Below are 144,179 nucleotides of genomic sequence, written 5' to 3'. Positions count from 1 at the left end.
GGCCCCCTAGTTTGAAGCTCCACCAGTATCATGTAGACAGGTCCTTATTATGTTTCAATATTTCCAATTACCGAAAACCGGGAAATTGGGAAGTGACGTGGAATAACCAGACAATGACCTTTTTCACACAGAGCTGATAGGATACCCATAGACTCTGAACTTGTACGCCAAATAGCCAACAGTGGGAGGTATTTTCGGTATAGGTATACTCGTGGAAGCAAGACCATGTGGGTTAGAAAAGTATCGCCAGGGTATTGTGCCCATATCATCCAGCCCGATACTTGTACTGAGCAGATGGGAGAACTAGGGATAGGTTTCTTTACTTGGAAAGTTTGTAATATGGTGATGTCATATTTTGTCCCCTATGTTCTCCCAGATGATGCCTATTTCATATGTGGGAGGAAGGCGTACAAGTGGCTTGCCCCGAGCTCAGAAGGGATTGTGTTATATTGGGAGAGTACTACCAGAGATCATGACCATAACCCGTGATAAGATGAAAGACGTTCACCGCAGTGCTCAGGCTCCTTATACTCATACTCACTATGAACACATCATCAAGAGACACCTCATAGATAGGACAGAGCACGCAGCCTCTGATTTGATCCACGAATCCACCGGGATTCAATTCCTTCTCGCATTAGACATCACCCGTACTGCCAGAGGAATTATAAATTATAGGTATATCCATGCGCTAGCGAACTTGATAGATAATATCACTGAGATGTATGACGACACCTTCAGGTATATGGGAAGGGAGTTACAAGCTTACAAGAAGGAACTGATTCAGCACAGGATGGTCCTAAATTATATCACAGCCGTGACAGGTGGGTACTGTGTTACTCTGGCAACTCAATATGGGGTGAAGTGCTGTACGTATATTACGAACAGTACTGACGACCCAACGGAGATCATCGATCAAAAGATGGACGATATCTTGCAGTTGAAGTGGGAGTTCAGGAGGAAACACAACCTTACCTTGGCGACTGTGAGTAATGAACTGACCGGCTGGGTCTCATGGTTGAACCCACGAAATTGGTTCTCAGGTTTAGGAGAGTGGGCTCAAAATGTTATTATGAGTGTAGGGAAGTTTCTCCTTTGTATCCTGGGAGTCGTTATAGCAGCAGATTTAATTTATGACCCATCCATAGAGACAGTGTTATGATAAGGATTGCAAATGAATTTCATGGCCTGTTTCTTTCACCCGTTTTTCTTTTGTTTCCCCTCTGCCCAGATACATCCATCCGGAAAAGACAGCAGCCCTACCCAAAATGTTTATGTGAATGTATTTTAGATATGTGTCTTATCTTCATCTCTGCAACCTCCAGATAACAGCACACATAGTTGACAGGTGATATCCACATATACTAGCACTCACTTATGTTTCCCCCTCCATGTATCATCAACTAAATGTGCACCCCATTTGTTGGAATAAGAAGCCAAAAAGAGCTCGGTAGTGTTTGTTGGCCCAGTTACAGACCCTTAGTACGGGATGAGAAGGATTTAATGTATACTTCGCAATACCTCAAAGCTTATTTAGAACATATACGGCACGATGATACATGCCCCTCAGACATGGATTCATACATACATACATACATGCTTTCTACTATCCCACTAGGTCATACATTTCCCACCTACAACTCTCCCCCGACCATCCAAACTTCTGTAGATATTGTGTAGATATTTTTCTGTTTATTGATTAGATAGTGGCAGTTATTGGTGACTGCCAAAGGGTGGACTGTCAAAGTTGAAAAATATTGCAGTACACACATCACGTACAAACTACACACAGATGGCCTCCGCGCGTGTACGTGTTCTGCTGTGCGTGCGCATATCCGCAATTTGCGTATGGTCGCTCCCACGGTCCAGCGCATTAGCGCGTGGTATGAGTATTTACGGTAGAGTTTGTGAACGCATGGAAGGCTTTCAAAACACATTACATATTTAATCCAAATAGTGCACAATGTACACATAGTCTCCCTGCACCACATCAAAAAGTAACAGCAGTTTAAATGGTAACAGAACAAAGGGATTCACCTTTACAGAATAGGAGGGGACAGAACAAGGTTATAAGGTGGTGTTTGGTATCCAGCTGTAGGGTATTTTAAGGGTAACATTCCGGTGTTGGTTTGAGGAAGATCGCATGTTCCTGCGGATAGTTATGTGCAGGAGCAGAATATAGATATAAACTGTATTTACTGTACATTATGTATGCGGCGGGAATCCAGAGGAGACCACCCACAAGAGCAGTTGGAACAGACATCGCCCACCTATTCAAACTGACCTTTGACCTCTCCTGTACTGTAAATGACCATCCCTGTGTCCAATGGACAAAGAGATTACAGTATCCATTGTGTTAAGTTTTGGATGAATTGTATAAAGAGAGCCTGCTGCAGGCCTGGTCAGACACAAGCTCACAACGTTATCTATCAGATGATGGAGGACTAGACTGGGTAGCGCGGCGAATCCACTCACGTATGTAACATTGACTGTAGCCATTTACTCTGTTATATTGTATTGTATTGTTTGTATTGTAACCCCCTTTCAGCAATAATACGCTGTGGTGTCGGAACCCAGTGGTTTAATTACAATCTGGTGTCGTGTCTTCATTGCCCTGCTAAGGTTTAAAGTGTATTATCATTGCATTGCATAGCTGTTAAGGGTTTACAGTGTATCTCTGGGTGTGTACGCACTGTGAGTACTTTCTACCGTCAGCACGGCGTTTGTACGCAAAGTCCGTACACAGCACGGGACTTTGTACGCTAATAGCGTACAAAGTACGTCGAGTGTGTATTAAGTATAGCGGCCGCAGCGGCTCCATGGTAAAGTGTATTTAAGGTGTGTTTAAGGTATAGCTTTCATTCCTGAAGATAAATTAGCATTATCACAGCCATTTTGTGTCTTGAACCAATATTTATGAGAACACTGCCTATCACTGCACTAAGAACCAGCATAGACCCCAACTGTGTCTATTTCGGCTGTACACAGCCCTCAAGATACCAAAGCCTCAAGATGGCGAAGCCAATCCCCTCTCAGTACCCGTTGGCATACTTTATGCTGAAAAGCCTCACCCGCTTGGCTACACACTCAATCCAGTGACAACAAAGGCAACAGATGTATTTCAAACTGATTTCCTGACTAAAAGATTTCAGCCTCGAATAAAATAAAAAAAATGCAAATATGATTTACACATTTTATGGCTAAATTCTGGCGAAAAACTAATTTTGTGGAATTCATACACGTGACAGAAGGGGGCCGCACTTTTTGACTCTTTAGGCGCTGAAGGCAAATTAAAGTGTTTGGGTTAATTATAATGAAGACAGCAAGAGATTCCAAACAGGCCAGCATTGAATGCTGGAAACCCTTAACTGTTCATGTCAGAAAAACAAGTTCTATAATCACAACAATTATCTGAGTGCCAAGTACTGAAAGTTGTCCTCCCTCACCGCCACTAAAATAATCTGTAATGTAAACAGTATAGTTTTTTTTTTTAATGAGAGTTTCCGTTAGATAATTGTTCACTGGATAAATCCAAAATGTCATTGTTTAGAGCACCTGACCAGACTGTCCTGCGGGTACAAGTGGAGTCTTCCTGCCACTGCATACCGCCTGAATGTATGACAGATGCCAAGCAGGACTGATAGGAATTCAGGGGCAGATGTATTAAGCCTGGAGAAGTGATAAAGCAGTGATAACTGCAAGGTGATAACCCACCAGCCAATCAGCTCCTAACTGTAAATGTACATATAGGAGCTGATTGGCCGGTGTGTTATCACCTTGCATTTATCACTGCTTTATCACTTCTCCAGGCTTAATACATCTGTGTTTCAGTGACATCCAATTAACACTGTTGGTGGCATGACGTCACAAATGAACAGGATCATAATACTGAATAGTGTGTTTAATTATTTAATTAACAATATATTATTGCAGCATAGGAGTGTTAGGGGTCAATCCAATTAGCTTCGAAGGGTGAGAAGTGCCGTTGCAACGGCGTTTAAACATCGGCAACAGCACCCGATCTCGCACCCTTCATGGCCTCGAATCAACCCCAATTCGCGCAAAACTGCTCGAACCTCTATGGGGTGGCGAGCATTTTTGTGCTATTTCGGACCGCGGGAAAAGTGCGGCCCCTGTCACAACAATTTGCAGCTGCAATGATATTGCAACTAATTGGATTGACCCTTTACTGCAGAGGTGTTTATACTGCATGGACAGAGTAGGAACACAACCTTAGAATTTCGTCAAGGTTATCAAACCAGAAAAGTAGTTCTGTGATGACATCAGTATGTACTGGTATCTTGGACCCATCATTCGCCGCGTCTCTAGGTAGGTATATGGCTGGCACAGCAAGATGCCCCTCTTTCTACTGCTCACCTCTGTACTGCTTCGGTAACATTGGGGCAGATGTATTAACCTGGAGAAGGCATAAGGAAGTGATAAACCAGTGATATGTACAAGGTGATAAATGCACCAGCCAATCAGCTCCTAACTGTTAATTTACATATTGGAACTAATTGGCTGGTGTGTTTATCACCTTGCACATATCACTGGTTTATCACTTTCTTATGCCTTCTACAGGTTAATACATTTGCCCCATTGTCCCGTACGTCGCAACAGTGGAAGCTGTTTCTGGGGGTTCTCACTGTGCATCACAGAGAAGGGACAGGCAATCTCCGATTATTTTATAGATACAGGGGCAAATACAGTAAGGATTGCAAAAATTACAAATTACCAAAAATTGTGAGCAAAAGCAAAATTGCGAAAACACGCCCAAACGGAAGAACTGCAACACTAATTTAATTTAACAAAAAGAAGGTGGCCTTGTGAAATGTGCAAATATTGCGAAAACCATCCTAATAATCGCAATTTTTGCGTACATATTACAAATGTATGCAATTTTTGCGTACATGTTTCTGATGTTGCATTTTTTGCTAACAAGTGTTTTTCCCTTAAAAATTGCACAACCTACTTTCCTGCACCCAAATTTAAGAAACTACTCAACAATTGTAAATCAATTCAATCATCACTTAATTGGTCAAATGATCTTGTGGTAATTTAGCAATTATTATCTTAAAGACACCATAGTGTTTTTCTTCAAACATTGACTAATGCCCATAACTGTGTTCAAATATATTCAACTAGAGAGAGTGTGAATTCTAGCCTCTAAACCCTACACAACAGCAATTATTGGTATATGTTTTAACAAATACACTTTTTTTTTTTGAGTCAAAATATTTTAATTCGGAAACAGTAAAAATTTTATAAAAAAAAATATTGTGTTTTTTTGATTGTGAAGTGGTCAAACATTACATATTATTGTTTCTTTGCTTTTATTTACATACCTTACTTTAATGGGCCCTACACACATGCCGATATCACTGCACGATATGAACGATCTCGTTCATTAATGAACGAGATAACGTTCATATCGTGCAGTGTGGAGGCACCAGCGATGAACGATGCACGGCCCCGCGCTCGTTCATCGCTGGGGCCATGTCGGCTGTGCATGCAGGCCAATATGGACGAGATCGTCCATATTTGCCTGCAAGTCTACGGAGCCAGGTGACGGGGGGGAGTGAAGAAACTTCACTTCCCCCGTCACTGCCCCCCCGCCGCCGGGTCGCCCGTCGCCCGTATCGGCGGTCGGCCAGCTCGGCGGCACATCACCGAGTGTGTAGGGCCTATAAGAAATGATGTGTAAATATTTGTTTCAGTAAGTATACAAATGGAGCAGAATTTGCAAAACTTGAAAATAAAAAGATGGTGTTGCTGTTCTTCAACATATGCTTATGTGTGTAGCACACAAATAAAAAAAAATGTATGTGGGTATGTTTTGTTTAACAAAAAAATGTTGGGTGTTTAAAAAAAAAACATGTTAGGAAGCTAAATGTCATTCAGCAGATACTACTAAGCAAAATGCTTGTAAAGGTTATTTTACATTTGCTTCTATCAAATAGTTTGGTTGTCAAACCTCGATTGTTAGTAAGTGTAAACACAAATCGGTTAGTAACATATATTTTCACAATCAACACGTGTTACAGAGTTAAACAATACCTTACATGTTTCTAAAGGGGGGTACTCACCGAGCGATATTCTAAGCAATCTGACTAGATTGCTTAGAATTTCAACATTATCGCTCCGTGTGTACCCCCTACAGCAATAGCGATGCGCAGCCCCGCGCATCGCTATCGCTGCTGCTAGATTGGCCTGCATGCTGGCCAATCTAGCGGGTCGCTCACTTCACCCGCTGGGTGAAGTGAGCGGCCCCCCGTCTCCCCCAGCACGCTCAGCACAGATCGCGCTGTGCAGAGCGGCGGGAGAGATGTGTGCTGAGCGGTTCTCTCATCACACATCTCTCCTGCATCAGCCGGTCTATATGGGCCTTAAGTTTCAATACAGCTGAATGAAGTGTGTTGTGGTCAGCAGTGTGAGCTTCTTCAGCTGGGTGTAATGAAGCAATGATTGCAGTATACATGCACTCTACAACTGAGGTCAGCTTGTGCAATTTTTAAGGTAGACCTGTAGTCACTCAGAAACTGCACATCAGAAATGTGCGATCTGTTGTAAAAATTGCGAATGCACCGCCCACCGACCATCAGCATACACCCACAACATGCCCTGCAACATGCCCCTGATTGTAGTTTTTGCGAGTCCAGCCCTTTAGTATGCCCCCTACACGCCTACTTTTCGTAGTGCATACGCAGTTTTTGCTAAGTCTCAGAAATTGGGGTTTTTTCCTCAGTTTTTGCTATTTAAGTTGCAGAATTTGCGCTTTGACGCTTTTTTTGCTAATTTTGCTGATTTGCGATCCTTGATAAATTAGGCCCATAGTCCGCAATGCAGAAAAGCAATTTTATGTCCCAAAAGCTGCTCGCTGCTGGTGACATTTATGTTCCCGTTCTTGCTCCTTTTTTATTTATCCGAAGCACAGGATGGTACTTTGCATTTGCAGCTATTTTCTGTCAAGTCATCATCATCATCATTATCGCATACTTGTACCTCCGTATAGCAGCTACAAGCGCTACACCCCCTAACAATTTGCATTTGCAGATACTTGCAGGTCTGCATGGGCCTGCAATTCAGTGACCACGCCCACAATAAACTTTGTTTAGGTGAGAACACCTTTGTACAACTTCTGTTCAGGTGAGCAAGGAAGCAGCCGGCATTTCAGCGGGACAGTTCTTTTTTTGGGGCTCTGTCCCACTGTGCCACCTGCGGGCCGCAGTGTCCAGAGCAGCGGTGAGGAGCTGTGAATGGACATGCAGGTATGCCTTACTTTCAGTGCCAGGGGAAGGCTAGGGTTAGCCCAGCAGCTGATGGGAATCTCTGGAAAAAAGGGGTGGAGTCTCACACAAATGGGTGTGGTCTCACATTCATTATGCCACACCTACTGATGTGTGCCATTACCTTTCTTCGTCATGCTGGGAGAAGCCCAGCATCCTGGCAGCTGCTGGCGTTCCCCAGTGTGACAAAGAAAGGGAATGGCACACATCAGGAGGAGTGGCATAATGCTTGTGAGACCACACCCCTTTCCGTATACCCCACCCCTTTTTCATAGAATCCCAGTTGTCCTTACTGAAAAGTTGGGAGGTATGCATTGGGACTGGGGCGTTCTCTGCCAAGGGGGGCACTCGATATCCCAGCTGTCGGGATACCGACGCTCTGTATACCTGTGGCAGGAACCCGACCGCCAGGACACTGACAACTATTCTCCCTCTTGGGGTGTCCACAACACCCCTGGAGGGAGAATAAATAGCGCGCCACCATGCCCGCAGCAAGCCCGCAAGGGGCTCTTTTGCGCTCGCCCTGCTGCCCATATTCTGGCGGTCAGGATCCCGGCGCCGGTATATCGTAGTACACCCTACTGCCAATAATAGGTGTTAACCATACGCACGTTTGATGATTCTATGGGGGAGATTTAACAAAGATAGGTGAGAGATAAAGCAGAAAGAGATAAAGACTCAGCTCCTGTCATTTTTTAAACACAGCCTTCATTTCTCTCCAAGCTTTGATAAATCTCCCCCTATGTGACGCTCCAGTGAATCTGTTAGTCGTCGGGCTCCTATTTTGTCTACTTAAGTATGGGGGAGATGTATCAAACTTTCAAAAAGAGGACAGGGGGAGAAGTTGCTCAGAACAACCAATGAGATTCTAGCTAGCTTTTCATAGAATGAACTAGATAAAAGATAGCTAGAATCTGATTGGTAGCTATAGGCAAAACTCCAATTGTCCCCTTTAGAAGGCTTGATACATCTCTCCCTAAGTCTGTAGCTAGGCTGTACCTCAGTCTCTTCCTGTATATGATTCCAGGTATCTGCAATGATATCAGCCATGTTGTGTGACATCATCATTAGGTGACTGCTCATTACTCATGACAAATCGGTTGAATAGAAACATTTATCTTGACCATTTTTTTCTTCTTCTTGTTTTTATACATTGCTCTTATGAACGAACATACTTCACCTCCTAACCACTGATACTTTCCTGTGCCAATATGTAATAAATAATGGGAATAGCCTATAGATTAATGTATAATAAGTCTTGATCTGCAAAGTCAGTTCAATCACATCCAGACGCCAAAACAAAACAAAAAAAATATTTCAATCTTCTTCTTTTCATTATGAAACAATAAATAAACACATTTGTATGTGAACATCCCGGACGCCGGCCAATCCGCAAGCCACGGTGGGCGTAATGAAAATTAAATGGAACCACAAGGAATGTTGTGAGTTTGTTATCTCTGAGTCTCATACAAACACTGCACATGTAATCAGCTGCAGATGTTGACCCCAGAGTTGGATGCGGAGGGGAGGGAGAGAAATATAATATCGCTTAATATGACTGTTTCTTTGCCAAAATAAAAAAAACCCTATTGTTTAATCAAAACAGAACTTTCAGAGAAAGTGTTGAATATGTTGTCAAACAGTGGGGCATACCTCCCAGCTGTCCCGATTTCCACGGGACAGTCCTGTATTTTGGTGACTGTGCCACCCGCGGGTTACAGTGTCTCGCGGTGGTGGTGGGGCAGTTGGGAGATCTCCTGTCACTCTGCTCCTAGCAGCGGTGAACGACTCTTCACTGGCCATTCCCCCACTGTGACGATAATGGGAGGCGTGGCAGGCAGTCGCGGCATTGCCGCAAAGTAGTGCCCCCTTTTACCAAGACCATTCTCCATTTTCGGACAGGCGCCGCTTTGCCGCGCAGAACTGTCCCGCGGCTCCAGAATTTAAAGTTGGGAGGTATGGTGGGGGATATTCAACTGCAGGTAATTATGAGAGGGGAACTTTGATGGGTTTTCTTTTCTAGCACCTCTATGGGAAAGTTTAAATGGCGGGTAGGCCGAGCTTTGCTATTCAGTTAGGGGACTGAAAATGGGACATGGTGATTTCTATATAAATCACTACGTCTTTTTTTCTGGGTCTACTAGGATTTCCCAGCTGTCGGGATCCCGGCGCCCAGCATACCGGCGCTGGGATCCTGAACACCGGAATGCCGGCAGTGAGACGAGTGCAAAAGAGCCCCTACGCCGGGATATTTAATGCTTCCCCTTTTTTTCTCACACCTCCAGAGCTAGTCTGAATTTTCCTAAAATCATTAATTGTAGGAAAAATCACCGGGACTTGCTCTGGCACCCTGGCGGCAGGGGTGAGGGAGGGAAGGAGAGGTATAGGGGTGATAGAGGAAAGAAGAGATATAGGGGTGAGAGAGGTAACAAAGGGAGTGAAAGGTGCAGGGGTGAGAGAGGGAAGGAGAGGTATAAGGGTGAGAGAGGTAACAAAGGGAGTGAGAGGTGCAGGGGTGGGTGAGAGAGGGAACGAGAGGTATAAGGGTGATAGAGGGAAGGAGGGAGGGAGGGGTGCAGGGGTGAGAGAGGGAAGGAGAGGTATAAGGGTGAGAGAGGGAAGGAGGGAGTGAGAGGTGCAGGGGTGAGAGAGTGAAGGTGAGGTATAAGGGTGATAGAGAGAAGGAGGGAGTGAGAGGTGCAGGGGTGAGAGAGGGAAGGAGAGGTATAAGGGTGATAGAGGGAAGGAGGGAGTAAGAGGTGCTGGGATGAGAGAGGGAAGGAGAAGTATAGGGGTGAGAGAGGTAACAAAGGGAGTGAGAGGTGCAGGGGTGAGAGAGGGAAGGAGAGGTATAAGGGTGATAGAGGGAAGGAGGGAGTAAGAGGTGCTGGGATGAGAGAGGGAAGGAGAAGTATAGGGGTGAGAGAGGTAACAAAGGGAGTGAGAGGTGCAGGGGTGAGAGAGGGAAGGAGAGGTGTAGGGTTGATAGAGGGAATGACAGAGTGAAATATGCAGGGTTAAAGAGTGACAAAGACTATGGGCCTAATTCAGGGTTGAATGCAAAAGCTAAATCTTTCTTTAATTGGCAAAACCATGGTGGTAATTCCAAGTTGATCGCAGCAGGATTTTTTTTTTAGCAGTTGGGCAAAACCATGTGCACTGCAGGGGGGGCAGCAGGGCTGGCTCTACCATTAGGCAGCTTTAGGCTGGAGGGCGCCACTGAATTCATCTGTCAAAAAATTAAAGGATGTGTCTTTATGCAGCCTCCACCTTTTACACACTGCACTGGCTGCTGCTGCTGCAGGTCTAATCAGGCGCATCCGCCACAATCAGGCTGTACCACATAGTGCCTCAGCTCTTCCTCTGTGCTGACACGTGTATCATCAAGTCATGTGACGGCACAAAGGAGGCAGATGTTACTATGGCTCCCGAGGGGCGCCCCTACGGCCGCTCCTCATAGCCCTGATGCACCTCCTCCAATATACAGTACATATATATTATCCTGCCACTCAGCAAAATTTTTTAATTGGCCTCAGCGTCCTACACAATTCCTAACATAGGGAAGAAATGGCTCTAAATTGCACACCCTCCAGTAATGAAAAGTTCTGTGCTGCTGAGAATAAAGTAGTATACAAAGACAAAGGGGGTGCAGATGCACTATGCGATCATTACATTTCAATATAATAAAATATAATCTATCATAAGAGGTTGTTAATATATCGTTGATATCGGCCTGCACACCAATCGTCCAGGTCACATCTTGTCGAGCAGGTCCCTAACATTATGGGGCCAACATGTGGGACGCAAGGAACCCCAAAACATGATCCAGCAATTCCTAACATGCCAGCTAGTGTGTTGTATACATAGGCAGTAAGAATGGTAGTCACTCAAGGATTTGAAAGTGAAAGTATATTGTGAACACCTTTTTCACTTTAAAAGTGCTTGAGTGTTGTCCCTTGTCTCTGTATATGTATAATGATGCAATTCACCCCAGTCCACCTAGTGGCCACCTGCATCTCCCCTCCTAGAGGTGGTGGGGGAATTTGAAGGTTACGGGGCGCTAGGCTGAAGCTTTGCCTAGGGTGCAGAGAGACCTTGCACCGGCCCTGGGGGGCAGATATAACATTTGCAGAGAGAGTTAGATTTGGGTGGGTTATATTGTTTCTGTGCAGGGTAAATACTGGCTGCTTTATTTTTACACTGCAATTTAGATTGCAGATTGAACACACCCCACCCAAATCTCTCTCTCTCTGCACATGTTATATCTGCCTCCCCTGCAGTGCATATGGTTTTGCCCAATTGCTAACAAACTTGAAGCTGCGATCAACTCAGAATTACCCCCCATGTGCAGTGCAGGGGGGGGGGCAGATATAACATGTGCAGAGAGAGTTAGATTTGGGTGGGGTGTGTTCAAACTGAAATCTAAATTGCAGTGTAAAAAAAATAAAGCAGCCAGTATTTACCCTGCACAGAAACAATATAACCCACCCAAATCTAACTCTCTCTGCACATGTTATATCTGACCCCCTTGCAGTGCACATATTGGGTCATTCTGAGTTGATCGCTCGCTAGCTTCTTTTAGCAGCCGTGCAAACGCATAGTCGCCGCCCACGGGGGGAGTGTATTTTTTCTTTGCAAATGTGCAAACGCCTGTGCAGCCGAGTAGTACAAAAAACATTTTGTGCATAACAAAACCAGCCCTGTAGTTACTTATTCTGAGCGATGAATGCAGCGACGAAGGTCCCGGAATTGACGTCAGATACCCGCCCTGCAAACGCCTTGACACGCCTGCATTTTTCCAAACACTCCCTGAAAACGGTCAGTTGCCACCCATAAACTCCCTCTTCCTGTCAATCTCCATTCGATCGGCTGTGCGAATGGAATCGTCGCTAGAAACAGTGCAAAACAACGATGCTCTTTGTACCCGTATGCCGCATGTGCGCATTGGGCCCCATACGCATGCGTAGTTTTGCCATTTTTTTAAATGATCGCTACGCAGCGAACATCGGCAGCTAGCGATCAACTCGGAATGACCCCCATGGTTTTGCCCATTACAGAAAGATTTTGCTTTTGTTATCCATGCTGAATTAGGCCCTATGAGAGGAGCAGGGGATAAGTAAGAAAAGGAGGAAGTCAGAGAAGCATGAGTGACGTGAGACATTAAGGACACATACCTCCCAACTTTGAGAATATCCAAGGAGGGACATCTTCTCGCACCCAAAAATAGGGGTGTGACCACGTGATAATGGGCGTGACTTCATGCAAAGATAATTATCTAAAATACACTAGAAAAAAATATTCTTATCCACAATGTGGATTTTAGTCGCATTGACAATAGCTAAGATTGGAAATTGTTTTCAGATGTTGGCCGCTATTAAATATTGCAGACGTTTGAGACAATAGTGTCATCTCAGTGTATGGTCACGCCCCTGTTCCTTCTGCAGACAGGACGTGTATATGATTCAGGAGAGGACACGTGGAAGGAAATCACAAGACTATTGTTCCAGTATTTGAGTTTGTGTCATTAAAGTGAAAACAGATTTTGGATAACATTAGACATGTTTTCAGCATAACATCTAGAATAATGCGCCTCCATCTGCAGTTTCCTGGGTCTGCGTATGCAGCGGAGCACAGCTACAGGTGCAGTGTGACGCATTGTGATCTGTAAGATGTTATGTATTGTGGGACTGTCCTCTACTTAAAAGTAAGGTAAAACAAATTGTTGTTCCCAATCAGTGGCGTAAGTTTGTCCCAGTTGCCCGGAGGCATGATAAATATTGGTGCCCCCCTATTTCCTATATTAAGATAAATGAATGTATGTATGTATGTATGTATGTATGTATGTATGTATGTATGTGTGTGTGTGTGTGTGTGTGTGTGTGTGTGTGTGTGCGTGCGTGCGTGCGTGCGTGCGTGTGTGTGTGTATGGAGTGTTCTGAAAAAAAATGTATATACTGTATATACTGTATTTATACATTTAATTGTCTTTTATTTTAAATCACACATTTCTTAGCAGTCATACCCAGGATTAGATCCCATGACCTGTTACACTAACAGTAGACACTTTACTGATGGAGATATTTGCTCCTGTAGAGGAAGCATGAGAATTCTAACTATATGAAGTTACGTGTAATTGTCAGAGAAGTATCTTCATATAGTTAAAATTCTCACATTTCCTATACAGGAGCAAACAGCTTCATCAGTAAGGTGTCTGCTTCCAGTGTAATAGGTTGTGGTTTCTAATCCTGGGTGTGACACTTGTAAAATGTGTAAATACAGTATAATAAAGAGGGTGTGATTTGTAAGGTGCAGGGACCAGTGAGGAAGTCGGTCACTGAAAAGACAGCAGCAGCTATCAATTAACTTAATTCAATGGTGTCACAGAATGGGAGGAGAGGTGCCCCCCTTCAGAGCAGGAGCCCGGCGGCAGATGACTCCGTTGCCTCCCAGAGTTCTGCCTCTGTTCCTAATGTGTGTGCACGTGTGTGTCTGTGGTAGGGAAATCACAGTGTTAGCTCCCCTGGGTCAGTGACAGGAAGGAGTACACACATTATCTAATTGAACCGTGCTGTGCAGGGGAGGATTAACGATGAGGCGGATGGTACTACAGCTCCAGGCCTCCACATAAAAATAGGCCCATCATTATGACAACGTAATGATACCCATATGGTCGTTATTAAGCATATTACAATTGTATTTCTAATTTCCCCACAAATTTATTTCCCTATTACAAGCTGCCAGCGGCCATCCTCCCAGGCCCCCATGCAAACCCTGCTGAGTCACCTCCCCTCCCCTCCCTCCTACCTGCCCGGGAGAATGCCTCTCTTCTCTTGAAGTCGGGTCCCCACACCCCGGCATTAAACGAGCGGTGCAGTCAGGGTTGGTTCTAAATCGGAGTGGGAGAAGGGACCTTCTGACGTCACTTGGGGAGGAGACTTGTTACCAGGGGGAGGAGCTACGGCCGAACAGGGTACCCGAAAAGTACCCTCATGGGCTCGCATACAGAGGGAAAGCGAGATGACTTTTTTACTTTGCTGTCTGTTTTGATAAAGTTTTTTTATTGTAAAAAAAAAAAAATGCTTTGCGGTGCATGCGCCGCTGGTGACGTGCATCTGCTGTGTTGCAACACTGCACAGTGCACACATGGCCCCTAACTCCCCCTGGCAGCCCCCTGCAATTGGATTAACATGCTCTTCAACAGGTGAAGGAGAAGCGAAATAAACAGCAGTTTATGTGCTTGTCTGGGGGAGGAGGGAGAAGTATAATAAGGGAAATTCTATTAGGAATAATGGGGTTAGTTTAAGAAGATTGGGTTTATTATAAGTGTGAAAGGTTAATAATCATAATGTAGTTAATAACTACGCTATGAAGGTTTTTGGGTGAGAAAGAGGGAGGTAATGAAGAGGTTAATGATGAGACTGACTGACTGATGTGTTTTGATGAGAAGTAGGGTATCATACCATCCAACATGACCCGCCCCACTAGGTACAAAATGCTCTGTTCCTGGACTTCCCTCCTAATTTATTATTGCCATCACCTGTGAAGAAACCGCTTTCTTATAATTTAACTAGTTCAACACAGGTGACGGAAATCATAAATTAAGAGGGAAGTCCAGAAACAGAGCATTTTGTTCCTAGTGGGGTGGGTCATGTTGGAGGGTCTGGGGTATTTATTTACAAAGCGTTGGGTTGTAATGCCCAGTACGTCTGATTGTGTTCATGACCAAAATCTAAAAAGGGGCAACGCTCTTACTAACAAGGCATAAGCACAATCAGAAGTGCCGTGTCTGCCGTCTTCCAGAGACTAATCATTACTGCACATAGACGGCAGCCATTTTCCCAGTGAACATTTGCTTCGGCTGCAGCGCTGACTCAAGACTCCAGAAAGGTAAGTATTTAAACAGGGGTGCAGTGTGTGCGGTGTGGGCCCCCTTGCACCCAGGATCCTGTGTACATCGCACACACTGCTCCCATTACAGATGGTCATGCCCCACATATCACTAGTCACACTCCCTGTGGGGGCACACAATAGGCCCTTTTTACATTTCATCTCCAGGCCCATGTGGACCTTAATCTGGCACTGCCCACTGTGCGAAAACGCACAGCAGCGATCAGATCTGAAACACCCCTTTTGTTAAATCTGACCCATAGGGCGACATTAGTGATGATGTGTAAGGGGGTAGAGGCCTACATGGCACTGGACACATCCATATCACTGGCCACACCCATATCACTGGCCACACCCCCTCCACTTCCAATAGGCCCTTGATCCGGCCCTGGTGCAGTGCAGTATATTAGCACTACTTATCTGGTCTGCTGAGCGGACTGTGCTGAACGCAGGTCCCGGCCATTGTCAGGCAACCCTGTCCACGAAGCTTCCGGCTCACAGTCTGGATTAGCTGGACGTGCTGCAATGCAGCTGCACGCCCTTAAGGATTAATTGCTCTCCCTTCACTACACGCGTGCTGATTGGTCAGCTACTCTTTATATACCTTGCTAGCCACTCCCTCTGTGCCTCAGTGTAAGCCATCGGTCCGGACTCCTGTCCGAGTTGTTCCTGCGGATACTCTGCTGGTTTCCCTGCCTGTCTGTATCCTGACTCCTTCCCTGTCTGCTTCCACCTAAGGATTAGTATGGCACTCTTCCTCTGCCTTCCCAGTACTACAGCTTGCAGCCTGCATACCACCTGCACAGTTTAACATCTGCCCCGGTGGAGTCTCTAACCCAGCTCTTGCCTCACTCCCTGGGTTATTGTGTGCCTCACTCTTAGTCTGTTCTCATTTCTCCAATTTGGGGTCTACAGCCTATTGGGTGAGCTCCTACTGCTGGTGGTATTAAGTCCTGGTAGGCCCCTAAGTACCGGTGTGCGCATCAAGCACTAAGTTCCTCTCATCTTCAAGCAAGTCCTCTTATCTTCAAGCAAGTCCAAGTATCCTCACATTTATCAAGTCCAAGTACCCACATGTTTATCAAGTCCAAGTATCCTCACATTCTTCAATTCCAAGAACCACAACTCTTAGCAAGTCTAAGAGCCTCAACATTAAGCAAGTCCAAGAAACCTAACAACTACATTAGGATAATGATGACAATGCTATATACTCCTGATGTTTGCGGAACTCATACTCCTTCCTGCTGCCCTCCGCCACTATGAACAACATTTAATGTGGCCCCATACTGTTAATATTTTTTTTTTTGTTACAATGAAGACACTATTATTTATATTATATTGCCATTTCGTTAGTAGTTCTGAAGATGGTTTACTTATTAACAGTTATTTACAATGGCAGATTTTACCTACCTACCTTATCCCCCTTACAGAAAAATGTACCACCAGCAGGGACAGCCTAGCAGTGGCAGTGACTTCCTATAGGAAGTGCAGTCCCAGGGGGATGTGTTTTTCCCCCCCTGGGACTGCCAGTCCACCTGCAATAGCAGAGCAGGTGCTTCACATGGGGAAGCCATACCCCTGCTATAATGTCAGCCTTATCTGGCATCTATGGGCTACAGCTGATGCAGTCCCTAGAAGCTAGCCTATTTAGCAGCGCCAGAGTTAAGCCATGCCACTGGTCCTAAGTGCTGTCCCCCACTGCCGCCGGCACTAAGTCCCACCTCCCGGTGACACAAGCCATCAATCACTAGACGGGGAGGAGGGAGAAGAGAGCTGCAGATCCCCTGGCCAGAGAGGTATTGAGCTGACGGTGGTTATTTATATAGCGCAGACATAATCTGCAGCGCTTTACCGAGAATATTTCAGTCATTCCCTTTGCTGCCCAGGTGGAGGTTACACTCTATATTCCCTACAACAGGGGTGTCAAAGACAAGGCCCGCGGGCCAAATCCGGCCCGCCAGACCTCGTCTGATGGCCCGCGGTGCCGCCGCCATGAAACCCCCTTCTCCCGAGTGCCCAGCTCGGGGGGGGGCGGGGTTTCGCGGAATGACGCGATTGCGTCGTGACGTCACGGCGCAAACGCGTCATTCAACGAAACCCCGTCGGAGGAGGGAGAAGGGAGCCGCGCAGACGAGGAGGGAGAGGCGGCTGAAGAGCGGCGAGAACCGCTTCAAATGTAAGTCAGCCCCTCTCCCTTCCTCTCTTTCTCTCTCTCTCCCTCCTTCCACCACCTGCCGCAATGTGTAAAATGGGGACCTGTGCCTGCCACAATGTGTAAAATGGGGACCTGTGCCTGCCACAATGTGTAAAATGGGGACCTGTGCCTGCCACAATGTGTAAAATGGGGACCTGTGCCTGCCACAATGTGTAAAATGGGGACCTGTGCCTGCCACAATGTGTAAAATGGGGACCTGTACCTGCCGCTATGTGTAAAATGGGGACCTGTGCCTGCCACAATGTGTAAAATGGGGACCTGTGCCTGCCACAATGTGTAAAATGGGGACCTGTGCCTGCCACAATGTGTAAAATGGGGACCTGTGCCTGCCACAATGTGTAAAATGGGGACCTGTACCTGCCGCTATGTGTAAAATGGGGACCTGTGCCTGCCACAATGTGTAAAATGGGGACCTGTGCCTGCCGCTATGTGTAAAATGGGGACCTGTGCCTGCCACAATGTGTAAAATGGGGACCTGTGCCTGCCACAATGTGTAAAATGGGGACCTGTGCCTGCCACAATGTGTAAAATGGGGACCTGTACCTGCCGCTATGTGTAAAATGGGGACCTGTGCCTGCCACAATGTGTAAAATGGGGACCTGTGCCTGCCACAATGTGTAAAATGGGGACCTGTACCTGCCACAATGTGTAAAATGGGGACCTGTGCCTGCCGCTATGTGTAAAATGGGGACCTGTGCCTGCCACAATGTGTAAAATGGGGACCTGTGCCTGCCACAATGTGTAAAATGGGGACCTGTACCTGCCGCTATGTGTAAAATGGGGACCTGTGCCTGCCACAATGTGTAAAATGGGGACCTGTACCTGCCGCTATGTGTAAAATGGGGACCTGTGCCTGCCGCAATGTGTAAAATGGGGACCTGTGCCTGCCGCAATGTGTAAAATGGGGACCTGTGCACTATAAAAGGGGGCACATGGCTGGGCACTATAAAAGGGGGCACATGGCTGGGCACTATAAAAGGGGGCACATGGCTGGGCACTTTAAAAGGGGGCAGATGGCTGGGCACATATAAGGCAGGTGGAGCGGTAAATTTTGGATAGACCTACAGATACAACCGGCCCTTTGATGGGGACCAAACTGCTGATGCGGCCCCCGATGAATTTGAGTTTGACACCCCTGCCCTACAACATTAAATGACTAGGGTTACTGTTTTATCAGCAACCTACCAGTATGTTTATGGAACGTGGGAGGAAACCAGGGTGCCTGGAGGAAACCCACATAAACACAAGGAGAACATACAAACTCCACATAGATGGGCCAGGACTGGGAATTGAACACATAACCTCAGTGCAGTGGGTGGAGCAATGCTAACCATTACGCTATCCGTGCTTTATCAAATGCTTTCATTGCAGTTTGAGGTTAAAAGTTAGTATATTGCAACAATATAAATTGCATTTTCAGTCATATTCCAGTATATGAGTAATAATTAAACGATTAAACTAATAAAGAATGTTTGCTGTCGGAGTAGGTGCCTCAGATAGATAGATAGATAGATAGATAGATAGATAGATAGATAGATAGATAGATAGATAGACAGACAGCTTTACTGTATTGCTCTAAATTGTTCTCAATGGAATATGATGTCGCTATATAAGTAAATGTTAATATATACATATATACAGTACATGCTAACCGCTCCTCTGTGAACGCTGATCAGCGCAGACCAGTTATATGGTGTAAATACGTTTTACATCTGCAAGAAACGTGCAGCATTACATTAGCACATATTTTACATTCATTTTCACTCTCTCGTCTACAGTTCTCATGAATCTGTGGAGTGGAAACGTGTTGTATTGTCCTAATTCTGTAATCACTCAGCCAGAAACTGAAACACAGCCCCTGTTTATCACGCAGCGTGCACACAAGCCCATTAGGAGGTCTGCACTATTGATGGCTACATCACACCACGCTAGATACAGTATGTAGTCCACACTTGTAGGAATAATGCAGATGGTAGACCGGGCAGACGGTACGGCCAGAAAGATAACAGCAGTTTTTCTCTCTCAACATTAGGGGACAGTTTTATCCGATTTTCTTGCCAAAACCACAGTATCCGCATTAAACGTTCTCTGCACAATGCTCCATGAGACTTGGGGATGTCCAGTGATTAGGGCTCATTTACTAACTTTGCATTTAGGTGTAAAATATGTTCAGGAAAGGCCCATACACACTGGGCGATGTTGAGCTGAAAGCAGGTCACTTTTGGTGTGTTGAGCTACTTTCAGCTCAAAGCCGCCCAGTGTGTATGCCCAAACGATGAGCGGTGAGTGCAGATGCGCGCTCCCGCTTCATCGCTGGCGTCCGCCGTTCATCTACTGGTATTACCAGTAGATGAATGGCGGGGTGAGCGGCTTTCCATAGCGTCCTGCTATGGAAAGCCGCTCACCCCCGCTGACTTCGCTGGGCAGGGGGGAAAAAATCACTGAGTGTGTATGCACCTTAACACACAACCAGCATCTCAAGTGGTCCTCTCATCATGGTCCTCTCATCAGGGCTGAAACTAGCATTTTTGGCACCCGGGGCAAGGCGGTAATTTGGTGCACCCCATGCACACACACACTTTGGAACCATGTAAAAAACACAGTAATAAACAGTTGGCAAAGTGACAACCAGCACCATCAGGGTGCATCCAGCACAGATTCCCTAGGGAAATGGATAGGAACACAAAAAAGTAACATACACCTCAGATACACATACCTCCCAACATGACCCCCTCCAGGAGGGACACAATGCTCTGCTCTTGGACTTCCCTATCAATCTATGATTGCCGTAACCTGTGTTAAACAGGTTAATGGATAAGAAAGGTGTTTCAGCACAGGTGATGGCAATCATAAATTAAGAGGGAAGTCCAGGAGCAGAGCATTCTGTCCCTCCTGGAGAGAGTCATGTTGGGAGGTATGGGAGCCTCCCAACTGGTAACAGTGGCCAAAAAAAGAGACTGTCCAGCGAAAATCGTGACAGTTGGGAGGCTTGCCATAGGTTCGCAAACTCGGTACTCAGTATCCCACACAGTGCATGTTTTTCAGGATTCCTCACAGAATCACAATTGAAATAATGAGCACCACCTGTGGATCTTTTAAAATGTGTCAGTAATGACTACACCTGTGCATCTGCTGGGTAACTTGGAAAATGTGAACTGTGTGGGATTCTGAGGACCTATTCTATGTGCAATGGTTTGCTACAGTAGATACAGTCTCTAGTGGTATCCAATTAACAGAGAAGAAACATTGGGCGCAAAAAACTGTCGGAATTCTGCACTGCTCAGCGAGCCCAGCACACTGTGTTACCGGATCGGCATTTGCCAGAAGTACCAGATAGCCAGTCCTACCCTGGTGATTGCAATCACCTGTGATGAAACAGCTTTCTTATCCATTAACCTGTTCAAAACAGGTGCCGACAATCTTAAATTAAGAGAAAAGTCCAGAATCAGAGTGTTTTGTCAATCCTGGAGAGGGTCATGTTGGGAGGTATTATTTATTTATTACCAGTTATTTATATAGCGCACACATATTCAGCAGCACTTTTACAGAGAATATTTGGCCATTCACATCAGTCCCTTTCCCAGTGGAGCTTACAATCTAGATTCCCTATCAATATATGTATGACATGAATGTCAGCTCTCGTTGCTCTTCTCACATCAGCTGCCGAAGGCACTGTCACGGCAGCTTCGGCTCAGTCTGGGCTAAACACAGTCTCGGGAGATTTGATGTCATCATCTCGCGAGACAGTCACTGTAGTTCACTGAGTTCCTCGGCTGCCAAGGAGCACTGCTGGTTCTCCCAGGGTCCGCTTGTTCCTGGAGAATCCAGGAGTCCGGGTGAAGGGAAAAGCCTCCTGGAGGGTTGCCACCAAATCCTGGAGAATCCAGGAAATCAGGGAGAGGTGGCATCCCTACGCACAACCTGCAATGTAATTCTCCGTAAAATCTCCTCATCCTGCCCGATTCACTAGGAAGCGTGCGGGTACAGAAGATCTGCTCTTCCGTGGGTGTGAGGGACTGGGCGAAAAATCGGTAGTCCCTCGGCACTTGCGGGAGAGTAGGTGTGCTCCTATCACTCGCTGCCCTGCTTAGCAGAGAAGCGGTGAGTAGATGCTGTGCGCATGCGCACAACGTCTATTCACGGGAGAGAGGGTCAGGAGGCATGCCAGCAGCTGGGCATGCCCCCACAGGGACGGCAAACTGGAGGCGTGGCTCACGATAGCAGGATTCCCCTTTTTGGGCGCAGGCGAGTGCAGGTGTCCCTACCTCCTCACTCAGAATGTTGGGAGGTATGCTATGGCAGAGGTTCCCAAACGCGGTCGTCACGGCACCCTAACGGTCCAAGTTTTAAAGCTGAGCACATTAAATTACTTGAGATGATAATTAAGTCACCTGTGCCCAAGCTTGATTATCCTTAAAAGCTTGACCGTTAGGGTGCCTTGAGGTTTGGGAACACCTTGTAGTGTTTAACAAATAATAGATAATAATTTTATTTCTTCTACTACTACCTCAGCCCGTAATTATTATAATCTATGAATCCCACTCCCATCCTACAGGTCAATACGTGGATTTTGCTTTTCCACCTGCTGACAAGTACTGCAGTAAAGAGAGTATTCAATTATCTGTACAGCAGATTCCCCAGGATTTAAGAATATCCATGATTGTGCACAGGTGACTTACGGATAGCGTGTGGCTGCATCACAGGCGGGGGCGAGCGGCGTGCCTGAGCCTTGGGCCATCGCCGAGCATACAGAGACGCTCCCATTCAAAGTGAATGGGGCGCGTGCGCGTCTAGGGTGCACGCACGTCCCATTCGTTCACGGCGGTCGCGTGGCTCCATCTGTAATTAGTACCTCAGTCAGTTTGCTTTAACCATTTGGACTCAAGCATGGATATCCTTAAAACTTGGACTGTAATGGAGGAGTGTGAGAAAATCTACTATTCAAACTTCCCCATCCTCCAACAGGACACCTGCTACCTGGTATAAAATTCTCTGCTCCCCAACTCCATTTACAGTATCGCACATTTACAGTATCGCACATAGCTGTTCTGAATTCACTGAGACTTTGAAACACTCCATATTTATGACTGCCGACACCTGTGTTGAACTAGGTAATTGATAAGAAAGGTGTTTCACAGGGTTCCGGTATGAATGGTCGACCATGTTATGGTCGACAGTCATTAGGTCGACCACTATTGGTCGACATTGACATGGTCGACATGGACACATGGTCGACACATGAAAATGGTCGACACATGAAAAGGTCGACATGAGGTTTTTTCTTCTTTTTTTGGTGTCGTTTTTTGCGTAAAGTGACCGGGAACCCCAATTAGTGCACCGCGTCCCCTCGCATGGCTCGCTTCGCTCGCTATGCTTCGGGCATGGTGCCTTCGCTCCGCTACCGCTTCGCTCGTCACAGATTACCGTTCCAATCGTAGTCCACGTGGATCGTAAAGTATGTAAAAGTTCCCCAAAAGAAAAAAGTAAAAAAAAAAATCATGTCGACCTTTTCAGTCACGTGTCGACCATTTTCATGTGTCGACCATGTGTCAATGTCGACCAATAGTGGTCGACCTAATGACTGTCGACCATAACATGGTCGACCATGTGAACGGATACCGTTTCACAGGTGCTGGCAATCACAAATTCAGAGGGAAATCCAGGAGCTGAGATAAACGTTCTGACCCGACAGAGCAGATATCTCATCAGTGCAAACCCTGAAACGCTGAGCAAGTTTTATTTCAGAGGGTGTTTTCTTCAATGGGATTGGGATCCAGCCGTTGCAGGAGCATTTGAAGCCATTTATGAGATAGCACTCCTGTAACGCTCCGTGGCCGATAGCCCCCTGCATGCGCCGGAGGCTAACGCATATGAAAATTGGCGTAGTCTCATGGGGAGGGGGAGTGGCCTCATGGGTATTCCCCGATTACATCACTCTGGGGGCGTGCCCAGCATCCCCGGAGATGCTGAGCTGACCCCAGAGACTAGCGTCTGCACTGTTGGCTCCTTCTCAGTGACAGGAGCCGAGCGCTGCAAGATAATGTCACCTGGGTACTGTCCGCACCCCCCTTGTGATGCCTCTGATGCTCCTGCATACACACTGGGCTGATCACACAAATTTTGTGTGTTCTACCTGGCATGTGTATAGTGTAGTATACCCAAGCTTTAGCCCCGTTTTCGATTGTGCACTATGGGGCTAATTGAGTAAGCTCTGCAGAAGTGCGGAAATCACTTCTGCGCATGCGCACATGGCGGTGTGTGCATGCGTGAGCTCTTACTCTGTGATCGCACGTTTAAAAGCCGCAGGGGGGCAGCAACAGGGCGTCAATGCCACGTTTTGTAGGCATCAACGCATTGTTGGGGAAGGGGCGCGGGCCGCACAATGCAGGTATGTCCGTGTCAGCGACCCAAAAGATGGACGCCCTCCGACTGCCTTCACAGCTAGGGGCTGTGTAGGCAGGGGGGCAGCCCTAATCATACGAGCGCATCAGATGGGGGTGGGTGGGGGGGGGCAGGACCCGGCAGGCAGGGCGGAGTTGCCCTGTGCTTGGGCGTCCCCCGCATTTTAGAGAAAAGGGTCGTAGTTGTGCATTCTTTCACACAATTGCAACCCATGCTGAATCGGGCCCTATGTCACAAACTGAAGCTTTGATACACACGCCTCGTCTGCCCTTTCTCCGATCTGATGGAAACTAAGCAAAACTAGGGAGAGGTGAGAACCAAAACAAAAAGTGGAAATAGTTGGGACAGGCACCACATAAAATCCCCTAACATACCCAGAGAATAAAACTGACGTGTGCTAAATATGTACCATCATGTTTATAACACTTCTACTTTTAAATAATAATTTGTCATTTCAGATATCTACCTCAGTCCTCATAATGGATAGCAGAGGTATAATTGTTAGATGCAAATGAAGTGACGGTAACAGACTGGTGGATTATTTCCATCCTAGGCCCAAGTGGGGAACACTACAAGGGGCTACACCACAGCGTATCTATAATGGGTGCATATAATTAGCGATGGCTGGAGAAATCACTGGTAAAATGGCCGCCACAGCCATTTTCCTGGTGATTTTGCGCATTTGCAGTAGAGATGCCCCCGGTAACAAGGTGCGGGCACCATGTTCCTGGCGGACCTGCGCAAGCACAATGGTGCCAGAGTCTACTGCACTGCCAGAGAGGTGGGGGGCCTGCACAGCACCCCCCCACTCTTATACCACTCCTGCATTGACCGCCATATCTCATTGGTATGACTCCATCAAGCTTCATTTACATTTGCAGGCACCCAAGGCCTGATTCTCAGCAGTGCCCGGCGCCATATGTGGACGGATTTGTACTGGAAATATTACAGTAGTGGAATGCTAATACGATTATACATCTTCATGCATATGCATTGCACTGCCCCACTATTTCTGTCCGCAGAGGCAGCTATTATCTCAAGAGGTGGTCTTCAGTATGCCGGCTGTCGGGATCCCGGCGCACAGTATACCGGCGCCAGAATCCCGACAGCTGGCATACCGACACTTTTTCTCCCTCTTGGGGGTCCACGACCCCCCTGGAGGGAGAATAACGCCACTGTGCCCGCAGCATAGCGAGCGCAGCAAGCCCGCAAAGGGGCTCATTTGCACTCGCCATGCTGTTGGTATGCCGGCGGTCGGGACTCTGGCGCCGGTATGCTGGTCGCCGGGAGCCCGGCAGCCGGCATACACTACTACACCCATCTCAAGGCATAGGTGCCGATTTATGTTTTTGCTGGTGGGTGCTCGGCGGGAGGTGGCAGCAGGAATGAACGGGCAGCCGCGGCAGTGACTAATGCCCATTACACGTTATGCCACCCACCGTAATGCCCAATACACATTATGCCACACACCGTAATGCCTATTACACATTATGCCACACACCATAATGCCTATTACACATTATGCCACACACCGTAATGCCCATTACGCAATATGCCCCACACCGTAATGCACATTATGCGTTATGCCACACAGTTATGACCCTGACACCATTTTATGCCCCACACACAATATTGCCTCTTACAAATGATGCAACACAGTAAAGCTTCTAATTACTTTTACATTAGCTGCCTGTTATCAGGGGTCTCATGTTCATTGCCAAGGGTTTCATGCACGTTGTCAGGGGTTTCATGCTCTGGGTCCCATGCTCGCAGGGGTCTCCTGCGCATTGCCAGAGGTTTCATGTGTGTTGTCAGGGATCTCCAGCACGTTGCCAACAAAGTATGGGAGGGGGGCCTGGTGTCAAACACACTGCGTCCTGGGAGAGGGGGGGGGGGGCTTGGTGATAGTTTGCCACTGCTGCTAGCCGCAGCAGCCCCCGCAGTGCATTGAGACGCGCTGGGTGCTGCAGAGTTCCGTACAGTGCAGTGTAATACAATGATTTGTGCAATATACTGCAACGTGCCAACTACGGGACTGTGTGATATAATAGGTTATTCAGTATTGTGCAATATGATTGTGCGGGGGGGGGGGGGGGGGAAAGAAAGCCCTGTTGCAATGATAACTTTGCTTTGGGCTGCCATTTTGGAAGCTATGACACAGACTGTGGGGGATACATACCCTCCAACTGTACCTTTTTGGCAAGTACAGTACCTTTTTTTTTATATGTTCTGTACCGATTTTTGGGTGTAGTATTGTATGCCGGCGGCCGAGCTCCCGGCGACCAGCATACCGGTGCCGGAGTCCCGACCGCCGGCATACCGACAGCGTGGCGAGCGCAAATGAGCCTTTTGCGGGCTCGCTGCGCTCGCCACGCTGCAGGCACGGTCACGCGCCACGCTATTTATTCTCCCTCCAGGGGGGTCGTGGACCCCCAAGAGGGAGATAAAGTGTCAGTATGCCGGCTGTCGGGATTCCGGCGCCAGTATACTGTGCGCCGGGATCCCGACAGCCGGCAAACTGAAGACCACCCCTGATATTTGGCTATTCAAACTTCCATTGAAAGTATAGGAAACCTGTGGCCACGCCCCTTTTCCAATTTGTACCGATTTTTATGTGTAAACTGTTGGAAGGTATGGGGATATGGGATACGGTCGTTAGGTCGACCCAACTTAGGTCGTCAGTCATTAGGTCGACCACTGAAGTGCAACATTGGCATTAGGTCGACATGTACTAGGTCAACAGGTCGACATGAGTTTTTCATTTTTTTTAATTTTTTAATTTTTTCATATTTAACGATCCACGTGGACTATGATTGGAACGGTAACGTTTATATAACGTTTTCATTGTTTTTTATTGTAAAACAATCACAGCGCCAGTTTATATCTCTTTTTTTTATATACATGTTACAGGCTGTGTTTGAAAAATGACGACACTTACGAGCCGATTGGTTGGTACTTTATCTCTCCCCAAATTTTTAAACATCTCCCCCTGTATATAGGCATACTTGCCTACGCTCCCTCATTCTGCAGGAGACTCCCTGAAATATAAGCAATCTCCCTCACTCCCTGAATAGTCCAGCAATCTCCCTGATTGCACCTTAACCCATACTTGCCGACTTTCTGGCTGCTCTCTCCGGGAGAGAGCAGCCAGGTCGGCTCAGCAGCGGGGCGGGCAGTGATGGGGAGTGCAGAGGGGGACGGGCCAGAGGCGTGATGGGGCGCGACAGAGGCGGAATGGGGCGTGGCTGCGGAAATCGCGTCACGTAAGCCACGCCGCCACTGTGTAATGCCGCTATTACCGGCATTATACAGCAGGGGGCGTGGCTATGATGACGCGATTCAACACCGCCCACTTTACTCGCTAAGTGGGCGGCCGGGCAGTGGGGAACCCCTGCAATCGGGAGACTTGCCTGTTCTTCCGGGGGGCCGGGAGGGTCACCCGATTTTCGGGAGCCTCCCGGCTATTCCGGTAGAGTAGGCAAGTCTGCCTTAACCCCATTATGTAGGGTAGATGCTAGAATCAAGTGGGCTAAGGGACCTTTTCCGTAAGGGGGAGGAGTTATGACACAAGGGGGAGGAGCTAGGCCAGCGGGATAGTTCCTCTACTATCCACGCCACCAACTATTACCTTTAGTAATTAGGTGGTGAGCGAAGCGGAGCGAGCCACCGTGCCCGAAGCGTGGCGAGCGTACTTTTCGGGTACCCTGTTCGCCCGTAGCTCCTCCCCCTGGTAACGTAGCTCCTCCCCTCAATACGTCACAAGGTCCCTTCAGCCCCTCCGATATAGAACCAACCCATTATGTAGCTGTTACATTCTTGGGGGGGGGGGAAATAAATCACAGATACATACATTCAAATGTGAACATCAGTGCCATTTCCCTGCATTGATTATAAGGCACAATGATCCCTATGGCCACATGCATTTTAAATAAAGTTTCTCGTGGCCACTTACAGTATATGGAACCTCTTGTAAAGCACAATACATGAACACATTCTGCAAAATATAAGAATCTTTTCTTCAACAAGTAGATCTTACTAACTTTGGGGCTCATTTGGATGTCAGTCATTTTTATGACACACCTCTCAGATGTAGCAGTACACATCCGCGTTGATAGGTGCTACTGTCACATCTCCCTGAAATGCTTTTTCAAAAGTAGGCAAGTATGTATATAGCTAACCCATAGAACTCGTTAGCGTGACAGAGAGAGAGACTTCATCTCCCAGGAGCCACCGCGCCGCGCATGCGCTCGGGAAGGAGTGAGTCCGTGAGGCTACAGAGCTGTTGCTGCTGCTACCACCCGGCTGTCCTCGCGAAGGCAGCCCAGCAGCGGCGCCTGTGATTGGCCGAGCTGTACGTCACTCACAGCCCGGGCTGGATCAAGTTGCCCGGCGGCCGCGGCTGTGTCTGTGTGAGGAGCTCCGGCAGTGTGAGGCGGAGGAGAACGGCGGCGGTGTGTGAGGAGCTCCGGCGCCCGGGCAAGATGATGAAGTTTCGCTTCAGGCGGCAGGGGCACGACCCCCAGAGGGAGAAGATCAAGCAGGACCTGTTTGCCTTCAACAAGGTGTGGGGTCCCTGTTATTGGGGTGTGTGGAGGGGGGAGCCCTGGGGACCGCTGGATAGGACTATATCATGTAAAGGGGTAGAGGTATGCCCTTTGTTGCCCCCAGTGTAGGGGAGCAGGGGCTTTGGGTGGTGTGCCTGCAATGTAGGGGTGCAGGGGCTTGGGGTGGTGTGCCTGGTATGGCTCCCAGTGTAGGGGAGCAGGGGCAGGTGTGCCTGGTATGGCCCCCAGTGTAGGGGAGCAGGGGCAGGTGTGCCTGGTATGGCCCCCAGTGTAGGGGAGCAGGGGCAGGTGTGCCTGGTATGGCCCCCAGTGTAGGGGAGCAGGGGCTTGGGGTGGTGTGCCTGGTATGGCCCCCAGTGTAGGGGAGCTGGGGTGGTGTGCCTGGTATGGCCCCCAGTGTAGGGGAGCTGGGGCATGGGATGGTGTGCCTGGTATGGCCCCCAGTGTAGGGAGTCTTGGGGTGGTGTGCCTGGTATGGCCCCCAGTGTAGGGGAGCTGGGGCTAGGGGTGGTGTGCCTGGTATGGCCCCCAGTGTAGGGGGGCTTGGGGTGGTGTGCCTGGTATGGCCCCCAGTGTAGGGGGGCTTGGGGTGGTGTGCCTGGTACGGCCCCCAGTGTAGGGGAGCTGGGGCTAGGGGTGGTGTGCCTGGTATGGCCCCCAGTGTAGGGGGGCTTGGGGTGGTGTGCCTGGTATGGCCCCCAGTGTAGGGGGGCTTGGGGTGGTGTGCCTGGTATGGCCCCCAGTGTAGGGGGGCTTGGGGTGGTGTGCCTGGTATGGCCCCCAGTGTAGGGGGGCTTGGGGTGGTGTGCCTGGTACGGCCCCCAGTGTAGGGGCGCTGGGGCTTGGGGTGGTGTGCCTGGTACGGCCCCCAGTGTAGGGGCGCTGGGGCTTGGGGTGGTGTGCCTGGTATGGCCCGTAGAAGGTGTACCACCCTGTGCCCCTGTGAGGACTACAATGCTATGTGGGGTTTGTGCCCCTGTTGGAGGATATGTTCCATTAATGAGTGTCCGATATGTTTTTGGCACTCTAATCCATAGAATTCATCTTAAATGCGTGTAGTTTCGGCAGTTATCTTTGAAGAGCACATTAATGTTTTGGCTAATGTATTGTTTCTTTTTATTTAAAGTTACAAATAGATCTATTATTACCCTGTTATTACAAATACCTATTATTACTCTATTATTGCCCTGAGTGTAACAGTTGTTCTCAGTAATGCCCCGGTCTTACGGCAGGTAGGGGATACTGCTCCTGAGTTGCTTAACTAAGAGAATTCTTGGTGTTATGCCTGAGGCTGTGTGTACTGTTATTTACACGGCCCCAGGCTTCCTGCCTATAGTCGTGTTTGCATCCTGATGGTGCAGCAAGAAAGGACATCACTTGCATGGTATGGTGGTGCATTGCTGGGAAGGGGGAGCAGGCAGGGCATGGTGGCACACTGCTGGGAAGGGGGAGCAGGCAGGGCATGGTGGCACACTGCTGGGGGTGGTGGGGGAGCAGGCAGGGCATGGCGGCACACTGCTGTGGGTGGTGGGGGAGCAGGCAGGGCATGGCGGCACACTGCTGGGGGTGGTGGGGGAGCAGGCAGGGCATTGGGTGGTGGGGGAGCAGGCAGGGCATGGCGGCACACTGCTGTGGGTGGTGGGGGAGCAGGCAGGGCATGGTGACACTGCTGGGGGGGTGGTGGGGGAGCAGGCAGGGCATGGCGACACACTGCTGGGGGGGTGGTGGGGGAGCAGGCAGGGCATGGCGACACACTGCTGGGGGGGGAGCAGGCAGGGCATGGCGGCGCACTGCTGGGGGGGGGGGTGGGGGAGCAGGCAGGGCATGGCGGCGCACTGCTGGGGGGGGGGGGGAGCAGGCAGGCCATGGCGGCGCACTGCTGGGGGGGGGGGAGGAGCAGGCAGGCCATGGCGGCACACTGCTGGGGGAGGGAGCAGGCAGGCCATGGCGGCACACTGCTGGGGGAGGGAGCAGGCAGGGCATGGCGGCACACTGCTGGGGGAGGGAGCAGGCAGGGCATGGCGGCACACTGCTGGGGGGTTGGGGGAGAAGGCAGGGCATGGCGGCGCACTGCTGGGGGGGGGATCCGTAGACTGACATATTCTGGAGTTTGCTTAGGCCCTATTTATTTTAGGGAGTAGATATGGTTCGTGGAAACGTATGCTGCTGTCTAAGAAGAGCATACGTACAGGGGCCCGATTCTGAGGTGGGAGCACATATCAAACCGAGCAAGTAACTGCACCTGGTCAGACAATGCTGCCATGCAAGGGGTGCAGACACTTATTATATTTGCATGCAGGATAAATACTGGCTGCTTTTGCATGTAGCCGCATATGCTGGGCAGCTTTTTTTTACATTGCCGTTTAGATCAGTCCGTTTGGGGACAAGCCTCCCAAATCTCACCCTGCACATGTGATGTCTGCCCCACCTGCAGCGCAAAATGGTTTTACCTAGGTGCAGAGTTACTTGCTCTCTTTACTCCCACCTCAGAATCGCACCCAATATCCACTTTAAATGTTGCCGGGAACTTTCTTTAAAGCAGTAAATACTGACTTGTCATAACCACCAAACTTTCCATTTTCTTAATTTCTCTCATTAGTCTGTAAAATGTCCTGCAGCCCCAATGTGCGGCAACTGAGCAGCGTCACAGTACTTACAGCGGTGGGACGAGAGGTGGATAAACTCAGGGGATGCAGTTATGTTACTGACGGACGGGACCCCGGCGGTTGATACACCGACGCCAGGATCCCGAAGACCGCTGCAAGTCCGGTGTCTAAATACCGACACAGCACGGGATACTGGCATCACAATACCGACCGCTGGAATGCCATACCTCCATCCACTGGGACGGGCTGACGTCCAGCGGCGGGGAGGGGTTAGGTTTAGGCAGGAGAAGGGGTGGGGGGGGGGCGCAGTGGGGAAGGGAGGGTTAGTGTTAGGCACCCACAAGTGAGGGTTAGGGTACTTGAGAGGGGGTTGTCTGGGTTCTGATGGTCGGTAAGTCGCTTTGGGATTCAGTCCGTCGGCATCTCGTCCATCGGCAAATCATACTGAACCTGAACTCGGTGTTAGACCCCTGCCCCACTGTAACTTTCCATAAGCCAGAGACTGTTGTGTGCTCTGGGTGTAATAAATCCTAGGGACAGTGCATCTGCGGCCATGCTGAATACCGTGCCTGGCTGTGTGTTTGATCCTGTTCTCCGCCAGGCTTTATGGGGTTTCCTGGCACTTGTAACTGCTGGCACTGAAATCTCTTGGCGCTGCGTGTCCTCTGGTCTTGTTGGGGAATTACTCTTGAATCATTGTGTTGTGTTGCTAATGGCTGCTGACACTGACCTGTCTCATTCCCTGCTCACAATCCTGTGTGTTTAGTTGCAGACTCCGTACACATTAATAGTCACGTATGATTGACATGCCCTAGTACCTGGATGCTGCACTCACTTCTCACAGTAGTGGGGATTGAGGCATCGGGGGGGGGGGGGGGGGGGGGGCTGCGGGCTGGTCCATGCTGGATATATACCCTGGAGCTGCAATGCATTAATATTCAGGTCTAGAAAATAGCGAATCACATTCAACTGTGGAACATCAGAATTATTCTTTGATTAACCTGTCCAGTGCCAAAGCACAGTCCAGTGGGGAGCTAGCTGGCACGCTGTCTGCAATCCCAACGTGCTCCTACTCTGTTCTACATTGCTGCCTTATTAAATTCTCTCTCTCTCTCTCTCTCCTGGATGTGTTTGCTTCCTCCCCTGATGCTAGATGCAGCTGGATTCACTCCTACATACTCAGCGGAGTGCCTCTTCCCTGACTCAGCCTGGGAGCGCGAGCTCTTGTGTTCTGTAACCCAGCTCGCCAGACAGCTGGGGAGCTCATGTCCTTATACAATGAACTCATAAACAAAACTCTGCTATTCACCTCCCAGCTCCTCTTCCCACTGAACTTCCTAGCATTTAAATAAATGCAAGCTGCATCCCTCGCGCTGTCAGCCTAGAACTAGAATACATGGATTTTTATTTTATTTTGTTGGACGATCTGTTGCCTGGGAAGAAGTGTGTTTTATTTTCACATTTAAAGTCGTGGTGCAGCGTTTGTGTTGTGGGTTATCAGGCCTTGGCCTTGTAAGGGCTCTGCGGCTATTATAACCTGTTTGCGTTTACCTTCGTGATTCCTTTTTTTTACTAGACGGCTACGCTTTAATCTGTAGTCAGGCCGTTGGGCCTGAGCGTGCTTCCTCCGGTCACTTTACTGCAGCCCCCATATAGTGCCCCCTCTTCCTAGGGTGCCATTGTGGTCCCACCTCTGATCTCTCCCTCCTTTCTATGACTGAGTACATTGGAGCTGGAGGACCAGCCCCCCTCCCCCCAGTGGGGTATTGTGCACTTTCGCTGTTTCTGTTGGGAAGACAAAAGCCCCATTTTCTACAGTCCTGGATTAGATGCTCTGCGGGAACAATACTCTGCCCTAAAACTTCTCCCCCCCCCCCCCCCCCCCCTCCGTTTCCCTTTGGATGTCAGAGATGTTGCAGAGATTGGTGGAGGGTGGGGGGGATAGCTCTGTACTTTGCAAAACTTCGGCACCAGAAATAATAGCCATGAATTATGAACTGCTTTATAGACGTTTCTGCTGCTTGTTCTGCAGCTCGTAACAATGACCCCATACTATACATCCATTCTTTCTTTCTCCCCCCCCCCCCCCCCCCCCCCCCCGGCATCCGCAGGCCACATTGCACAGCTGATGCTGTTTTCTGTTAGGACTTCCTTTGCCAAACATAGGAGTTCTGTGTAAATGTCAGACCCTCTTGGGAGCAGTGTGCACTTGTGCCTGTAGCTCTGGATGCATCCCTTTGCTTCTGCAAAACAGTCCAGGGTTCCCCCCTTCTCTCCCCTTCCTTCCACACAAGGCTTTTTGTTTTGTGTGTATTTCATTAAATCCAGGGGAAGACACTGTAATAACCAACCTTTCACTTCTTGCGATGTTGTTTCAGTGCACTAAAATGGGATACATTGTGAACTCGTCTGAATGTGGTCGCACAGCTGAAAGACCTTAATTTAATAAAGTTGAGATGACAAACATGTTCACGTCCCCCCCCCCCCTCCAATTGCTTTTATAGGCCCAAAAGTTCCGTTGTGCAAATAAGTGACCACGTTGAGCTCTATGCTGATCACCATGGTCAAATCTGACGGGGAAGCAGAGTCATTTCAGCACTATAAGGAATGTAACAAAAATTGCAAAAAGGAAATAAGAGCGGCTAAAGTAGAAACTGAAAAACTAGTAGCAAAGGAAAGCAAAGCGAATCCCAAAAAATTCTTTAAATACATTAATAGCAAGAGATTAAAAAAGGAGAGTATAGGCCCTTTGAAAGACAAGTTGGGAGTCTTAAGCAAAAATGATAATGACATAGCGGACACACTAAATTAGTTTTTTTTTTCAACAGTATTCACTAGAGAGGACCCAATTCAGGGACTGGCACACAATCTCAATAATGAGAATATCACACTGATAGGTACTTATTTAAGCAAGGAAGTAGTCTGTGACCGATTAAAACATTTAAAGATTAATAAATCACCAGGGCCCGATGGTATTCATCCAAGGGTTCTAATGGAGCTTCACTCTGAACTGGCAAAACCGCTATATTTGATCTTTGAGGATTCAGTTATATCGGGTATGGTTCCCAAAGACTGGCGTATAGCGGAAGTAGTGCCTATATTCAAAAAGGGAAGTAAAGCTGAACCAGGTAATTATAGACCAGTTAGTCTTACATCTATAGTGGGGAAAGTATTGGAAGGTATTCTAAGAGATAGTATTCAGAAGTTCCTTGAAACCAATAAGGTCATTAAAAGGAATCAACATGGGTTTATGAAGGACAGATCCTGTCAAACCAACTTACTTGGCTTTTATGAAACAGTACGCGCAAACCTAGATCAGGGTAAAGACGTGGATGTAATCTTTTTAGACTTTGCCAAAGCGTTCGATACTGTACCACACATGAGACTTATATACAAGCTACAAGAATCAGGGCTAGGAAGCACAATATGCACTTGGGTCAAAAACTGGTTAGATAATAGGAAGCAGCGCGTTGTGGTTAATGGATCTTTTTCAACTTGGACTGAAGTGCTAAGTGGTGTGCCGCAAGGCTCAGTATTAGGACCGCTATTGTTCAATATTTTCATTAACGACCTAACAGAAGGTCTAGAGAGCATGGTGTCAATTTTTGCAGATGATACCAAATTGTGTAAGGCTATAAATACAGAGGAGGATGCCGAGTCTCTTCAGAACGACTTAGTTAAATTAGAAGCATGGGCAGCCAAATGGAGAATGCGCTTCAACACAGACAAGTGTAAGGTAATGCACTGTGGTAACAAGAACAAAAATTACACCTACCTACTAAATGGGGTAAAATTAGGGGATTCTGTACTGGAAAAGGATTTAGGTGTCCTCATAGATAGCAAGCTAAGCAGTAGTACCCAAAGTAGGACTGCAGCAAAGAAGGCTAATAAGATATTAGCATGCATAAAACGGGGTATTGATGCTAGGGACGAGAGTATTATACTCCCGTTATATAAATCACTAGTGAGGCCACACCTTGAATACTGTGTACAGTTCTGGGCACCGTACTACAAAAAGGATATCCTGGAGCTTGAAAAGGTACAGAGGAGGGCGACCAAACTAATTAAGGGCATGGAGACGATGGAATACAAGGAAAGGCTTGAAAGACTAGGCATGTTTACATTGGAAAAGCGGAGACTAAGAGCGGATATGATCAACATCTACAAATATATAAGGGGACAATACACAGAGCTGGCGCGGGACCTGTTTTTGGTTAGATCAACACAGAGGACTCGTGGACACTCGCTCAGGTTAGAGGAGATTCCGCACAATACGGCGTAAAGGCTTTTTCACGGTAAGGACAATACGTGTTTGGAATTCCCTGCCCGAGGGAGTTGTAATGGCGGAATCTGTCAACACCTTTAAAAATGGGTTAGATAAATTCCTATTGGATAAGAATATCCAGGGGTATGGTGCATAGTCATGCATTATAGTTACTATAAATAGGGATAAAATGCAATGGCTGACAGAAGCATCAGTCAGAAATTTTAGTCAAATCATCTTGCATAGGACACCACAAATAGGTTGAACTCGATGGACAATTGTCTTTTTTTCAACCTCCGATACTATGTTACTATGTTACCCCATCTTCTAGTGGCTGCAGTTGTTTTGCACTAGGCATTTTCAGATCTTTGTCAGATGGGGCGGAGAGCTGTATATGGTCGCCCTACCACTGAGGAGTATTCCGGGTTGCGTTATGGTAGATATGCTGAGGCATGCTGTATCTAACCAGTACAGAAGATTCGGTGCTCATTTGGTTGGCTAATAAGGCCATTATACTCCTAACAAATCTGTGCACAAGCCCAAAAAATGCAATAACCAACATCTGACTGATAGTGAATGTGTGGTCTTTGTGCAAACTGATCTGACAGTGGGGTAAATTTACTAAGATTCGTATTTTCCCGTTTCAGGTCAAAGTTCAATCACGAATGACATCGAAAGTGTAAAACAGCAACTTTTTGAATTGATTACGACTAATTTACTAAGCTGTCGTATTCGGGTTTTTCTTTTGTTCCGATGTCGATGTCATTCGTGGTTTTTTTTTTCTATTTTTACGGCAGTGATTAGCAAAACACTGCCGACTTTTTTACAATGAATCTCGGCCGGATCTGTGTGATCCGTGCTGGGGTTCATTTTTTTTTGTTTTTTTTAAATTAAACTGTCAGATATTTTAAAAAAAATTGCGTGGGGTCCCCCCTCCTAAGCATAACCAGCCTCGGGCTCTTTGAGCCGATCCTGGTTGCAGAAATATGGTGAAAAAATTGACAGGGGTTCCCCCATATTTAAGCAACCAGCATCGGGCTCTGCGCCTGGTCCTGGTTCCAAAAATACGGGGGACAAAAAGAGTAGGGGTCCCCCGTATTTTTAAAACCAGCACCGGGCTCCACTAGCTGGACAGATAATGCCACAGCCGGGGGTCACTTTTATATAGTGCCCTGCGGCCGTGGCATCAAAAATCCAACTAGTCACCCCTGGGGCCGGGGTACCCTGGGGGAGTGGGGACCCCTTCAATCAAGGGGTCCCCCCCCCAGCCACCCAAGGGCCAGGGGTGAAGCCCGAGGCTGTCCCCCCCCCCCCCCCCATCCAATGGGCTGCGGATGGGGGGGCTGATAGCCTTTGTTGTAAAAGAAAAGATATTGTTTTTAGTAGCAGTACTACAAGGCCCAGCAAGCCTCCCCCGCATGCTGGTACTTGGAGAACCACAAGTACCAGCATGCGGCGGAAAAACGGGCCCGCTGGTACCTGTAGTAGTAGTACTACTACTAAAAAAATACCCAAAAAAACACAAGACACACACACCGTGAAAGTATAATTTTATTACATACATACACACATACATACATACTTACCTTATGTTCCCACGCAGGTCGGTCCTCTTCTCCAGTAGAATCCAAGGGGTACCTGTTGAAGAAATTATACTCACGAGATCCAGGGGTCCAGGGTCCTCGGGGAATCCAGGTGTAATCCACGTACTTGAAAAAAATAACAAAACGGACACCCGAGCCACGCACTAAAAGGGGACCCATGTTTGCACATGGATCCCCTTTTCCCGACTGCCAGAAACCCACTCTGACTGATGTCTAAGTGGGTTTCTTCAGCCAATCAGGGAGTGCCACGTTGTAGCACTTTCCTGATCGGCTGTGTGCTCCTGTACTGAGTGACAGGCGGCACACGGCAGTGTTACAATGTAGCGCCTATGCGCTCCATTGTAACCAATGGTGGGAACTTTCTGCCCTGCGGTTGACCTAAAGTGACGTCACCGCTGAGCAGAAAGTTCCCAGCATTGGTTACAATGGAGCGCATAGGCGCTACATTGTAACACTGCCGTGTGCCGCCTGTCACTCAGTACAGGAGCACACAGCCGATCAGGAGAGTGCTACAACGTGGCACTCCCTGATTGGCTGTAGAAACCCACTTAGACGTCAGTCAGATTGGGTTTCTGGCAGTCGGGAAAAGGGGATCCATGTGCAAACATGGGTCCCCTTTTAGTGCGTGGCTCGGGTGTCCGTTTTGTTATTTTTTTCAAGTACGTGGATTACACCTGGATTCCCCGAGGACCCTGGACCCCTGGATCTCGTGAGTATAATTTCTTCAACAGGTACCCCTTGGATTCTACTGGAGAAGAGGACCGACCTGCGTGGGAACATAAGGTAAGTGTGTATGTATGTAATAAAATTATACTTTCACGGTGTGTGTGTCTTGTGTTTTTTTGGGTATTTTTTTAGTAGTAGTACTACAGGTACCAGCGGGCCCGTTTTTCCGCCGCATGCTGGTACTTGTGGTTCTCCAAGTACCAGCATGCGGGGGAGGCTTGCTGGGACTTGTAGTACTGCTACTAAAAACAATATCTTTTCTTTTACAACAAAGGCTATCAGCCCCCCCATCCGCAGCCCATTGGATGGGGGGGGACAGCCTCGGGCTTCACCCCTGGCCCTTGGGTGGCTGGGGGGGGGGACCCCTTGATTGAAGGGGTCCCCACTCCCCCAGGGTACCCCGGCCAGGGGTGACTAGTTGGATTTTTGATGCCACGGCCGCAGGGCACTATATAAAAGTGACCCCCGGCTGTGGCATTATCTGTCCAGCTAGTGGAGCCCGGTGCTGGTTTTAAAAATACGGGGGACCCCTACTCTTTTTGTCCCCCGTATTTTTGGAACCAGGACCAGGCGCAGAGCCCGATGCTGGTTGCTTAAATATGGGGGAACCCCTGTCAATTTTTTCACCATATTTCTGCAACCAGGATCGGCTCAAAGAGCCCGAGGCTGGTTATGCTTAGGAGGGGGGACCCCACGCAATTTTTTTGGAAAAAATAAGCACTTTCCCACCCCTTCCCACTGATATACATGCACGGATCTCATGGATCCGTGCATGCCTATCCAATCACGAATAAAAAAAAAAAGGTCTGGTTTTTTTTAGCACTTTTTTACGAGTTGTAATTTTTCACGGCAGTGTTTTTGTTTTTTTGCTTTGCACTTCTTAGTAAATGACCGAGATTCATACTTAAACAGCCGCGTTTTGACCGATGGTGTATTCATTCGTGATTTTTTTCCTAGGACTTCAAAATATTACGAATGCCCTCATCACTGCCGTGATTATTGCTTAGTAAATTACCGAGATGACACTTTGATGAAAAAACGGCATCTCGGTCAAAATCGGGAGCTTAGTAAATTTACCCCAGTGATTGAGTTAGTGGTGTACCTATTGGTCGGATCTTGTATGGACACCTTTAGGGCTCTTACCAGCTGTTGTGTTTTTATTACTTGTCAAATGCATATAAACTAAAAAGGCCTGACTGGATAAATCATTGTTTCTCATAGTCCTAGAGGATGCTGGGGTCACATCAAGAACCATGAGGTATAGATGGGATCCACAGGAGACATGGGCACTTTGACTTTCAAAGGGGTGTGAACTGGCTTCTCCCTCTATGCCCCTCCTCCAGACTCCAGTTTAGAATCTGTGCCCAGGCAGACTGGATGCACACTGAGGAGCTCTACTGAGTTTCTCTGAAAATACTTTTTATGTTAGGATTTTTTATTTTCAAGGCGCACTGCTGGCAACAGTCTCCCTGCTTCGTGGGACTTAGGGGAGAGTAGTCAGACCTACTTCTGTGAGTTTAAAGGCTCTGCTTTTTTGGCTACAGGACACAATTAGCTCCTGAGGGTCTGATCGCTAGGTACGCCTAGATGCTCGTTCCCAGAGCCCGCCATCACGCCCCTTGCAGAGTCAGAAGACAGGTGAGTAGAAGAAGATCAGAAGACTTCAGTGACTGCTTTGAGGTACCGCACAGCGGCCGCGCTGCGCGCCATGCTCCCACACTCAGAGGCACTACAGGGTGCAGGGGGGGGCGTGGGCACCCTTGGCAGCATTTTAACCTCAAAATAACTGACTGGCAAGAGCGGACATAGTGCCAGGGCACTGTCCGGACCACCGCCAGTATAAAAAAGTTTTAAAAAAGAGCGGGTCAGAAGCGTGCCATTACGGGGGCGGGTCTTAGCCCTCACAGCACACAGCCCGGCACCATTTTCTCTACACAGGCTGCGTAGACGCTGGTCCTTCCTCACACTGCTGTACAAGTAACGGGGTGCAAAACGGGGTAGGGGAGGGGAACAGTGATTTTGGTGCATTGTATGTAATTTATAAAAGCGCTGCAGGTCTGGGACATTTTCTGTAGTGTTCAGACTGGGTTTGGGCGCTGGGGTGTGAGCTGGCAATATCTCCCTCTGTGTCTTTCTGACAGGCTTTACTGTGGGTCTGTCCCCTATAGGCCCAGTGTATCTGCGTTGCGTGTGGTGGGTGCACATGTGTCGGCATGTCTGAGGCGGAGTGCTCTTCCCAGGAGGAGACTGTTAGGGACACAAACGGCTGTGGGAGTGACCCTGTCGGCACCGCTGACACCTGATTGGGTGAATGTTTTGAGTGCTTTGAATGCAAATGTGGCTCTGATAAATAAAAGATTGGATAAATCTGAGTCTCAGAACCAGGCTTGAAACACATCCTCTAAGGATTTCTTCCAAGTCCAGACCCCCTCAGGGTCACAAAAACGTTAATTTGCCCAGCTGACAGACACGGATACCGACATGGACACTGACTCAAGTGTTGACTATAGTGAAGCCAGATTAGATCCAAAACTGGCAAAGCACATTCAGTACATGATTGTGGCTATAAAAGATGTATTACATATCACTGAGGACCCTACTGTTCCTGATACTAGGGTCTGTATGTATAAAGGGAAGAAACCTGAGGTAACGTTTCCTCCCTCTCATTAACTGAACACGCTTTGTGAAAAGGTTTGGGAAAGTCCTGACAAAAAGTTTCAGATTCCCAAAAGAATTGTAGTGGTGTATCCGTTTCCCTCTGGGGATAGGGAAAAATGCGAGTCACCCCCCATTGTGGACAAAGCTCTGCCACGGCTGTCCAAAAAGGTAGCTCTTCCGTTCCCTGACACTGCAGCCCTAAAGGATCCTGCAGATCGTAGGCAGGAAAATACATTGAAATCCATTTGTCACCACGGGTACACTACTCAGACCAGCCATTGCGTCTGCGTGGGTGAGTAGTGCTATCGAAAAATGGGCAGATAACTTGTCATCTGAAATGGATACCATAGATAGGGATAGCATTCTTCTGACACTAGGTCATATCAGGGACGCTGCAGTCTACCTAAAGGAAGCTGCGAGAGATATTGGCTTCTTGGGATCACGGCCAATGCCATGGCAGTCTCAGCTAGTAGAGCATTGTGGATTCATCAGTGGAATGCTGATGCTGACTCTTAAGAAAGCTATGGAGTCTCTACCGTATAAGGGTGGTGTGTTTGGTGATGGCCTCGCTGATTTGGTATCTGCGGCTACCGCGGGTAAGTCATCATTTTTACCTTATGTGCCTGCACCACAAAAGAAAGCACACCACTATCGGATGCAGTCCTTTCGGCACAATAAATACAGAAGGGGCCCAGGGTCTTCCTTCCTTCCTTCCTTCCTTCCTTCCTGAGGAAATGGAAAAGGTTAACGATCACCGACCGTGGCCGGTTCCCAGGCACAGAAGTCCTCCCCGGCTTATGCCAAGTCCACCGCATGATGCTGGGGCTCCTCTGTGAGAGTCCGCACCGGTGGGGGCACGTCTCAAGCTCTTCAGTCGGTTCTGGGCTCATTCGGCCCTGGACCCATGGGTTTTAGAAATAGTGTCCCAAGGGTACAAACTGGAGTTTCAAGACGTCCCCCCTCACAAATTTTTCAAATCTGCCTTACCAGCTTCTCTTCCAGACAGGGAGGTTGTATGCGCCGCAATACAAAAATTCTACCTAAAAAAAAAAAAAAAAAATCAAATTCAAGATGGAATCTCTCCGGTCAGTGATCTCCAGTCTGGAGGAGGGGGATTTTATGGTGTCTGTAGATATAAAGGATGCCTACTTGCATGTTCCCATTTATCCCCCACATCAGGCTTACCTGAGGTTTGCAGTTCGGGATTGTCATTACCAATTTCAGACGTTGCCGTTTGGTCTGTCCACAGCTCCGAGGGTTTTCACCAAAGTAATGGCCGAAATGATGATTCATCTACGCAAACAAGGAGTCACGATTATCCTGTACTTGGACGATCTCCTGATAAAGGTGAGATCCAGGGACCACTTGATGCAGAACATTACGCTCTCCCTGACAATTCTGCAGAAACATGGTTGGCTCCTAAACTTGCCAAAATCACAGTTGGTTCCGACGAGATGGCTGACGTTTTTGGGAATGATTCTGGACACAGAATTACAGAGTCTTTCTTCCAGTGGAAAAGGCTCTGGAAATTCAGAACCTGGTCAAACAAATGCTGAAACCAGCAAGAGTATTGATCCATCAATGCACTCGGTTGCTGGGAAAGATTGTGGCGGCCTACAAGGCCATTCAGTTTGGCAGATTCCATGCCAGAGTGTTTCAGTGGGACCTGTTGGACAAGGGGTCCGGGTCCCATCTGCACATGCACCGAAGGATAAATCTCACTCCTGTGGTGGCTGCACAGCTCTCACCTCCAAGAGGGACGCAGGTTCGGGATCCAGGACTGGGTCTTAGTGACCACAGATGCAAGTCTCCGAGGCTGGGGAGCAGTCACGCAGGGGGAAAGCTTCCAGGGAAGATGGTCAATCCAGGAAATGTGTCTACACATAAACGTTCTGGAGTTAAGGGCCATTCGCAACGGCCTTCTGCAAGCAGAACATCTTCACAATCGGCCCATCTTGATTCAGTCGGACAACATAACAGCAGTAGCGTACATAAACCGCCAGGGCAGAACAAAGAGCACAGCGGCAATGGCAGAGGCCACAAAGGTGCTCCGTTGGGCGGAAAGGCATACAAGCACTCTGTCAGCGATCTTCATTCCAGGAGTGGACAACTGGGAAGCAGACTTCCTCAGCAGACACGATCTCCATCCAGGAGAGTGGGGGTCTTCATCAAGAGGTCTTTGCAGAAGTGACAAGTCTTTGGGGAATTCCTCAAATAGACATGATGGCATCTCGCCTGAACAAGAAACTTCAGAGATATTGTTCCAGGTCAAGAGACCCTCAAGCAATAGCAGTGGATGCCCTAGTGACACCGTGGGTGTTTCAGTCGGTGTACGTGTTTCCTCTGCTTCCACTCATTCTAAAAGTGATAAAGATCATAAGAAGAACAAAGGTTCGAGCGATCCTCATTGTTCCAGACTGGCCAAGAAGGGCTTGGTATCCGGATCTTCAGGAATTACTCGTAGGAGATCCCTGGCCTCTTCATCTGAGGGAGGATCTGTTACAGCAGGGGCCGTGCGTGTTCCAAGACTTACCGCGACTTCGTTTGACAGCTTGGAGGTTGAACGCCGGATCCTAGCCCGAAAGGGTATTCCCGAGGAAGCTATCCCCACTCTTTTTCAGGCAAGGAAGGGAGTAACGTCTAAACATTACCACCGTATTTGGAGAAAATTCGTGTCTTGGTGTGAATCCAGGAAGGCTCCTACGGAAGAATTTCAGTTAGGACGTCTTCTCCATTTTCTATAAGCCAGTGTGGATGCGGGCCTAAAGTTGGGCTCAATTAAAGTTCAAATTTCAGCTTTATCGGTTTTCTTCCAAAAACAATTGGCCTCCCTTCCAGAAGTTCAGCCCTTTGTGAAAGGCGTGTTGCACATCCAACCTCCCTTTTGTGCCCCCTGTGGCACCATGGGATCTTAATGTGGTGTTGCAATTCCTTCAATCTCATTGGTTTGAACCTTTTGCAGAAGGTAGAGTTTAAAATTTCTTACTTGGAAAGTGGTCATGCTGTTGGCCTTGGCATCCGCAAGGCGGGTGTCTGAATTGGCGGCCTTGTCTCAAGACCCCTTATCTGATCTTCCATGAAGATAGAGCAGAATTGAGGACTCGTCAGCAGTTTCTGCCGAAAGTGGTTTCGTCGTTCCACTTGAACCAACCTATTGTGGTGCCAGTGGCTACTGACGCCTTGCTGGAATCGAAGTTTCTCGATGTAGTAAGAGCTTTGAAAATTTATGTCGCCAGAACGGCTCAGATTAGGAAAACGGAGGCTCTGTTTGTCCTGTATGCTCACAATAAAATTGGGGCTCCCTCTTCCAAGCAGACTATTGCGCGCTGGATCTGTCATACGATTCAGCAGGCTCATTCTACGGCTGGATTGCCGTTACTGAAATCGGTGAAGGCCCATTCTACCAGAAAGGTGGGCACGTCCTGGGCGGCTGCCTGGGGGGTCTCGGCATTACAACTTTGCCGAGCAGCTACTTGGTCGGGTTCAAACACCTTTGCAAAGTTCTACGAGTTTGTTACCGTGGCTAATGAGGACCTCATGTTTGGTCAATCGGTGCTGCAGAGTCATCCGCACTCTCCCGCCCATTCTATAGCTTTGGTATAACCCCATGGTTCTTGATGTGACCCCAGCATCCTCTAGGACGTATGAGAAAATAGGATTTTAATACCTACCGGTAAATCCTTTTCTCTTAGTCTGTAGAGGATGCTGGGCGCCAGTCCCAGTGCGTACTGTATCTGCAGTCATTCGTTGTGGTTACACACGTGTTGTTACGTTTATTGTCTTAAAGTGCCCATGTCTCCTGTGGATCCCGTCTATACCCCATGGTTCTTGATGTGACCCCAGCATCCTCTACGGACTAAGAGAAAAGGATTTACCGGTAGGTATTAAAATCCTATTTTCTAGTGTTAATGTACCTTTCAATGTTTTTATTAATGTGCACCCTGTTGGTATCCCGATCGCCGGGGTACCGACAACTATTCTCCCTCTTGGGGTGTCCACGACACCCCTGGAGAGAGAATAAATAGCATGGTAGTGTAGCGAGTGAAGTGAGCCCGCAAGGGGCTCTTTTGCGCTCACCCCTCTGCCGGCATTCCAGCGGCTCCGGTAAGCTGGACGCAGTGATCCCGAGCGACGGTATATCTTAGTACACCCCTTTGTTGGGCTGGTCAAGTATAAACTACATAATGGGTCTGACGAACTTTGTGCAGCGCTCATGGGGCGAGATTCAATTGTTTTTGGCACTGGCAGACAGTAGATGGAGCCCGAACGGATCTCTTCAATTATTCCTCCGTTTGGGCGCGATCAGGTGCCGGCATTTCAGCTCCTTGCCCCCTAAGGTGGTGAGCTGAAAAAGTGACCCGTGTGGGTATCCAAATGGGACTGTTTTGTGTTGCGTCCATCACATTAGCGGGAGATGGGGAGTGATAAACAATTGAATTTCATCCCTGGTATCAGGGACCCCCCCTAGCGTTTGGCCAAAACACTCACGCCTGCGCACTACACAATTAAACGGGACGATCAGCCAATTATTGCTAACTCTGCCCAATAATTGTATAATGCGTACCTAGGTGAAGACTGGGATTAGTATTTACAATATTGGCTCCATACAGAGGTGTCCTCCCATTATGGAGAACATATTCTGCACTCCTTTCTGAATGAAGGAAACCTTGAACTTCCACAGTTCATCACCATTGCACTGAATTACCTGCAGGCCTGGCTGTGCACGATTAGCGTTTTCCAGCCCCAGGCAAATTGATGTAGGTAATGAGTACACTTCTAAACTTTCTATTGCACATTCAGTGAATGGCAAAGATCTTATCTTGGTTCTGAGGATGTCAGCATGGAGCTAAATGAAGCACTAACCAAACCGCTCCTGGCTTTTTTTTTTTTTTTTTTTTCTTCTCATTTCTCACTCGATACTTCCCCAAGTGACAAACTTGAAGCCTAGGAAACAGGAATGCTTTGTATAGACTGGTGGATCCATACAGGGGTATGCACAGTATAATGTTGCCATACATGATAGGGGAATGTCTAGTTGCCCTGCTATGATTTGTGGTTTTAGCTTTTTGCCCTTTGGAACTTTTTTTCTCTGACGTCCTAAGTGGATGCTGGGACTCCGTAAGGACCATGGGGAATAGCGGCTCCGCAGGAGACTGTGTACAACTATAAAGAAAGCTTTAGGTCTAACTGGTGTGCACTGGCTCCTCCCACTATGACCCTCCTCCAGACTTCAGTTAGAATCTTGTGCCCGGCTGAGCTGGATGCACACTAGGGGCTCTCCTGAGCTCCTAGAAAGAAAGTATATTTTAGGTTTTTTATTTTACAGTGAGATCTGCTGGCAACAGACTCACTGCAGCGAGGGACTAAGGGGAGAAGAAGCGAACCTACCTAACTGGTGGTAGCCTGGGCTTCTTAGGCTACTGGACACCATTAGCTCCAGAGGGATCGAACACAGGACCCGATCGTTCGGTCCCGGAGCCGCGCCGCCGGCCCCCTTACAGAGCCAGAAGCAAGAAGTGTTCCGGAAAATCGGCGGCAGAAGACTTCTGTCTTCAACAAGGTAGCGCACAGCACTGCAGCTGTGCGCCATTGCTCCTCATGCACACCTCACACTCCGGTCACTGATGGGTGCAGGGCGCAGGGGGGGGGCGCCCTGAGGGCAATATAATACACCGTGGCTGGCAAATCTACACCGTATATAGTCAGGAAGGCAATATAGGTGTAAAAATACCCCTGCCAGAATTCCAGAAAAAGCGGGAGAAGTCTGCCGGAAAAGGGGCGGGGCCATCTTCCTCGGCACACTGGCGCCATTTTTCCCTCACCGCTCCGCTGGAAGGACGCTCCCTGGCTCTCCCCTGCAGTGTCAAGCTACATAAGGGTAAAAAAGAGAGGGGGGGCACTAAATTTAGGCTGTATGTATGTGTGTGTGTGTGTGTGTGTGTGTGTGTGTGTGTGTGTTTTTATATATATATATATATATATATATATATATATATATATATATATATATATATATATATATATTTTAAACATGCAGCTATAAGGGAAAAAACACTCATTTATAGTGGGATCCCTGTGTTATATAGCGCTCTGGTGTGTGCTGGCATACTCTCTCTCTGTCTCCCCAAAGGGCTTTGTGGGGTCCTGTCCTCTGTCAGAGCATTCCCTTTGTGTATGCGGTGTGTCGGTACGGCTGTGTCGACATGTTTGATGAGGAGGCTTATGTGGAGGCGGAGCAGATGCCGATAAATGTGATGTCACCCCCTGCGGGGTCGACACCTGAGTTGGATGGTTCTGTGGAAGGAATTACGCGACAGCGTCGACTCCTTGCATAAAAGGTTTGACGACATACCAAATATGGGACAGCCGGCTTCTCAGCCTGTGCCTGCCCAGGCGTCTCAAAAGCCATCAGGGGCTCTAAAACGCCCGCTACCTCAGATGGCAGACACAGATGTCGACACGGATACTGAATCCAGTGTCGACGACGATGAGACTAATGTATCTTCCAATAGGGCCACACGTTATATGATTGAGGCAATGAAAAATGTGTTGCATATATCTGATGTTACCCCGGGTACCACAAAAAAGGGTATTATGTTTGGAGAGAAACTACCAGTTGTTTTTCCTCCATCTGAGGAATTAAATGAAGTGTGTGAAGAAGCGTGGGCTTCCCCCGATAAGAAACTGGTAATTTCTAAGAGGTTACTAATGGCATACCCTTTCCCGCCAGAGGATAGGTCACGTTGGGAAACATCCCCTAGGGTGGATAAAGCGCTCACACGCTTGTCAAAGAAGGTGGCACTACCGTCTCCGGATACGGCCGCCCTGAAGGAATTTGCTGATAGAAAGCAGGAGGCTATCCTGAAGTATGTATGTATGTATGTATGTATCTATCTGAGGCCAGCTATTGTTTCAGCATGGATGTGCAGTGCTGCAGCTGCGTGGTCAGATTCCCTGTCGGAAAATATTGATACCCTAGACAGGGACACTATATTGCTAACCGTAGAGCATATTAAAGACGCACTCTTATACATGAGGGATGCACAGAGGGATATTTGCCGGCTGGCATCTAAAATAAGTGCAATGTCCATTTCTGCCAGGAGAGGGTTATGGACTCGGCAGTGGACAGCAGATGCAAATTCTAAACGGCACATGGAAGTTTTGCCTTATAAGGGTGAGGAGTTGTTCGGGGATGGTCTCTCGGACCTCGTTTCCACAGCAACAGCTGGGAGGTCTACATTTTTACCCCATGTTCCCTCACAGCCAAAGAAAGCACCGTATTATCAGGTACAGTCCTTTCGGCCCAATAAGGGCAAGCGGGCTAAAGGCGCGTCCTTTCTGCCCAGAGGCAGAGGGAAAAAGCTGCAGCATACAGCCAGTTCCCTCTAAGTCCACAGCATGACGCTGGGGCTCCACAGCGGAGCCGGGTACGGTGGGGGCCCGTCTCAAAAATTTCAGCGATCAGTGGGCTCGCTCACGGGTGGATCCCTGGATCTTTCAAGTAGTATCTCAGGGGTACAAGCTGGAATTCGAGACGTCTCCCCCCCCCTCCCCCCCCCCCCCCCCCCCCCCCCTGCCGTTTCTTCAAATCTGCCTTGCCAACAACTCCCTCAGGCAGGGAGGCAGTGTTAGGGGCAATTCACAAGCTGTATTCCCAGCAGGTGATAGTAAAGGTGCCCCTACTTCAACAAGGATGGGGTTACTATTCCACAATGTTTGTGGTACCGAAACCGGACGGTTCGGTGAGACCCATTTTAAATTTGAAATCCTTGAACACGTATATAAAAAAAATTCAAGTTCAAGATGGAATCGCTCGGGGCGGTTATTGCAAGCCTGGACGAGGGGGATTACATGGTATCACTGGACATCAAGGATGCTTACCTGCATGTCCCCATTTACCATCCTCACCAGGAGTACCTCAGATTTGTGGTACAGGATTGTCATTACCAATTCCAGACGTTGCCGTTCGGTCTATCCACGGCTCCGAGGGTCTTTACCAAGGTAATGGCCGAAATGATGATACTCCTTCGAAAGAAGGGAGTTTTTAATTATCCCGTACTTGGACGATCTCCTGATAAAGGCGAGGTCCAGGGAGCAGTTGTTGGTCGGAGTAGCACTATCTCGGGAGGTGCTACAACAGCATGGCTGGATTCTAAATATTTCAAAGTCACAGCTGGTCCCTACGACACGTCTACTGTTCCTGGGGATGGTTCTGGACACAGAACAGAGAAAAGTGTTTCTCCCGGAGGAGAAGGCCAAGGAGCTGTCATCTCTAGTCAGAGGCCTCCTAAAACCAAAACAGGTGTCGGTGCATCACTGCACGCGGATCCTGGGAAAGATGGTAGCTTCCTACGAAGCAATTCCATTCGGCAGGTTCCATGCAAGAACCTTTCAGTGGGACCTGTTGGACAAGTGGTCCGGATCGCATCTTCAGATGCATCGGCTGATAACCCTGTCTCCAAGGACCAGGGTGTCTCTGCTGTGGTGGCTGCAGAGTGCTCATCTTCAAGAGGGCCGCAGATTCGGCATACAGGACTGGGTCCTGGTGACCACGGATGCCAGCCTTTGAGGCTGGGGGGCAGTCACACAGGGAAGAAACTTCCAAGGACTATGGTTAAGTCAGGAGACTTCCCTGCACATAAATATTCTGGAGCTGAGGGCCATTTACAATGCCCTAAGTCAGGCAAAACCCCTGCTTCAAAACCAGCCGGTACTGATCCAGTCAGACAACATCACGGCGGTCGCCCATGTAAACCGACAGGGCGGCACGAGAAGCAGGACGGCGATGGCAGAAGCCACAAGGATTCTCCGATGGGCGGAAAATCACGTGTTAGCACTGTCAGCAGTGTTCATTCCGGGAGTGGACAACTGGGAAGCAGACTTCCTCAGCAGGCACGACCTCCACCCGGGAGAGTGGGGACTTCATCCAGAAGTCTTCCAACTGATTGTAAAGGCCAGTACTCATGGCCCGATGCTGGAGAGATGTGTGCTGAGCGAACCGCTCAGCACACATCTCTCCCGGCGATCTGTGCTGAGCGTGCGGGGGGAGACGGGGGGGCCGCTCACTTCACCCAGCGGGTGAAGTGAGCGACCCGCTAGATTGGCCAATCTAGCAGCAGCGATAGCGATGCGCGGGGCTGCGCATCGCTATCGCTGTTAGGGCTACACACGGATCGATCTTGCTGAAAATCTAGGCAATCTAGTCAGATTGCTTAGATTATCGCTCCGTGTGTACCCCCCTTTAACCGTTGGGAAAGGCCACAGGTGGACATGATGGCGTCCCGCGTAAACAAAAAGCTAGAAAGATATTGCGCCAGGTCAAGAGACCCGCAGGCGATAGCTGTGGACGCTCTAGTGACACCGTGGGTGTACCGGTCGGTTTATGTGTTCCCTCCTCTTCCTCTCATACCAAAGGTACTGAGGATAATAAGGAGAAGAGGAGTAAGAACTATACTCATTGTTCCGGATTGGCCAAGAAGAGCTTGGTACCCGGAACTTCAAGAAATGATGTCAGAGGACCCATGGCCTCTGCCGCTCAGACAGGACCTGCTGCAGCAGGGGCCCTGTCTGTTCCAAGACTTACCGCGGCTGCGTTTGACGGCATGGCGGTTGAACACCGGATCCTGAAGGAAAAGGGCATTCCGGAGGAAGTCATTCCTGAAGGAAAAGGGCATTCCGGAGGAAGTCATTCCTACGCTGATTAAAGCTAGGAAAGAAGTAACCGCAAACCATTATCACCGCATATGGCGAAAATATGTTGCGTGGTGTGAGGCCAGGAAGGCCCCAACGGAGGAATTTCAGCTGGGCCGTTTCCTGCACTTCCTACAGTCAGGGGTGTCTATGGGCCTAAAATTGGGTTCCATTAAGGTCCAGATTTCGGCTCTATCGATTTTCTTCCAGAGAGAACTGCCTTCACTACCTGAAGTTCAGACCTTTGTTAAGGGAGTGCTGCATATTCAGCCCCCTTTTGTGCCCCCAGTGGCACCTTGGGATCTCAACGTGGTGTTGGATTTCCTAAAGTCACATTGGTTTGAGCCACTTAAAACCGTGGAATTGAAATATCTCACGTGGAAAGTGGTCATGTTGTTGGCCTTGGCTTCGGCCAGGCGTGTATCAGAATTGGCGGCTTTGTCATGTAAAAGCCCTTATCTGATTTTCCATATGGATAGGGCAGAATTGAGGACTCGTCCCCAGTTTCTTCCTAAAGTGGTATCCGCTTTTCATCTGAACCGACCTATCGTGGTGCCTGCGGCTACTACAGACTTGGAGGCTTCCAAGTTGTTGGACGTAGTCAGGGCCCTGAAAATCTATGTTTCCAGGACAGCTGGAGTCAGAAAGACTGACTCGCTATTTATCCTGCATGCGCCCAACAAGTTGGGTGCACCTGCTTCAAAGCAGACTATTGCTCGCTGGATCTGTAGTACGATTCAGCTTGCACATTCTGCGGCTGGACTGCCGCATCCTAAATCAGTAAAAGCCCATTCCACGAGGAAGGTGGGCTCTTCTTGGGCGGCTGCCCGAGGGGTCTCTGCTTTACAACTTTGCCGAGCAGCTACTTGGTCGGGGTCAAACACATTTGCTAAATTCTACAAGTTTGACACCCTGGCTGAGGAGGACCTAGAGTTTGCCCATTCGGTGCTGCAGAGTCATCCGCACTCTCCCGCCCGTTTGGGAGCTTTGGTATAATTCCCATGGTCCTTACGGAGTCCCAGCATCCACTTAGGACGTCAGAGAAAATAAGAATTTACTCACCGGTAATTCTATTTCTCGTAGTCCGTAGTGGATGCTGGGCGCCCATCCCTAGTGCGGATTGTCTGCAATACTTGTATATAGTTATTGTTTAACTAAAGGGTTATTGTTGAGCCATCTGTTGAGAGGCTCAGTTGTTGTCATACTGTTAACTGGGTATAATATCACGAGTTATACGGTGTGATTGGTGTGGCTGGTATGAGTCTTACCCGGGATTCTAAATCCTTCCTTATTGTGTCAGCTCTTCCGGGCACAGTATCCTAACTGAAGTCTGGAGGAGGGTCATAGTGGGAGGAGCCAGTGCACACCAGGTAGTCCTAAAGCTTTCTTTAGTTGTGCCCAGTCTCCTGCGGAGCCGCTATTCCCCATGGTCCTTACGGAGTCCCAGCATCCACTACAGACTACGAGAAATAGAATTACCGGTGAGTAAATTCTTATTTTTTTCTTTTTCTTTTTCTTTTTTTCTTGGTATAGTCATGTGTTCCTTACAGTTTCCTTCTTTACTGCGAACACTGCTGGGCTGAGCATTTGTAGCCTTGTAAAGCTGCATTACTGAGGCATGAGGTACTGGCTATCTACGGTGTATGTGTGAGGTGTCCACTTCAGAGCTTTTTGTGCCGTTAGCCCTGGGCTTTCATAGGATTACCAACAAACTTTTTCTGTAGTGTTCCTGCTTGGCTGCTGCACCCTACCCATATTAAAATATATTTTTTTTTGAAACGTTAAAAAGCACCCTGTCCTTTTTCCGTGCACCCTGCAGGTTACAGTGTAGTTGTCATCTACACCTTGCCCATTTCTGTCCATGGCAGAGGAGGGACTGTAAGTGGCATCACTGCTGTTGCTGCCTGCATAACACAGCACTGTGATAAGGAGTAAAAGAACAGGGTAAGCAGTGAGCATGTACTGCTTACAGCATTTCCCTAGTAGAAGGACAGACGTTTATTTTGTACCCCTGGGGCAGATGTATTCCGCCTGGAGAAGTGATAAAGCAGTGATAACGCACCAGCCAATCACCTTGCACTTATCACTGCTTTATCACTTCTCCAGACTTAATACATCTGCGCCTAAATATTTGAACTCTGCTTAACTTTTTTCTGTTTTATGACACCTAGGAATTATGGGGGTTATTCAGTACGGATTGCAGAATCTGCAGTCCTTTCTATCGCATGCTGGGAGGGCCGTCCAGGGCATGGCAAGGCTGCCCAGCATGCAGAATGGCCTGCCTAGTGTCTGCGGCCGCAATTTAATTGCGGTTGCAGCAACTGTGGATGAACCCCCGGCAGCCGCAGCTAGGCTGTGTATACAGGAAGTCAGCCACCATTTTTGTCGCTGCTGCGGCTGCATGTGACATCACGCAGCAGCCCAGAAAATACCGCCGACCTGCCCTTGTTTCCCCCGCGCCGCCTGCCCCGTGAAGGCCTCTGTCAACTACATCGGCACCGGAGGAGACATTTAGGGCGGTAATCAATTCTTTCCGCCCCCTTCCACACCCATTCTGTTTCTGTTGATGGGCGTTGTATCATTATTTCAGCTCGCCACCCCCGGGGTAGCGAGGCGCCGTAACACTTTACACCGCTAAACCTGATTACTATGGGCGCAATATGAGCGATAACAGTGATCACTTTAGAAAGGAGATTGGGCGTGATATATCATGTGACTACCGCCCTTATTTACTTATGTATATGCTACAGCCGCTCTTTCAAGAAGACTGGACATACACAGTACTATTCCAGTGCAAATGTTGGGAGGTACATGGGTGTACTATATGTATCTAGGGGTGTATGATACATTACGTGGATGGGTGGCTATGTGTGTATGTATAAATTGGGGTCCATAAAGGTCCAGATTTCGGCTCTTGTCGATTTTCTTCCAAAAAGAACTGGCTTCACTGCCCGAAGTTCAGACTTTTGTCAAAGGAGTACTGCATATTCAGCCTCCTTTTGTGCCCCCAGTGGCACCTTGGGATCTCAATGTGGTTTTGGCATTCCTGAAATCACATTGGTTCGAACCACTTAAGACTGTGGATTTAAAATATCTCACGTGGAAAGTGGTCATGCTGTTGGCCTTGGCGTCGGCCAGGCGGGTTTCAGAATTGGCGGCTTTGTCTTGTAAAAGCCCTTATCTGATTTTCCATATGGATAGGGCAGAATTGAGGACTCGTCCTCAGTTTCTCCCAAAGGTGGTCTCAGCTTTTCACTTGAACCAACCTATTGTGGTGCCTGCGGCTACTAGGGACTTGGAGGATTCCAAGTTGCTGGACGTAGTCAGGGCCCTAAAAATTTATATTTCCAGGACGGCTGGAGTCAGAAAGACTGACTCGCTGTTTATCCTGTATGCACCCACCAAGCTGGGTGCTCCTGCTTCTAAGCAGTCTATTGTGCGCTGGATTTGTAGCACTATTCAGCTGGCGCATTCTGCGGTAGGCTTACCGCAGCCTAAATCTGTAAAAGCCCATTCCACACGGAAGGTGGGCTCATCTTGGGCGGCTGCCCGAGGGGTCTCGGCTTTACAACTTTGCCGAGCAGCTACTTGGTCGGGGGCAAACACGTTTGCAAAATTCTACAAATTTGATACCCTGGCTGAGGAGGACCTGGAATTCTCTCATTCGGTGCTGCAGAGTCATCCGCACTCTCCCGCCCGTTTGGGAGCTTTGGTATAATCCCCATGGTCCTTACGGAGTCCCCAGCATCCACTAGGACGTCAGAGAAAATAAGAATTTACTCACCGGTAATTCTATTTCTCGTAGTCCGTAGTGGATGCTGGGCGCCCATCCCAAGTGCGGATTGTCTGCAATACCTGTACATAGTTATTGTTACAAAAATCGGGTTTTGTTGTGAGCCATCTCTTCAGAGGCTCCATTTGTTATCATACTGTTAACCGGGGTTCCTATCACGTGTTATATGGTGTGATTGGTGTGGCTGGTATGAGTCTTACCCGGGATTCAAAAATCCTTCCTTATTGTGTCAGCTCTTCCGGGCACAGTTCCTAACTGAGGCCTGGAGGAGGGTCATAGGGGGAGGAGCCAGTGCACACCAGATAGTCCTAAATCTTTCTTAGATGTGCCCAGTCTCCTGCGGAGCCGTCTATTCCCCATGGTCCTTACGGAGTCCCCAGCATCCACTACGGACTACGAGAAATAGATTTACCGGTGAGTAAATTTATTTATATATATATATATATATATATATATATATATATATATATATATATATATATATATATATATATATATATATATATATATATATATATATATATATAATTTCAAAATGAAAATGTGCCCTTCTCAATGATCAGCACTCTGCCCTAAAAATATCCTAGTGTGAACACTATTCTGTATCATTCATTTGAATGTGACTGGTGGCCTTCCTATGACACAGGTCAGCTGTCCGTTTTACATGTGGCAATGTACAGATGGGCACGTGAGAAACTTCTTTAACGAGGCTTCAACCCCCTGACGCTGATGAGTTGCTCCACACGTCCTGATTGTTTCCTGAACTGTGCACCCAGGAAGCTCACTGACGGCTGCATTTGCATCATCCATGGCTGCAGGGCAGTGATCTATAAGCCCCGCTTGGATAATGACTTGCCTGTGCAGTGCATGCTGGGAGAAGGAGCACCCTTTCACTCTGCTGTAATTAGAATCAGATTTGTCGTGGAGATAATTGATTCATACCGGATGCAGCTGTTTTGTGATCTCACCCAGAGAGGAGCGCATCATTCAACCTGCAGCTTGAAGGACTTAACGTCTCCTTCTTCTTGGCCGGGGAGGATGACAAATCTCTCTTGTAGTGGGCTATCTGATCGCTTTTATTTTTTTCATTTTTCAAGCAAGCTCCTATTGGCTGCAGTCCTTGTAATTCTGGAAACTGCCCAGTGCTGTCCCCTTATCACAGTCCAGGATCTAGGGAGGGTTATGGAAGGTTGTTTAATTAGCGCGGTCTCGCCGGGTGTGCAGAACATTTGTCCTGGAACTGTGCAGGTCAGGGCTGAAGAGCTAATTAGCGGATCAGAAGCAGAACCCCTTCTGTGTCTCTATAAAGTACATTAAGTGCTATGAATACCTTGTTTACACATAAACCTGCAGTGGATGTGTCTCCTGCAGTAATGAGCAGATGGTTCTTCCTGTGCGACTGCCAGCGTCTTCCCAAGGAAAATACCTTAAATCTCTTTTATAACATGTTTTAGGCTGAGTCTTAGTTTTCCTTATGGAGCCGTCTCATCCCGTGTGCCGGAACCGGTTACTCGTCCTGATGATATAGGTCATTCCGTGGCACTTTTACTGCGCTCTGCGCATAGGCAGCAATTGGGTGGATGCAGCGCATACCCAAACAATAGGGCAAAAGGTGGAGATGTGTTCCCAGGACGCATTCAGTAGTTGTAAACCTTTTTTTTTTTTCTGCGTTCCGCACCTCCCCCTCCATTTAACGATGAATGTGAATGCAGCCAAAACTTGTGTTGCTACTGATGAAGTAACTGGTATGGGTCGTTAGGTCGACTCAACTCAAGTCGATGTGTACTAGGTCGACAAGGCAAAAGGTCGACATTTGTTTTTGGACTTTTTGTGGTGTCGTTTTCTTCGTAAAGTGACGGAGAACCCCAATTAGTGCACCGTGTTCACTTGCCATGCTTCGGGCAAGGTGCCTCGCCTCGCCCTGCACAGGTTACTGTTCCCAATTGTAATCCGCGTGGATTGTCAAGTATGAAAAACGCCAACAAATGAAGAAAAAAAAGTGAAAAATTCATGTAGACCTTTTGACCTGTCTACCTAATGCATGTTGACCTTCAGTGGTCGACCTAATGACTGTCGACCTAATGACCGTATCCCGGGGTGGCATGGGCCTCCACTGACATCGCTAGGAATGACCCCACCAGCTTACACTCACTGGCTCCTGTGCTGTCCAGCCCCGCAGGTACTTGTCCTTTCCAATGAAGACATTCATGTGGAGATCAGGATTTTGCAAACTGGCTTGAAGATGCTGTGTGCAATTTTGGCTTGAATACTGTGTGCAATTTTGGGCACCATATTACAAAAAGGATATCCTAGAGCTAGAAAAGGTTCAGAGGTGGGCGACCAAACTAATCAAGGGCATGGAGACGCTGGAATACGAGGAAAGGCTTGCAAGGCTAGGCATGTTTACATTGGAAAAGAGGAGACTGACTAAGGCCCTCATTCCGAGTTGTTCGCTCCGTTCTTTTTCATCGATTTTCCGCAAACTGCGCATGCGCAATGTTCGCACTGCGCCAAGTAAATTTGCTAAGACGTTTGGTGTTTTACTCGCGGCATTATTATTATTATTATTATTATTATTATTATTATTATATTATTACATTTTATTTATAGGGCGCCACAAGTGTTTCGCAGCGCCGTACAAAGGACAGTACAGGGAGACAAAACTTAGCATAACAGTAAATAAATAACAAAAATGGAGTGCAGGTAACAAAGAGCAACACAATTCTCAAAACATAATACAGCTTAGATGTAAGTAGCGAAGGAGTAATCATTGTACTACTTGGGGCTGGCGGCCATAAATAGAGATGAGCCTTTACCAGCAGGACAGAAAGCAGGTAAAGATCGTCGCTGAGTGAGATGTGTCAAGAAGAGGGTTTAGACAAGAGGAAAGAGGGCCCTGCTCTGAAGAGCTAACAATCTAGTGGGGAGGGGCAACAGACAGATGACATGAGGTGCAAGCAGGTAGAAGCCTGATTGTGGTATGCGAGCAAAGCAGAGATGTCCAAGGCATGGGGCAGGGGGATGGAGGAGCAGCCTAAGGACTAGGTTATGCATTGGAGGGGTACGCTTTGATGAATAGGTGGGTTTTCAATGCCCGTTTGAAGCTTTGCAAGGTCGGGGAGAGTCTAATGGAGCGGGGGAGCGCATTCCACTGAAGGGGTGCAGCACGGGCAAAATCCTGAACTCGTGCATGGGAAGCAGTGACCAAGGCAGAGGAGAGGCGACGGTCATCAGCCGACCGTAGTGGGCGGGAGGGAGTATGAAGGGAGAGGAGGTTGGAGATGTAGGGAGCAGTGGAATTAGAGATGGCCTTGTATGTGAGGGTGAGGAGTTTGAAGAGGATTCTGTAGGGGAATGGGAGCCAGTGTAGATTTTGTTGAAGGGGAGTGGCAGAAGTGGAGAGGCGGGAGAGGAAGATGAGCCTAGCTGCAGAGTTGAGGACAGATTGGAGGGGAGCGATGTGGGAGCAAGTGAGGCCAGTGAGGAGCACATTGCAGTAGTCAAGTCGTGAGATGACCAGTGAGTGGATGATAAGTTTAGTTGCACTCTGGGAGAGAAATGGCCTGATGCGAGCAATGTTGCGTAGCTGGAACCGACAAGATTGCGCCAGAGCTTGGATGTAGGGTGCAAAGGAGAGGGAGGAGTCAAGAGTGACGCCCAGGCAGCGGAGTTGGGGAACGGGGGAGATGATAGTGTTGTCAACAGTGATAGAGATGTTTGTAGGGGGTGTTGCTCTGGCTGGGGGAAAGATAATAAGTTCAGTTTTATCCATGTTGAGCTTCAGAGAGCGCTCAGACATCCAGGAGGAGATGGCAGAGAGGCAGCTGGAGACCTGAGAGAGGACAGAGGGGGACAGATCAGGAGAGGAGAGGTAGAGTTGTGTGTCATCAGCATAGAGGTGGTATTGAAGGCCAAAGGAGTTAATGAGCGCACCCAGGGAAGAGGTGTAGAGGGAGAACAGAAAGGGGGCCTAGGACAGAACCCTAAGGGACACCAACAGGAAGGGTGTGAGGTGGTTCCGGAGGCAGACACAGAGAAGGAGCGGTTAGTGAGGTATGAGGTAAACCAGTCAAGGACGGTGCTAGAGAGGCCAACATTTTGTAGTGTGCGGAGGAGGAGAGGGTGATCCACGGTGTCAAAGGCAGCAGAGAGGTCCAGAAGGATGAGCAAAGAGAAGTGGCCCTTGGATTTTGCCGAAAGCAGGCCACTGGTGACTTTCACCAGGGCAGTCTCGGTGGAGTGGAGTGGGCGAAAGCCAGATTGTAGTGGATCAAGGATAGAGTGGTCAGAGAGGTAGCTTGTGAGACGGCTGTAGACCAGTCGTTCAAGTAGTTTGGAGGCGAAAGGGAGAAGAGAGATGGGGCGGTAGCTAGTGAGTGATGAAGGGTCGAGGTTGGCTTTTTTTGAGAATAGGGGACACCAGAGCATGTTTGAATGGTGAGGGAAAGATGCCAGTAGAGAGCGATAGGTTAAAGAGGTGAGCAAGGTGGGAGCATGCAGAGGGGGGGAGGGAGCGGAGAAGACGGGAGGGGAGGGGGTCCAAGTGGCAGGTTGTGGGGGGAGAGGATAAGATGAGGGAGTGGACTTCCTTGTCTGAGGTGGGACGGAAGCAGGACAGAGTGGGATAGATGGACGGGAGGGATGGTGGGAGCAGGGGGGCAGCAGAGGGGTGACGGGAGGAGATGTCATTTTGAATATCCTCAATTTTGGAGATGAAGAAGGAGGCAAAGTCAGTGGGAGTGAGGGAAGAGGGGAGGGGAGGAGGAGGGGGGCGAAGGAGAGTGTTGAAAGTTTCAAAGAGTCGGCGTGGACTGGAGGACTGAGAAGAGATGAGTGTTTGGAAAAAGGATTGCTTGGCGAGAGAAAGAGCAGAGCTATAGGAAGAGAGGATAAACTTGAAATGGAGAAAGTCCGCCAGAGAGTGGGATCTCCTCCAGGAGCGTTCTGCAGACCGTGAACATTTTTGTAGGAATCGTGTGAGTTTGGTGTGCCAGGGTTGGGGTTTGGAGCGGCGGAGGGGGACAGATGAGAGGGGGGCCACAGAGTCAAGAGCAGCAGTAAGGGAAGAGTTATAGAAGGAGGCTGCCTGGTTGGGACAAGTCATAGTGGAAAGAGGAGAGAGGAAGGTCTCGAGGGAGGATATGATAGTGGGGTTGAGGGACCCGAGATTGCGTCTGGTGATGGTGGGTCTGGGTGTGGAGCAGAGAGGGGAAGATGAGAGGGTGAAAGAAAGCAGATGGTGGTCAGAGAGAGGGAAGGAAGAGTTAGAGAAATTAGAGAGATCACATCGGTGGGTGAAGACAAGGTCGAGGGAGTGGCCGAGATTGTGAGTAGGGGTGGAGGACCATTGAAAAAGTCCAAAGGAGGTGGAAAGAGCAAGAAGGTTAGAGGAAGCTGCATTAGTGATATCGATAGGGATGTTAAAGTCACCGAGGATGATAGAGGGGAGGTCGGAGGAGAGAAAGTGGGGAAGCCAGGCAGCAAAGTTGTCAAGGAAAGGTGTACAGCGGCCAGGGGGGCGGTAGATCACTGCCACATGGAGGTGAATGGGGTAGAAGAGGCGGATAGTGTGGACCTCAAAGGTGGAGAAGGTGAGGGAGGGCTCAGGTGGGATGACACGAAAGGTGCAGTTAGGAGAGAGAAGGATGCCCACGCCTCCACCCTGGCGGCCATCAGGTCTGACCGTGTGGGTGAAGGAGAGGCCTCCGTAGGAGAGGGCAGCAGGGGAGGTGGTGTCAGAGGAGGAGAGCCAGGTTTCAGTGATGGCGAGAAGGTTAAAAGAGTGGGAGATGAAGAGGTCGTGGATAGTTGGCAGCTTGTTGCAGATTGATCTAGCATTCCAGAGTGCACAGGAGAAGGGAAGGGAGGGGACGGGGGAAATGGGGATCAGGTTGGCTGGGTTCTGAATGCGTGTGGGTAGTCTGGAAATTTGGGTGGCGGGTGATCTAGCAGTGAGGATTGGTATGGGACAGGATCGAGGAGCCATAATTCCTGCTCAGTAGTGTTGTTCTGAGGAAAAGTATAGAATGGAGTGGCTGTAAAAAAGAAATAAGAATAAGAGGGGGGATGTAGTCAAAGCAGAGACAGTGGAGACCAGTTTTTTTTGTAAATAATGGAGGGAATGGAAACACAGAGAATGTTACACAGTGGTTGAAGAGAGTATAAATGAGGAGCAGAAAGCAATGTGTGACAGCAGTATGGCTGTTACTTAAGCAGACAGGGAGTTAAGTGTCCAGGCTGTGTGGATTGCAGGCATTGGTGGTACTGGATTAGGTTACTCTCTGTAGGCTGTTGATTGCAGGTGTGGAAGATAGTCTGCTGCATTACGAGGTTTTTTTCTTCGTTCTGGTGATCGTTGTGTGATTGACAGGAAGTGGGTGTTTCTGGGCGAAAACTGGCCGTTTTAGGGGTGTGTGTGAAAAAATGCTGCCGTTTCAGGGAAAAACGCGGTAGTGGCTGGAGAAACGGGGGAGTGTCTGGGCGAACGCTGGGTGTGTTTGTGACGTCAAACCAGGGACGAAACTGATTGAACTGACCGCAGTGGCAGAGTAAGTGTCGAGCTACTCAGAAACTGCTTAGAAATTTCTATTCGCAATTTTGAGAATCTTTCGTTCGCAATTTTGCTAAGATTCACTCCCAGTAGGCGGCGGCTTAGCGTGTGCAATGCTGCTAAAAGCAGCTTGCGAGCGAACAACTTGGAATGAGGGCCTTAGAGGGGACATGATCAACATCTACAAATATATAAGGGGTCAATACACAGAGCTCGGGAGGGACCTGTTTTCTATAAGATCAGCACAGAGGACACGTGGTCACTCGCTTAGGTTAGAGAAGAGAAGTTTCCGCACATGGGATGAAAAAGGTTTTTTTCACAGTAAGGACAATACGTGTTTGGAATTCCCTGCCTGAGAGAGTAGTAACTGTGGACTCAGTCAACACCTTTTAAGATTGGGTTAAATTCCTATTGGATAAAGATATTCAGGGTTATGGTGCGTAGGCATGCATTATAGTTAATATAACTAGTCCTAACCTAAAAATAACTAGTCCTATAATAAGACTGCATAGGAGACCACAAATAGGTTGAACTCGATGGACAATTGTCTTTTTTTTTTCCAACCATAATTACTATGATACTATGCCAAGAAAGTCCTGGAGAAGTGAGCACCTGCAGAACTCCATTCAGTTCAGTTCTGCTGATTCTGAGTGGTAGCCCGATTACACCATGTAGGGGACGTGGACATCCCTTGTGTCCATCTGTGCGTCTGCATGTGCAAGGATGAAGATGCCCAGTTTGAGTTTTAACGCTTGGCGTGTCTTTAGACGAAACCATCAAAACTTGCCCCATCCTTGTGCTAGGTGCTTAGTCTGTCGGCGTATGGCCTCCAATGTATGTGATTGAGTGTCTGAGTACGCAACCAGTTCAGCGACACCGCCATAATATGCCCATAAAACTGACCCTTTTTGTGCGTCCGAATAATTACTGCCCAGCACATTTACAAGACCCTATGGATACAGTGCATCTCAATCACAACTGCGCCACCGCGTGCCCGGCATGGGATGCACGCGCTGTGCACCTCAACCATTATCGGCATTGTTTGTTTCAGAAGTGCGTGTCATCCGAACGCCTTTGCCTGGCTGGACATAGTCTGCCTAGATGAACAATTCCTCAAGTACTCCTAAACAGGTCATGTCTTCTGGATTTCTTTAATCCCATACAGGTGAGTTGATCTATTTTGCTTGGTCTGTAATTATCCCACCTGTTACCACACACACACACACAAATCCGCAAAACATGACCTGTTAGGAGTACTGGAGGTATAAAATGAGCATTACTGGAGGTAATGGAGATATGTATTCCCTGTAGTGTCCGCCAACGTATCATCAGTGCAGTCATCATAAGAGTACAGGTGTAGCCTAATACACTAGCCTCAATACGACATGCGATACGAAAGTGGTGTAGTTTCATTTTATGAGCGAATGTGCTTCTGGTTTGCAATGTGATGCAACAAAACCATTTCACGAGATTGCACTGATTCGTTGGATGTGCGACACTTGTACATCTGTTTGCAACTGAGCCTGAATCTGTATAGGAAGCACAACTGACCTTGACATGAAAAAAAAAAAAAAAAAATGCTGCAACTGCTGCATGGTAGCACTTCCTATATAGATGCAGACTCTGTCGCACACACATGTACAAGTGTCGCATAGCAAATGAATAAAGGTGCACATTTGGCCAAAAGAGCCACTCTGACTCTTGCACAAGCAGTCTCTCTGTAGCTCAGAGGGGAGGTATATGTGACACCACAGTGTATGAGGACTCTCTGGAGTTTACCCTTATGTCTCACTATTCTGTACTTCTAAATGGAAATAATATTGAACTTGTGAGCAAACTGGATCCTCTTGTGCACCATTTACTTTTTTGCTTTAACCCCCCCTGTCTAACTTATGGACTTGTCTCTTCCCCAGACCGTGGAACATGGATTCCCCAACCAGCCGAGCTCCCTTGCCTACGACCCGGTGCTGAGAATCATGGCGATCGGTGCTAAATCTGGAGCGATTAAGATGTATCCTTTTTCCTAGCGGCCAACCTCAGACCGATACATTGAGAAAGTGGCTCCTATAGACTGAACGTTTCACAATATGCGGCCTGTTACCTCTAGAAAATGGGCAAAACTTTTATGAAAATTGGTTCAGCAGCTCAAAAAAAAATAAAAAATCCTACTCCATTGTAGATGGACTTTATTATGCTTCAGCAGAGGGCAATGGAGAGCGTACAAAACAAAGTGATGTGAATTGTTCTACACCACTTCCTTCCACTCTGTTTTCTATACTCCATGCAGCTCTGCTTGCTATAACCTGCGGTTTACCTCTTAGTTTCACAGGTAATTTGCTTTAGTAATACCTCCGGAGGGGAGGAGGAGGAGGAGGGGTGAACAATAGCTTGTCCCTACTTTTCCCAGAGGATAGAATGGGTTTGGGTTGGGCATGTGTCTCATCCGGCCTTCTGATACGGCAGACTTGTTTGTTTAGCCGTTTCACTTCATTGCTAAAAGTGTATGACTAAAGGGATCCTATTTCTCATTGATACAGGCTTAGGAAGGGGACACGACAACACTTCTGCAGTGTCCAAAACAAACCCTAGCAGGCTGATATATATGTATAATAAATCTGTATATAGACAGTGAGCTTTTGGTGTCCTTGCTTCTGCAAAGTAGGAAAACGTGTTCCACCCTGTTGTAGATTATTATGGATGTTTGACGTGGCCTAGGAGTTTCTGTGGCCTGTAGAAAAGCACTTGACCTGCAGCCCTGTACTGTTATGATATAGGAACCTCTCTGACTTCAGGATAATGGCTATTTGTGGACTAGTCTTTGTAGTGTATTTAACCCCCTGTGCTCCCCCTGCCTAGGCTATTTCTGCTTCTCCTGCAAGGCCTGATGGGCTTTTGTAGCAGTGACAGAGGGGCAGATTTATTAAGCTCGGTGAAGTGATAAAGTGGAAGGTGATAAAGGACTAGCCAATCAGATCTTAACTACCATGTCACAGGCTGGGTTTGAAAAATGACAGTTAGGAGCTGACTGGCTGGTGCTTTATCACCTTCCAATTTATCACTTCACCGAGCTTAATCTGCCCCTGTGTTATGGGTGACCTGTGAAGGGGTGGTGGTGGGGATTCTTGCAGGTCTCTAAGCAACGCTCTCCCTAAATGGCTTTTTTTCCCCCCCAAACACAAGGGGTGGAACACGTGGCCTCCTGTCTCCGGCGTCCAAGGCCTGAGTGCCCATTACCATGGAGATGCCAGCGTGGGGTGGATGCACAGGAGAGAAGAGGTACAGTCGGGCTTTACCCGCTGTAATGGGTACAACGTGTGACGGCCGTGCCTGGCCTCTGGTACTTTTATAACCTTTATATCAGGTTGTTTTCTCTTGTTCGGGTTAAGATGGGAGGCCACAGAGCAGGCTTTGTTTTTAAGGGAAGGCAGCTCCTCTGTCTTGTAATGTCGACACCACAACATCCACGTCTGAAATGTCGACATTATTGGGGTTAGGCTCTGCCAGGAGGGTCAACGTTCGGCACTAGGAGGAGGTTAGGGTTAGGAAGTGTTAGATGTAGGGATTAGGGTTATGGATAGGCAGAAAATACTTGCCCAAACCACCGCTCCGTCCCACATCCGCACCATAAATAACCGTCCTATGACCGCCGGAAGCTGCATTGGATCCGTTAAAAAATGGAGAACTCGCAGTTGGCCGATAGCTCTTGTCCCGATATTTAAATACTACTGAAATGTTGCATAAATGTGTTCCGTTGCTCCTTCATTGTAGTACCGCCACTCTGTAAATTTCCTGCACAAAAGTGTTTTGTAGTCGCCACCATGTTTATAATGCCTGTGCTTGTTAATGGGGGATTATTTTCCTCTATAGTACTATATATATCGGAGCTTTGATGGGGAGTTTACACAGCTGTATGTGAGATGGGAACATCCAGGTCACCAGTCCACAGCATCTTGTGTCCCGAGCATCTTGTACAAAGCGGAGTTGTGTTCCTGCAGCTGTGGCTTATGGAGACTGGTCTAAGGGGCTCTGTGTCGGCCTGTGATGGCTCTAAAAGTATGACGCTATGTGTTGTCCTGTCTCCCAGGCTTATAAGGAATGTCTGACGCTGGTTGCCGGGGATGCTAATTAGCGTTTCATGTAAGGGTCATAGAGGAGGTTATGTGCTGAATGAATACACACCAGCAAGTGGTTAAAAGTAGAATACCCTGGAAGTATGTGAATACCCAGGAAAGTTGGAAGTTAAATTACAAATGAGGATAAATGATCAGAATGGGTTCTGGGTGGGGTAAGAGGAGTATATAGGATAGGCTGTAGGCGCCAGGAGGAAATTGCGCCAAGTTCATCACTAGAAAGTGAGGGTAAAAAAAAGAGGTCTGAAAGTAATTTCGGAGAGTATGAGAGGCTATAAAAAGACTAAATAACGAGCGATGCATAGTAATGGGTTGCCCATGGGAGCCAAACTTTACAAGCCTGTTCTGCAGAATGCTGGTAATGTATTCCGTGTTATGATAAACAAGGCATTCACAGGGAGTCTCTGAAAGGCTTCGCAATCTGACATTTAGCTGCTGCATATGTGATAGATTAACTTATTTATGTCATTATTGATCTGCCCCCAGGACTGGGAGGGGATGGCAGATAACGCTGATGTGTGCAAAACCTGTGATTCAGTAGGCTGTATCCAGTCCCTGACCTCAGACCAAAGTGCTGTTGCCTCCTATAAGAGCCAAGGTCTAGTCTGGTGGTGCTAGCATAAGTTTGTGTAGGTGAAGGTGCCATTTCTGCACCCGTAGTGTTTCAGACTGCTAGCAAACCAATTGTTGAGCTCAAGATCCCCTCACCCTGTTCATATTCCAAGTCCTCTTGCACTAGTCTTTCTCGGGCAAAGTCAGGAGAGCTATGGCCTTTTGGAAGAGGGGTGGATATAGTGGTTCTAACTTGTAATGTAGTCTGAAGAGGCTGCGTGGCCTATGGGGTGTCTAGTTTGGAGGATTGGTGAAAATGCTGGGAAGAGGCTCATATGCAGCAAGAGAAATACACAAATTAGTGCAGGAATGTTTCGGGGGTCTTACTGGAAAAGGCCCAAGCCGCTGATTGAAGTGGGTTCAATCCCATTTATTATGGTCTAACGTAAAGGCCCCCCTTTATATTATATTATATTATATTATATTAGCTGCATATAGTTGACCAAACTGTTTAAATAAAGGGCCCAGTCATTTGCTCTTGGTAGGCTGCCACTAAACTTCGTCTATAACAATTGTTGGTGGGCGTGGTATCTTCTGATCTGTATTTTAGATTAGACTAGAGCTCCATCACTGTGGATTTCCCTGACCAGTCTAGGTTATGGGAGAACAGTGTAGCGTCAGGGGAAAGCAGTGGTTTGTGTTCGCTGGGGCCAAGATGGGTACCTGGTGTATTGAGGCTGACCCTGACTTTTGCTGCAAGCGACTTTGGCCAGGATGAAAGGGAGTGGGGAAAGCATACAAGTGGGACACGTACCGTTCGAGACTTTGAGGTATGATGAGAAGCTGATGATCCTTTTGTGGTGGATGGTTTATACTAAGGACTTTGAACATAGATTCATGAATGGTGTTCCAAGCCCTTGCAGCCTAGTCCCTGCTGCAAAAAGTTTGCCTTCTAGTTGTCCAGGACTACGATCCAAGAGACTGGTTTCTGGTGTTCTTCAAGTGATCAAACCAGTCTGAGCATCTGCCAGGTGTTGTCCTCTGCTTGGTGACCAGTGATAAACCTAGCCTGGCCTGGATGGATGGAGGAATTGCCTCTGCTCGATCTGGTTGCCAAAACCATGCTGATAGTCTGAGCTGTGGGTGAGGTTGTTTAAGTGTGTGTTGGTGCAGGTTGCTAGTGTGTAACCAGTGGCAGTTGATGTGCAGCTACTGAGAGTATATATCTGTTGTGAGAGGGGCATGCAGATTGTGGGGAGAGTGGTTTAGAAGAATATGCCCGCTTAGCTGCGGTCAGAACACGTCCTTGCAGTTGCGCACTGGATCCATACTTGGATTTAGTGCCTGGCTTTTTGTGCTGCCCCTCCCCCGTTCTACATATGTACAGGCTGTTCTAAGAGTACTGTGGAGAACTATATATACTGATTTCTTTATTCCATGTGCTGAGCATTATTATAGTATTGAAAAAGACTTTACATTCCATCTTTTATTAACAATTACAGCTAATCTGAGTAAGCGTTCCTGAAGTTTTAGTTTCTGTCATTTTATTGGTATTTATACATGAATATGATGAGAATATTTAAGTTCTATAGAGATTAAGTGAAAATGTCACCACTTACTTTTTTTTTCAGATATAGCTATTACTGCTTTTGTTTGTGGGTATCTAATAAATATGACGTGATAGAGAAAATCTGATTGTTTCCAGTGCATTCAGCATTCCTAAATTAGGCGATTAATTCACATGCCAGATACAGAGATTTTATTGTTTAAATTAGTTGAGTAGTGTTACATTTAGTATAGAACCCAGTTTGCTGGATGCTCTTGAATCTGAGCCTCCAGAATTTTTGGCCTGTAATCTGTACAAACACTTCATGTGTCTACCTGCTACAGGGGGAACCTCTGCACAGCAGTGTATGATATGTTCATTGCTAAGCAGAATGGACCTTGGACACTCGGGAATCTCCACTTATCAATCAGGTATTTTCTCCCTCTTGCTATATAGAGAAGAGGGCAAGAAGCCATGGGTGCTTCCAGCTTTATGGTGCAATTGAGCATGTCCTCCTGGTCAACAAGCTCTTAAGATCTGTGTTATGCCGCCTCTGTAACCCTCTCTGCCCTGGGTATATGAGGAGTGTGTAATGAGTTTCCAGATGCACAAAAAGTATTCTATTTTCAAACCAAGTGAACATGACACTTTTGTCAGAGTATTCGCCAGATGAGTCTATGCAAAGTTGCCTGTGCTCAAACCACGTGTTTGGGTCGACAGTCATTAGGTCGACCACTATATAGGTCGACAGGTCAAAAGGTCGACATGAGGTAAACCACTCAGGGAAGCGGCTAGACCAGTTCTGAAAAGTGTGTTTTCCAGCTGCTGGATGAAGGTCTCCACTGCAGCTTCCAGTTACTCAAAATGAATCCCATGGATCTTGCGCTTGATTTGTGGGAACACAAAAGTCGCAGGGGGCCAGGTCTGGACGGTGCAGCGGATGACCAAGCTCCTGGATGTATTCGTGGGCCAGAAAATCCAACACTTTCCTGGACTTGTGGGCAGGTGCATTGCCAAGATGGAGAAGGTCATCACAAGCATGAGTTCTTGGACAGCTTCTGGAAATGCTTCCAGTACTTGCGGCAGGCATTGGTTGGCATAGCAATCCCCAGTGCGCTGCTCCCATGAGTGGTTTTAGTAGTTGCACAACCATTCTTGGCCAAGCGGCGCACATGTCAGAACTGTGGCAGCACAACTCCCGACTGGGGTACACTGGGCTGACTGTTTGGTCTAGGGGTTGTCACTGTAGATCCAGGATTCATCATTCGCCACTGATCTCCCAGACAGAGTTTAAGTGACTGCCATCGAACATGGCCAGCATGCTGTGGTACCAAGTCACCCGAGACTCCTTCTGCTCTCCAGTAAGTTGATGGAGCACTCAGCTTGCAGAAACCTTGCTCAGACCTAGCTTTTCATGGAGTATTAAGTGGATGGATCGCGTTGAGATGCCTGTCTTCTGTAACTGGGTCACCCTGCTGTCCACCTTAATGGTGGCGTGCTTGGCAGCAACGTTGTTCTAGGCAGATACAGGTTGGCCGTAGCTTTTCTTGTCTTCCAGTGATAAAACTCAGCGTGCCACTCAAACACAGTGGTTGTTGATGATGCTTCCTGCCCGAAAGCAGCTCAGTCAGTCAAAACTCTTCTGCTGTTGTAGACCACTCAAGGTAGCCCTAGAAGATCACGATTCTCCAGTGGCTTCTGTTGAGCACCGTAACAAGTTTGTTTGAGGGAAGTGAACATGCTGTCTACTTCGGTGTGCAGTGCTGCTTATATATGGTTCTGTGCCTTGACATTTCACAAGAATTTAGTCAGAGATTACAGTTCGCAGCCAGACAGTTTGTGTCTACTCTACGTATGCATTGCACATCCAGAAATGTATTGCACACCGCTGGTATTGCTGCACAGATGCTGAGAAGGCAGGTCCAGCTCTGCTGTGCTTTTCCCTTACTAACAGTAGACCTTGCAGTCATGGACCAAGTAGGACAGTGCAGGATCCAAATGAATAACTCTCACCCCTCCCAGTCAATGATTGTTTCCTTGTTGGGAGTCTGTGAATGTTGTCACCTGGGGGAGATCTAGGATTGGCCCCATCTGCAGTTTTACTCTGTGTATCCATGGGTAATGGCTTTTTATTTAAAGAATCCTGTCAAGCTAGGCACAGATTGTCAGATATATATATATATATATATATATATATATATATATATATATATAAAAAATTTATTTTTTTTTGGTTGGCCCGACAATCTGCCTATTTTTTTTTTTTTTTTTTCTTTTTTTTTTTTTCTGGAACTTGTAGGCACCAATATCTGAGCAACACACTAAAAGGTGTTATTTTTTTGTTTTGTGTGTTTTTTTTTTTTTTTTTTTTTTTTTTTTCAGTTGCCAATTTTCTGCCACATCACACTGCGTTTGCATATGTCCTCCTACAAGGAAGATAATATAGTGACAGGTTAACAAAGGAAATATGGGCAGATTATTGAGACTGCGCGCACACACACACACTGGTCAATATCGGGAGATTGTGGCCGAGATTTTTGGTTTGGGACGACTGATTGAAAAATCGATCGTGTGTGTGTGGGCAAGATTTTTCAGAAATATCACCGAAACGATTGTACATACACACTATACAATAACTTTGGCCGTTCTTCAGATTATTGCCAAATTGGCCCAATTGTATAGTGTGTACCTAGCTTTAGGCTTGATCAAGGAAATTCAAAGACTTCTTCCAGAATTAATACATGGTTTTGTGTTCAGTGTCCTTTCTAAACAGCATTACATTTCTGGCTCAGTCTCTATAAACATTGATCTGATATTTTATACAAAATCCAGATGTCCTGCATGTGAGTTATCAGATATTTGATTTAGCAGCGGCGAGGCTTGAGAACACCAACTGGCCCCATAGTTGGTTTATGAAAATGGTAGGCTTCGTGTGTATGTGTATAACTTACCTATCCGATTGCATTGTGTCTGGCGTTTCGACCCTCTAGGGATCTTTGTCGAGAACCAGCCAGAAAGACAGAATCGCAGCTAACCCTAGACAAAAATAAAAATAAATTAATACAGGTTGAGTATCCCTTATCCAAAATGCTTGGGACCAGAGGTATTTTGGATATCGGATTTTTCCATATTTGGGAATAATTGCATACCATATTGAGATATCTTGGTGATGGGACCTAAATCTAAGCACAGAATGCATTTATGTTTCATATACACCTTATACACACAGCCTGAAGGTTATTTAATACAATATTTTTAATAACTTTGTGAATTAAACCGTTTGTGTACATTGAGCCAACAGAAAACAAAAAGGTTCCACTATCTCGCTCTCCCTGAAAAAAATTCCGTATTTCGGAATATTTGGATATGGGATACTCAACCTGTGTGAGTGTGTGTGTGTGTGTGTGTGTGTGTGTGTGTGTATGCATTTCAGGTCTGACAGAGAAAAGCTGAATCTATTAATACTCGCACATCGGTGCCCTGGCAACAGTGTGGTTTATTTCCTTGACCTCCTGCAGATATGGGGCCCCTGGTGTGGAGTTTACTGGACTGCACAAGGATATGGCAACCGTGACCCAGATGCACTTCTTACCTGGACAGGTATAGTTCCTGTATTCTTGAATAGGCTGTAATGGTGGTGTTCTGTTTAAATAACCTTATTTGATAAGCATTTTGTGTTGAGTGGCACTGCCTTTTGTTCCTGCTCCTTCTTGCAGTGGATGAGGCCCCTTATCCACCACCCACTGGGTCTTTGTGTGAGAATGCAACCTATCTGTCCTCTAGCAAGCCACAACCTCGCGTGGTAAAGCATGGCCGTTATTCGCCAAGCACTGCCTGGCGATATTGTGGCACAATCGGAGCAATGTGTACTCGACCATTTAACTGGTCCCTTCATCGTGCAAGTGCGTACCAGGGACGACTGTGATGTAGGATTCGCAGCATGGCATTGTACATGATATCTTCCGGTTGACCAGGATATCGCATGCGATCCACGGGAGAGCGCAACAATATCGGCCTGATTCGCCCAGAAAAGACCAATCTGGCCGATTATTGTTTAAGTGCGTATCCAACCTTTGGGTGCGTAAACATCGCCATGATTTGCCGCGTCGAGGCAACAAATCATGCATATCGTCTGATGTGTACACTGCATTATACGCTCCCGCGGTCCGCATGCAACATCTTTTCAGCCATGCTGCATGGCCAGCCGGACGATATCGCATGCAGCCTTGTGCATAGAAATTAAGGATAGAACCACATATTATTCCGTTGACTTAAATGGTCTGCATACGATTTAATCAACATATGGTCAGTTGGCCAGTTAGGGATGGTCAGGGACGAAGGGAAATCGTCCCGACCATTGGCCCGGTTTCCAATCGTTCTAATTTGTACCCACCCTAAGATGCAGCTGGACTCTTTAGTCTGCGCTCATTTTGCAAGAGGTGTACTCACCACTCTGTTGTCTGTCTGCCAGGGCCGGCTCCTCTCTCTGCTGGATGACAACACCCTACACTTGTGGGAGATGCAACTAAAGGACGGCTGCTCCCGTATAGAAGAAATCTGCAGCTTCATCCTCCCGGGCCGGCCAGGGTTCGACTACGCTAAGTACTCAAACGCTCCTTCTTTCTCTCTCACGCTTGTGTCTGACAGGCAGAATGGCGGCCATTAATTTGTGGTTCTGTAATATGTAGAAGTGGTTCCGTAATATGTAAGCCCCCACCCCTTGCTGATCTGCCCCATATGTTCCATTTAGTCAGTTCGCATTCTGTTTCCTGCTTTAAAATAAAACCTTGCTGGTTTGTGGCCTCCTAGAAATCCTCCCTTTTATGAAGTGGAAATAAAACACAGGTTGCTGTAGTATATTTTGGGGCAGACTAAACTGTTCTGTTACCTTTCCTCCAGTGTCAGGAGGGCGAAGCTCTGGCTTACTTTTAAAAGAAAAGATTCAGTTGTTGCCTGGTGCCCGTATCTGTTTTTCTTTGAAAGCTTACCCCACGGTCACAGGGTTGGCCTAATAAACCAGCTGCCCTGGTGCAGTTATTCAGCAAATGGTTGTGTTTTCCACCTTCTCATCTGATTTACATAACTATTTAGTTTTTATATAGAATCAAACATTTTTGGGGAGTCTAGCGGAAGGGCAAGGGGTGACTATACAAGCGTGAGGAAGAAGAGGGTCACTCTGGTGTAAGATTGGATGTGGTGGGTGTGTTTCATTGGCACAAATGGGACTGGGATTCTTTTCAGCATTTGCCCTTTTTATTTTTTTAAAAATAATGTTTTGGGGTGTTTTTTTTTTTTTTTTTTTTTTTTTTGTGTTTTTTTTTATTTTTTTGCTTCCTAAGTATTAATGCTTAATTCCTGAGAACATGTTCATGGTCATTTTGTACTAGGTAAAGAAGCACCTCCAGTATACGGGACACTAGTCTGCTCTCTTACTGTACATGTACACTGTAGAATATCGGCTGCAGTTGTACAGTGCAGCACAATATTCTGGTGTGTATAAATCTATTACCATTTCAGTTATTTACTCCTCCTAATTCATCCTAAAGTTATTTACATATATGCCGGCTCAATGCTGAAGGACGTAACTTAGCCCCTCCCCCATGCTGGAGCTTATTGGGTGCCTCCCACTTGGAGCTGCAATAACCCATGGGATCAGTAGCGTATTGCGCAATCGTGGATCCTAATTGGATACCGTGATAATGACCGTCGGTCATAAATCACGATATGAGGCCTTTTTCTTTTTTACTGGACAAGAAAGGATCACATGTAACTGGAAACCCCATTAATTGCTGCAAACAAACTTTTTAAAGCTTGAGTAGTATTGGGTACAATTTTCTTTAGCTTAATAGAGATTCCAATAGCACTTAATCATGGTAATTAATATTTGCAGTGGTGGCATTGTGAGCTTGTACCTGCCAGTATTAATGGATTGTCAGTAACGGCGTGCTTGAAATGTTTTTTCTTTTGGTAAGGGTAAGTGCCCATTATTGGCTGGCACGTGAAAGGCTCCTGGTTCTGTTTACTCCCTAGCTGTACCTTGGCACGCTTTGATAAACAAAAAAGAACAAAAATGTAAGACCACGTCGCTTGTAGATTTTTAAGGTTTTGTTTTTTTAGCTATAAATGTGTGCATTTTTATTACTTATGATGCATCCAACTTCCAGAAAGTGAGCTGACGCTGAGAACTGAACACGTTGCAGGTGTGGTCTTTGTATAAGATACGTAGACTAGATTTTGTATGCGGTGTCTCTGCCTCCAGGGATGTGTCACCCAGCGACTCTGCTGCAGCCTTATGCACAGAGCTAGCATGTGACTTATCCAAGGGGTGTCAAATGAGGTAATCCTCTTCTTGGGTAATTCTAAAGGCCTTGTTGAAAAATTGGACAGTAAGTGGAGATAAACTAAAACTTCAGCTTTGTGAAGGATGCAATTGGGCATGCATACACCAGTCTCTCCTGCCTTGTCTATACACCTCTTGTGTTTCTTGAAAGCGGTTGGAAAGGCCTCAGGATAGAATAGATCCTTACCGTTTAATCCCTTTCTCTGAATCCATCTGGGGGCACCGCTACCTCAGGGTTAGAGGAGGCACCCTCTATATTCCATCTGTCTGAAACAGCCAGTAACTGGCTCATGTCTGACAGCCGCACTTATCAGCGGAGTTCCCAGCTTTCTGTCTGAAGTTTTGGAGACTGATTGAAGACTTTGAAGCGGTGATAAGAGAGAAGTTGCACATAGCTAGCAATCTGCTTTGCGGTAGCATTTATCAAGTACAGTCTATAAAACTATAGGTAGAAGCTGATGGAGCAACTTCACTGCTTTTATACATCTCCCGCTGAGACCCAAATTCAGATGCCACTGATAGCTGGGCTCGCCAGTGGTCCTTGGGACTGCTACCGGGAGCTGCGGCCTATATCTCCAAAGAGCTTGTCACAGGATTTGTAGCAGTCCTCCCCTGGTTGCAGAATCCTGTTGGTATTGTTTGTTAGACGTTGCCTGTAATGCACCTTTGCAGCGGGGGAGGACTGTACGAAGGATCACTGCACCAGGCAGGGGTAAGTATACAAAGCTGGCTTATGCCGTGTCAGACAATGGGGAATGGGGTCTATTTACCTTGGATGGAGATAGGAGCTGATTGGCTGGTACTTTATCTCCGTCCACTTTCTCCTTCCAAGGCTTCGTAAATAGACCCCCAATGTTCTGTAATCCAGGATGTGGTCCTATTATATCTTCAGGGAGTGACTGTGTCCCGTTATCTGGAGGATGTGATTCCCTTTTAGCAACTAAACAAAACTAATTCTATACTTTGGTGATTGTGGAAGGGGCTGCTCCACTTAAAAGTGTATTGTGCTCTTTGTAGTGCCCTGACATATTTTTCTCACACACGCCTTTGTCTGTATTATTATTAAACTGGCAGCGATCCGTGTTGCTGCACTCTCGTCACTTGTGATCTGGAACTCCATCAAAGGCCTTAAGCCTCGTTGCCTGCAGCAGTAACAGTCAATACTATATTACGGTTAGAGCATGGCAGGTGACAAATGTTATAAGTTGGAAGCTATAAAGAAAAAATGGTCTTTTAAGGTGGAGAACCCCTTTATTTTATTTATATATTTAACGGCTGCTTTGCGCGGGTTTGTGATTATTTTCTGATTTGACTCCTTGTGCTTGCAGTTCCCCTCCAAGTGTCACGCATGTGACGGTGATCCTAGTGGCAGCCTCCTGTGACGTCGCCGCCCTGGGGACAGAAGGAGGCGGTGCTTATTTCCTGCAGATCCCAAGTCTGAAACTCCTGGAGGATGAGACCTTGCTGCAGGACAAAGTGTTACACAGGTGAGGAGACCTCGGGGTGTAGTTACACCCACTCCTCTACATTGTGCTAAACGCTGCTGTATTAAACTTCTGCTACGATATGCTCGCCTTTCATGGTATGTTTATATTGCTTCTTCTATGGATACTCCAATTTCTTTGTTCTTTTGATTTAAATTTTATTTATTTTTGGTTATTGGAAACTTTCAAGAAAAATACTTGATTTAAGAAAAAACTACTGATCACTCTCCCATTTCCCAAGGCCATGGTATAAAATGAAAACCATGGTTACATGCATAGACATATAGGGGGATATTCAATTGTTTGAAAAGGGTGGTATTCATGTGACCGGCGGTCGGGTGACCGACGGTCACATGACCTCCACCATCATCCCGCCCCCTCACTATCCCGATCGTCAGCATGCCGACCAACAGGGACCGTTTCCACTCGTGGGTGTCCACGAAACCCATAGAGTGGGATTATAACCCGTGGCGAGCGAAGCGAGCCTGCAAGGGGCTTGCTGCACTCTCCCCTCCCCGCCGGGATCCCGGCGTCGGTATGCTGCCGGGATCCCGGCGTCGGTATGCCGCCGGTCAGACATACTACACCTGTTTGAAAAGTCAGTTAGGTGTCTGTCTTTTCCTGTCTATTATATAGGAAAAACAGACACCCAACTGACATTTCAAACATTTGAATTCCCTTCCATATAATCATTTGGAAATGAGGGAAGTGAGCAATGTGTGCTCTTATTATTTGGCCTTCATGGTCACTAGGTGCTTTGGGGCTTTACTTCAGCCCAGGCCTCCACAACTGTGTTTAGAGCACAGCAAGAGGGTTCTCCATACAGAGAGATTTTTTTTTTTTAAGGCCGGCTTTTCCAGACGACTGTTTGGTTTCTGGCTTGCGTTGCTCGGTAAATAATTCATGTTGGTGGTTGTCTGCCACTACCTTCGATGTCTGCATTTACTTGTGGCCAAAGTTGTGATTTCTGCACCCCCCCTGACCTATGGGTGTGTTTTTTTTTCTTCTGGTTGGCAGTCTCCCAGATGAATACAGATGTGGGAAAGCCCTGGGCCCGGTGGAGTCTTTACAGCAGCATCCACAGCATCCAGGAAAGATATTGATTGGCTACAGCCGGGGGCTGGTGGTTTTATGGGACCGAGAGTCCAGGACGGTGGAGCATCTCTTCTTGGGGAACCAGGTGACTTGAAGATTTGTGGTGTTTTGTGGGTGTGTTTTAATTTTTTGGTGACTTTATGTAAATGATGTTACAATGGGCCAGTTCCAGAATTAACACTTTTACCTTGTTGCAGAAACTGGGATGTAAAAATGTAATTTGCAGTCTATTCTATCTAACCATCACCTACCCCCTGACCCCTCCACCACGCCGCATTGTTATGCACTTATGTGGAGCATATGTTTTTGGTTCCTGTGTGTTGATACCGGTGTCTCCGCAGCAACTGGAAAGTCTGTACTGGGAGAGCAGTGGCATGTCATTAATCAGCTCTCACAGCGACGGCGGCTACATGGTGTGGGCAATGAACAGTCATTCCGCCACTACATCACAGCCTGTGACCTCTACAATACCGTATGGTGAGTCCAGTTATAGTGTAGCGGGATGGTACCCCCATCTTCATTCTTACTTGCGATAGCTTCCTGGATCGGATGTGCTGGTGTGTCGGATACACTCTCTGGGGAAGGACCTGCCCCACAGTGGTACGTTAGTACTGGCTATGTGAAAGTAGGTTAACAATTGATTGCAGCTGGCCAGCACCCTCACGCAGAATTCGGTCATTGGTAGAATGTACTATCTCCAGTACCAGGGGAATATCCATTTCACCCTGTCCTTGGTCATTAAGGATATGGGCAAAACGCATATCGCAACGCAGTGTCAAGTCTGACCCTGCGGCGTTTCCTCCACTTAATGCTCCTTTTACATTATTGCTACTGTATTACCAACATGTAAATGAAAACTGGCAACTTTTATGGTCAGACATGCCAGAGGAAGAGAAGCTACTGCTGTCCTTTCTGTGAACCCTTTCTGGAATTCTGTGCCTGGTTCCCGGTCTGTTATCAGAAGGCCAAGTTATCCAACAAAATCTGAGGCCTTGTGCATAGTATTGGAGGACAATCTTTTGTATGCTGACATTTGGGGACATCAGATGGCCACACAAATCTGTAATGTGTCCCCTCCTGCTTCCTCCGTGGGTAGGAGATCTGTTGCCAGTTTTTATGTGGACCTTTCATTCCTCTATGATGGAAGGAGGTTCTCATTGGTGTGACTAGAGTGCGGTGGAGTTGGTGGCCTTATTGACTGTTATGGGAATGGATGGAGACTGATTCATTAATGGGCGTTCCTTGAGCAAATGAAACTTTCTGAGCTATAGCGTATGCAATAGTCCAATTGTGTTAGTGTTGTTATATAGTGGTGTGTACATGTATGTGTGTGTGTGTGTATGTATGTGTGTATGTATGTATGTATGTATGTATGTGTATATATATATATATATATATATATATATATATATATATATATATATATATATATATATATATATATATATATTTATATTTATTTATATAATATATATTTATATTTATTTATATAATATATATTTATTGTGGTTGTTGTTTTTTTTTCTTCTTTCTTCCAGGTCCTTTTCCCTGTAAAGCCATCAACAAAATTCAGTGGCAGTCCAGCAGCTCTGGGTTTGTTTAGTTAACTTATGATTTTATGCGGGACATGTACTAAGCAGTGATACAAGTGGAGACGTTGCCCATGGCAACCAATCAGCATTGACGTAGCATTTATTATTTGCATACTATAAAAGTACACCGAGCAGCTGATTGGTTGGCCAGGGCAACTTCTCCACAGGCTCACTCCTCCACTTTTATCACTGCTTAGTACATGTCCCTCTATGGTTTTTTGTCTTGTGTAGACCCACTCCCTATTGTGAATCCACCATTCTTTACTTGTCGTCACTCCAGGAATCATTACATCATATTCAGCGGCGGCATGCCCAGGGCCAGCTATGGAGACCGGCACTGCGTCACCATCATGCAAGGGAAGACTCTGGTTACCTTAGACTTCACCTCCCGACTCATAGACTTCTTTACAGTGTGTCCACTCCAGAGTGAGGACGGTAAGATCCCTTCTGTGCTAGCTCTGTGTAAGCATAGACTCTCTCTTAGACAGGTTGTGCCTTTTTTACTATACACTGTACTTTGGAGTAAGATGACTGCACCGGGGGGAATCTGGTAGCTCCTGTTGTCTTGATGTTGTGTCCGGTGTTCATTTCCAGGTTTGGACAATCCCATCGCTCTGGTGGTCCTGGTAGAAGAAGAGTTGGTTGTCATTGACTTGCAGACACCTGGCTGGCCGACTGTACCTTCACCCTACCTTGCCCCGCTCCACTCCTCCGCGATCACTTGCTCCTATCACATCTCCAATGTCACGCTCAAGCTGTGGGAGCGGATCCTAATCGCTGGCGAGCAGCAGAATCCACAGCTCTCCTCTGCGGTAAGCTATTGGCTGGAAAACACTACAGTGGCTTCCAAATAGGTTTATTTTGGCTTGGGATCCTCTTTTTGATCTTCTGTATTTTTAAAGCATGTTTACGTGATCTGGTTAAGCACTGAGAGTGTTGTGCGTATCTCGGGAGGCTTGTCTGTATCTGGAAAGTGTAAACGTCACTGGTAACTGCGATCTTTGTATAGTCGCTGGCTGTTGTATTACTCTGGTTGTGCGTTCCAGCTACGTTTTTCGTTTTATGATCCTCCTATAAGGCGTGCTGTAACCTCCTTTCTGCCCTCCAGAACTGGCCAATAGATGGTGGAAGGAGCTTGGCTGAGGAACCATCACAGAGGGGTCTCCTGCTTACTGGGTATGTGATTGACTACATTGGATTTCCTGCATTAGCAGAATTCTGGAGCTTGGATGTGAATCTAGTTTTTACCTATTGTAGTCTCATGTCAAGTCCACATGGCGGGTAATGGCGAGTTTAAGCATTCCAGCCGCCTACTCTAGCTTTTTGTCCTGGCACTGTCCTCCCCCTTTCCCCCACCATCTGAGAACCCCAATATGATTTTAGTAAGCTGGCTGTACCATAGAGCCATGGTTGGCTTTGTATGGTCCGCTTCTGGCTCTATGCTGGTATGTTGAAACAAAAAATGACAGGTCCCAAACCTGTAACTCCTAATCTGCTATTTTAGTAGCTCGGTTACTGGAACCTGGATAACCCACCAAATTCTGTGATACCTCCTTTCCAGTGGACTGTAGAGTAGTGTAGACCCATAGCTGTAGCACTGTACACCCAATCAGATCCCTGGAAAGTGTGGTTACCATAAATAATGAAATTCACTGAAGGTGGAGGGAAATGGGAAAGGTAGAGATCTGCTTTGTAAAGGAGATTCATCCTTATTGCAGTGAGCAGTAGACGTTTTGATGCTGGCAGCTTTATTACACCCATAGGATATTCCTGTAACAAGCATTGCATATCTGCATCTGGAATCGCAGGCTCTGTCACATGACGCCAAATCCTGGATAGGAAACCGCGCTGTGTTTATCTAGCCGTAGGAGACTGATTTGTGTGTGGGCTCAGCGTCTCCCTTGTATTAATTTGGCAGCTGAGCCAGTATAAACAGAACAATGAAGGATGAGAAAATTGGAAAAAAAAGATTTTGGGATTCTAGCAATCCCCAGGAGTCGGGTGTGTAGAGCTGGGAGCGCCCAGTGGTGTCAGCACGGCTCCAGATGTGTGGGGGAGAGGAGAAGAGGGATTTGGGCTGCAGACACTCCCTCGTAGGGAGAGTGTTGTGTATGTGCGACTCTGAGCTGGTCTGTACACAGACACTGCTGTGTGTCTTATACCCTGATCCCTACTGCTGCTCTGCACCCTAATGATGGCTATGCTGCGTTATCCTTAGTTACTTATTCATTTTCAGGATAAATGAAAGCCTACCTGTATTTTGTACACATCCATGTTTGTGGGTAAATATTTGTGGATGGGCTGCCATCTGCGTAGTCCAGCGCCCTACATAGCTTCCTCTGTGTTGGCACCGGAATGGCTGCATTGTCCTTTATACTGGCTCAGTATGCATTGCACTGTATCGTGAAAATGATGCTAAAATACACTGGACTTGATACATTTTGGGATCATCCACTAGACCAGGGGCAGGCAACGTGTGATACTCTGGTTGCTGTGGAATGACACATCCCAGCAAGGCCTGTCTCCGTTTTAGCATGTTGAACAGTAAAACTGCAGCAGGGCATTCTGGAATGTGTAGTTCCCTAGCAGGAGCACCACTGATTGGCTGCCCCTGCACTAGACCTTACAGTGTGTTAGTGTCTGCTTCTGGGCCTAATTAACTACTTAATTGATTATTTTACCATTCAAAATGGTTCATAACCATGTTTTTTCAAAACTTTTTTTTTTAATTCAATTTAGTTTAGAAAGTGTTTTTTTTTTTTTTTTTTTTTTTTTTTAATATTTGCATACTATATTATGCATATTTGCAGTATGGATCTCTTCATCAAAAATTGGGAGACATAAGTGGTGTGGAGCAGTTGCATATGATCTGACCATGCCAGTTAAGTGGTTAAAGGCATTGCTTGCATTTTATTTATTTACTAGTTACCAGCCCATCAAAATGACCGAACAACATGACCGTAATGTCTGCGCCAATGGCTGTGTGCACCTGTTGGGTGCCATCTAGTGGCCGCCGTTGTGCAGCACACTTGAATTCCCCTCCATAGAAATGAGGAGCAGTGTTGGCCCTTTATCATATAGGATTTATTTTTATTCTGACTTGTGCAGGAGTGTTGTGTGGGGTGTGTTTTTATTTATTTATTTATTTTATTGTAACACCTGACTTTATTTAGATCTGTGGTTCTCAGCCAGGTTTTCCTAACAGGTCGTGTTTTCAGGATTTCTGTCTGGGGAAGCAGGCAGGATAATTACTGACCCAGCAAAACAGTGACTCCACCTGTGCATGTTTAAAGAAATACACAAAACATGGCCTGTAGGTGGTACTTGCGGACTGGAATTGGGAATCACTGACCTTGGATGCATTTGTCTTCCAGACATGAGGATGGCACAGTCCGGTTCTGGGATGCCTCTGGCGTTGCCCTGCGACCTCTCTACAAACTGGGGACAGCCGCCATCTTCCAAACAGACTCTGACCACAATGATAGCTCCAACCAGAGTGGTGATGAGGATTGGCCACCTTTCCGCAAGGTACGGGACAGTGGCTCTATGCTATGTTTGGCCTGGGGTGCCTTAGCGCTGTGACCTTTGGTAATCTCTGTGGCCTTGGTGTCTTGTCTTCTGAGAACACGTGTGTTGCTTCTGAAATGAGTCTGACCTTTTGGGGAGGTACCTAAACTCTTACATGTACTGGATTTGTGGCTCACTGGAGGGGAAGGGGCGGGCAGCCAGAACGCTAGTCAGCACTTGGATGTGCTCTGGGTAATCTTGGCGCTTATTTGAAGGATTGGCCTGTGCATACTAACAGCATCTGGTGATTAGCTCTTCCGCCAGAGACCCTGCTCCACCCTACAGCTTGTTCTTCCCGCAGGGACCGCGTGTTGCTGCTCACATTTATATCTGATGTTCTAGCCTGTTCCGCTCCCTGGCCCTGCGTTGCTGTTCCCAGAGGTACCATTAACATTTTCTGGGTTGTTACACGATTTGGTCACCTCCTCCTATAACTTTTATTGTACATTTTATGGAACAAGGACAAGTTTGTTCTCAGAGGGCACATAAACAGTGTACTCTACAGGAATGTGTGATGTACAGGTCACTGCTCATAGAATTGGCAGGAGACTGGAAATCTTTAACGTTTATTATGTGAGTGTCGGGATACAGCTTGCGTCATACGGCATACACATGCACTTTGTTTCTTCCAACATTCATATGTAGGTGTGGGGAGACTGCTAGTGTCGCACAGCATACGGATGTGAGTGTGGGGAGACTGCTAGTGTCGCACAGCATACGGATGTGAGGGTGGGGAGATTGCTAGTGTCGCACAGCATACGGATGTGAGGGTGGGGAGACGGCTAGTGTCGCACAGCATACGGATGTGAGGGTGGGGAGACGGCTAGTGTCGCACAGCATACGGATGTGAGGGTGGTGAGACGGCTAGTGTCGCACAGCATACGGATGTGAGGGTGGGGATAGGGTAGTGTCACACAGCATACAGTGTGGGGGTAAGGCTAGCGTCACACAGCATACAATGTGAGTGTGGGGATTTGGTAGCGTCACACAGCATACAATGTGAGTGTGGGGATATGGTAACGTCACACAGCATACAATGTGAGTGTGGGGATTTGGTAGTGTCACACAGCATACGTATGTGGGCTGTCTGTTCAGCTTGTGTATTGTGCACTCTAGGATAGCTGTAGAATGTCAGGCGAAGTTACATTGCTCATCTTGTTACACTGACACCTGTCAGGGGGTGGGATGTATTATGCAGCAAGTGACCAGTCTGTTGTGGAAGGTGATATGTTGAAAGCAGGAAACTTGGTGTAAGGATCTGAGCAGCTCTGACAAGGGCTTAATTGTGATGGCCAGACGGCTAGGTCGGAGCATCTCCAAAACGGCAAGTCTTGTTGGGTGTTCCCGGTATGCAGTGATTATTATCTACTAAAAGTGGTCCAAGGAAGGGCAACCGGTAAATCTGTAACTGGGTCATGGGCGCCCCAGGCTCATTAATCACTTGTGCGAAGGTACTGCCGGCCATATTGCTGAAATAGTTAATGCTGGCTATGATAGAACGATGTCCGACCACAGTCTAGCTGCAGACGCATCAGATTGCCCATGCTGACCACTGTCCACTGCCAAATGTGCCTACAGTGGGCATGTGAGCAGTGGAAGAGGGTGGCCTGGTCTGATGAATCATGTGGACTGCATCTTTTACCTGGGGAAGAGGTGGCATCAGGGTGCACTATAGGAAGAGCGTAAGTCAGTGGAGGCAGTATGACGCTCTGGGAATCCTTGGGTTCTCGCATCCATGTGGATGTCCTACCTAAGTATTGCAGACCTAGTACACCCCTCCCTGGAAATGGTATCCCCTGATAGCAGTGACCTTTTTCAGCAGTATAATGCTGCACTGATATAGAGAGATACTATATAGTGTGAGTTTGTCTGTGTATATCTTGTAATTTAAACACTTTTTCTCTGACGTCCTAGTGGATGCTGGGACTCCGTAAGGACCAAGGGGGGAATAGCGGCTCCGCAGGAGACAGGGCACAAGAATAAAAGCTTTAGGATCAGGTGGTGTGCACTGGCTCCTCCCCCTATGACCCTCCTCCAAGCCTCAGTTAGATTTTTGTGCCCGAACGAGAAGGGTGCAGGCTAGGTGGCTCTCCTGAGCTGCTTAGAATAAAAGTATATTTTAGGTTTTTTTATTTTCAGTGAGTCCTGCTGGCAACAGGCTCACTGCATCGTGGGACTAAGGGGAGAAGAAACGGACTCACCTGCGTGCAGAGTGGATCGGGTTTCTTAGGCTACTGGACATTAGCTCCAGAGGGACGATCACAGGTTCAGCCTGGATGGGTCCCGGAGCCGCGCCGCCGGCCCCCTTACAGAGCCAGAAGAGCGAAGAGGTCCGGTGAAATCGGCGGCAGAAGACGATCCTGTCTTCAGACTAAGGTAGCGCACAGCACCGCAGCTGTGCGCCATTGCTCTCAGCACACTTCACACTCCGGTCACTGAGGGTGCAGGGCGCTGGGGGGGAGCGCCCTGAGACGCAATATAACAGATAATACCTTAGATTGGCTAAAGAATACATCACATATAGCTCTTGGGCTATATGGATGTATTTTAACCCCTGCCATTTTTTACAGAAAAAGCGGGAGATAAGGACGTCGTGAAGGGGCGGAGCCTATCTCCTCAGCACACAAGCGCCATTTTCCCTCACAGCTCCGCTGGAAGGACGGCTCCCTGACTCTCCCCTGCAGACTTGCTACTGAATCAGGGTAAAAAAGAGAAGGGGGGGCACTATTGGCAGCTAAAAACTATACAGCAGCTATAAGGGAATAACACTTATATAAGGTTATCCCTGTGTGTGTGTGTGTGTGTGTGTGTGTGTGTGTGTATATATATATATATATATATATATATATATATATATATATATATATATATATATATATATATATATATATGTATGTATGTGTGTGTGTGTATATATATATATATATATATATATATATATATATATATATATATATATATATATATATATATATATATATATATATATATATATATATATATATATAGGAAGCATGCAGCGGCACTCAGAGACTGACTCCAAAGAAAGTTTAAAGTGCAAAAAAGTATTTAATCCATAAAAAACAGCACAAGGGTGACCACAAAGGTGACCAACGTTTCGGGGCGCTGACGCCCCTTTGTCAAGGTGATACAGTGCATACAACATTTACATAGCTTTTAAATAGACCAAGAAGACCCGCGAACGGGACACACGCTACGGAAGGGAGGTGAGGACGGAAACCGCTCCGTGTACTTCCGGGTGTGGTGACATCAGCGCGCTCCTACGCAGGGGTCCGTCACTTCCTGGATACCCGTAGTTTACTCGGTCACTATGGAAGCCGGTGCTATGGTAACCAAGGGAGGGATAGGCGTAGGTGCCGCTGTTAGAAAAACACACGTGAATTTGAACAGTGATATAAAATGTGAACTTGGCAAAAGTATATAGCATAGAATTGGCTTGGAATAGAGTTTAAAAATACATGAGCAAGAAAATACATGATTGAAAGACATATACTGTAAAGTAACCTGTAAAGAACGAAGTGCTTAAAGTTAATGTGTTCTATAGCAGCTGTAACTAGGAAGCAATCTTCCTGTGGATTAATTGGTTTGCTGCAGAGCAATTAATTGTGGTTACATACAAGGGAATCTTGGAGGCATAAGTTCAACCTTTAATTATGGAATACACTCCAAGTTATTTTATCGTTAAGACCTTTGGGTTTGATGGTATCAAGAGTGTAAATCCACCGGGCTTCAAGACGTAAGAGCTGTCCCCCACGGTCACCCCCCCCGTAAAGATTTGGGGATATGATCAATGATCTGGAAATTTAGATCATAAAGCGAATGTTGGCATTCGGCATAATGTTTGGCAACCGGTTGATCCGCAGACTTTCCTGAGATAGCATATTTGATGGCAGATCTGTGCATGGCAAAACGCTCTCGTGCGGTACGGACAGTCTTACCCACGTATTGTAGCTTGCAAGGACAAGTGATTAAATATACAATATGGGTGGTGGTGCAAGTAATAACATGTCTGATATTAAAAGATTTTCCTGTGGAGGTAGATTAAAAACGATGGACCGGGTTGGATATTAACACATGTCTTGCACCCAAGACACCTGTAACATCCTGGGGGTTTGGTCATAAAGTTGATAGCGGGCTGTTCCCCAAAACCCGTTATGTCAGAATGCACCACATAGTCCTTTATGCTTCTGCTTTTCTTGAAGCATGCGAGGGGTCTTTTCTTCTTGAATACAGGTAACTTTTTATCAGTAGAAATAATGGGCCACATTGCTTTCAAGGCACGTGGTATCACAGGGCTGGCGGTGGTGTACTTAGTAACTAATGGTACCAGATCCTCTTGTTTCTTAAGTTTTTGCTGTAATAGTTCTTGTCGTGGGATGGCTGCCACATCTACCTTGTGTTTAGAAAGTTCGTTGGCATCGTAACCTCTGGCAGTAAATCGGTCCACTACTGTAGACAAAGCCTGTTCCAAATTGGACGGATCGCTAGTTATTCTTGCGGCTCTTATTAATTTCCCGTTCGAGGTTAGGACACGTTGGGAAACACCCCCTAGGGTAGATAAGGCGCTCACACGTTTATCAAAACAAGTAGCGTTACCGTCTCCTGATACGGCCACCCTCAAAGAACCAGCAGATAGAAGGCTGGAAAATATTCTTAAAAGTATATACACACATACTGGTGTTATACTGCGACCAGCAATCGCTTCAGCCTGGATGTGCAGTGCTGGCGTCGCGTGGTCGGATTCCCTGACTGAAAATATTGATACCCTGGATAGGGACAATATACTGTTAACTATAGAGCATTTGAAGGATGCATTACTATATATGCGTGATGCTATGTCCATTTCTGCCAGAAGAGCGTTATGGACGCGACAGTGGTCAGGAGATGCGGATTCCAAACGACATATGGAAGTATTGCCGTATAAAGGGGAGGAGTTATTTGGGTCTGGTCTATCGGACCTGGTGGCCACGGCAACGGCTGGAAAATCCACCTTTTTACCCCAGGTCACTTCACATCAGCAGAAAAAGACACCGTCTTTTCAAACTCAGTCCTTTCGTTCCCATAAGTACAAGCGAGCTAAAGGCCATTCCTTCCTGCCCCGGGGCAGAGGAAGGGGAAAAAGACTGCACCATGCAGCCGCTTCCCAGGAGCAGAAGCCCTCCCCTGCTTCTGCCAAGTCTTCAGCATGACGCTGGGGCTTTACAAGCAGACTCAGACATGGTGGGGGCCCGTCTCAAGAATTTCAACGCGCAGTGGGCTCACTCGCAAGTGGACCCCTGGATTCTACAGGTGGTATCGCAGGGGTACAAACTGGAATTCGAGGCGTTTCCCCCTCGCCGGTTCCTGAAGTCTGCTCTACCAAAGTCTCCCTCCGACAGGGAGGCAGTTTTGGAAGCCATTCACAAGCTGTATTCCCAGCAGGTGATAATCAAGGCACCCCTCCTACAACAGGGAAAGGGGTATTATTCCACGCTGTTTGTGGTACCGAAGCCGGACGGCTCGGTGAGACCAATTTTAAATCTGAAATCCCTGAACACTTACATAAAGAGGTTTAAATTCAAGATGGAATCACTCAGAGCGGTGATAGCAAACCTGGAAGAAGGGGACTATATGGTGTCTCTGGACATCAAGGATGCTTATCTCCACGTCCCAATCTACCCGTCTCACCAAGGGTACCTCAGGTTTGTAGTACAAAACTGTCATTATCAGTTTCAGACGCTGCCGTTTGGGTTGTCCACGGCACCTCGGGTCTTTACCAAGGTAATGGCCGAAATGATGATTCTTCTTCGAAGAAAAGGCATCTTAATTATCCCTTACTTGGACGATCTCCTGATAAGGGCAAGGTCCAGGGAACAGTTAGAAGTCGGAGTAGCACTATCTCAGGTAGTGTTACGTCAGCACGGGTGGATCCTAAATATTCCAAAATCGCAGCTGATTCCAACGACACGTCTACTGTTCCTAGGAATGATTCTGGACACAGTCCAGAAAAAGGTGTTTCTCCCGGAGGAGAAGGCCAGGGAGTTATCCGAGCTAGTCAGGAACCTCCTAAAACCAGGCCAGGTGTCAGTGCATCAGTGCACGAGGGTCCTGGGAAAAATGGTGGCTTCTTACGAAGCAATTCCATTCGGAAGATTCCATGCAAGAACGTTTCAGTGGGATCTACTGGGCAAATGGTCCGGATCGCATCTTCAGATGCATCAGCGGATAACCCTGTCGACAAGGACAAGGGTGTCTCTTCTGTGGTGGCTGCAGAGTGCTCATCTACTAGAGGGCCGCAGATTTGGCATTCAGGATTGGGTCCTGGTGACCACGGACGCCAGCCTGAGAGGCTGGGGGGCAGTCACACAGGGAAAAAATTTCCAGGGCTTGTGGTCAAGCATGGAAACATCTCTTCATATAAACATTCTGGAACTAAGGGCCATTTACAATGCCCTAAGTCAAGCGAAACCCCTGCTTCAGGGTCAGGCGGTATTGATCCAATCGGACAACATCACGTCAGTCGCCCACGTAAACAGACAGGGCGGCACGAGAAGCAGGAGGGCAATGGCAGAAGCTGCAAGGATTCTTCGCTGGGCGGAAAATCATGTGATAGCTCTGTCAGCAGTGTTCATTCCGGGAGTGGACAACTGGGAAGCAGACTTCCTCAGCAGACACGACCTTCACCCGGGAGAGTGGGGACTTCACCCAGAAGTCTTCCACCTGATTGTAAACCGTTGGGAAAAACCAAAGGTGGACATGATGGCGTCACGTCTAAACAAAAAACTAGACAGATATTGCGCCAGGTCAAGGGACCCTCAGGCAATAGCGGTGGACGCTCTGGTGACACCGTGGGTGTACCAGTCAGTGTATGTGTTCCCTCCTCTGCCTCTCATACCAAAAGTACTGAGAATCATAAGAAGGAGAGGAGTAAGAACGATACTCGTGGTTCCGGATTGGCCAAGAAGGACTTGGTACCCGGAACTTCAAGAGATGCTCACGGAAGACCCGTGGCCTCTACCTCTAAGAAAGGACCTGCTCCAGCAGGGGCCTTGTCTGTTCCAAGACTTACCGCGGCTGCGTTTGACGGCATGGCGGTTGAACGCCGGATCCTGAAGGAAAAAGGCATTCCAGATGAAGTCATCCCTACCCTGGTCAAAGCCAGGAAGGATGTAACCGCAAAACATTATCACCGCATTTGGCGAAAATATGTTGCGTGGTGTGAGGCCAAGAAGGCCCCTACAGAGGAATTTCAACTGGGTCGTTTCCTCCATTTCCTGCAAACAGGACTGTCTATGGGCCTCAAATTAGGGTCCATTAAGGTTAAAATTTCGGCCCTGTCGATTTTCTTCCAGAAAGAACTGGCTTCAGTACCTGAAGTTCAGACATTTGTAAAAGGGGTACTGCATATACAACCTCCTTTTGTGCCTCCAGTGGCACCTTGGGATCTCAATGTTGTTTTGAGGTTCCTTAAGTCACATTGGTTTGAACCACTCACCACTGTGGACTTAAAATATCTCACATGGAAGGTGACGATGCTGTTAGCCCTGGCTTCAGCCAGGCGTGTGTCAGAATTGGCGGCTTTATCATATAAAAGCCCTTACTTAATTTTTCATTCTGACAGGGCAGAATTGAGGACTCGTCCTCAATGTCTCCCTAAGGTGGTTTCTGCTTTTCACATGAACCAACCTATTGTGGTGCCTGCGGCTACTAGGGACTTGGAGGACTCCAAGTTACTTGACGTTGTCAGGGCCCTGAAAATATATGTTTCCAGGACGGCTGGAGTCAGAAAGTCTGACTCGCTGTTTTATCCTGTATGCACCCAACAAGCTGGGTGCTCCTGCTTCTAAGCAGACTATTGCTCGTTGGATTTGTAGTACAATTCAGCTTGCACATTCTGTGGCAGGCCTGCCACAGCCAAAATCTGTCAAGGCCCATTCCACAAGGAAAGTGGGCTCATCCTGGGCGGCTGCCCGGGGAGTCTCGGCATTACAACTCTGCCGAGCTGCTACTTGGTCAGGGGCAAACACGTTTGCAAAATTCTACAAATTTGATACCCTGGCTGAGGAGGACCTTGAGTTCTCTCATTCGGTGCTGCAGAGTCATCCGCACTCTCCCGCCCGTTTGGGAGCTTTGGTATAATCCCCATGGTCCTGACGGAGTCCCCAGCATCCACTTAGGACGTTAGAGAAAATAAGAATTTACTTACCGATAATTCTATTTCTCGTAGTCCGTAGTGGATGCTGGGCGCCCATCCCAAGTGCGGATTGTCTGCAATACTTGTACATAGTTATTGTTACAAAAAAATCGGGTTGTTATTTGTTGTGAGCCGTCTGTTCAGAGGCTCCTACGTTTGTCATACTGTTAACTGGGTTCAGATCACAAGTTATACGGTGTGATTGGTGTGGCTGGTATGAGTCTTACCCGGGGTTCAATATCCTTCCTTATTGTGTACGCTCGTCCGGGCACAGTATCCTAACTGAGGCTTGGAGGAGGGTCATAGGGGGAGGAGCCAGTACACACCACCTAATCCTAAAGCTTTATTTTTGTGCCCTGTCTCCTGCGGAGCCGCTATTCCCCCATGGTCCTGACGGAGTCCCCAGCATCCACTACGGACTACGAGAAATAGAATTATCGGTAAGTAAATTCTTATTTTCTCTGACGTCCTAAGTGGATGCTGAGGACTCCGTCAGGACCATGGGGATAGCGGCTCCGCAGGAGACAGGGCACAAAAGTAAAAGCTTTAGGATCAGGTGGTGTGCACTGGCTCCTCCCCCTATGACCCTCCTCCAAGCCTCAGTTAGATCTTTGTGCCCGGCCGAGAAGGGTGCAATCTAGGTGGCTCTCCTAAAGAGCTGCTTAGAGTAAAAGTTTTGTTAGGTTTTTTTATTTTCAGTGAGTCCTGCTGGCAACAGGCTCACTGCATCGAGGGACTTAGGGGAGAAGAAGTGAACTCACCTGCGTGCAGGATGGATTGGCTTCTTAGGCTACTGGACACTAGCTCCAGAGGGACGATCACAGGTACAGCCTGGATGGGTCACCGGAGCCGCCCTGCCGACCCCCTTGCAGATGCTGAAGAGAGAAGAGGTCCAGAAATCGGCGGCTGAAGACTTCCCAGTCTTCTTAAGGTAGCGCACAGCACTGCAGCTGTGCGCCATTGCTCTCAGCACACTTCACACCAACGGTCACTGAGGGTGCAGGGCGCTGGGGGGGGCGCCCTGAGCAGCAATGAAAGTACCTATGCTGGCTAAAAATACATCACATATAGCCCCTGGGGCTATATGGATGTATTTAACCCCTGCCAGGTTGTCAGAAAAACGGGAGAAGAAGCCTGCCGAAAAGGGGGCGGGGCCTATTCTCCTCAGCACACAGCGCCATTTTCCCTCACAGAACTGCTGGTGGGAAGGCTCCCAGGCTCTCCCCTGCACTGCACTACAGAAACAGGGTTAAAACAGAGAGGGGGGGCATTTTTGTGGCGATATTATTACATATTAAGATGCTATAAGGGAAAACACTTATATAAGGTTGTCTCTGTAAAATTATAGCGTTTTGGTGTGTGCTGGCAAACTCTCCCTCTGTCTCTCCAAAGGGCTAGTGGGGTCCTGTCCTCTATCAGAGCATTCCCTGTGTGTGTGCTGTGTGTCGGTACGTGTGTGTCGACATGTATGAGGACGATGTTGGTAGGAGGCGGAGCAATTGCCTGTAATGGTGATGTCACTCTCTAGGGAGTCGACACCGGAATGGATGGCTTATTTAGGGAATTACGTGATAATGTCAACAAGCTGCAAGGTCGGTTGACGACATGAGACGGCCGGCAAACCAATTAGTACCTGTCCAGGCGTCTCAAACACCGTCAGGGGCTTTAAAACGCCCATTACCTCAGTCGGTCGACACGGACACTGACTCCAGTGTCGACGGTGAAGAAACAAACGTATTTTCCATTAGGGCCACACGTTACATGTTAAGGGCAATGAAGGAGGTGTTACATATTTCTGATACTACAAGTACCACAAAAAAGGGTATTATGTGGGGTGTGAAAAAACTACCTGTAGTTTTTCCTGAATCAGATAAATTAAATGAAGTGTGTGATGATGCGTGGGTCTCCCCCGATAGAAAATTAAAGGCGCTCACACGCTTATCAAAACAAGTGGCGTTACCGTCTCCAGATACGGCCGCCCTCAAGGAGCCAGCTAATAGGAGGCTGAAAAATATCCTAAAAAGTATATACACACATACTGGTTTTATACTGCGACCAGCGATCGCCTCAGCCTGGATGTGCAGCGCTGGGGTGGCTTGGTCGGATTCCCTGACTGAAAATATTGATACACTTGACAGGGACAGTATTTTATTGACTATAGAGCATTTAAAGGATGCATTTCTATATATGCGAGATGCACAGAGGGATATTTGCAATCTGGCATCAGTAAGTGCGATGTCCATGTCTGCCAGAAGATGTTTATGGACACGACAGTGGTCAGGTGATGCAGATTCCAAACGGCAGTATTGCCGTATAAAGGGGAGGAGTTATTTGGGGTCGGTCCATCGGACCTGGTGGCCACGGCAACAGCTGGAAAATCCACCTTTTTACCCCAAGTCACATCTCAGCAGAAAAAGACACCGTCTTTTCAGCCTCAGTCCTTTCGTCCCCATAAGGGCAAGCGGGCAAAAGGCCAGTCATATCTGCCCAGGGGTAGAGGAACGGAAGAAGACTGCAGCAGGCAGCCCCTTCCCAGGAACAGAAGCCCTCCACCGCTTCTGCCAAGTCCTCAGCATGACGCTGGGGCCGTACAAGCGGACTCAGGTGCGGTGGGGGGGGTCGTCTCAAGAGTTTCAGCGCGCAGTGGGCTCACTCGCAAGTGGACCCCTGGATCCTACAAGTAGTATCCCAGGGGTACAGATTGGAAATTCGAGACGTCTCCCCCTCGCAGGTTCCTGAAATCTGCTTTACCAACGTCTCCCTCCGACAGGGAGGCAGTATTGGAAACAATTCACAAGCTGTATTCCCAGCAGGTGATAATAAAAGTACCCCTCCTACAACAAGGAAAGGGGTATTATTCCACACTATTTGTGGTACTGAAGCCAGACGGCTCGGTGAGATTTATTCTAAATCTGAAATCTTTGAACACTAACATACAAAGGTTCAAATCAAGATGGAGTCACTCAGAGCAGTGATAGCGAACCAGGAAGAAGGGGACTATATGGTGTCCCTGGACATCAAGGATGCTTACCTCCATGTCCCAAATTGCCCTTCTCACCAAGGGTACCTCAGGTTCGTGGTACAGAACTGTCACTATCAGTTTCAGACGCTGCCGTTTGGATTGTCCACGGCACCCCGGGTCTTTACCAAGGTAATGGCCGAAATGATGATGATTCTTCAAAGAAAAGGCGTCTTAATTATCCCTTACTTGGACGATCTCCTGATAAGGGCAAGGTCCAGAGAACAGTTGGAGGTCGGAGTAGCACTATCTCAAGTAGTTCTACGACAGCACGGGTGGATTCTAAATATTCCAAAATCGCAGCTGATTCCGACGACACGTCTGCTGTTACTAGGGATGATTCTGGACACAGTCCAGAAAAAGGTGTTTCTCCCGGAGGACAAAGCCTGGGAGTTATCCGAGCTAGTTAGGAACCTCCTAGAACCAGGCCAAGTGTCAGTGCATCAATGCACAAGAGTCCTGGGAAAAATGGTGGCTTCTTACGAAGCGATTCCATTCGGCAGATTTCACGAAAGAATTTTTCAGTGGGATCTGCTGGACGAATGGTCCGGATCGCATCTTCAGATGCATCAGCGGATAATCCTGTCTCCAAGGACAAGGGTGTTTATTCTGTGGTGGCTGCAGAGTGCTCATCTACTAGAGGGCAGCAGATTCGGCATTCAGGACTGGGTCCTGGTGACCACGGATGCCAGCCTGAGAGGCTGGGGAGCAGTCACACAGGGAAGAAATTTCCAAGGAGTGTGGTCAAGTCTGGAGACTTCTCTCCACATAAATATACTGGAGCTAAGGGCAATTTACAATGCTCTGAGCCTAGGAAGACCTCTGCTTCAAAGTCAACCGGTGCTGATCCAGTCGCACAACATCACGGCAGTCGCCCACGTAAACAGACAGGGCGACACAAGAAGCAGGAGGGCAATGGCAGAAGCTGCAAGGATTCTTCGCTGGGCGGAAAATCATGTGATAGCACTGTCAGCAGTGTTCATTCCGGGAGTGGACAACTGGGAAGCAGACTTCCTCAGCAGGCACGACCTCCACCCGGGAGAGTGGGGACTTCACACGGAAGTCTTCCACATGATTGTGAACCATTGGGAAAAACCAAAGGTGGACATGATGGCGTCCCGCCTGAACAAAAAACTGGACAGGTATTGCGCCAGGTCAAGAGACCCTCAGGCAATAGCTGTGGACGTTCTGGTAACACCGTGGGTGTACCAGTCGGTGTATGTGTTCCCTCCTCTGCTTCTCATACCTAAGGTACTGAGAATTATAAGACGTAGAGGAGTAAGAACTATACTCGTGGCTCCGGATTGGCCAAGAAGGACTTGGTACCCGGAACTTCAAGAGATGCTCACAGAGGACTCATGGCCTCTGCCGCTAAGAAGGGACTTGCTTCAGCAAGTACCATGTCTGTTCCAAGACTTACCGCGGCTGCGTTTGACGGCATGGCGGTTGAACGCCGGATCCTAAGGGAAAAAGGCATTCCGGAAGAGGTCACTCCTACTCTGGTCAAAGCCAGGAAGGAGGTGACTGCACAACATTATCACCACATGTGGCGAAAATATGTTGCGTGGTGTGAGGCCAGGAAGACCCCACGAAGAAATTTCAACTCGGTCGATTCCTGCATTTCCTGCAAACAGGAGTGTCTATGGGCCTCAAATTGGGATCCATTAAGGTTCAAATTTCGGCCCTGTCGATTTTCTTCCAGAAAGAATTGGCTTCAGTTCCTGAAGTCCAGAAGTTTGTCAAGGGAGTACTGCATATACAACCCCCTTTTGTGCCTCCAGTGGCACTGTGGGATCTCAACGTAGTTCTGGGATTCCTCAAATCGCATTGGTTTAAACCGCTCAAATCTGTGGATTTGAAATATCTCACATGGAAAGTGACCATGATGTTGGCCCTGGCCTCGGCCAGGCGAGTGTCAGAATTGGCGGCTTTGTCTCACAAAAGCCCATATCTGATTGTCCATTCGGACAGGGCAGAGCTGCGGACTCGTCCCCAGTTTCTCCCTAAGATGGTGTCAGCGTTTCACCTGAACCAGCTTATTGTGGTACCTGCGGCTACTAGGGACTTGGAGGACTCCAAGTTGCTAGAGGTTGTCAGGGCCCTGAAAATATAGGTTTCCAGGACGGCTGGAGTCAGGAAAACTGACTTGCTGTTATCCTGTATGCACCCAACAAACTGGGTGCTCTTGCTTCTAAGCAGACGATTGCTAGTTGGATGTGTAGTACAATTCAGCTTGCACATTCTGTGGCAGGCCTGCCACAGCCAAAATATGTACATGCCCATTCCACAAGGAAGGTGGGCTCATCTTGGGCGGCTGCCCGAGGGGTCTCGGCTTTACAACTTTGCCGAGCTGCTACTTGGTCAGGGGCACACCCTGGCTGAGGAGGACCTGGAGTTCTCTCACTCGGTGCTGCAGAGTCATCCGCACTCTCCCGCCCGTTTGGGAGCTTTGGTATAATCCCCATGGTCCTGACGGAGTCCCCAGCATCCACTTAGGACGTTAGAGAAAATAAGAATTTACTTACCGATAATTCTATTTCTCGTAGTCCGTAGTGGATGCTGGGCGCCCATCCCAAGTGCGGATTGTCTGCAATACTTGTACATAGTTATTGTTCCAAAAATCGGGTTATTATTGTTGTGAGCCATCTTTTCAGAGGCTCCGCTGTTATCATGCTGTTAACTGGGTTCAGATCACAGGTTGTACAGTGTGATTGGTGTGGCTGGTATGAGTCTTACCCGGGATTCAAAATCCTTCCTTATTGTGTACGCTCGTCCGGGCACAGTATCCTAACTGAGGCTTGGAGGAGGGTCATAGGGGGAGGAGCCAGTGCACACCACCTGATCCTAAAGCTTTTACTTTTGTGCCCTGTCTCCTGCGGAGCCGCTATCCCCATGGTCCTGACGGAGTCCCCAGCATCCACTACGGACTACGAGAAATAGAATTATCGGTAAGTAAATTCTTATTTTTTTATTTTCTTCTGGCTCTTTTTTTTTTTTTTTGTTCATGTTTTGTCTATGGATAAATCAATATTCTCCAGATTACCAAGCAGCAACAGTGACCTCTGCAGGCTGGAAAATGTAGTGCACAACACTGAGCTCCAGAAGCAGAACTTAACCATAATTACTGAACTTTACTCGTTATTACCTACAGTGTAATTGAGTTTTATATAACATATTAAATGTAGATTATTCAGGGTGCCGGGACGTGTGTGTGTGTTTTCTCCTCTAGTATTCATCTAATAAGGTGAATATATGTAGCTCCAGCACACCCTGCCGTGCTGTGTTAGTGTGGTTACAATGCAGTGGCATCAGCCTTTGTAGAGTATAGGCTTTACCAGTATGTAGAGGAGAGCTGGCTACGGTCTTGTCACAAATCATTAATACTGTACGTTGGACTGTGTATTACGCTGTGTAGGTGGGCTGCTTTGACCCATATAGCGACGACCCCCGACTGGGCATTCAGAAGATCGCGCTCTGCAAGTACAGCGGAAAAATGGTGGTGGCAGGAACTGCAGGACAGGTATGGTCAGCCGGTGTGATAGTGTATGAATAACAACTAACAAACCCATGGCAGTAGGTCTGTGTATCGCTGAGAATGGAAAGAATAAAACCGTGTGTATATGTATGTATGTATGTATGTATGTATATGTGTGTGTATATATATATATATATATATATATATATATATATATATATATATATATATATATATATATATATATATATATATATATATATATATATATATATATATATATATATATAATTTCTCTATCGTCCTAGTGGATGCTGGGGTTCCTGAAAGGACCATGGGGAATAGCGGCTCCGCAGGAGACAGGGCACAAAAAGTAAAGCTTTAGGATCAGGTGGTGTGCACTGGCTCCTCCCCCTATGACCCTCCTCCAAGCCAGTTAGATTTTGTGCCCGGCCGAGAAGGGTGCAATCTAGGTGGCTCTCCTAAAGAGCTGCTTAGGAAAGTTTAGCTTAGGTTTTTTATTTTACAGTGAGTCCTGCTGGCAACAGGATCACTGCAACGAGGGACTTAGGGGAGAAGAAGTGAACTCACCTGCGTGCAGGATGGATTGGCTTCTTGGCTACTGGACATCAGCTCCAGAGGGACGATCACAGGTACAGCCTGGATGGTCACCGGAGCCTTGCCGCCGGCCCCCTTGCAGATGCTGAAGTAAGAAGAGGTCCAGAATCGGCGGCAGAAGACTCCTCAGTCTTCTAAAGGTAGCGCACAGCACTGCAGCTGTGCGCCATTTTCCTCTCAGCACACTTCACACGGCAGTCACTGAGGGTGCAGGGCGCTGGGAGGGGGGCGCCCTGGGAGGCAAATGAATACCTATTTTGGCTAAAAATACCTCACATATAGCCTCCGGAGGCTATATGGAGATATTTAACCCCTGCCAGAATCCGTTAAGAGCGGGAGACGAGGCCGCCGAAAAAGGGGCGGGGCCTATCTCCTCAGCACACAGCGCCATTTTCCCTCACAGAAAGGCTGGAGGGAAGGCTCCCAGGCTCTCCCCTGCACTGCACTACAGAAACAGGGTTAAAACAGAGAGGGGGGGCACTAATTTGGCGATATGCTTATATATATATTAAGATGCTATAAGGGAAAACACTTATATAAGGTTGTCCCTATATAATTATAGCGTTTTTGGTGTGTGCTGGCAAACTCTCCCTCTGTCTCTCCAAACGGCTAGTGGGTCCTGTCCTCTATCAGAGCATTCCCTGTGTGTGTGCTGTGTGTCGGTACGTGTGTGTCGACAGGTAGGAGGACGATGTTGGTGAGGAGGCGGAGCAATTGCCTGTAATGGTGATGTCACTCTCTAGGGAGTCGACACCGGAATGGATGGCTTATTTAGGAAATTACGTGATAATGTCAACACGCTGCAAGGTCGGTTGACGACATGAGACGGCCGACAAACAATTAGTACGGTCCAGACGTCTCAAAAACACCGTCAAGGGTTTTTAAAACGCCCGTTTACTTTAGTCGGTCGACACAGACACAGACAGGGACACTGAATCCAGTGTCGACGGTGAATAAACAAACGTATTCCTTATTAGGGCCACACGTTAAAGGCAATGAAGGAGGTGTTACGTATTTCTGATACTACAAGTACCACAAAAGAGGGTATTATGTGGGATGTGAAATCAGATAAATTAAATAAAGTGTGTGATGATGCGTGGGTTCCCCCCGATAGAAAATTATGGGCGGTATACCCTTTCCCGCCAGAAGTTAGGGCGCGTTGGGAAACACCCCTTAAGGTGGATAAGGCGCTCACACGCTTATCAAAACAAGTGGCGGTACCGTCTATAGATAGGGCCGTCCTCAAGGACCAGCTGACAAGGCTGGAAAATATAATAAAAAGTATATACACACATACTGGTGTTATACTGCGACCAGCGATCGCCTCAGCCTGGATGTGCAGAGCTAGGGTGGCTTGGTCGGATTCCCTGACTAAAAATATTGATACCCTTGACAGGGACAGTATTTTATTGACTATAGAGCATTTCTATATATGCGAGATGCACAGAGGGATATTTGCACTCTGGCATCATGAATAAACGCGATGTCCATAACTGCCAGAAGATGTTATGGACACGACAGTGGTCAGGTGATGCAGATTCCAAACGGCACAGTATGGCCGTATAAAGGAAGAGGACTTGTTTGGGGTTGGTCCATCGGACCTGGTGGTCACGGCAACTGCTGGAAAATCCACCGTTTTTTACCCTAAGTCACATCTCTGCAGAAAAAGACACCGTCTTTTCAGCCTCAGTCCTCTCGTCCCTATAAGATCATATCTGCCCAGGGATAGAGGAAAGGGAAGAAGACTGCAACAGGCAGCCTATTCCCAGGAACAGAAGCGTTCCACCGCGTCTGACAAGTTCTCAGCATGGCGCTGAGACCGTACAGGACCCCTGGATCCTACAAGTAGTATCCCGGGGGTACAGATGGGAATGTCGAGACGTTTCCCCTTCGCAGGCTCCTGAAGTCTGCTTTACCAAGTCTCCCTCCGACAAGGAGGTAGTATGGGAAAAAATTCACAAGCTGTGTTCCCAGCAGGTGACAATTAAATTACCCCTCCTACTACAGAAAAGGGGTATTATTCCACACTATATTGTGGTACTGAAGCCAGAAGGCTAGGTAAGACTTATTCTAAAAAAAAAAAAAAAAAAATTTTTTTTGAACACTTACAAAGGTTCAAATTAAGATGAAGTCACTCAGAGCAGTGATAACGAACCAGGAAGAAGGGGACTATATAGTGTCCCGGGACATCAGGGATGCTTACCTCTATGTCCCAAATTTGCCCTTCTCACTAAGGGTACCTCAGGTTCGTGGTGCAGAACTGTCACTATCAGTTTCAGACGCTGCCGTTTGGATTGTCCACGGCACCCCGGGGTCTTTACCAAGGTAATGGCCGAATTGATGATTCTTCTTCGAAGAAAAGGCGTCTTAATTATCCCTTACTTGGACGATCTCCTGATAGGGGCATAGTCCAGGGAACAGTTGGAGGTCGGAGTAGCACTATCTCGGATACTGCTACAATCAGCACGGGTGGATTCTAAATATTCCAAAATCGCAGCTGATCCCGACGACACGTCTGCTGTGCCTAGGGATGATTCTGGACACAGTCCAGAAAAAGGTGTTTCTCCCGGAAGAGAAAGCCAGGGAGTTATCCGAGCAAGTCAGGAACCTCCTAAAAACAGTGCATCATTGCACAAGGGTCCTGGTAAAAATGGTGGCTTCCTACGAAGCAATTCCATTCGGCAGATTTCACGTAAGAACTTTTCAGTGGGATCTGCTGGACAAATGGTCCGGATCGCATCTTCAGATGCATCATCGGATAACCCAATATCCAAGGACACGGGTGTCTCTCCTGTGGTGGTTATAGAGTGCTCATCTTCTAGAGGGCCGCAGATTCGGCATTCAGGATTGGATGCTGGTAACCACGGAGCCCAGCCTGAGAGGCTGGGGAGCAGTCACACAAGGGAAAAATTTCCAGGGAGTGTGATCAAGTATGGAGACTTTTCTCCACATAAATATACTGGAGCTAAGGGTAAATTTATAATGCTCTAAGCTTAGCAAGACCTCTGCTTCAAGGTCAGCCGGTATTGATCCAGTGGGAAAAACATCACGGCAGTCGCCCACGTAAACAGACAGGGCGACACAAGAAGCAGGAGGGCAATGGCAGAAACTGCAAGGACTTTTCGCTGGGCGGAAAATCATGTGATAACACTGTCAGCAGTTTTTCATCCCGGGAATGGAAACTGGGAAGCAGACTTCCTCAGCACGACCTCCACCCGGGAGAGTGGAAACTTCATTGAGAAGTTTTTTCCACATGATTGTAAACCGTTGGGAAATACCAAAGGTGGACATGATGGCGTCCCGTCTGAACAAAAAACGGGACAGGTATTGCGCCAGGTCAAGGGACCCTCAGGCAATAGATGTGGACGTTCTGGTAACACCGTGGGTGTACCAGTCGGTGTATGTGTTCCCTCCTCTGCTTCTCATACCTAAGGTGCTGAGAATTATAAGACGTAGAGGAGTAAGAATTATACTCATGGCTCCGGATTGGCCAAGAAGGACTTGGTACCCGGAACTTCAAGAGATGCTTACAGAGGTCTTATGGCCTCTGCCGCTAAGAAGGGACTTGTTTCAGCAAGTACCATGTCTGTTCCAAGACTTACCGCAGCTGCGTTTGTCGGCATGGCGATGGAAAGCCGGATCCTAAGGGAAAAAAGGCATTCCGGAAGAGGTCATTCCTACCCTGGTCAAAGCCAGAAAGGAGGTGACCGCACAACATTATCACCACGTGTGGCGAAAATTTGTGGCGTGGTGTGAGGCCAGGAAGGCCCCACAAAGAAATTTCAACTCGGTCGTTTCCTGCATTTCCTGCAAACAGGAGTGTCTATGGGCCTCAAATTGGGGTCCATTAAGGTTCAAATTCGGCCCTGTAAATTTTCTTCCAGAAAGAATTGGCTTCAGTTCCTGAAGTCCAGAAGTTTGTCAAGGGAGTATTGCATATACAAACCCCTTTTTTGTGCCTCCAGTGGCACTGTGGGATCTCAACGTAGTTCTGGGATTTCTCAAATCACATTGGTTTAAAACCAGTCAAATATGTGGATTTGCAGCATCTCACATAAAAAGTGACCATGCTCTTGGCCCTGGCCTGGACCAGGCGAGTGTCAAATTGGTGGTTTTTTCTCAAAAAAGCCCATATCTGTTTGTCCATTCGGACAAGGCAGAGCTGCGGACTCGTCCCCAGTTCTCTCCCTAAGGTGGTGTCAGTGTTTCACCTGAACCAGCTTATTGTGGTGCCTTGCACCTACTAGGGACTTGGAGGACTCCAAGTTGCTAGAAGTTGTCAGGGCCCTGAAAATATATTCCAGGACAGCTGGAGTCAGAAAATCTGACTCGCTGTTTATACTGTATGCACCCAACAAGTTGGGTGCGCCTGCTTCTAAGAAGTCGATTGCTCGTTGGATTTGTAACACAATTCAACTTGCACATTCTGAGGCAGGCCTGCCACAGTCTAAATCGGTTAAGGCCCATTCCACAAGGAAGGTGGGCTCATCTTGGGCGGCTGCCCGAGAGGTCTCGGCATTACAACTCTGCCGAGCAGCTACGTGGTCAGGGGAGAACACGTTTGTAAAATTCTACAAATTTGATATCCTGGCAAAAGAGGACCTGGAGTTCTCTCATTCGGTGCTGCAGAGTCATCCGCACTCTCCCGCCCGTTTGGGAGCTTTGGTATAATCCCCATGGTCCTTTCAGGAACCCCAGCATCCACTAGGACGATAGAGAAAATAAGAATTTACTTACCGATAATTCTATTTCTCGGAGTCCGTAGTGGATGCTGGGCGCCCATCCCAAGTGCGGATTATCTACAATACTTGTACATAGTTACAAAAATCGGGTTATTATTGTTGTGAGCCATCTTTTCAGAGGCTCCGCTGTTATCATACTGTTAACTGGGTTTAGATCACAAGTTGTACGGTGTGATTGGTGTGGCTGGTATGAGTCTTACCCGGGATTCAAAATTCCTCCCTTATTGTGTACGCTCGTCCGGGCACAGTACCTAACTGGCTTGGAGGAGGGTCATAGGGGGAGGAGCCAGTGCACACCACCTGATCCTAAAGCTTTACTTTTTGTGCCCTGTCTCCTGCGGAGCCGCTATTCCCCATGGTCCTTTCAGGAACCCCAGCATCCACTACGGACTCCGAGAAATAGAATTATCGGTAAGTAAATTCTATATATATATATATATATATATATATATATATATATATATATATATATATATATATATATATATATATATATATATATATATATATATATATATATATTCTCTCTAGATGGTGGTCAACTGCATATAAGTGGACATAAAATGTGGGTCTGTCCATGTTTCATGCAGTGAACATATGACATTACATTAAGACTGATAATAAGGACCTGGCCAGGTTCCCCACATCCCCGCACATGTGCCGGCACAACTCTCCTGTCTACATCTCCGCTATGAAGAGCCATTGTCGTAGTGCCGACATCTGAGGCAAGCTTAGGACATGGGTGCTGTGGTCACAGCAAAGGCGGTTAGTGACGGGTATGAGACAAATGGGTAACATTAGTTTCCTGATAGTGTGACTATCTCAATGTGTCACTTTCAGACAGTGTAAAAAGGCACTAAACTCCCATTTCTCGCTCGCCTGTGGAGAGACCAAATGTATTTAATAGCACACAGGTTCTCAAATTCGTTTTTTCAGGACCCCAAACAGTTCATGTTTTCCAGGTCTCCTCACAGAATTGCAAGTAAAATAATTGGCTCAACCTGTGTACGTCTTAAAATGTGTCGGTAAATGAGTACACCTGTGCACCTGCTGGGTGACCTGGCAAATGTGAACGGTGTGTGGAAATCGATGTAGTATTTTGGCATGATCCATTTCACTGCTAGTCAGTGTTTTCCTCTGAGATCAGTTAACCCCTTCGCTGCTAAGGACGGGTGGGTCTCTTCCTAAGCACTGCAGGAGTTCAAAATAGGGCACTAGATCATTTCCGTATAATTGCTGTTGCTCAGACCAAGGAGGGGGTGTGGCTTAATGACATCCTGTTGCGGAAGAAATGATAAGCCACGTCCCCTGCAAGAGAAACATTGATTTATAACTGCAAGGAAATCTCAGTGAGAGCATTAAACGTGCTCTACCTCCCCCCATCCTGGCACCCACGTACTCTGGTCTCCTCATTTAGGTAGTATGAGCCCTGCAAAGTTATCCTATAACTGATCATTTGTGTTCTCTAGTGAACAGTTCTACACTGCCCAGATCATTATAACGCCCAGAGATGGAGTAGTATTTCTCCCATCCTGGCTCTGTACATTCAGGGGCACCCTTATAGTAAAGAGGCGAGTCTCTTCTTTCATGTAGCACCAGACAATATCAAACTGTACAGTATTAGTAGAGCCGGCACTTAATGTCCCCCAATCTCATCCATCCAGGCACATACACTTTTAAGGGTACCCTCATCTAAAAGACATGGAATCTCCTCTTTGAAAAAATGTGCCCCGGTTAGCTGTTGTCTTTGAATCCTATTTTCTCTGACGTCCTAGTGGATGCTGGGAACTCCGAAAGGACCATGGGGAATAGCGGCTCCGCAGGAGACTGGGCACAACTAAAGAAAGCTTTTAGGTCACCTGGTGTGCACTGGCTCCTCCCACTATGACCCTCCTCCAAGCCTCAGTTAGATTTTGTGCCCAGCCGAGGTTGGATGCACACTACGGGCTCTCCTGAGCTTCTAGAAAGAAAGTATATAATTAGGTTTTTATTTTACAGTGAGACCTGCTGGCAACAGGCTCACTGCAGCGAGGGACTAAGGGGAGAAGAAGCGAACCTACCTGCTTGCAGCTAGCTTGGGCTTCTTAGGCTACTGGACACCATTAGCTCCAGAGGGACCGACCGCATGGAACTGGCCTTGGTGTTCGGTCCCGGAGCCGCGCCGCCGTCCCCCTTACAGAGCCAGAAGCAAGAAGAGGTCCGGAAAATCGGCGGCAGAACACATCAGTCTTCACCAAGGTAGCGCACAGCACTGCAGCTGTGCGCCATTGCTCCTCATACACACTTCACACTTCGGTCACTGAGGGTGCAGGGCGCTAGGGGGGGGCGCCCTGAGCAGCAATAAAAACACCTTGGCTGGCAAAAATACCACAATATATATCCCTAGAGGCTATATATGTGATAATTACCCCTGCCAGAATCCATAAAAAAGCGGAAGAATAGTCTGCGAAAAAGGGGCGGAGCTATCTCCTTCAGCACACTGGCGCCATTTCTCCCTCACAGCTCCGCTGGAAGGAAGCTCCCTGGCTCTCCCCTGCAGTCTACACTACAGAAAAGGGTAAAAAAGAGAGGGGGGGCACTAAATTTAGGCGCAGTATATATAACAGCAGCTATAGGGGACATAATTCAGTTAGTCCCTGCATTATATAGCGCTCTGGTGTGTGCTGGCATACTCTCACTCTGTCTCCCCAAAGGGCTTTGGTGGGTCCTGTCCTCTGTTAGAGCATTCCCTGTGTGTGTGCGGTGTCGGTACGGCTGTGTCGACATGTTTGATGAGGATAATGATGTGGAGGCGGAGCAGATGCCTATAGAAGGGATGTCGCCCCCTGCGGGGCAGACACCTGAGTGGATGGACTTATGGAAGGAATTGCGTGCGCGTGTCGACTCCTTACACAAAAAATTTGACGACATACCAAATGCGGGACAGCCGGCTTCTCAGCTCGTGCCTGTCCAGGTGTCTCAAAGGCCATCGGGGGCTCTAAAACGCCCGCTACCTCAGATGGCAGACGCAGATGTCGACACGGATACTGACACCAGTGTCGACGACGATGAGTCTAGTCTAATGTCCACTAAGGCCATTCGTTGCATGATTGAAGCAATGAAAGAGGTGTTACAAATTTCTGATATGAACCCAGGTACCACTAAAAAGGGTATTATGTTTGGGGAGAAAAAACTACCCGTAGTTTTTCCCCCATCAGAAGAATTAAATGAAGTGTGTGAAGAAGCGTGGGCTTTCCCTGATAAAAGATTGTTAATCTCTAAGACGTTACTAATGGCGTTCCCTATCCCGCCAGAGGATAGGTCACGTTGGGAGACACCCCCTAGGGTGGATAAAGCGCTCACACGTTTGTCTAAAAAGGTGGCACTACCGTCTCCGGATACGGCCGCCCTCAAGGAACCTGCTGATAGAAAGCAGGAGGCGATCCTGAAGTCTGTATATACACACTCAGGCATTATACTTAGACCAGCTATTGCGTCAGCATGGATGTGCAGTGCTGCCGCTGCGTGGTCAGATTCCCTGTCAGAAAATATTGACACCCTAGACAGGGACACTATTCTGCTAACAATAGAGCATATAAAAGACTCAGTCTTATACATGAGAGATGCACAGAGGGAGATCTGCCGGCTGGCATCTAAAATAAGTGCATTGTCCATCTCTGCTAGGAGAGGCTTATGGACTCGCCAGTGGACAGGGGATGCAGATTCCAAAAGGCACATGGAAGTTTTGCCTTATAAGGGTGAGGAGTTATTCGGGGATGGTCTCTCGGACCTAGTTTCCACAGCAACTGCTGGGAAGTCAGCATTTTTACCCCATGTTCCCTCACAGCCTAAAAAGGCGCCGTTTTATCAGGTACAGTCCTTTCGGACTCAGAAAAACAGGCGTGGAAAAGGCGGGTCCTTTCTGTCCAGAGGCAGAGGTAGGGGAAAAAGGCTGCAACAAACAGCAGGTTCCCAGGAGCAAAAGTCCTCCCCCGCTTCTTCCAAGTCCGCCGCATGACGGTGGGGCTCCACAGGCGGAGCCAGGTACGGTGGGGGGCCGCCTCAAAAATTTCAGCGATCAGTGGGCTCGCTCACAGGTGGATCCCTGGATCCTGCAAATAGTATCTCAAGGGTACAAACTGGAATTCGAGGCGTCTCCTCCCCACCGGTTCCTAAAATCTGCCTTGCCGACAACTCCCTCAGGCAGGGAGGCTGTGCTAGAGGCAATTCACAAGCTGTATTCCCAGCAGGTGATAGTCAAAGTGCCCCTACTTCAACAAGGACGGGGTTACTATTCCACACTGTTTGTGGTACCGAAACCGGACGGTTCGGTGAGACCCATTTTAAATTTGAAATCCTTGAACACATACATAAAAAAATTCAAGTTCAAGATGGAATCGCTCAGGGCGGTTATTGCAAGCCTGGACGAGGGGGATTACATGGTATCCCTGGACATCAAGGATGCTTACCTGCATGTCCCCATTTACTATCCTCACCAGGAGTACCTCAGATTTGTGGTACAGGATTGCCATTACCAATTCCAGACGCTGCCGTTTGGACTCTCCACGGCACCGAGGGTGTTGACCAAGGTAATGGCGGAAATGATGATACTCCTTCGAAGAAAGGGAGTTTTAATTATCCCGTACTTGGACGATCTCCTAATAAAGGCGAGGTCCAAGGAGCAGTTGTTGGTGGGAGTAGCACTATCTCAGGAGGTGCTACACCAGCACGGTTGGATTCTGAATATTCCAAAATCACAGCTGGTTCCGACGACACGTCTACTGTTCCTGGGTATGATTCTGGATACAGTCCAGAAAAAAGTGTTTCTCCCGGAGGAGAAAGCCAAGGAGCTGTCATCTCTAGTCAGAGACCTCCTGAAACCGAAACAGGTATCGGTGCATCACTGCACGCGGGTCCTGGGAAAGATGGTGGCTTCTTACGAAGCAATTCCTTTCGGCAGGTTCCATGCCAGAATCTTTCAGTGGGACCTATTGGACCAATGGTCCGGATCGCATCTTCAGATGCATCGCCTAATAACCCTGTCTCCAAGGACCAGGGTGTCTCTGCTGTGGTGGCTGCAGAGTGCTCATCTTCTAGAGGGCCGCAGATTCGGCATACAGGACTGGGTCCTGGTGACCACGGATGCCAGCCTTCGAGGCTGGGGGGCAGTCACACAGGGAAGAAACTTCCAAGGACTATGGTCAAGTCAGGAGACTTCCCTACACATAAATATTCTGGAACTAAGGGCCATTTACAATGCCCTAAGTCAGGCAAAATCCCTACTTCTACACCAGCCGGTACTGATCCAGTCAGACAACATCACGGCAGTCGCCCATGTAAATCGACAGGGCGGCACAAGAAGCAGGATGGCAATGGCAGAAGCCACAAGGATTCTCCGATGGGCGGAAAATCACGTACTAGCACTGTCAGCAGTGTTCATTCCGGGAGTGGACAACTGGGAAGCAGACTTTCTCAGCAGGCACGACCTCCACCCGGGAGAGTGGGGACTTCATCCAGAAGTCTTCACGCTGATTGTAAATCGATGGGAACGGCCACAGGTGGACATGATGGCGTCCCGCCTAAACAAATAACTAGAGAGATATTGCGCCAGGTCAAGGGACCCTCAGGCGATAGCTGTGGACGCTCTAGTGACACCGTGGGTGTACCAGTCAGTTTGTGTTCCCTCCTCTGCCTCTCATACCAAGGGTACTGAGAATAATAAGAAAACGAGGAGTAAGAACAATACTCGTGGTTCCGGATGGGCCAAGACGAGCGTGGTACCCGGAACTTCAAGAGATGATCTTAGAGGACCCATGGCCTCTGCCGCTCAGACAGGACCTGCTGCAGCAGGGGCCCTGTCTGTTCCAAGACTTACCGCGGCTGCGTTAGACGGCATGGCGGTTGAACGCCGGATCCTGAAGGAAAATGGCATTCCGGAGGAAGTCATTCCTACGCTGATTAAAGCCAGGAAAGATGTGACTGTACAGCATTATCACCGCATATGGCGGAAATATGTTGCTTGGTGTGAGGCCAAAAAGGCCCCAACAGAGGAATTTCAACTAGGTCGATTTCTGCATTTCCTGCAAGCAGGAGTGACTATGGGCCTGAAATTAGGCTCCATTAAGGTACAGATCACGGCTCTGTCGATTTTCTTCCAGAAAGAACTAGCTTCACTACCTGAAGTTCAGACGTTTGTGAAAGGAGTGCTGCATATTCAGCCCCCGTTTGTGCCTCCAGTGGCACCTTGGGATCTCAACGTGGTGTTGAGTTTCTTAAAATCACATTGGTTTGAGCCACTTAAAACCGTGGATCTAAAATATTTCACGTGGAAAGTGGTCATGTTACTGGCCTTGGCTTCAGCCAGGCGTGTGTCAGAATTGGCAGCTTTGTCATGTAAAAGCCCTTATCTGATTTTCCATATGGATAGGGCGGAATTGAGGACTCGTCCCCAGTTTCTCCCTAAGGTGGTATCAGCTTTTCACTTGAACCAACCTATTGTGGTGCCTGCGGCTACTAGCGACTTGGAGGATTCCAAGTTACTGGATGTAGTCAGGGCCTTGAAAATTTTATGTTTCCAGGACGGCTAGAGTCAGGAAAACTGACTCGCTATTTCTCCTGTATGCACCCAACAAGCTGGGTGCTCCTGCTTCTAAGCAGACTATTGCTCGCTGGATTTGTAGCACAATTCAGCTGGCGCATTCTGCGGCTGGACTGCCGCATCCTAAATCAGTAAAAGCCCATTCCACAAGGAAAGTGGGCTCATCTTGGGCGGCTGCCCGAGGGGTCTCGGCTTTACAACTTTGCCGAGCTGCTACTTGGTCAGGGGCAAACACGTTTGCAAAATTCTACAAATTTGATACCCTGGCTGAGGAGGACCTTGAGTTCTCTCATTCGGTGCTGCAGAGTCATCCGCACTCTCCCGCCCGTTTGGGAGCTTTGGTATAATCCCCATGGTCCTTACGGAGTTCCCAGCATCCACTAGGACGTCAGAGAAAATAAGATTTTACTCACCGGTAAATCTATTTCTCGTAGTCCGTAGTGGATGCTGGGCGCCCGTCCCAAGTGCGGATTGTCTGCAATAATTGTACATAGTTATTGTTACCTAAAGGGTTATTGTTGAGCCATCTGTTGAGAGGCTCAGTTGTTTTCATACTGTTAAACTGGGTATAGTATCACGAGTTATACGGTGTGATTGGTGTGGCTGGTAAGAGTCTTACCCGGTATTCAAAATCCTTCTTTAATATGTCAGCTCGTCCGGGCACAGTGTCCTAACTGAGGCTTGGAGGAGGGTCATAGTGGGAGGAGCCAGTGCACACCAGGTGACCTAAAAGCTTTCTTTAGTTGTGCCCAGTCTCCTGCGGAGCCGCTATTCCCCATGGTCCTTTCGGAGTTCCCAGCATCCACTACGGACTACGAGAAATAGATTTACCGGTGAGTAAAATCTTATTTTTACCACAAAACCTCTAGAGATCCACCGCTTTCCTTTTTTATAAGACCTAAACTGTCCTGACTGTGTTGTCTCCTAGTGACGAATGCATTTTTCATTGTGTCTGCCTCTTCTAGGTTCTTGTAATGGATCTGAGTGACGAGAAGTCTGATCACGTGATCAACGTGGCCACCGTTGACCTCCTACAAGACCGAGAAGGCTTCACGTGGAAAGGGCACGACAGGCTGACTCCGAGAAACGGTTCCTTCTTTTTCCCACCTGGTTTCCAGACCACCATGCTGGTGCAGTGCATGCCACCTGCTGCAGTCACCGCCGTCGCCTTACACTCTGAGTGGAATCTGGTGGCTTTTGGCACCAGCCACGGGTTTGGGCTCTTTGACTATCACCGGAGAAGCTCTGTGCTTGCCAGGTAACCATTGATTCCACTTGCTGTGGGGTCTTGTGACCTGCTACGTAATGTTATCATAATTGGGTCTCCTAATAAAGAAATAGATAAAAATAGCTGTAAGTCCTCCGTTCCCTTGTAATGTGTTAATGTTACCATAGTGCTTTGGTCTTTTCTCTCTCTTGTAAGTAGCTTATTGAGAGAGGGTTGCGCTGTGTACCTCAGTATTTTCTCAGCAGCTTCAATTTCTGCAAGCGATTACTTGAATCAATAGCGGAGCTTGTTGTCTCTCGCTGCTGGTGTTTTGTCCTGGGAAAGAAGCTAAACGTTGTATCTTGATACATTAAGTGGTTTGTGATGAAGACTCTTTAAATTAGAAAGTGGTTTGTTCGAAGTATAATGTGTCAGACCGCAGCTGCATGTTTTGACTGGGCAGGTCCCCTCAGGGACTCCTGTCTTCTGGCTGTATAGTAGCGTTGCGCTGTGTTTCAGGAGAAGCTGACGGGGACTGACACCAGTTCTCTCATTTCAGGTGCACCCTGCACCCCAATGACTCTCTAGCCATGGAAGGTCCCCTCTCACGTGTCAAGTCTTTGAAGAAATCTCTTAGACAGTCCTTTAGACGAATAAGGAAGAGCAGAGTGTCCGGGAAGAAGAGACCAATCCCCAGTAACCCGACTAGCAGGGTAGGTTGTGGTATTTTTACACTGTAAAACGTGGCAAGGTTGTGCAATGCGTAATATAGAAATTGGATATAAAACGTACATATTTGCTAACTTGTTCTGAACATTGTTTCTTCTTGCTTGGTCAAAAAGATTGCCATCTGTGACTAAACGGCACAAAATATTCACAGCCCAGTACAATGAAAGGAAAATCATGTTTCAAATACAAAAAAAACCCAAGAAAACCCACCAAGTATAACCATAATGCAAATGAACCAGCAGCGGTGGGGGTAGATGGGTAGAATGGAGAGAAACGGTCAGGATTGGGAAGCAGTTACTGATGGATCACGCAGGGGGTAGAAGGGAACAAATGGCAATCAATGAGCCTGTACCGACAAAGCCAGCTGGCAGACAGGATCAAAGTTACCAGTGGGAAGTAAGGAGACTGGGATAGTGCTAGGAGCAGAGAACGAGGGAATAGAGTCCTGCCTGTGGGGGCTTACAGTCCTATGAGGAAGGGATTACCTGGAGGGTGAATGGAGAAGCCAGGTAAGTGCATGGGCCAAGGGTATGGAGTCTAGCTATGATTACTGACAGGCTTGTGTGAAGTCATGGTGAGTCTTGAGGGCTTGGGTGAAGGTGTGGGGACTGGCTGCTGATCTGGTAGACCAGGGGAGAGCGTTCCAGAGCAGCGAGGGCAGCAATGGGAGTAGTGTTTGAGGTGGGAGTGGAGAGGAGGTGCTCAGAGGTAAGCAGCACTCGGTGGAGGGGCGCAGTGGGAGGGTGGTAGTGGAGCAATTGAGGGCTTTATATAGTCCATCTTTAAACCAGAACTATGTTTTGCAAAGGTTTTAATATATAATTTGCTACCTAGTATTGTGGTTGAATAACAGAGTTTAACCAAACCGCACTGTGCAAATAACTTACTGTTGCATAGTCTGTTAGACTTTTTGTGAGGAAAGTAAATGCACAGGAGACTTGGTCCATTCTTGGGTAATTGTCCACTCCTAGAAAGATACTTATTGCAATGGGTTTTGTCTAGACGGTGTCACACAAGCAGATTTGCTGCTTTTATTGTGTATTGTTACTACTTCACCTACTGTGTATGTCTATACATAACTGCTGCTTCAGTATTTTGTGTGTGTAATATAAAAAAAAAAAATATATATATATATATTTATTTTGCAAGAATTGGTGAAAACAAGCGCCCAAGAGTGTAGTGATTAAATTCAGGGGGAATGAAGGGATGATAAGGATCAGCTTAAAACACTTATCTGGTAGAGAGGAGCTCGGCTCAAGCAGCACTCTTTTTGTGGCTTAAAAACATGCGGATAAAGCAGAAGAAAACTAACATAGTGTATACCATTTATATTACGTATTGTGTTACTGCTTAATTTCACAGGCCTAATTAGGGAACTAGCTTATTCCCAAAAGAGATAAGTATTTAGCCTGGGCAGTATATATATTAAAAATACAAAGAATTTAATAACATAATCACATAAAAATACACATAAAATGGCTGGATAACATGCGTACAGAATAAAAAATTATATCAAGCTTATCTGTCCATAACAATGGCTGGAATGCATGCGTACAGAATTTAAAATTGTTTGAAGCTTATCTGTCCATAAAAGGAGATGTCTGCAGGTACTCCCAACGCGTTTCGTCCGTCAGCAACAGGACTGTTGCTGACGGACGAAACGCGTTGGGAGTACCTGCAGACATCTCCTTTTATGGACAGATAAGCTTCAAACAATTTTAAATTCTGTACGCATGCATTCCAGCCATTGTTATGGACAGATAAGCTTGATATAATTTTTTATTCTGTACGCATGTTATCCAGCCATTTTATGTGTATTTTTATATGATTATGTTATTAAATTCTTTGTATTTTTAATATATATACTGCCCAGGCTATATACTTATCTCTTTTGGGAATAAGCTAGTTCCCTAATTAGGCCTGTGAAATTAAGCAGTAACACAATACGTAATATAAATGGTATACACTATGTTAGTTTTCTTCTGCTTTATCCGAAAGTTTTTAAGCCACAAAAAGAGTGCTGCTTGAGCCGAGCTCCTCTCTACCAGATAAGTGTTTTAAGCTGATCCTTTATCATCCCTTCCTCTATACCTTCATTCCCCCTAAATTTAATCACTACACTCTTGGGCGCTTGTTTTCACCAATTCTTGCAACAGATTTTATATGCATGCCAAGCATATGTTTATGTATTACAAGCTGCCACTCAAATAATTTATTGAGAAGTGTTTATATATAAAACAGGGGTGTTTTACTATATTTATTATTTCTCTAACGTCCTAGTGGATGCTGGGAACTCCGTAAGGACCATGGGGAATAGCGGGCTCCGAAGGAGGCTGGGCACTCTAGAAAGATCTTAGACTACCTGGTGTGCACTGGCTCCTCCCACTATGACCCTCCTCCAAGCCTCAGTTAGATTTCGTGCCCGGCCGAGGTTGGATGCACACTAGGGGCTCTCCTGAGCTCTTAGAAAGTTATAGTCTTAGAATTTGTTATTTTCAGTGAGACCTGCTGGCAACAGGCTCACTGCAGCGAGGGACTAAGGGGAGAAGAAGCGAACTCGCCTGCTTGCAGCCGGATTGGGCTTCTTAGGCTACTGGACACCATTAGCTCCAGAGGGATCGACCGCAGGCCCAGCCTTGATGTTCGGTCCCGGAGCCGCGCCGCCGTCCCCCTTACAGAGCCAGAAGCAAGAAGATGGTCCGGAAAATCGGCGGCATGAAGACATCCTGTCTTCACCAAGGTAGCGCACAGCACTGCAGCTGTGCGCCATTGCTCCTCATACACACTTCACACTCCGGTCACTGAGGGTGCAGGGCGCTGGGGGGGGGCGCCCTGAGGCAGCAATAAAAACACCTTGGCTGGCTAAAATACCTCAATATATAGCCCCTGGGGCTATATATGAGGTAAATACCCCTGCCAGAATCCCATAAAAAGCGGGAGAATAGGCCGCGAAAAAGGGGCGGAGCCTATCTCCTCAGCACACTGGCGCCATTTTTCCCTCACAGCTCGGCTGGAAGGAAGCTCCCTGGCTCTTCCCTGCAATTCTACAGTACAGTAAGAGGGAAAAGAGAGGGGGGGCATTAAAATTGGCACTGTATACAGTATATTATATAAAAAGCAGCTATTAGGGACATAACTCAGTTAGTCCCTGTGTGTATATATATATATATATATATATATATATATATATAGCGCTCTGGTGTGTGCTGGCATACTCTTACTCTGTCCCCCCAAAGGGCTTTTGTGGGTCCTGTCCTCTATTTGAGCATTCCCTGTGTGTGTGGAGTGTGTCGGTACGGCTGTGTCGACATGTTTGAGGAGGATAATGATGTGGAGGGGGAGCAGATGCCTTTAGCAGGGATGTCACCCCCTGGGGGTCAGACACCTGAGTGGATGGTATTATGGCAGGAAATGAGTGCACGTATAGACTCCTTACATAAAAAATTTGACGACATGCCGACTGTGGGACAGCCGAGTCTTCAGCTCGTGCCTGTCCAGGTGTCTCAAAAGTCATCAGGGGCTCTGAAACGCCCGTTATCTCAGGTGGCACAAGTAGATATCGACACGGATACTGACACCAGTGTCGACGACGATGAGTCAAATTTAATGCCCGTTAAGGCCATTCACTGCATGATTGAGGCAATGAAAGAGGTGTTAAATATTTCTGATTTACATCCAGGTACCACAAAAAAGGGTATTATGTTTGGGGAGAAAAAACTACCTGTAGTTTTTCCCCCGTCAGATGAATTAAATGAAGTGTGTGAAGAAGCGTGGGCTTCCCCTGATAAGAAATTGGTAATTCCTAAGAAGCTACTAATGGCGTTCCCTTTCCCGCCAGAGGATAGGTTACGTTGGGAAACACCCCCGAGGGTGGATAAAGCGCTCACACGTTTGTCTAAAAAGGTGGCACTACCGTCCCAGGATACGGCCGCCCTTAAGGAACCTGCTGATAGAAAGCAGGAGGCGATCCTGAAGTCTGTATATACACACTCGGGCATTATACTCAGACCAGCTATTGCGTCAGCATGGATGTGCAGTGCTGCCGCTGCGTGGTCAGATAAACTGTCAGAAAATATTGACACGTTAGACAGAGACACGATCCTGCTAACAATTGACCATATAAAAGACTCAGTCTTATACATGAGAGATGCACAGAGGGAAATCTGCCGGCTGGCATCTAAAATAAGTGCATTATCTATCTCTGCTAGGAGATGCTTATGGACTCGCCAGTGGACTGGAGATGCAGATTCCAAAAGGCACATGGAAGTCTTGCCTTATAAGGGGGAGGAATTATTTGGGGATGGTCTCTCCGACCTAGTTTCCACAGCAACGTCTGGGAAGTCAGCATTTTTACCCCATGTCCCCTCACAGCCTAAGAAGGCGCCATTTTATCAGGTTCAGTCCTTTCGGTCCCAGAAAAACAAGCGGGGAAAAGGAGGGTCTTTTCTGTCAAGAGGCAGAGGCAGGGGAAAAAGGCTGCAGCAAACAGCAGGTTCCCAGGAACAAAAGTCCTCCCCCGCTTCCTCTTCCAAGTCCGCCGCATGACGGTGGGGCTTCACAGGCGGAGCCAGGTACGGTGGGGGCCCGCCTCAGGAATTTCAGCGATCAGTGGGCCCGCTCACAGGTGGATCCCTGGATCCTTCAAATAGTATCTCAGGGATACAGGCTGGAATTCGAGGCGACTCCACCCCGCCGTTTCCTAAAATCCGCCTTGCCGATTGCTCCCTCAGACAGGGAGGCGGTGCTAGCAGCGATTCACAAGCTGTATTCCCAGCAGGTGATAATCAAGGTACCCCTACTTCAACAAGGCCGGGGTTACTATTCCACACTATTTGTGGTGCCGAAACCAGACGGTTCGGTGAGACCCGTTTTTAAATTTGAAATCCTTGAACACATACATAAAAAAATTCAAGTTCAAGATGGAATCGCTCAGGGCGGTTATTGCAAGCCTGGACGAGGGGGATTACATGGTATCCCTGGACATCAAGGATGCTTACCTGCATGTCCCCATTTACAATTCTCACCAGGAGTACCTCAGATTTGTGGTACAGGACTGCCATTACCAATTCCAGACGCTGCCGTTTGGACTCTCCACGGCACCGAGGGTATTTACCAAGGTTATGGCGGAAATGATGATACTCCTTCGAAAAAAGGGAGTTTTAATTATCCCATACTTGGACGATCTCCTAATAAAGGCACGATCCAAGGAACAGTTGTTAGTGGGAGTAGCACTATCTCAGGAAGTGCTGATGAGCCAGCACGGCTGGATTCTGAATATCCCAAAGTCACAGCTGCTCCCCACGACACGTCTAATGTTCCTGGGAATGATTCTGGACACGGCCCAGAAAAAAGTGTTTCTCCCGGAGGAGAAAGCCAGGGAGTTGTCTTCTCTGGTCAGAGACCTCCTAAAACCAAAACGGGTATCGGTGCATCACTGCACGCGGGTCCTGGGAAAGATGGTAGCTTCTTACGAAGCAATTCCATTCGGCAGGTTCCATGCCAGGAATTTTCAGTGGGACCTGTTGGACAAGTGGTCCGGATCGCATCTTCAGATGCATCGTTTAATAACCCTGTCTCCACGAACCAGGGTGTCTCTTCGGTGGTGGCTGCACAGTGCTCATCTTCTGGAGGGCCGCAGATTCGGCATACAGGACTGGGTCCTGGTGACCACGGATGCCAGCCTACGAGGCTGGGGGGCAGTCACAAAGGGAAGATATTTCCAAGGACTATGGTCAAGTCAGGAGACTGCCCTTCACATAAATATTCTGGAACTAAGGGCCATTTACAATGCCCTAAGTCAAGCAAAATCCCTGCTCCTACACCAGCCGGTGCTGATCCAGTCAGACAACATAACGGCAGTCGCCCATGTGAATCGACAGGGCGGCACAAGAAGCAGGACGACGATGGCATAAGCCACAAAAATTCTCCGATGGGCGGAGAATCATGTACTAGCACTGTCAGCAGTGTTCATCCCGGGAGTGGACAACTGGGAAGCAGACTTTCTCAGCAGGCACGACCTCCACCCGGGAGAGTGGGGACTTCATCCAGAAGTCTTCCAAATGATTGTAAATCAATGGGGTCGTCCACAGGTGGACATGATGGCGTCCCGCCTAAACAAAAAACTAGAGAAGTATTGCGCCAGGTCAAGAGACCCTCAGGCGATAGCTGTGGACGCTCTAGTGACACCGTGGGTGTACCGGTCAGTTTATGTGTTCCCTCCTCTACCTCTCATACCAAAGGTATTGAGAATAATAAAAAAGCGAGGAGTAAACACAATTCTCGTGGTTCCGGATTGGCCGAGAAGAGCGTGGTACCCGGAACTTCAAGAGATGATCTCAGAGGACCCGTGGTCTCTGCCGCTCAGACAGGACCTGCTGCAGCAGGGCCCCTGTCTGTTCCAAGACTTACCGCGGCTGCGTTTGACGGCATGGCGGTTGAACGCCGGATCCTGAAGGAAAAGGGCATTCCGGAGGAAGTCATTCCTACGCTTATTAAAGCCAGGAAAGATGTTACGGCAAAGCATTATCACCGCATATGGCGGAAATATGTTGCATGGTGCGAGGCCAAAAAGGCCCCAACAGAGGAATTTCAACTAGGTCGATTTCTGCATTTCCTGCAAGCAGGAGTGAATATGGGCCTAAAACTGGGCTCCATTAAGGTACAGATCTCGGCTCTGTCGATTTTCTTTAAAAAAGAACTAGCTTCAGTACCTGAAGTTCAGACATTTGTGAAAGGAGTGCTGCATATTCAGCCCCCATTTGTGCCTCCTGTGGCACCTTGGGATCTCAACGTGATGTTGAGTTTCTTAAAATCACATTGGTTTGAGCCACTAAAAACCGTGGATCTGAAATATCTCACGTGGAAAGTGGTCATGTTATTGGCCTTGGCTTCAGCCAGGCGAGTGTCAGAGTTGGCGGCTTTATCATGTAAAAGCCCTTATCTGATTTTCCATATGGATAGGGCAGAATTGAGGACTCGTCCCCAGTTTCTCCCTAAGGTGGTGTCAGCGTTTCACCTGAACCAGCCTATTGTGGTGCCTGCGGCTACTAAGGATTTGGAGGACTCCAAGTTGCTAGACGTTGTCAGGGCCCTGAAAATATATGTTTCCAGGACGGCTGGAGTCAGAAAATCTGACTCGCTGTTTATCCTGTATGCACCCAACAAGCTGGGTGCTCCTGCTTCTAAGCAGACTATTGCTCGTTGGATTTGTAGTACAATTCAGCTTGCACATACTGTGGCAGGCCTGCCACAGCCAAAATCTGTCAATGCCCATTCCACAAGGAAGGTGGGCTCATCTTGGGCGGCTGCCCGAGGGGTCTCGGCTTTACAACTTTGCCGAGCAGCTACTTGGTCAGGGGCAAACACGTTTGCAAAATTCTACAAATTTGATACCCTGGCTGAGGAGGACCTGGAGTTCTCTCATTCGGTGCTGCAGAGTCATCCGCACTCTCCCGCCCGTTTGGGAGCTTTGGTATAATCCCCATGGTCCTTACGGAGTTCCCAGCATCCACTAGGACGTTAGAGAAAATAAGAATTTACTCACCGGTAATTCTGTTTCTCGTAGTCCGTAGTGGATGCTGGGCGCCCATCCCAAGTGCGGTTTATCTGCAATACTTGTACATAGTTATTATTAACTAAATCGGGTTATTGTTGAGCCATCTGTTGAGAGGCTCTATTGTTTCATACTGTTAACTGTGTTTCATATCACGAGTTGTACGGTGTGATTGGTGTGGCTGGTATGAGTCTTACCCGGGATTCAAAATCCTTCCTTATTGTGTACGCTCGTCCGGGCACAGTACCTAACTGAGGCTTGGAGGAGGGTCATAGTGGGAGGAGCCAGTGCACACCAGGTAGTCTAAGATCTTTCTAGAGTGCCCAGCCTCCTTCGGAGCCCGCTATTCCCCATGGTCCTTACGGAGTTCCCAGCATCCACTACGGACTACGAGAAATAGAATTACCGGTGAGTAAATTCTTATTATCTTTCACTAGATTTTTAGAATTTTAATTTCATACTTATGGTATAATTATCACAAAACTGCACCCGAGCGCCGTAGTCTTCAATATATATATATATATATATATATATATATATATATATATATATATATATATATATATATATATATATATATATATATATATATATATATATATATAATTAATGAGGCATATGTTTGAACCCGTGTGAATGTGTCCCATTTGTATTGGCTCCTGAATCCTCTGTTTGTTTGTCTTTTATCAGCTCCAAGAGGCAAATGCCCACCTGGCTGAGCAGGCCAGCCCCCACGACCTGGATATAGCCCCAGTGCAGCGAAGGATTGAGCCACGTTCTGCGGACGACTCACTTTCTGGTGTCGTTCGCTGCTTGTATTTTGCCGACACATTCCTACGGGACGGTATGAATGCTTCTCTTATGTCCTTAATGTTTTGGCATCCGGAAAATAGCCCAGTTCCCCGTTTAGCTGTGTGTGTTTTTAGCTTCAGTTTCTATTAGGGAGCATGTGATCTCGTTTCAGTGGTCGAAGTCTCTGGAATGCTTTCCCCCATATCTGTATGTCTGTGGCTTACTGGCTATTGTGTTGTTGTCCCGGCCTATTTAAGAAAAATCTAATTTAAAATAGAAACTTGACATTTTTGTTCTAGCAAGAGGGAAATACCAGATTTTCCAATGATAAATGCATAATATTGGCAATGTACTTGCTGTAATAACATGTATCACTATTTTTCTGATCCCCTTTCTTACAGCTGTCCACCATGGCCCTACGATGTGGGCAGGCACCAACTCTGGCTCGGTGTTTGCATACGCGCTGGACGTCCCATCAAGAGAGAAATTCTTGGACCGCTCGACAGAGGCTATTCTGGGGAAGGAGATTCAGCTCATGCATCGAGCGCCAGTGGTTTCCATAGCCGTCCTCGATGGGCGGGGCAACCCTCTCCCAGAACCCTTTGAGGTGTCACGTGACCTGGCAAAAGCTCCTGACATGCAGGGTACACACTCTGTGCTTATTGCGTCTGAGGAGCAGTTTAAGGTGAGTTTTGATACAGTCCATTCTCTTACCTGGTTCATTCCAGCCTGAAAGCTCCTGGGTAATATTTATAGCTTTGGAAGAGTCAGGTTTTTATTAGGCTGATCCTCTTATTATGTTTACATGGCTTATTTGCTATGTGGGACGTAATGCAAGTTATCAAGAGATCCTCCTTGTCAGCACTTTGAGACTCCACTGATCCTGCAGCCCCGTGCGGGCCGCAGGACACAAACAGACGTCTATCACTTACATCCTAAAAATACTCCGGTGTGCACTCCTCCTTACGTCTATATGTATCTGACCAGAGAAAATGGCAATTCTAACAGATGACAAAAGCATATTATACTTTGATGGCAGGAGGACAAAAGCGCTAACCTATTGGAGCGGTGGGGAGAAACTGAGGTGATGGGGGAGGTGTGGAAACAAGTGGTTGGGGCAGATGATGCATGAAGTGGTGCAGGCCAACATAAAGTGGTGGAGATCGGGGTTTGGGAAGTGTCTAGTCGATGGATCAGGGAGTTCAAAAGGTGGGGAGCTGTGTGGAGGATGATATCCAAATAAAAATTAGGGACTCCATGTGATAGTGGAAGAGAAGAGTGACCGGTATTGGAGGAAGAGGTGCCGAGTGAGTGATCAGAGCTTAGGAGTAGTGAGAAGATAACTTTTGCTGTTTTTTTTTTGGGGGGGGGGAGGAAGGAATCCCAAAAGTTAGAAGTTAAAAGCCTAGCTGTTCCAGGTGTTAGGCAGAGGAGTATGGGATAAAGTATCTGGAGAGAGGTACGTTCAAGAGATGGTTCCTTCACAACGGGGGTGAAGAGAACATGTCTGAAGGTGGAAGGGAAGCTTGGAAACTCAGTTTTATATGGAATATGAGCGTTAACGGTCAATAAAGTGGTCACTAAGAGGACCACTTAATTCACCTAAGGGTGGCTTTGTGCGGTGGAGGTAAGAGTTCCTCCTCTTTGCCAAGGTAACATAACTTTGCTGTCTCGTCTAAATTTGGAACTTGAGCCACAAGCGTGTTGGCCAGCCAGTGGGAACCCAAACGTGGTGATTGGAAACTCTGCATATAGTTGAACTGTCTAGATGTGTGCTACATTTTGGTCTGACTCTCCCAAGTTTATTTCTGCTTTCTCCTCAGGTATTCACCTTGCCTAAAGTCAGTGCAAAAACAAAATTCAAGCTGACAGCCCATGAGGGCTGCAGGGTACGTAAGGTGGCACTTGCCAACTTTACAAGTGCGACTTCTGATGATTACTCAGAGAACTGTCTGACATGTCTGACCAACCTGGGAGACATCCACGTGTTCACTGTCCCCGGGTTGCGGCCCCAAGTGCGCTACGACTGCATCCGCAAGGAGGACATCAGTGGGATTGCGTCGTGCGTATTCACAAAGTATGGCCAAGGTGAGACTAAGCTCTGCTCCATGTCCTACATCAGGCATGTCCAAAAGTGCGGCCCTCCAGCTGTTGAGAAACTACATATCCCAGCATTCCCTGACACAGTTTTGCTGTCAGAGAATGCTAAAGCAGTGTCAGGGCATGCTGGGATATGTAGTTTCTCAACAGCTGGAGGGCCGCAGTTTGGACATGCCTATCCTACATGATCTCTGGGCATCAGGAGTTCGTACCTCTGACCCCTGCCTATTGGCTGACAGCCTTGTTCGCAAGGCCAGAGAGCGCTTGGCTGTCTTTGCAGGCTGATGGCTATGCTATGAAGCACTCTGTACATTTGTCAATACATTTTTTGCAGATTAGCATACATAAGATTTGGTGGGTCCCACCACCCTATATTCAGTCTCTAATAACTATTTCTCCTTTGCAGGATTCTACTTGATCTCGCCCTCGGAATTTGAAAGATTTTCGCTCAGTGCCAAAAACATCACAGAACCATTATGTCTGGTGGAATTCGAAAGGCCCCACGACCATGCGTACCATAGGTGAGAAGTTGCATTCTTGGGTGTTTTGCGTTCACATTCAGGACCCCATGTTTTAAATGCATTTGGTACATGCAGATGGAGCCTAGGTTATCTAGTCTTCTATGCTGCGCCTAGGTGCACCAAGGTTTACTAGCATAAGCCTTTCATCTATTGTTCTCAGCTGCAATACTATACAGAGAGAACAATACAGCAGGGGATTAAGTCGGACTGCCCTGTCAGGCTCCATCTGTACTGCCGATAGTCACTCTTTCCACAATGACTCTGTTGGCATGAGAATTCCGCTGCCAGGATCCTGACTGGTGTATTGCTACTTGCAGCATTGTTTAAACTTGGCAAAACTGCGCAGTGAAATGCCTTAAGAGTATGCAGTCAGCATATGTCTCTCAAATGTAGACAAACTAATCTGTATGATGCATGTTTGTCAGCTACTTACCCCCAGAAAATCATACACGAGGTCAGTGGGGTTGAGACTATTACCCGGTGGCACTGTAAGAGCAGCCATGATGGTTGTGGGGTTGATGGCTCACAGTAACAGAGATGTAACTATAAACAATTATATATAAAGGAGACCGGCGAACTAGACAACTGTCGGCTGGAATAATTGTGAACCAGGCATGAATGGGTTGTCTGCTTATTATTCAATGAAATGAACAGGCTTCAAAAATTGTCAAATTCCCTGTGTGATCTATATATAAATATAGTCCCTCTCTACCAGTTTGTAACCTTGACCTCCCTGTTCTTTTATTTCAGTAATAAGGACCCTTTGTCTCCAAAAAACAACCAGGCCAATGGGACGCATGTACCTAGGGAATGCGATGGGGACCAGCGCGTGCCTGAAGGTAAGGGTCACTAAAGAGAACCACAATGTCCTTTGATGCCCGAGGCTGATGGGCACCTGCTCTGGGGGAACGGATCATCCTGTACATTCTGTAACTTTTCCCAGATGTTACCTCTCCTCCTTTTCTTACGTAGGAAACTCATGCCAGTACACGCCCGCGTTTTCCCCGTCCCCGCTGGACTCTCCCTTGAACAGCAGGGACACCACACTGGACACGACCGGGGATATCACAGTGGAGGATGTGAGAGATTTGCTGGGGTGAGACCTGTACTGTAGTGGCTGTAGAACCATACCACCTATTAGTACATTGGACGTCTGTTATCTCCTGCAGTAGTCACTAGCATGCGCACGCCGGCGTGTAATAAATAAAGCATCCTCTGGAGTTTAGTTAGTGACTGGTCGCTGTGAGATAACTGAATTATGTGACAGTCTTCACTTCTACAGTGTGGGCGTGGGGTGTTTTTTTTTTTTTTTTTTTATGTGGGTTTTGGTGGTGTGGATTTTTTTATTACAGAATTTTTTTTATAGAGAAATCCTGACACGAGTGTAATATACTTGTACGTCGTAATTTAAGATAGCCGGTAGAGACAAAGGGAAAGAATATAGTGTTGGTGTGTCTTTTTAACATGATTTATCCTACACTAGAACCAATGAAGAGTCTGAGAAGAATATGAAGAATTCGGCAGATGAGCCCCGACCTCCAGAGCTTCTGATTAAATAAGGTGGGTGGTAAATCTCCTTTCCCTTGTCGTGTGTGTGGTGTGTGCACCATGCACTGTACATTGGCTGATCTCTCTATCCTGGCAGTGTGACACCAGTGTAGTTACAGAACTTGCAGAGACACCTAGTGGCAGAACACAGTTCTGATTCTTTATGATAATATCCTTGGATGTTGGCAATTTGCCGAGTGAGATTTTCTCAAGTACCGTACTACAAACAGGTCATGCTTTCAGGATTTACGAGGTATCCCTAAACCTTGGTGGCGTAATGCATTATGCCAACAGAACCCAGATTAAAGACTATCTTAATGGGAACGTTAATGTGTGGCAATGGATAGCGCTGCCATGTGTGAATCTTTAAGGGTGTGTGCAGGATTGGTGCTGGGTGATAGAGGGCTGGAACAGTTTGTAACCTCTTGTATAATGCCCCTTTGTGCAGGTCATCAGTCCTGCTGGGATCCACCTTACCTGGATTACACGCGGCCTCCGGACTGTTTCTGGCCGATGACCTCTCTGGACTTTACAGAGCCAACTTCCTGTCACTAAGGAGGAGAAGGGCCAATTGGGCTGACTGTACTCTGATCACCACCAGCTCCCCCTAATATAATGACCCCTGACTACATTGTACACCACAGCTTCGGCCTGCTACTCTGCCGCCTCCTCTCATTCTTCTATGGCCAGACCTGTCTCCGATCCGCATAGCGCAGGCACTGAGTGCCAGGACAACATGACACCTAGACTTAGAACGTTTGCCTTTCCTCACTGTGAATGTTAGAACCTGCAGTCTCTAATCCCACCTGCATGGATCACCTATACAAAGTGTCGCCAGGGCACACAATAAGATTTTTGGACTGAATTGTTTTGTTTTTTTTTTGCTTGCCACCCCTAAAATCATTTTTAAAGGAAGAAACGGTCACGACACTAAAATTGTTCTTGTACACTCTTATTGCCCGGACAGGAGTCACAGGCACAAACGTTTTCAGCTAACACTTAATCACTGAACGTTGTGTAGTTCATCGGTAACCTGGGATGCGAACGGATAACATGATTGGTCACTGATCCCTTCCAGCCTGACTGCTCGGGACGGTGAGGAACTGGTGTTTCTTGTTTGTCTGTACGTACGCCGTTCCTTTTATTTTTTTTACACTTTATTTTTTATTTTTGTAAAATATGTATTTAGGATTGCTGCTCTATATTCCACTGTAATTATGAAGCCAAGCTTCAGTTGAACACAGCATCTTGCACTAACTACTAAACGTTTTCTCTTCCTGCATCCGGCATTGAAACGGTTAATACCGTAACAGCAATAACTGTGTCTTCTAAATAACAGCATGTACAGCGAGCCTGCTCGGACCCAAGGATCCTTCTTTTATTCCAATTCTGGCTGTGGCAACAATGTGAATGTAGACGCTACCGCAGGAGTTAGTGTAGTCGAGGACTGCTAATATTACACAACTGTGAGTTACTGATCCCTGCAGACTTCAGGGGTTAATCAACTTTTTTTTTGTGTGTGTGCGCTCATTACTCTTAGATCTATTTTTGTACGCCTTGCCTTCCGTTTCTGAGGCTATTTTTGGTACTGCTTTTCTGTGAATCTATTACAATTTGTATTACGTCGCAGGTCAAGAGATGGGCGCAGTTCTAGGCAACGTGAGGCTTCGTAGTCGCTGGAGGGAACTGCAAGTACCATAATGGCATGGTTAGCGAAGCACGCGGGAAGCTGCAGATGGAAAGCCGCCGGTTGCCTGGCCCTGAGCTGAGGGGGGTTGTTTTGCTAATAGTACATTTGTCTTTGACAAGATTATCTTTGAAGAATTATCCAGTTTACATGGATTTTATTTTTCTGTTTAGGATGTAATCTTATTATTTTTGTTTAGCAATTTTGTTTAGATCTAAAACAGTTTTTATTAAAAAAGAAAATAAAGAATATGGTCTGTTTTTTTTTCTTTTTTTCTCTATGGAATAGTTATAAAAAGTTGGAGCCTCCAATCCATGTAAAAAATGTAATTTTCTGCAGCAGGGTACACTGGTATTCCACAGGGAATAACATAGGGGTGTAGAGTTGGATCTTGATCCAAGGCACCAACAGGCCAAAGCTTTGACTGTTCCCAGGATGTACTGCACCGCCTCCTCTATAGCCCCGCCTCCAGGCACTGGAGCTCAGTTTGTAAGTTGGTGCCTCAAGTGCAGGCAGCTAACAGGTGGGGCTGTGATAGGCAGCCCTGAAAAGAGCTTTTTAGAAGACTTCAAGGGCCGCAGCGCTTTCTATGTCTTTATGACATGCTGTGCTGCGGCTCCATCACCTACCCCAGCAGCGCTGCATACTCGCGCAGCCTGGTTCCCGGGTACTTTCAGGGGGGAGACACCCCTTTTTTCAGGTATCATTCTCCAGGATCGCATGGCTGCACTAGAAGGGGAGAAGTTAGGTAAATAGCGATCCGGTCGCTGTCCTAGGAGACGGACCGCGCCGCTGGCGTGGACACTGTGTCGCACAGGGACCCCACTATATCCACCAGGGCAAGGAGTACAGGTCGGATTTGTTAAAATCCGTTTTACATAGGCTCCACAGTACCTGATGGTGAAGTCCCGCAGAGGGGATAAGGCGCTGACCTGTAGCCCCTCCCCCAGCTCCGGGCGCCATCTACAGCAGATGTTCCCGCCCTGGAGCTGCATCTCTTCCTCACTCCCTGTCAGCGTTTGGGCGCCATTTCACAGAGCTGCGCTGATTCTGGGACTGCTGGGCACTGTCTCCTCTGTAAAGCCTCCTGCCTCATCAGCGCTGTGCATTTACAGGACACTTAAGTATTCTACATGTCGTTTAGACAGCGTTAGTTAAGAACAAGTGCACTACTATATGAATTTCTGCTGCGGGGTACACTGGGTTCCACAGGGACTGACATTGGTGCCTCGGATCAAGATCCTACTCTACACCCCAACAGGCTCAAAGCTTTGACTGTTCCCAGAATGCATAGCGCCACCTCCTCTATAACTCCGCCTCGGTGCACAGGAGCTCAGTTTTGTAGTTGGTGCCATGCAGTAAGCAGGTATACAACAGGGGGGGCTGCTCCAGCAGCCCTGAAAGAAGCTTTTAATGAAAAATGAAGACTTCAAGGGCTGCAGCAGAGGCACTGTAAGTGTTAATGTCAGTCAGACATCTCCTGCTGCAGCTCCATCACCTTCCCCAGCGGCGCTGTATACTCCCGCGCCCTGGTTGCCGGGTACTAACAGCCGAGGCTCCGGTTTCTTCCAATTAGTCACACACACGACCGCTGTTCTCCTGGATCGCGTGGCCCCACTCAGGGAGGAGGTAAGTGGGTCCCCCCCCCCCCCCTCGGGACCTGTTGTAAATCGCGGTTGGTGGGAGGCGGGCTGAGTGTGCTGGCTTGGACACTGGTAGTACAGGGACTCCACTAGACCACCAGGGTTTTCTCTCCTAAACCGTTTATGTAAGCCCACAGTACCCGGTGGTGAAGTCCAGCAGGGGGATAAGGTTTTGACCTGTAGCCCCTCCCCCAGCCCCAGGGCGCCATTTAGAGTAAATTTTCCCGCCCTGAAGCTGCATCTCTCTCTCCCCCTCACTCCCTGTCAGCGTTTGGGTGCCATTAGGACAAGCTGAGCGGATCCTGGGACTGTTTGGGCAAATCCTACTCTGTAAAACCGCCTGCATGTCAGCGCTGTGCATTTTACAGGACACTTAAGTATTCTGCATGTCTGCTGACAGTGTTAGTTAAGAGAGTGCATTTAGTCAGGGTTATGTAGTACAAGTACCCTGTGATATACATCCAGTCTTTACTGTGCATTGTTATATCTATTGCGTGTATAGCTATACATAGTACTACTCTGTATTGCTAGTCCAGTGCAGTTTTATTGTATATCAGAATTTCTGCATTGTACAATGTGACTGTGTGTGTGCATATAGCTGCTGTCTGACCTCCATTTCGTGTCTCGCTCAGATTGCTATCCCTATATTCTATAACCTGAGGGGGCTAAGTGCATCAGGTTTATAATTTAATATAGGTAGTTTACAGGATATACTCAGTGTGTATTTCTCATGCGTCCCAGAGGATGCTGGTGACTCCATAAGGACCATGGGGTATAGACGGGATCTGCAGGAGACATGGGCACTTTAAGACTTTAAATGGGTGTGAACTGGCTCCTCTCTATGCCCCTCCTCCGTTTGATTCTGTGCCCAGATAGACTGGTCACACACAGGGGAGCTCTACTGAGTATCGCTGAAAAAGACTTTGTTAGGTTTATTATTTTCAGGGAGCACTGCTGGCAACAGGCTCCCTGCTTTGTGGGACTGAGGGGAGAGAAGCAGACCTACTTCTGTGAGTTAAAGGCTCTGCTTCTTAGGCTACTGGACACCATTAGCTCCAGAGGGTCTGATCACTTGGTATAGCCTAGCTGCTCGTTCCCGGAGCCGCGCCGTCGTCCCCCCTCACAGAGCCAGAAGAAAGAAGCCGGGTGATTAACCGAAGCAAAGAAGACTTCAGTTAAGACGGCAGAAGACTTCACTGCGCCATTGCACCCACACACAAGCGGCACTACATGGGCGTAGGGGGGGCGCCCTGGGCAGCAATAAACCTGTTTACACCTGGCAATAAGGGTATATAGTACGTAGGCACTGTATACGGACCCCCGCCAGTATAAAAAACAGCGGGACTTAAGCGGTTCATTAAGGGGGCGGGGCTTAGCCTTCACAGCTCTAATCCGCGCCATTTTCTCTTCACAGCAGCTACAGAGACGCTGGTCCTGGCCTCCTCACTACTGTCCAAGTAAAAGGGTGTAAAACTGGGTGGGGGGAAACAGCTAATTTGGTGTTGATTAATAAATATATATATATATAATTAAAAGCGCTGCAGGTCTGAGGCATTGTATATCAGTGTCGGACCGGGTTAGGCGCTGGCAAACTCCCTCTGTGTAAATATGTGGAGTGTCTTGAATGCAAATGTGGCTTTATTAAATAAGAGGTTGGAGAAATCTGAGGCTCAAAGCCAAACGTGGAGACAATCCATGGAAGATGCTTTGTCCCAAACTCAGACCCCCTCAGGGTCGCAGAAGCGGTCATTTACCCAGATAGCAGACACAGATACCGACACGGATTCGGACTCCAGTGTAGACTATACTGATGCCAGATTGAATCCTAAACTGGTTAAGAGCATTCAGTACATGATTGTGGCAATAAAAGACGTGTTACATATCACGGAAGACCCGGCTGTTCCTGATACTAGGGTCTGTATGTTTAAGGGAAAGAAACCTGAGGTAACGTTTCCTCCCTCTCATGAGCTGAACACTTTTTTTTGAAAAGGCTTGGGAAATTCCTGACAAAAAGTTACTGATTCCCAATAGGATTGTTATGGCATATCCGTTATGGCATATCCGTTCCCCTTTGAGGACAGGGAAAAGTGGGAGTCCACACCCTCTGTGGACAAAGCTCTAGCACGGTTGTCCAAGAAGGTGGCGCTTCCGTCCCCTGACACGGCAGCCCTAAAGGATCCTGCGGATCGTAGGCAGGAAACTACCTTGAAATCTATTTATATCACTACGGATATGCTGCTCAGACCTGCCGTGGCATCGGCATGGGTGTGTAGTGCGATTGAAAAGTGGGCAGATAACTTGTCATCTGAATTAGACACCCTGGATAGGGATAGCGTTCTTTTGACACTGGGTCATATCAGGGACGCTGCAGTCTACCTCAGGGAGGCTGCGAGAGATATTGGCCTCTTGGGATCAAGGGCCAATGCCATGGCAGTCTTGGCTAGGAGAGCATTATGGACTCATCAATGGAATGGTGATGCTGACTCTAAGAAGGCTATGGAGTCTCTGCCGTATAAGGGTGGTGTCTTGTTTGGTGAGGGCCTCGCGGATCTGGTATCTACGGCTACCGCGGGTAAGTCATCTTTTCTACCTTATGTCCCTGCTCAACAAAAGAAAACACCCCATTATCAGATGCAGTCCTTTCGGTCTAATAAATTCAAAAAAGGACGAGGGTCCTCCTTCCTTGCTACTAGAGGTAGGGGAAGGAGAAAAAGGTCGCCGGCTGTGGCAAGCTCCCAAGAGCAGAAGTCCTCTCCGGCTTCTACCAAATCCACCGCATGACGCTGGGGCTCCGCTGCTGGAGTCCGCACCGGTGGGGGCACGTCTTCAACGTCAGGTCTGGGCTCGCTCGACCCTAGATCCTTGGGTACTAGAAATAGTGACCCAAGGGTACAAACTGGAATTTCAAGACATGCCCCCTCACCGATTTTTCAAATCGGCCTTGCCAGCTTCTCTTCCGGAAAGGAATATAGTATGCGCTGCAATACAAAAGCTGTGTCAACATCAAGTCATTGTCACGGTACCCCCGTCTCAACGGGGAGGAGGCTTTTATTCAAGCCTGTTCGTGGTCCCGAAGCCGGATGGCTTGGTCAGACCGATTCTGAACTTAAAATCCCTCAATTTATATCTGAAAAGTTTCAAATCCAAGATGGAATCTCTCCGAGCAGTGATCTCCAGTCTGGAAGGTGGGATTTTATGGTGTCAGTCGACATAAAAGACGCCTACTTACATGTCCCCATATATCCTCCACATCAGGCTTACCTGAGGTTTGCTGTTCAGGATTGTCATTACCAATTTCAGACGTTGCCGTGGCTCCGAGGTTTTTCACCAAAGTAATGGCGGAAATGATGGTGCTCCTGCGCAAGCAGGGTGTCCCAATTATCCCGTACTTGGACGGTCTCCTGATAAAGGCGAGATCAAAGGAGCAGTTACTAAGAAACGTTACGCTCTCCCTGACAATTCTTTAACAACATGGTTGGCTCCTAAATTTGCCAAAGTCACAGTTGGTTCCGACAACACGGCTGTCATTATTGGGCATGATTCTGGACACGGAACTACAGAGTTTTCTCTATCGTCCTAGTGGATGCTGGGGTTCCTGAAAGGACCATGGGGAATAGCGGCTCCGCAGGAGACAGGGCACAAAAAGTAAAGCTTTTCCAGATCAGGTGGTGTGCACTGGCTCCTCCCCCTATGACCCTCCTCCAGACTCCAGTTAGATTTTTGTGCCCGGCCGAGAAGGGTGCAATTCTAGGTGGCTCTCATAAAGAGCTGCTTAGAGAAAGTTTAGCTTAGGTTTTTTATTTTACAGTGATTCCTGCTGGCAACAGGATCACTGCAACGAGGGACAGAGGGGAGAAGAAGTGAACTCACCTGCGTGCAGGATGGATTGGCTTCTTGGCTACTGGACATCAGCTCCAGAGGGACGATCACAGGTACAGCCTGGATGGTCACCGGAGCCGCGCCGCCGGCCCCCTTGCAGATGCTGAAGTAAGAAGAGGTCCAGAATCGGCGGCTGAAGACTCCTGCAGTCTTCTAAAGGTAGCGCACAGCACTGCAGCTGTGCGCCATTTTCCTCTCAGCACACTTCACACGCAGTCACTGAGGGTGCAGGGCGCTGGGGGGGGGCGCCCTGGGAGGCAAATGTAAACCTATATAAAGGCTAAAAATACCTCACATATAGCCCCCAGAAGGCTATATGGAGATATTTAACCCCTGCCTGTATTCACAAAATAGCGGGAGACGAGCCCGCCGAAAAAGGGGCGGGGCCTATCTCCTCAGCACACGGCGCCATTTCCTCTCACAGCTCCGCTGGTCAGGACGGCTCCCAGGTCTCTCCCCTGCACTGCACTACAGAAACAGGGTAAAACAGAGAGGGGGGGCAAATTTAATGGCAATATCTTGATATATATAAAGCAGCTATAAGGGAGCACTTATTATAAGGCTATCCCTGTCATATATAGCGTTTTTTGGTGTGTGCTGGCAGACTCTCCCTCTGTCTCCCCAAAGGGCTAGTGGGTCCTGTCTTCGTTTAGAGCATTCCCTGTGTGTCTGCTGTGTGTCGGTACGTGTGTGTCGACATGTATGAGGACGATATTGGTGTGGAGGCGGAGCAATTGCCAAATATGGGGATGTCACCTCCTAGGGGGTCGACATCAGAATGGATGCCTTTATTTATGGAATTACGGGATAGTGTCAACACGCTAAAGCAGTCGTTTGACGACATGAGGCGGCCGGACAATCAATTAGTGCCTGTCCAGGCGCCTCAAACACCGTCAGGGGCTGTAAAACGCCCTTTGCCTCAGTCGGTCGACACAGACCCAGACACAGGCACTGATTCCAGTGGTGACGGTGACGAATCAACCGTATTTTCCAGTAGGGCCACACGTTATATGATTTTGGCAATGAAGGAGGCGTTACATTTAGCTGATACTACAGGTACCACTAAACAGGGTATTATGTGGGGTGTGAAAAAACTACCTATAGTTTTTCCTGAATCAGAAGAATTAAATGACGTGTGTGATGAAGCGTGGGTTGCCCCTGATAAAAAGCTGATAATTTCAAAGAAATTATTGGCATTATACCCTTTCCCGCCAGAGGTTAGGGAGCGCTGGGAAACACCTCCTAGGGTGGACAAGGCGCTAACACGCTTATCAAAACAAGTGGCGTTACCTTCTCCTGAGACGGCCGCACTTAAAGATCCATCAGATAGGAGGATGGAAAATATCCAAAAAAGTATATACACACATGCAGGTGTTATACTACGACCAGCTATAGCGACTGCCTGGATGTGCAGTGCTGGGGTAGTTTGGTCAGAGTCCCTGATTGAAAATATTGATACCCTGGACAGGGACAATATTTTACTGTCGTTAGAACAAATAAAGGATGCATTTCTTTATATGCGTGATGCACAGAGGGATATCTGCACACTGGCATCACGGGTAAGTGCTATGTCCATTTCGGCCAGAAGAGCTTTATGGACGCGACAGTGGACAGGCGATGCGGATTCAAAACGGCATATGGAAGTTTTGCCGTAAAAAGGGGAGGAGTTATTTGGAGTTGGTCTATCAGATTTGGTGGCCACGGCTACAGCCGGGAAATCCACCTTTCTACCTCAAGTCACTCCCCAACAGAAAAAGGCACCGACTTTTCAACCGCAGCCCTTTCGTTCCTTTAAAAATAAGAGAGCAAAGGGCTATTCATATCTGCCACGAGGCAGAGGTCGAGGGAAGAAACAGCAACAGGCAGCTCCTTCCCAGGAACAGAAGCCCTCCCCGGCTTCTACAAAAGCCTCAGCATGACGCTGGGGCTTCTCAAGCGGACTCGGGGACGGTGGGAGGTCGTCTCAAAAATTACAGCGCGCAGTGGGCTCACTCGCAGGTAGATCCCTGGATCCTGCAGATAATATCTCAGGGGTACAGGTTGGAATTAGAGACAGATCCACCTCGCCGTTTCCTGAAGTCTGCTTTACCAACGTCCCCTTCCGAAAGGGAGACGGTTTTGGAAGCCATTCACAAGCTGTACTCTCAGCAGGTGATAGTCAAGGTACCTCTTCTACAACAAGGGAAGGGGTATTATTCCACTCTATTTGTGGTACCGAAGCCGGATGGCTCGGTAAGGCCTATTCTAAATCTGAAGTCCTTGAACCTGTACATAAAGAAGTTCAAGTTCAAGATGGAGTCACTCAGAGCAGTGATAGCGAACCTGGAAGAAGGGGACTTTATGGTATCCTTGGACATCAAGGATGCGTATCTCCACGTTCCAATTTACCCCTCACACCAGGGGTACCTCAGGTTCGTTGTACAAAACTGTCACTATCAGTTTCAGACGCTGCCGTTTGGTTTGTCCACGGCACCTCGGGTCTTTACAAAGGTAATGGCCGAGATGATGATTCTTCTTCGAAGAAAAGGCGTATTAATTATCCCATACTTGGACGATCTCCTAATAAGGGCAAGGTCCAGAGAACAGCTAGAGATGGGATTAGCAATATCTCAAGAGGTGCTAAAGCAGCACGGATGGATTCTGAATATTCCAAAATCCCAATTAATGCCGACAACTCGTCTGCTGTTCCTAGGGATGATTCTGGACACGGTTCAGAAAAAGGTTTTTCTTCCCGAGGAAAAAGCCAAGGAGTTATCCGACCTGGTCAGGAATCTCCTAAAACCAGGAAAGGTGTCTGTACATCAATGCACGCATCTTCAGATGCACCTGCGGATAACCCTGTCTCCAAGGACAAGGGTATCTCTTCTGTGGTGGTTGCAGAGGGCTCATCTATTGGAGGGCCGCAGATTCGGCATACAGGATTGGATCCTGGTGACCACGGACGCCAGCCTGAGAGGCTGGGGAGCAGTCACACAAGGAAGAAACTTCCAGGGAGTGTGGTCGAGCCTGGAAAAGTCTCTTCACATAAACATTCTGGAACTAAGAGCAATCTACAATGCTCTAAGCCAGGCGGAACCTCTGCTTCAAGGAAGACCGGTGTTGATCCAGTCGGACAACATCACGGCAGTCGCCCATGTAAACAGACAGGGCGGCACAAGAAGCAGGAGTGCAATGGCAGAAGCTGCCAGGATCCTTCGCTGGGCGGAGAATCACGTGATAGCACTGTCAGCAGTGTTCATCCCGGGAGTGGACAACTGGGAAGCAGACTTCCTCAGCAGACACGATCTTCACCCGGGAGAGTGGGGACTTCATCCAGAAGTTTTCCACATGCTAATAAACCGTTGGGAAAGACCAATGGTGGACATGATGGCGTCTCGCCTCAACAAAAAACTGGACAGGTATTGCGCCAGGTCAAGAGATCCGCAGGCAATAGCTGTGGACGCGCTGGTAACACCTTGGGTGTACCAGTCGGTGTATGTGTTTCCTCCTCTGCCTCTCATACCAAAGGTATTGAGAATCATACGGCAAAGCGGAGTAAGAACGATACTAGTGGCTCCGGATTGGCCAAGAAGGTCTTGGTACCCGGAACTTCAAGAGATGGTCACGGACGATCCGTGGCCTCTACCTCTAAGACAGGACCTGCTTCAGCAGGGACCGTGTCTATTCCAAGACTTACCGCGGCTGCGTTGACGGCATGGCGGTTGAACGCCAGATCCTAAAAGGAAAAGGCATTCCAGAAGAAGTCATTCCTACCTTGATTAAGGCAAGAAAGGAAGTCACCGCGAAGCATTATCACCGCATTTGGCGGAAATATGTTGCGTGGTGCGAGGATCGGAGTGCTCCGACGGAGGAATTTCAACTGGGTCGTTTCCTACATTTCCTGCAATCAGGATTGTCTATGGGTCTCAAATTGGGATCTATTAAGGTTCAAATTTCGGCCCTGTCAATATTCTTCCAAAAAGAATTGGCCTCAGTTCCTGAGGTCCAGACTTTTGTCAAAGGAGTACTGCATATACAGCCTCCTGTGGTGCCTCCGCTGGCACCGTGGGATCTAAATGTAGTTTTAGATTTCCTCAAATCCCATTGGTTTGAACCACTAAAAAATGTGGATTTGAAATATCTCACATGGAAAGTGACTATGTTACTGGCCCTGGCGTCCGCCAGAAGAGTATCTGAACTGGCGGCTTTATCTTATAAAAGCCCTTATTTAATTTTCCATTCGGATAGGGCAGAGCTGCGGACGCGTCCGCATTTTCTCCCTAAGGTGGTATCAGCGTTTCACCTGAACCAGCCTATTGTAGTGCCTGCGGCTACAAGCGACTTGGAGGACTCCAAGTTGTTGGACGTTGTCAGAGCTTTAAAAATATACATTTCAAGGACGGCTGGAGTCAGAAAATCTGACTCGCTGTTTATACTGTATGCACCCAACAAGTTGGGTGCGCCTGCTTCTAAGCAGTCGATTGCTCGTTGGATTTGTAACACAATTCAACTTGCACATTCTGTGGCAGGCCTGCCACAGCCTAAATCTGTTAAGGCCCATTCCACAAGGAAGGTGGGCTCATCTTGGGCGGCTGCCCGAGGGGTCTCGGCATTACAACTCTGCCGAGCAGCTACGTGGTCAGGGGAGAACACGTTTGTAAAATTCTACAAATTTGATACCCTGGCAAAGGAGGACCTGGAGTTCTCTCATTCGGTGCTGCAGAGTCATCCGCACTCTCCCGCCCGTTTGGGAGCTTTGGTATAATCCCCATGGTCCTTTCAGGAACCCCAGCATCCACTAGGACGATAGAGAAAATAAGAATTTACTTACCGATAATTCTATTTCTCGGAGTCCGTAGTGGATGCTGGGCGCCCATCCCAAGTGCGGATTATCTGCAATACTTGTACATAGTTATTGTTAACTAATTCGGGTTATTGTTTAGGGAGCCATCTTTCAGAGGCTCCTCTGTTATCATACTGTTAACTGGGTTTAGATCACAAGTTGTACGGTGTGATTGGTGTGGCTGGTATGAGTCTTACCCGGGATTCAAAATCCTCCCTTATTGTGTACGCTCGTCCGGGCACAGTACCTAACTGGAGTCTGGAGGAGGGTCATAGGGGGAGGAGCCAGTGCACACCACCTGATCTGGAAAAGCTTTACTTTTTGTGCCCTGTCTCCTGCGGAGCTGCTATTCCCCATGGTCCTTTCAGGAACCCCAGCATCCACTACGGACTCCGAGAAATAGAATTATCGGTAAGTAAATTCTTATTTCTCTAACGTCCTAGTGGATGCTGGGGACTCCGTCAGGACCATGGGGAATAGCGGGCTCCGCAGGAGACAGGGCACATCTAAAAAGCTTTTTAGGTCACATGGTGTGTACTGGCTCCTCCCCCTATGACCCTCCTCCAAGCCTCAGTTAGGTTTTTGTGCCCGTCCGAGAAGGGTGCAAACTGGATGGCTCTCTTAAGGAGCTATTTAGTAAAGTTTTTTTTTAGGTTTCTAATCAGTGATTCCTGCTGGCGACAGGATCACTGCAACGAGGGACTTAGGGGAGAGACTGGCAACTCACCTGCGTGCAGGAGGATTGAAGTCTTAGGCTACTGGACACTGAGCTCCAGAGGGAGTCGGAACACAGGTCAGCCTGGGGTTCGTCCCGGAGCCGCGCCGCCGATCCCCCTTACAGACGCTGAAGAAAGACGGCGGAACGGAGGTCCGGAAACAGGCGGCAGAAGACTTCACAGTCTTCAGAGAGGTAGCGCACAGCACTGCAGCTGTGCGCCATTGTTGTCACACGGCTCACTGACACGGTCACGGAGGGTGCAGGGCGCTGCTGGGGGCGCCCTGGGCAGCAATATAAATACCTATTTGGCAAATAAATACATCACATATAGCCATTAAGGCTATATGTATGTATTTTAACCCAGGCCAGTTATTAAAAAACCGGGAGGAAAAGCCCGCCGAAAAGGGGGCGGAGCTTATTCTCCTCAGCACTCAGCGCCATTTTCCTGATCAGCTCCGCTGGTGAGGAAGGCTCCCACTCTCCCCTGCACTGCACTACAGAAACAGGGTTAAAAGAGAAGGGGGGCATAAATTGGCGATATAATGATATATTAAGAGCGCATATATAGAAACAACACCTTCTAGGGTTGTTATATACATTATAGCGCTTTTGGTGTGTGCTGGCAAACTCTCCCTCTGTCTCCCCAAAGGGCTAGTGGGTCCTGTCCTCTATCAGAGCATTCCCTGTGTGTGTGCTGTATGTCGGTACGTGTGTGTCGACATGTATGAGGAAAATGTTGGTGAGGAGGCGGAGCAAATTGCCTGTAATGTTGATGTCACTCTCTAGGGAGTCGACACCGGAATGGATGGTCTACTTATGGAATTACGTGATAATGTCAACACGCTGCAAGACGGTTGACGACATGAGATGGCCGGCGGACAAATTAGTACCGGTCCAGGCGTCTCAGACACCGTCAGGGGCTTGTAAAAACGCCCATTTACCTCAGTCGGTCGACAGACACAGACATGGACACTGACCCCAGTGTCGACGGTGAAGAAACATACGTAATTTTCCTTTAGGGCCACGAGTTACATGTTAAGGGCAATGAAGGAGCTGTTACATATTTCTGATACTACAAGTACCACAAATAAGGGTATTTTGTAGGGTGTGAATAAACTACTTGTAGTTTTGCCTGAATCAGATAAATTAAATGAAGTGTGTGATGATACGTGGGGTTCCTCCGATAGAAAGTTATGGGCGGTATACCCTTTCCCGCCAGAAGTAAGGGCGAGTTGGGAAACACACCTTAGGGTGGATAAGGCGCTCACACGCTTATAAAAACATGGCGTTACCGTCTCTAGATACGGCCGCCCTCAAGAAGCCAGCTGATAGGAAGCTGAAAAATATCATGACAGTATATACACACATACTGGTGTTATACTACGACCAGCAATCGCCTCAGCCTGGATGTGCAGCGCTGAGGGGGCTTGGTCGGATTTCCTGACTGAAAATTTTGATACCCTTGACAGGGACAAGATTTTATTGACTATAGAGCATTTTAAGGATGCATTTCTATATATGCGTGATGCGCAGAGGGATATTTGCATTCTGGCATCAAGAGTAAATGTGATTTACATATCTGCCAGACGAAGACACGACAGTGGTCAGGTGAGGCAGATTCCAGACGGCATGTGGAAGTATTGCCGTATAAAGGGGCGGTCCATCGGACCTGGTGGCCATGGCAACAGCTGAAAAATCCACTTTTTGTTACCCCGAATCACATATCGGCAAAAAAGGACACAGTCTTTTCAGTCTCAGTCCTTTCGTCCCCATAGGGGCAGGCGGGCAAAGGCCAGTCATATCTGCCCAGGGGTAGAGGAAAGGGAAGAAGACTGCAGCAAGCAGCCCATTCCCAGGAACAGAAGCCCCTCACAGCTTCTGCCAAGTCCGCAGCATAACGCTGGGGCCGTACAAGCGGACTCAGGTGCGGTAGGGGGTCATCTCAAGAGTTTCAGTACGCAGGGGGCTCACTCGCAAGGGAACTCCGGGATCCTACATGTAGTATCCCAGGTGTACATTGGAAATTCGAGACATCTCCCCCTCACACAATTCACAGGCTGTATTCCCAGCAGGTGATAATCAAAGTACCCCTCTTACAACATGGAAGGGGGTAGTATCCCACACTATATTGTGGTACTGAAGCCAACCGGCTCGGTGAGATCTGAAATATTTGAACACTTACATACAAGCGTTCAAATCAAGATGGAGTCACTCAGAGCAGTGATAGCGAACCAGGAAGAAGGGGACGATATGGTGTCACTGGATATCAGGGACGCTTACCTACAGGTCCAAATTTGCCCTTCTCACCAAGGGTACTTCAGGTTCCTGGTACAGAACTGTCACTATCAGTTCAGACGCTGCCGTTTGGGTTGTCCACGGCGCCCCGGGTCTTTACCAAGGTAATGGCCGGAATGATGATTTTTCTTAAAAGGAAACATGGACGCTTTCCTGATAAGGGCAAGGTCCAGAGAACAGTTGGAGGTCGGAGTAGCACTATCTTAAGTAGTTCTACGTCAGCACGAGTGGATTCTAAATATTCCAAAATCGCAGCTTTTTCCGATGACACGTCTACTGTTCATAGGGATGATTCTGGACACAGTCCAGAAAAACGTGTTTCTCCCAGTGGAGAAAGCCAGGGAGTTCTCCGAGCTAATCGGGATCCTCCTAAAACCAGGAAAAGTGTCAGTGCATCATTGCACAAGAGTCCTGGTAAAAATGGTGGCTTATTACGAAGCAATTCCATTCGGCAGATTTCCCGCAAGAACTCTTCGGTGGGATCTGCTGGACAAATGGTCCGGATCGCATCCTCAGATGCATCAGCGGATAACCCTATATCCAAGGACAAGGGTGTCTCTCCTGTGGTGATTACAGAGTGCTCATCTTCTAGAGGGCCGCAGATTTGGCATTCAGGATTGGATGCCGGTGACCACGGAGGCCAGCCTGAGAGGCTGGAGAACAGTCACACAGGGAAAAAATTTCCAGGGAAGTGTGATTAAGTCTGGAGAATTCTCTCTGCATAAATAAGCTTAGAGCAAATTTATAAGGCTCTAAACTTAGCAAGACCTCTGCTTCAAGGTCAGCCGGTATTGATCCAGTGGGATAACATCACGGCAGTCGCCCACGTAAACAGAAAGGGCGGCACAAGAAGCAGGAGGGCAGTGACAAAACTGCAAGGATTTTTCGCTAGGCGGAAAATCATGTGATAGCACTGTCAGCAGTGTTCTTTCCGGGAGTGGACGACTGGGAAGCAGACTTCCTCAGCAGGCATGACCTCCACCCGGGAGAGTGGAAACTTCATAGGGAAGTTTTTCAGCATGATTGTGGACCGTTGGCAAAGACCAAAGGTGGACATGATAGCGTCCCGCCCGAAAAACGGGACAGGTATTCCGCCAGGTCATGAGACCTTCAGGCGATAGCTGTGGATGTTCTGGTAACACCGTGGGTGTACCAGTCAGTGTATGGGTTCCCTCCTCTGTTTCTCATAACCAAGGTATTGAGAATTATAAGACATAGAGGAGTATGAACTATACTAGTGGCTCCGGATGGGCCAAGAGGGACTTGGTACCCGGAGCTTCAAGAGATGCTCACAGAGGACTAAGGGCCTGGGGAGCTAAGAAGGGACTTGCTTCAGCAAGTACCATGTCTTTTCCAAGAATTACCGCGGCTGCGTTTGACGGCATGGCGGTTGAATACCGGATTCTGAAGGGAAAAAAGGCATTCCATAAGAGGTCATACCTACCTTGGTCAAAGCCAGGAAGGAGGTGACCGCACAACGTCATCACCACATGTGGTGAAAATATGTTGCGTGGGTAAGGCCAGGAAGGCTCCACGAAGGAAATTCAACTAGGTCGATTCTGCACTTCCTGAAAACAGGAGTGTTTTGAGTCTCAAATTGGGGTTCATTAAGATTTAAATTTCGGCCCTGTAGATTTTCTTCCAGAAAAAATTGACTTCAGTTCCTGAAGTCCAGATTGTAAAGGGTGTATTCCATATACAGTTCTTTTGTGCCTCTAGGGGCACCGTGAGATCTCAACATAGTGTTGGGATTCCTTAAAATCATATTGGTTTGAACCGCTCAAATCTGTGGATTTGAAATATCTCACATGGAAAGTGACCATGCTGTTGACCAATATCTCACATGGAAAGTGACCATGTTGTTAGTCCTGGCCTCGGCCAGGCGATTGTCAAAAAGAATGGGCGGTTTTGTTTTACAAAAGCCCATATTAGAATTTTCCATTTGAACAGGGCAGAACTGGGACTCGTCTCCAGTTTCTTCCTAAAGGGGTGTCAGCGTTGTCACCTGAAACAACCTATTGTGGTGCCTGCGGCTACTGGGGACTTGGAGGACTCCAAGTTACTAGACGTTGTCAGGGCCCTAAAAATATATATATATATATATATATATATATATATATAGTTAGGACGGCTGGAGTCAGAAAGTCTGACTTGCTGTTTATATTGTATGCACCCAACAAGCTGGGTGCTCCTGCTTCTAAGCAGTCTATTGCACGCTAGATTTGTAGTACAATTTAGCTTGCACATTCTGTGGCAGGCCTGCCACAGCCGAAATATGTAGATGCCCATTCCACAAGGAAGGTGGCCTCATCCTGGGCGGCTGCCCGAGGAGTCTCGGCATTATAACTTTGCCGAGCAGCTACGTGGTCAGGGGAGAACACGTTTGTAAAATTTTACAAATTTGATACTCTGGCTAAAGAGGACCTGGAGTTCTCTCATTCGGTGCTGCAGAGTCATCCGCACTCTCCCGCCCGTTTGGGAGCTTTGGTATAATCCCCATGGTCCTGACGGAGTCCCCAGCATCCACTAGGACGTTAGAGAAAATAAGAATTTACTTACCGATAATTCTATTTCTCGTAGTCCGTAGTGGATGCTGGGCGCCCATCCCAAGTGCGGATTGTCTGCAATGCTTGTACATAGTTATTGTTACAAAAATCGGGTTATTACTATTGTTGTGAGCCATTTTTTCAGAGGCTACTTCGTTTTGTTATCATACTGTTAACTGGGTTCAGATCACAAGTTGTACGGTGTGATTGGTGTGGCTGGTATGAGTCTTACCCGGGATTCAAGATCCTTCCTTATTGTGTACGCTCGTCCGGGCACAGTACCTAACTGAGGCTTGGAGGAGGGTCATAGGGGGAGGAGCCAGTACACACCATGTGACCTAAAAAGCTTTTTAGATGTGCCCTGTCTCCTGCGGAGCCCGCTATTCCCCATGGTCCTGACGGAGTCCCCAGCATCCACTACGGACTACGAGAAATAGAATTATCGGTAAGTAAATTCTTATTTCTTTCTCCCAGTGGAAAAAGCTCTGGAAATCCAGAACATGGTCAAAGGGATTCTGAAACCGGCAAGAGTGTCGATTCATCAATGCACTCGGGTGCTGGGGAAGATGGTGGCGGCCTACGAGGCCATTCCGTTTGGCAGGTTCCATGCCAGGGTGTTTCAGTGGGACCTGTTGGACAAGTGGTCTGGGTCTCGCCTACACATGCACCGGAAAATAAGCCTATCTTCCGGGACCAGAGTTTCTGCTGCGGGGTACACTGGGCTCCACAAGGATAGACATAGGGGTGTAGAGTAGGATCTTGATCCGAAGCACCAACAGGCTCAAAAGCTTTGACCTTTCTTCCCAAGATGCATAGCGCCGCCTCCTATATCACCCCGCCTCCGTGCACAGGAGCTCAGTTTGTAGTTGGTGCTTGCAGTAGAAAGCATGTGACAGGAAGAGCTGCTCACAGCAGCTCTAGAAAAAGCTTTTTCTGAGGAAAGAAGACTACAAGGGCTGCAGCAGAGGCACAGATTGTGCTGGATGTCAGTAGACATTGCCTGCTGCAGCTCCAGCTCTGCCCAGCGGCGCTGTACACTCCCGAGCTCTGGCTGCCGGGTACCTACAGCGGAGGTTCCGGTTTTCTTCACGTTAGACACACACGGCAAGGGCTCTCCAGGATCGCGTGGTCGCGCTTCGGGAGGTGGTAAGTGGGTCCCGCTTGCGGGACCCGGTCTTTTATCGCGATCCGGCGCGGTCAGTGGGAGGCGGGCAGCGCGCACTGGCGGTGGACACTGTGGCAGTACAGGCGATCCCACTAGATCACCAGGACATGGGCGCAGGTCAGGTTTTCTCTCTAAACCAATTCTTATATCGCCCACAGTACCCGGTGGTTTTGCCAGCAGAGGGGATAAGGCTTAGACCTGAAGCCCCTCCCCCAGCCCCAGGGCGACATTTCCAGCAAGTGTTCCCGCCCTGGAGCTGCATATCTGTCTTTTCCTCACTCCCTGTCAGTGTCTGCGGCGCCATTATACCTCAGTTCACTGTTCCTGGGACTGCTTGGGCAAATCCTCCTATGTAAAGCCGCCTGGTTGTCAGCGCTGTGCCTTTACATGACACTTAAGTATTCTACCTGCCTTTTTAGACAGTGATAGTTAAGAAAGAGTGCACTTAGTCAGGGTTTTATAGTACAATTACCCTGTGATTATACATCCAGTTCTTACTGTGTACTGTTATATCTATTGTTATATAGCTGTGCAAGCTAGTCCAGTGCAGTATTATTGTCAGTAATAACCTCTGCATTGTACAAACTGACTTTCTGTGTGTGCATTTGATAGCTGAGTGGTGTCCATTTCGTGTCTTTCACTCAACCTGCTATCCCTATATTCCATAACCTGAGGGGGCTTGGTGCGTCAGGTGTTATCTAATATAGGATTTTCACAAATATATACTGTATTACGTATTTTTCTCTGTGATTTAGTCACCATATCTCTCCTTTATCTCTGCTAGTGCTGACTACACTGCGCAGGGGTTTGGGTTCAGAGGTATAGTGCTGCAGATAATTGTACTGTGTTAACCTCCATACTGCAAGTTATATCATGTCTGCTTCTGAGGGTAACAGTTCTGGGGCTGAACACACTGCCGGTGTTGCTGACGCCACGGGGCCATATGAGGAGAATATAGCAGCTGTGGGCTCTGGTTCTGGGGGCTCCTTGCCCCCTAGTGGGACTGTGGCAACGGAGGCACATACTGACCCACAGTGTGCCGCTTTTTCCACGCTTCTGCATACGCTAGTTCATAAACTAACTCCCCCTGTGGGACCCCCAATGCCGGTACAACCGTATGTGGTCCCTGCAGCTAACCCGCCGTGGGCGGACGATTTATCTGCTCAATTGAAGAAGTTGAACCAGTCCTTGACTACTAAAAAGCCTGACCAACGCTCGCCTAAGTCCAAGAGGTCCTCTAAACGAGCGCTTATCTCCTAACAATCCACTGCTGTCACTGACACCTCGTCTGATGAAGACTGCACATTTACTGACCCCTCAGGTTCTGACTCAGAAACGGCTGATGGGGAGGGTAGTTCACATGTGGATGTTCCTGATCTTTTGGAGGCTATTAAGTTAATTCTGCAGATTACGGATGATTCCGAGCCATCCGTCCCTCCTAAGAAACCAGATAGGTTTAAGCGTCAGAAGGTGGTTAAGCAAGTTTTACCTCACTCTGATCACCTAGTTGATATACATCAGGAACCCTGGGAAAACCCGGGTACGAAGTTTGTGCCTCAAAAGAAGATGCTGGCTCGCTATCCCCTCGCGCCAGAGGTAAGAATTGGGAAACGCCTCCTCCAGTAGACTCACATGTGGCTAGGATGGTGGTTTCCTCAGCTCTACCTGTCACTACAATCACGTCTCTAAAAGAGCCTACGGATAAACACGTGCAGGGTTGTCTGAGAGCGATTTACACCCTCATGGGTGCTGCACAAAGGCCCACTATTGCAGCTACATGGGCTGCAGAGGCTATTTAAGCATGGGCCTTGGAGTTAGAAGCTGAAATCTCTTCTGACCATGCTAGACAATGCTTGTCATATATTGTCACAGCTTCTCGATATATTAAAGAGGTGGCTTCTGATGCCGGTATCCTAGCAGCCAAGGCCTCTACTACGTCAGTCCTGGCTCGCCGGATATTGTGGCTGAGATCCTGGTCTGTGGATCTGGACTCTAGAAAAACCCTGGAGGTACTCCCTTTCAAGGGAGATATTATGTTTGGGGAGGACTTACATAAGATTGTGGCTGACTTGGCTACTGACAAAACTGCCTGTCTGCCTAATACCGCTCCTTCTGTGTCAAAGGCTAAAGGTACGTCCTTTCGCCCCTTTCGTCCTTCAGGTAAAGCAAAAGGTCAGGCGTACCATAAGCAGGCCCGCACTTCCAAACCTGGTAAGCCGAAGCCTAAAAGAGCCTGGGCTGCCCGTCAGCCAGCTGCCAAGACCGATAAGCCTGCCGCATGACGGGGCGGGCCTCCCCCTTGGGGATCCCAGGGTGGGGGGCCGGCTTCTAGGGTATACCCAGGAATGGTTGAAGACCACTTCAGATTCCTGGGTACGGGAAGTTGTCACTCGAGGTTACGCCATAGCCTTCAAATACCGACCCCCTCATCGATTTTGCCAGACAGACGTCCCTTTGGACCAGACAAAGGCAAAAACTCTACACTCGGTGGTACAGACCCTCCTAGATACAGGAGTCGTAGTACAGGTGCCTCTTGCTTGTACTATTCTCTGCTGTTTCTAGTCCCGAAACCGAATGGGTCCTCCCGGCCCATTCTCAACCTCAAGGCATTGAACAGGTTTGTGAAGGTTTCCAAGTTCCGTATGGAAACCCTTCGCTCTATAGTTCTGGCCTTGGAACCTGGGGACTACATGGTCTCCCTGGATATACAGGATGCTTACCTGCATATTCCTATAGCAGTGTCACATCAACAATACCTGAGGTTCGCTATTGGCAACCTACATTACTTGTTTCGGGCGTTACCTTTTGGTTTAACAACGGCTCCGCGAGTCTTCACCAAAGTTATGGCGGTGATGACGGTGGTACTCCGCCGTCAAGGGGTCAGGATACTGCCGTATCTGGGCGACTTGTTAATCCTGGCAAATTCCCCAGATCTTCTCCTGCGTTATCTGGATATGACGGTCTGGTTTCTACAAGCCCACGGGTGGCTCATCAACTGGAAGAAATCCTCCCTGGTCCCTGCTCAGAGCATGGTGCACCTGGGAGCGCTGTTGGACACTCACAACCAGAGGTTGTTCTTGTCTCAGGAGAAAGTCCTGAAGATTCAGGACAGGATTCGTTGCTTCCTTTCTCGTCCGCAAGTATCGATACATTCGGCAATGCAGGTGCTAGGCCTAATGGTATCAGCATTCGACATGGTGGAGTATGCTCAATTCCATTCTCGCCCCCTCCAGAGGCTGATTCTGGCCAAGTGGGACGGCCTGCCTCACCGGATCAGATCTCAAATAATCCTCTTGACTCCGGAGGTCCGTCTGTCGCTACACTGGTGGCTCCGGGACCAACAATTGTGCATGGGTCGTCCCTTCTGGATATCCAACTGGGTCCTGTTGACGACAGATGCCAGTCTAAGAGGTTGGGGCGCGGTACTGGAGCAACACTCCCTTCAGGGTCGGTGGACCAAGGAGGAATCTCTCCTCTCGATCAACATTCTGGAATTGCGGGCGGTCTTCAATGCGTTGAACCTGGCCCAGCATTTAATTCAGAACCGTCCTGTTCAAGTACAGTCGGACAACGCCATCACAGTGGCTTACATAAATCATCAAGGCGGCACTCAAAGCCGTTTGGCAATAAAGGAAGTCACACGGATTCTACAGTGGGCAGAGCGCTATCTACGGCCATATCGGCAATATTCATTCCAGGAGTCCTGAATTGGGAAGCAGACTTTCTCAGTCGTCAGGACTTGCATGCCGGTGAGTGGGGCCTACATCCAGAAGTGTTTCAACTCATAGTGGAAAGGTG

General features: G+C 47.8%; 1 protein-coding gene across 3 annotated transcripts; it reads left to right on the top strand.

Annotated features, from left to right (window-relative positions):
• Positions 1-28,011: 28,011 nt before the first annotated feature.
• Positions 28,012-123,562, top strand: LLGL1 (LLGL scribble cell polarity complex component 1). Of its 3 annotated transcripts, none has more exons than XM_063934951.1 (23): positions 28,013-28,352; positions 62,160-62,257; positions 69,993-70,074; positions 70,946-71,061; positions 74,143-74,301; positions 75,316-75,478; positions 75,735-75,870; positions 76,932-76,986; positions 77,266-77,420; positions 77,580-77,797; positions 78,094-78,161; positions 80,360-80,513; positions 95,181-95,285; positions 108,143-108,435; positions 108,944-109,097; positions 117,356-117,509; positions 117,859-118,142; positions 119,281-119,545; positions 119,964-120,078; positions 120,829-120,917; positions 121,051-121,174; positions 121,562-121,638; positions 122,075-123,562. In XM_063934951.1, the coding sequence occupies exons 1-22, from the start codon at positions 28,272-28,274 to the stop codon at positions 121,635-121,637; spliced, it is 3,144 nt and encodes a 1,047-aa protein (XP_063791021.1). In that variant the 5' UTR covers positions 28,013-28,271; the 3' UTR covers position 121,638; positions 122,075-123,562. The 3 variants fall into 3 exon arrangements, with proteins under 3 accessions (XP_063791022.1, XP_063791021.1, XP_063791020.1); XM_063934950.1 differs by having other exon boundaries at positions 70,946-71,076; XM_063934952.1 differs by lacking the exon at positions 95,181-95,285 and having other exon boundaries at positions 28,012-28,352; positions 70,946-71,076.
• The last annotated feature ends 20,617 nt before the right edge of the window (positions 123,563-144,179 follow it).

Source organism: Pseudophryne corroboree, chromosome 7 (assembly GCF_028390025.1).
Source record: "Pseudophryne corroboree isolate aPseCor3 chromosome 7, aPseCor3.hap2, whole genome shotgun sequence".
NCBI lineage: Eukaryota > Metazoa > Chordata > Amphibia > Anura > Myobatrachidae > Pseudophryne > Pseudophryne corroboree.
This window is presented reverse-complemented; position numbering and strand designations above follow the sequence as displayed.

What these genes read in the sequence shown, in the direction of transcription:
- LLGL1 (XM_063934950.1), top strand. Translation starts at nt 28,272, where the DNA reads ATGATGAAGTTTCGCTTCAGGCGGCAGGGGCACGACCCCCAGAGGGAG. An exon ending in CAGGACAAAGTGTTACACAG is followed by an intron (nt 74,302 to 75,315) that starts GTGAGGAGACCT and finishes TCTGGTTGGCAG; the next exon opens with TCTCCCAGATGAATACAGAT. An exon ending in GGACCAGCGCGTGCCTGAAG is followed by an intron (nt 120,918 to 121,050) that starts GTAAGGGTCACT and finishes TTTCTTACGTAG; the next exon opens with GAAACTCATGCCAGTACACG.